The 144,179-nt window shown below is 39.5% G+C and overlaps 5 protein-coding genes and 1 long non-coding RNA gene across 9 annotated transcripts in view; 2 read left to right on the top strand and 4 right to left on the bottom strand.

Moving 5' to 3' along the window:
- The window catches only part of LOC124388984 (protein bicaudal C homolog 1-like), a 74,470-nt gene extending 46,996 nt beyond the window's left edge, over window positions 1-27,474 (top strand). Inside the window, exons 6-21 of one of the 2 annotated variants that reach the window (XM_046854156.1) lie at window positions 2,994-3,047; window positions 5,354-5,542; window positions 7,504-7,755; window positions 9,948-10,079; window positions 10,878-11,097; window positions 13,980-14,141; window positions 15,580-15,728; window positions 15,876-16,011; window positions 16,783-16,936; window positions 17,177-17,333; window positions 17,690-17,729; window positions 18,331-18,485; window positions 18,810-18,963; window positions 19,178-19,335; window positions 19,639-19,738; window positions 24,580-27,474. In XM_046854156.1, the coding sequence (XP_046710112.1) occupies window positions 2,994-3,047; window positions 5,354-5,542; window positions 7,504-7,755; window positions 9,948-10,079; window positions 10,878-11,097; window positions 13,980-14,141; window positions 15,580-15,728; window positions 15,876-16,011; window positions 16,783-16,936; window positions 17,177-17,333; window positions 17,690-17,729; window positions 18,331-18,485; window positions 18,810-18,963; window positions 19,178-19,335; window positions 19,639-19,738; window positions 24,580-24,710 (2,343 nt within the window). In that variant the 3' untranslated portion in view covers window positions 24,711-27,474. Of the gene's footprint in view, window positions 1-2,993; window positions 3,048-5,353; window positions 5,543-7,503; window positions 7,756-9,947; window positions 10,080-10,877; window positions 11,098-13,979; window positions 14,142-15,579; window positions 15,729-15,875; window positions 16,012-16,782; window positions 16,937-17,176; window positions 17,334-17,689; window positions 17,730-18,330; window positions 18,486-18,809; window positions 18,964-19,174; window positions 19,336-19,638; window positions 19,739-24,579 lie in introns of both variants that reach the window. The other variant, XM_046854155.1, reaches the window with a different exon arrangement.
- A 19,365-nt stretch (window positions 27,475-46,839) lies between these two features.
- On the top strand, window positions 46,840-78,772 carry phyhiplb (phytanoyl-CoA 2-hydroxylase interacting protein-like b). Of its 2 annotated transcripts, none has more exons than XM_046854108.1 (5): window positions 46,840-47,031; window positions 68,557-68,753; window positions 69,187-69,361; window positions 70,663-70,780; window positions 75,838-78,772. In XM_046854108.1, exons 1-5 carry the CDS (start codon window positions 46,926-46,928, stop codon window positions 76,373-76,375), a joined length of 1,134 nt encoding a protein of 377 aa, XP_046710064.1. In that variant the 5' UTR covers window positions 46,840-46,925; the 3' UTR covers window positions 76,376-78,772. The 2 variants fall into 2 exon arrangements, with proteins under 2 accessions (XP_046710064.1, XP_046710065.1); XM_046854109.1 differs by lacking the exon at window positions 46,840-47,031 and adding an exon at window positions 61,453-61,605.
- Window positions 78,225-94,206, bottom strand: fam13c (family with sequence similarity 13 member C). Its single transcript, XM_046854107.1, has 10 exons — window positions 92,570-94,206; window positions 90,185-90,377; window positions 89,514-89,655; window positions 86,573-86,654; window positions 82,496-82,701; window positions 81,850-81,933; window positions 81,653-81,748; window positions 81,155-81,339; window positions 78,803-78,904; window positions 78,225-78,361 (listed from the first exon to the last, which is right to left on the bottom strand). Exons 1-10 carry the CDS (start codon window positions 92,736-92,738, stop codon window positions 78,247-78,249), a joined length of 1,374 nt encoding a protein of 457 aa, XP_046710063.1. The 5' UTR covers window positions 92,739-94,206; the 3' UTR covers window positions 78,225-78,246.
- Window positions 94,207-109,783: 15,577 nt separating this feature from the next.
- LOC124389321 lies at window positions 109,784-111,777 on the bottom strand. 2 transcript variants are annotated; one of them, XR_006926561.1, is made up of 3 exons: window positions 111,626-111,777; window positions 110,994-111,086; window positions 109,784-110,031 (listed from the first exon to the last, which is right to left on the bottom strand). It is a non-coding gene; the product is annotated as an uncharacterized LOC124389321 (long non-coding RNA). The 2 variants fall into 2 exon arrangements; XR_006926560.1 differs by lacking the exon at window positions 111,626-111,777 and adding an exon at window positions 111,255-111,395.
- Window positions 111,778-120,475: 8,698 nt separating this feature from the next.
- Window positions 120,476-129,467, bottom strand: slc16a9b (solute carrier family 16 member 9b). The gene is made up of 6 exons (XM_046854006.1): window positions 125,373-129,467; window positions 124,471-124,704; window positions 123,258-123,401; window positions 122,771-122,866; window positions 121,819-122,658; window positions 120,476-121,723 (listed from the first exon to the last, which is right to left on the bottom strand). Exons 2-6 carry the CDS (start codon window positions 124,673-124,675, stop codon window positions 121,539-121,541), a joined length of 1,470 nt encoding a protein of 489 aa, XP_046709962.1. The 5' UTR covers window positions 124,676-124,704; window positions 125,373-129,467; the 3' UTR covers window positions 120,476-121,538.
- A 148-nt stretch (window positions 129,468-129,615) lies between these two features.
- Window positions 129,616-143,665, bottom strand: ccdc6b (coiled-coil domain containing 6b). The gene is made up of 9 exons (XM_046854007.1): window positions 143,325-143,665; window positions 139,616-139,765; window positions 136,906-137,034; window positions 134,046-134,149; window positions 133,319-133,479; window positions 132,553-132,709; window positions 132,130-132,230; window positions 131,563-131,684; window positions 129,616-129,905 (listed from the first exon to the last, which is right to left on the bottom strand). The coding sequence occupies exons 1-9, from the start codon at window positions 143,580-143,582 to the stop codon at window positions 129,744-129,746; spliced, it is 1,344 nt and encodes a 447-aa protein (XP_046709963.1). The 5' UTR covers window positions 143,583-143,665; the 3' UTR covers window positions 129,616-129,743.
- Between the last annotated feature and the right edge of the window lie 514 nt (window positions 143,666-144,179).

Here is a 144,179-nt window from a genome sequence, read left to right as displayed (position 1 = left end):
CTCCTCCACACAGATCTTCTCTAGATCAGTCAGGTTTCTGGCCTGTCGCTGAGAAACACGGAGTTTGAGCTCCCTCCAAAGATTCTCTATTGGGTTTAGGTCTGGAGACTGGCTAGGCCACGCCAGAACCTTGATATGCTTCTTACAGAGCCACTCCTTGGTTATCCTGGCTGTGTGCTTCGAGTCATTGTCATGTTGGAAGACCCAGCCTCGACCCATCTTCAATACTCTAACTGGGGGAAGGAAGTTGTTCTCCAAAATCTCACAATACATGACCCCGGTCATCCTCTCCTTAATACAGTGCAGTCACCCTGTCCCATGTACAGAAAAACACCCCCAAAAAACACCCCCAAAGCATGATGCTACCACCCCCATGCTTCACAGTAGGGATGGTGTTCTTGGGATGGTATTCATCATTCTTCTTCCTCCAAAAACTTTTAGTGGAATTATGACCAAAAGGTTCTATTTTGGTCTCATCTGACCACATGACTTTCTCCCATGACTCCTCTGGATCATCCAAATGGTCATTGGCAAACTTAAGACGTGACTGGACATGTGCTGGTTTAAGCAGGGGAACCTTCCGTGCCATGCATGATTTCAAACCATGACGTCTTAGTGTATTACCAACAGTAACCTTGGAAACGGTGGTCCCAGCTCTTTTCAGGTCATTGACCAGCTCCTCCCGTGTAGTTCTGGACTGATTTCTCACCTTCCTTAGGATCATTGAAACCCCACGAGGTGAGATCTTGCATGGAGCCCCAGTCCGAGGGAGATTGACAGTCATGTTTAACTTCTTCCATTTTCTAATGATTGCTCCAACAGTGGACCTTTTTTCACCATGCTGTTAGGCAATTTCAACGTAGCCCTTTCCAGCCTTGTGGAGGTGTACAATTTTGTCTCTGGTGTCTTTGGACAGCTCTTTGGTCTTGGCCATGTTAGTAGTTGGATTCTTACTGATTGTATGGGGTGGACAGGTGTCTTTATGCAGATAACGACCTCAAACAGGTGCATCTAATTTAGGATAATAAATGTAGTGGAGGTGGACATTTTAAAGGCAGACTAAGAGGTCTTTGAGGGTCAGAATTCTAGCTGATAGACAGGTGTTCAATACTTATTTGCAGCTGTATTATACAAATAAATAGTTTAAAAATCATATATTGTGATTTCTGGATTTTTTTTTTCACAGTGGACATGCACCAATTTCACAATTTCAGACCCCTCCATGATTTCAAAGTGGGAGAACTTGCAAAATAGCAGGGTGTTCAAATACTTATTTTCCTCACTGTATATATATATATATATATATATATATATATATATATATATATATATATATATATATATATATATATATATATATATATATGCAAATGTTTTCATGTGATTTTTTCATCTGGCTGTTACAGTGTTTCTCAGTTGCTTTGGAACATTTCACCAATCATCCTTAGTATTTGCAAACCAGTAAGTGTATTTCTCAGAACAATGTGTACAAACAGCACAACACATTGGATCCCTAGTTAATCTCTCAAAAGTAAGTAGTTGTGTCAATGAACAAATCATTGCCTTCAAAATGACAAGTCCTTTTGTCATTGTTTACAAACAAGATCAGCAAAATGCAAGGCATGTTGTCAGTTTGACGGCTCATGGCTTCAGTATGTCCTGATATAAACTACGGTTTGGGTTACAGTGATTGGAAATGCACAAGGCTGAATTTCTTCTGTTTGGCATCTACAGTATGAATTTCCACAGCATGAATGTATTTATTTGATTTTATATATGGTTTATATTTATTTCAAGAGACCGGACAGTATTAACACTTTTACTGTAATAGTGTCCGTTCATTCCTCAGTTCTTCATCCATTTTTAGAAAGTGCAACAATTTTTTTCAGAAATTTTGCTCTGTCACCAATTGATGGTTCACGAGATTCACCTTTGACCTGTTTTAGAGAACTAGTTTATTATTGGTTGATTCAATGCCGTTCACTCGCCTTCATTAGTAAAATTCAAGATTCATCTGCACGATTCATCAATTCAACCATTTTGACCATTTTGCATTCAATGATTTATACAATGAACTGATGCCGAGATGTTTTGGGGATTAAGACTATTTGGGTGACAACTAATAATGTAGGATACAGCAGACAATTGTACACAATCAATTACATAAAAGTACTAAAGCATTGGCAGTTTATTCAAAGTGACGAGACATGCTATTATGGTATGCACAAGTGACTACATGATGTGGAGATTGAACAAGTAGCTTTGAGATTTTCATTTCTGATCTGAGAAACGCTCCAAAGCAACTGAGAAAAACTGTAAACATACTTTCAGCTAAGTGCAAGTGGGATGTGCATAGCAGAGCTTCTGGTGATTGAGCTTTGCAGTATCCTCAGTGGGATGCCATAATGGTGCAGCAGGGCGCATCACCAAATCCCAGCTTCAGTGTACTCTACAGGGCTGTTGTCTCGCAGAATTTTATATAACGCCCTTTCATGATTTCATAGGTTTCTTTCAGGTTCTTAAAGCATGCCACTGAATTGCCACCAATAGAAATGTCTGAATGCATGCGTACATGTACACAGTGCAGTTAAGAAATGTGTTGGCCCCCTCACACGACTGATTACTTCTGCAGTAAGATCCAGGCTTTTGGTTTTTCACCAACCATAACAATTGATGGCGAGGCTCTTGTTTATGTAATTTCAAGAGATGCAGTATTTCATTATGACAACACATGTTTCATCTTAAAGGAGACTCCCGGAATGCTAAACATGCCACGCTGTGTCTCCACTTTCGTTAAAAAAACGTCTGATGCTCCAGATTATTTGTCCCTAGTTACACTCATCTCTGTTTATTAGGTAATCACTTTGGTCAACTCAGAGCCGATGGTCAAAATGCTAAACAAACAGGGTGTTAGATTTGTTCAGGGACCTAGTACACACTCATGCACTGAACAAGTGTGTGGTAATGGAAATTTTTTGTCTCCGTCTCTATAGGTGTCCATTGCAGGCCAGCCCGGAGGAGTGGAGGCAGCCCGGGCCAGAATCAGGGTATGTAAAAAACACTGGACAGTGGCTCGTAAATACTTTATAGCTACTTATGTGTGAGCTCTGCATGAAAACACATGGTTATTCCTTTCAGCCTTCCCTGAACACTTTGGTAATAGCATTCCAACATGCTGTTCTGGTCAGTGGATGAATGTTTGTGAGTGGAAGTCATGCGTTGTTGGGGGCAGATCGTGTTGACATGTATAACACATAAAATTGTATGTATATATATATATATATATATATATATATATATATATATATATATATATATATATATATATATATATATTTTTAATCCTGCATTCCTCTGTGAGAAAAGGAAACGCATCTGTATTGAGACTTAAATTGCTGCCCCCTGCTGGTGATATATTAACAGACATGTTTTTTGTCACAGTAGTTTTTAGTCCTCATCCTGGAATAACCTTGTTCTTTAGTGTTTTTACAGTTACCCAAGATACCCAAGATCAACCCAAAGAAAATAATTTTACTTACTAACTAATCAGCACAAAATAAGCATACATGGGAAAATGGCACAATATATGTCATACATGAGATTTAAATAGATATGCATTGTTTTTTGGTGGATGGATAAAAAAATATGGTGAAAACAGGGCAGGAGATTTGACACCCTCTGATGTAAAACACATGGCAATGACCCTGAGCTGTGCTGTTAAAAATTGTAAGCCTGTCTCCTGGGCTATTTGGCTGAGTGTTTTTGCTGCTCTGGTTCGATTCAATGAAACCCGGGTCTTTTCCTCTGGTTACAAGCCTACCGAGGTTCTTCCTAACAAAAAAATAAACACAAAACAAGCTCGAACAAGACCAGATCTGCTGTCTTTGGGATTTTGTACAGAAACTGAGCCCCAATTAATTGTAGGTTTTTACACCAGAAATGGTAGCAAAGCCTTTTACCATTTATAAAGTAATTTGTAAGAAATGAGCACCTAGCCAGGAAGTCCAAGTGTGGGTTTTGAGTATAAGCAAAGCAATGTGGGTGAAACGTATACTTGGGAATGAAAGACCAACAAGCCGCTAGCTTTCTCTTTCTTTCTCTCACTCTCTGCCTCTCTCGCTCGCCATCTTTCTCGCGTGACTTATGCCGCTGGAAATTCCACTCCTGACCACTCCAATCATCTCCACTTTTCCCCCCTTTTACTTTTGGTCTTTGAAGGAGTGCCTGCCTTAGTTTTTCTCATTTGTCTTGACAGCTAGTGGACAGCACGAAGAGAGATGGAGTGCGTTTGGCTGACCAATTTAAGTAGTAGACTGAAAGTTTTAAGTTTTGCTTTCTCTTTTCCTGCCAACGTGAGGCCAGAGTTCTGCAGGCTGATATTATTATATCATTAAATTAATATTCATAAACTTTCAGGAAGGCTCTGTTACAATCCCGAGAAGCGTTTTCTTCTTGCTGTAGTTGTCTTTGCATGAAATACCAGCAAGATTAACCAGAACCCATGCGTCTTACTGGCAGTCAGAGATTTAAACTGTTATTTTAATGCTTCAGTGAGATTAGGCGATTAAAAAATTAGCCTTGCATTCTGCCGAGTCCGTTCTTTTATGAGGAGCCAGGATCTTTCTTTACAAATATGCAGAAAACCGAATGCATTACAGTTAGTAATACTCATTTAAAACCGATCCTTCCTTTCCGAGTAAAAAGTCATATATTTGATGCTTTTATGAACAAAATCAGAACCTGTGTACTGGTTTTAAGCCCCATGGGAATAAGAAAATTGTAAGCTTACATTGACCGAAGGAATGTTCAATCGTAAGCACTTTGTCCACGACTGCTACTGATGTTTCTGCTCAGCCTGATGGATGGAGGCTTTTACATTTTAAGGGGAAGTTCCTTCCTTTACCACATCTAAAGGAGTTCACAAGGCCTTTCATTTTGGCCCCTGGTACAGAATGTGAGTGCACGCGCAGGCCCTGTCACATATGGGACTAATCAAGGGTGCATTTTGTCTGACTGGTCGCTCTTTGTTTACCATTTAATCCTAGGAGCATGTGAAGGATCAAAATTGTAGATGACGGTAATATGGAGCAATGTTTTTGCTCATGATTTGTGTGTGTGTGTGCTATGACTTGTTTTTCTAGAGTCCTTTGTAACATGCATTTATGACCGCAGGAATTTAGCTAAAAAAATAAAAACTCTCATTCTTTTGAGCATTTAAAACAGCGGTTTTGGGTGTGGCTTTGGCGAAGGTCACGCATCACCAATGATGGCGCCAAACAGTTCATTCCTGTGTACACTGATCAGCAAATATCAAATATCCCAGATAGATCATTTTTTGGTTTGTTTTTTAAAGGAGCTGCTGCCTCTGGTGTTAATGTTCGAGCTGCCGGTCATAGTACAGCTGAACCCTGATCCCAGTTCTCCGGCCATCCAGCACATCTCTCAGACATACAACATCTCTGTGGCCTTCAAACAGCGTTCTAGGCTCTACGGTGCTACTGGAGTTGTAAGGGGCTCCCAAAACAACATTGCAGCTGTGAAGGTATGCAAAACAGACACTTTTAGAGACTGAAAATCATTTTTTTCAACCCACACAGGTATTAAACTAAAACTTCAGATGCATTGTAATAAAAAAGCTAAAGGTCCAAGCTAGACACACTTTTTGTGAAAGTTCACGGGTGCAGGTAAATATGGCCGCAGTCTGTGTGCTTTGTGATGGGAAGTTCCAAAGGTTAGTATTGGAATTGGAGCCTGATCTGTTATTCTTGATTATTCTATCAAGCCCAATGTTCCTCCTGAAGCCAGACATTGAGAAAGAAGATTCTAGGTCAGCCCTGAGAAGGCTACAGTGAAAAATATGTGCTAAGTGCTATGGAGGTCATACAAATTCAAAAAAACAAATGCTTCTGCATGCAGTAAATAGGAGCCAAATAGGCCTTTATGCTGTTTACCTCTTCTTCCTGTCCAACAAGTGACCAATAAAAATTCTAGATCATTCCAGGAGGTTAAAAGAACATCTCATATTATTACAGGAAATAAAATTTTGCATGCATAATAGTGTGAATGTAATTTTTTTGAACAGTACAACTTTTTAGTAGAATTTATAATAATTTATTAGTATAATTAATATTAATAAATATAATATATTGATTTTATGAGTAGGTCATATACAGGAACTTGCAGGACAGATGCTCTAAATTTTTTGCAAGGAATCTCAGTATCAGTCAGTACATTTTTCACTGCTGGACAATTTTCTGGACAAAGGAGTTAAAACTTTTTTTTTTCTGTAACTTCATCATTTTTTGTCTTTTCAACAGGAGTGTAGTTATATAAATCTCAAAATGCTTCTGCATGCAGTTAATGGCATCCAAATAGGCCACAGAATATGCTGTTGACCTCTTTTTTCTGACCAACAACTGACCAATAAAAAATTCTTTCAAAAAATCTTTCATATACAGTTGCATCTCAATCAATTAGAATATTATTAAAAAGTTGATTTATTTTAGTAATTCAATACAAATAGGGAATATTATATTATAAAAATTCATCACACACAGACTGATATATTTCATGTGTTTTTTGGTGATTATGCTAATGATACAGCTAATGAAAACCCAAAATTCAATATCTCAGAAAATGTTTATCTTGTGAAAAAGTTAATATTGGAGACACGTGGTGTCACACTCTAATCAGCTAATTAAATCCATACACCTGCAAAGGTTTCCTGAGCCTTTAAATGGAGTCTCAGTCTGGTTCAGGCTACACAATCATGGGGAAAGACTGCTGACTTGACAGTTGTCCAGAAGACGATCATTGACACCCTGCACCCTACCAACTATTGAGTGCATATACAGTAAATAAACATACTTTCCTAAAGGCCAACAATTCACAAAAATAGTTTTTTTGATTGGTCTTATGAAGTACTCAAATTTTTTTAGATAGTACATTGGTGTGTGTGTGTGTGTGTGTGTGTGTGTGTGTGTGTGTGTGTGTGTGATGAATCTATATAATATACGAGTTTACTTTTAATGATATTCAAATTTATTAGGATGCACCTGTATATGTTATATGATCTTATATTATTACAGGATTACAAAAAATATTTCGTTTTTTCTGTAACATGACAAAGTGCATAATTTTTTGTCTTATCAGCGAATAAAAGGTGCTTGTGAAAGAAACACAGAAACAAACTAGTTATAGGATTAGATGTAACCATGAATAGATAAAAACGTTATTTATTAAAGAAATTACAAAACGAAACCTTTGGCAAGTTGAAGTAGAATTAGCTGAATAACACACTCCCGGCCATGATGCTATATGAATTGAAACCACGTTTGGGTGATGGCGATTGTATTACATCACAAATCCATTTTTTTTTTCATTAAAGAGAGTTAAAGCTATCCAGTTCTTTGCTGTTTAGTTGCTGCTGATACAGGTAGGTCTGAGGAAAGCCACTGGAGAACCTGACTGATCTTTTCAGTGTTCTTTGTGGTTGTGCTGCAGAGGGGAACAGCCATGTTGCTGGAGCACTTAGCTGGAAGCCTGGCGAGTGCCATTTCCGTGAGCACACAGCTGGACATCGCTCCTCAGCACCACCTTGCCATGATGGGCCGCAACGGCAGCAACATCAAGCACATCATGCAGAGAACCGGCGCTCAAGTGCACTTCCCTGATCCGAACTGCCCACAAAAAAAGTCCACCGTCTACATCCAGGGCACCATTGATTCTGTATGCCTGGCACGCCAGTACCTCATGGTAAAAAAAACAAAAAAAATTTTTTTTTTTCCTGTTTTCTTATGTTCTGCTTTCAGGTTTTTTATTTACACTAACCAGGCATAACCTTATTGCCACCAATCAGGCATAACATTATGACCACCTGCCTAATATTGTGTTGGTCCCCCTTTTGCTGCCAAAACAGTCCTGACCCTTTGAGCATAAACAGCATTAACTTCTTCAACAATTTGAGCTACAGGAGCTCGTCTGTTGGATCACGGACCAGCCTTCACTCCCCATATGCATCAATGAGCCCCGGTCGCCCATGAGCCTGTTGCTGGTTCACCACTGTTCCTTGCTTGGACCAGTGGTAGATATTGACCACTGCAGACCAGCAACACCCCACAAGAGCTGCAGTTTTGGAGATGCTCTGACCAAGTCGTCTAGCCATCACAATTTGGCCCTTGTAAAAACTCGCTCAAATCCTTACTGTTGCCCATTTTTCCTGCTTCTAGAACAAAATGTTCACTTGCTGCCTAATATATCCCACCCACTGACAGGTGCCATGATAAGGAGATAATCAGTGTTATTTACTTCACTCGTCATAATGTTACAATGTCATAATTTTATGCCTGGTTGGTGTATATATTTCTATACTTTTTCTGTCTCTTTTCCTTCTCTTTTGCTGTGTAAGAAAAACTCTTTAGCTGTCACTTTGTGTTGCAGTGTTCTTCAGATGTCTGGGCCCTCAGGTCAGCTTAGTAAGATATCCTGTAGTAGAAGAAAGAATAAGGCTCCATTAATGGGTGGTCAGTGAGAATGAGAGTGGGGGTGGCAGCACACAGAGCAAAAAAAGAAGAGAAATAGCATAAACATAGGATCCTCGTTCAGGAACACACAAGTAGAGAATGTTCCCTTTGCGCTTTGTGGGAAAACAAAGCCATTGCAGCACAGAGAAGCCTCATCTCTTCTTAGCTATGCAGCTCTCCGCCCAATAACACTCTCTTGTATTATTAGATAGTATTTGAGCTGATACAATTATAGCAACATACAAAAATGTTTTTTTAATATATTTTGTGCACTATAACATTTCTGTTATGTATCTATTATAAAATATATAAAAGTTTGCCTTAATTATGTGCCAGTGGGCCAATTAAATTCCTTCTTTCAACAGGAGACATTTTAAGAAAGCAGCTTTATAAAAATTTAGATTTCCATTGAGTAAGCCAAAGATGACAACAGTAAGGGAAAAATACATGAGACATCATGAAGCAACCTTGAACCACATTCCAAGAGAACTCATCCTCTTCCTCTTGGTGTTCTGTCACACAACTAGTGTGATTTATAAATCATTAAGGTATACAGATGTAAAAGACTCAAGACAAACAGCACTTAGGTTGTTGAAAGGATATTTGTTATTAACATCAGGGTCTTTTTGCAATCGCTATTTAGTGCTTTGACTAATCTGTGGATCGATGCTGAAGATTAATATCTATTTTAATATTTTAAAAGCGAATTACAGGATGCACCTGTATACTTACTATACCTGAATACTTATATACAGGTGATTTATTTTATTTTATTTTATTTTATTTTAATTTGCAAAAATTTCAAACACACTTCTTTCCTATGAGGGAAATGTTTGTAGAATTTTGTGGAAAAATAATGAATTTAATCCATTTTGGAATAAGACTGTAAGAAAATGTGGAAAAAGTGAAGCGCGGTGAATACTTTCCAGATGCTCTCTAAGTGCAATCTTACAATATACTGGTGAAGTTATAGACTGGAGGCTCAAAGGGAGAGCAATTTATTAACATAGCAGCAGAAGATACGAGGTCAAAACCTTTTTATCAATCACATCCTCAAATAATTGAGTCCAACATCTCTGTTTAGATCTTTGGGAAGTTTGGTGAGTGTATTAAAAGCATAAAGCTAAAGGTTCTAGAGCATTCTCAGTGGTTCCAGAGTGCCCGCTGGGCTTGTTGAGTTTATACGCAATGTGAGTTTCCTCAATGCTGTACCTGCTGATGTTGTTCTTCTCCACATGAGAACGAGAGGGTGGATCCCAGTACAATAACTGTAGCTTTGGTACTTTAGGATGTGAGCCAAGTATTTATTGGGGCACTTAAAGTTCCAGTGATTTAAAACTGTGTTGAAAGTTGCTTTCCATTCGTTCTTTCTCACTGTCTGGTGGTGTGTGTTTGTGTGTGTACTTGGATATGGGTGTGACACAGGGCTGCCTACCGCTGGTCCTGATGTTTGATATTAAAGAAGACGTTGCAGTAGATCCACAGTGCGTCACATCTCTCATGGAACAGCTGGATGTTTTTATCAGTGTTAAACCCAAACCCAAACAGCCTAGCAAGGTAAACACACACACACACACACACTGTCAAGGCTGTAAAAAGTTATAACCCATAACCTGTAAAGGAATCAGTAGTTCTGATCTAATCTCAGGCTGGATTAGTGTAACAATGCACCGTATGGCAGGCACATGTATGTAAAAGTAGCATGTGGTTTTAACTCGAGAATCTGGGCATAGAAAGCTTTTCTCAGCATTCATTTTCATATCCTTGCTCACAGTCAGACAACGAAACAGGATCTCGTGTTTTTCCACGACCGGCTCCGTTCTAAATCAGCAGACTGCAAATCGCCATTTCAGCGTATAACTCCAAATGATATGCTGATTAGCCTGTTTGTTATTCCATTTCTTGAAAGGCCCTCTATTTTAAAAGTACTACTTTTGAATAATGCTTAGGGTGGGCAACAAGTTCATTCTGCATACAGTATATGAGTTCAGGATGATCAGGCACACTCATGTAAGCTAGCCTTCCTTTCCATAATCATTTTTATATATTTGATTAGCTGGAACGATGCAAGGCATGGTTCTCGTTACAGTCTTTATGGAACGTTTTGGTTCATTCACGCAATTTTCCACATCAAGGACAGTCAGTCAGCCATATCCATTTCCAGTATATCCAGTATTTTTCAAATATTTATATTTTTTCAGCTATTTGGTTTTCTGCATAATATACATTGATTGTGTAAAACGACAAAATAGTGTACAGCAAAACAACAAAAATATTCATTAAAGTTTAATAAAAAAAAGTTTTTTAGGATTTTAGGACATCAGTGACTCCATGTTGCTTTTATAACTGTTATAGTCAGTGATAGTGAAGAGTGTGGAGAGGAATGCCCTGAACATGTATGAAGCCCGTCGCTATCTACTGGGCCTAGACAGCAGCGGAGTGTGTGTGTCCATCTCCACCTCCTCCAACAGTAGTAGTAGCAGCAGCAGCCCTCCGTCTACCCTGACCCCGACTCTCAGCTGCCCCGTTGGCATCGATATACTCACCTCTGCCAGCTTAGGGCTCACCAGCTTGGGTAAGTGATGCATAATTTTTTTTCCCCTTTAATTAAGTATATAGTGCTGTGCAAAGGTTTTAGGCAGGTGTGAGAAAAAGCTATATGTAAGAATGCTTTAAAAATAATGTTAATAGTTTGTTTGTTTTTATCAATAAACAAAACGGAAAGTAAATGAACAGAAGAGAAATCAAAATAAAACCAATATTTGGTGTGAGCACCCGTTGCCTGCAATCAGCATAAATTTGTCTAGGTACACTTGCACACAGTTATTGAAGGAACCCGGCAGGTAGGTTGTTCCAATCATCTTGGAAAGCTAACTACAGATCATCTGTTGATGTAGGCTGCCTCAAATCATTCTGTCTCTTCATGTAATCCCAGACAGACTTAATGAAGTTAAGATCAGGCCTCTGTGTGAGCTAAACAATTACTTTCAGGGCTTGAAAGGAGCCTGCCTGATAGTATTGCCAGATGGATAAGAACAGTATCTGCCTGTATTACTCAGCATTGAGGACACCGTTAATCCTGACCAAATTTCCAACTCATTTTGCAGAAATGCACCCCCAAACTTGCAAGGAACCTCCATCATGCTTTACTTTTTCCTGCAAAAACTAATTTTACCGCTCTCTACCCCTTCAGCAAACAACTTGCTTTGTGCTACAGCCAAATTGTTCAAATTTTCACTCATCAGTCCAGAGCACCTGCTGCCATTTTTCTGCAGCCCAGTTTCTATGGCTTTTTGGAAGCCTTTTCTGGCCAGACTTCTCCACAGAGTAGATGTTTATACCTGGGTCCCACTGGTTTCTACCATTTTGTTGATGGCACTGTGGGACATTTTGTGATTTCAAAGGGAAATAAACATAATGTGTCCTTCATCTGCTACATAAAGTTTCCTTGGCCGACCACTGCGTCTACTGTCCTTAACGCTGCCCTTTTGGCGGTTTTCTCGTGCTTTTTCGAAATAGCTTAAACAGCACATCTTGAAATCACAGTCTGCTTCTAAATCTTTGAAAGAGACTTTGCTGATGCAGTATAACTACCCTGTGTCTTGTTTTGCCATTGTGTATGTCCTGTGACATAAAGAAGCAGATTTTTGCTGTTCTTCACTCAATTTACATTTACATTTACATTTGCGGCATTTAGCAGACGCCCTTATCCAGAGCGACGTACAAACGTGCTTTAAATCTCTAGTAATAAATAAATCTACACTGGTACGCAAGATTACAAACTCAATATAACTATAACTCGAATTCTACAAACTTGGAAAGTGCTAATGTAGGTATTTTAGGAAGAGGTAGGTCTTCAGTCGTCGCTTAAAGATAATCAGGGACTCTGCTGTACGGACATCTAGGGGAAGTTCATTCCACCACCTCGGTGCCAGAACAGAGAAGAGCCTTGAATTGTACTTACCTCTCATTCTGAGAGAAGGTGGTACCAGTCGAGCAGTGCTGGAGGATCTCAGACAGCGTGGTGCAGTGCGAGATGTGATGAGGTCACTGAGGTAAGATGGTGCTGGTCCATTGTTGGCCTTGTAGGCAAGCATCAGTGTTTTGAATCTGATACGTGCAGCTACTGGAAGCCAGTGAAGGGAGTGCAGCAGTGGGGTGGTGTGGGAAAACTTGGGCTGATTGAACACAAGTCGTGCAGCTGCATTTTGGATCATTTGCAGTGGACGAATAGCGTTCAGGGGGAGACCTGCCAGCAGAGAGTTGCAGTAGTCAAGTCTTGAAATGACAAGAGACTGAACAAGCACCTGGGCAGCCTGTATGGACAGAAATGGTCGAATCCTTCGGATGTTATAGAGAAGAAATCGACAAGAACGAGCAACATTAGCGACATGTGGGAAAAAAGACAGTTCATTTTCAAGCCTCTTGCACAGCTGTTTCTGTTTTAGTAATGACTGGGTTTCAACCTACATATGAAATTGATGATCATTAGCACCTGCCTGGTATAATTGGTTACTTGATGCTTGTCTTACAAAAGTGTAAAAAGTGTACACATTTTGCAAAATTAAGATTTTAAAGCCGCATTTAAGATTTTTCTTCTGTTCTCTCACTTTTGTAACTTTTAAATGACCTTTTTTTTTCTTACAATTTGCATTTTGTAAATTGAATAAACATTTTTGAAAGCATTCTTACTTTACAACATTTCTTAACACCTGCCTAAAACACATTACATACTGTATATCTACAGATGTTATTTATTTATTTATTTATTTATACGAAAATCCAGCAGATTTTGAGGGGTCCACAGAGTAAACAGTTGCTGAAGAGTGATGAATATTAGATTTTATTTATCAATCTTTTATCAAAGTTGTGATCTTTGTAGAATAAAGATTTTATTTTGTTCCAGGTGCACAAGTCTTGCGAACGCTGATTTTTGAAAATGATGATAAGAAAAATAAATGACAATCACTTAATAATTACAAAATTGCATTTTAAGCCAAGCTGATATATATTTAGTGCCAGCCACAAAACTCTATAAAAGGCAAAGCTCACAGAGCTGTAAACAGCAAAATGATGACTAAATAGCGAAAGAGCATCCTAAGTGCGGTGTGTGATAAATCTTCCACTAATGGAAATCAGCTATTGCATCATGTCAGCGACCAGATGCACAGACCTACTCGGCTCCTTTTATAGGAGGCCATTTCTTTTGTCCTAATTAAAAAGTCTCATTGGATTAAATTTATGGGTTTGTGGATTCACATTACAGACTGTCCTTTGTATAAGTTGGTTTCACAAACCCAAAAGGTCTTGTAGGATACAATCAATTTGCAGAACTAACTGGATTTTAATGAATGCTACTTACAAGAATACATTTCATAATTAATCCTTCATGTCCATGTGTTGTTAGCAAAGGACAGACTTTATTGCTTATAGTTATATTTTATATCCATATTACAGGTCTGCTTGGTCCTACAGCTGCTTCTCTGAGTGCTCCATCCACCCCCAACTCTATCCTTAATGCCCTTAATAGCTCCATCAGTCCCCTGCATGTCCCTTCATCTGGAACACCCAGTCCTACTCTTTGGTCCAACTCACTGGCCAGTCCGACCAGCACACCAGGTGAGAGAAACGCACACATGTGCACGCACACACACACACACACACACACACACACACTCACTCACTTTTTCATCTGCTTGGTGATCTTGGAGCTTGGACTATATTTCATTGGACTTTTATTTTATTTTTTATAACTTGGGCACACTATACAGCTTCATTCACACTAACAAAATGTATGTTAGCTAAGATAGCCAGCTGCCCCCCGTGTTACAAGCTAAGTGGTTAGCTTAGATTATGCTACGTCTTCACCAGTACCTTTTTTGCTTTAAGTAACATGCTATTTTTACAACCAAGCTAGCAAACAAGCTTCTACATAAAGATATGTAGATTAAACCACAAATCAGCAGGTTACTTAACAATTCATTATTATGCTATGTAAAGCACTAGCCAAAGTGACTAGGAAACTGCCAAACATTAAGTTAATTATTACATTTCATAAAAGAATATATGAATAGACTCAAATAGTGTACCTTTCTATGTGCAAATAGCTTTTTTTTTTTGTCTTATTCATAAACTTTTATTGACAGTATAAAAGCATATAGTATTTTAAAGAATAACAAGAAATAAAATGTACATAATTCACCATTTTTGCCAACTCTTATTAATACTAACTAATAATTTTTTAGAATCAGAATATATTACTGATCCCATAGGTTGAAATTGCTTAATGCAGTTAAGGACACATTAACTTTGTTTGGCACAGGCACTATGAGGCTAATGTAACGATGTCATGGATGTCAACTTCATCTAAAATCTTTTGTGCATGCTTATACAGCCAATAACTTTTGTTTTATAGGACACAAATTACAGTGCATCCAGAAAGTATTCACAGCGCTTCACTTCCTTTGTTACAGCCTAATTCCAAAATGGATACAATTTATTACAAATGAAAAAGGAAAAGAAATACGTGCCTAAGTATTCACAGCTGTTGCGCAATACTTTGTTGACGCACCATTGGCACCAATTACAGTCAAGTCTTTTCTGAGTGTGATGCTTCAAGCCTGGTACACCTATTTTTGTGCAGTTTCTTCCATTCTTTTTTGCAGAACCTCTCAAGCTGCATCAGGCTGGGCTATTTCCGGATGCACTATAAGAACAATTGTTTGTGGATGGCTGACAATAAGATTCATATGTGCTTTCTGAACAACTAATTCCACATTTAATCCCAATGGTGGTTGGTTTTCCTAGGTTGGAGTGAAAGAACTCAAGTGTCCTGCATGGTACTGAGTCCTGACCACAACCTCAATGCTGTTTTGTCTGAATAAGCATACGTCCCTACAGGCGTGCTCATAAAATTTTAAGGAAACCTTCTGAGATGTTTGGAGGATATTATTATACATCTGGAACAATATGTTAAAAAGCTCATATTATTGTGATGGTCAGGTGTCTACAAACCTTTTAGCGTTTTAAAGATTTTTTTTTCTGCCAAAACCTCTAGGTTTTTCATCACCCTTGATGATCCATCCAGCCACTCAGGCCACACTGACCAACATCCTGCTCCAGAGTTACACACAGAATACACCATCTCCTCCACCTGGCCTTGCCCCAATAGATCCACAGGTCAATGGAGTCACAGACTGCAACAAGGTTGTATCCTCCCTGGTGACATAGCCTCAACAGTTTCCTGCTAGCTGTTAGACTAGAAAAGAATTAAAAGAAATAATTAAAATACTTATGTCATTTGAATGAAATGAGCATGCACTGAAATGGATTTGCATCTGTTTTGTGCTGTAGACCTCTATGTACAGCAGAATGTCCACTTCCTCACTGGCTGACAAAGTTCTGAATGCGGCACATGGAGATTCTGTCCAGGATGCCAGTTCCCACTGTCCATCAAAAACACTGTCCAGCAAGTCCAGTCAGGATCGAGGTACTTTCATACTGGAGTAAATATGCTGTAGTATGAACATAACAAGGTTTAGCATACTCACATATTTATTGCTTTAGGCTTTAATACACTTTTTTGGTTCAGTAAGCAGATGTTTTATTTGGCACATACTACATACATTGTATGTATGTATATTTCAGAATGGTAGCATGGAAATGATTGTATATATAAAGTGTATGTTTAAATTTTTATACTTGCATTATTATTGTTTAAAGGCAACACATTGAGTAGTCGAATCTCCTGGAAGAAATGTGTTCTTTTAGTTGTGTTAGCTGTGAAGTAGTTACAAGTTACACATTTTTTTTCTGCCAATTCTCATGTTATTCAGGAATAAATGTGGTGAATTGCTTGATTGGCACTAACCCCCTGACCTTCTTCAGATTATAATTGGATTGTATTGACTTTGGCTAGTTCATTTATGTATTAATATGAGTTCGGCTTCCAAATGGTTAAGCCATGCTTTCCTGAAGGCCAAGCATTTCCGTATTCCTGCATTGTAACCAGTAAGATGTGTTTAAGTTGGCTGAACTTCTAAACGCCAGGAAAAGGGTATGGTTTCTGTCCCTCACTCGGTCTAGGAGTCAAATTAAACTAGAGTTTCCTGTCTTTGGTGAGCAGTGAGGCTGTAATTAGGGTAGTCGACTCAGATTCCTTTATGCCAAGAGTAGTCATGCTATACGTTTGTTAACCAAAGATGTTTGTCATTTGGCTCAGAGGTGTGTGTGTGTGTGTGTGTGTGTGTGTTTGATTCAGGATCTGATACTTTTGTGGAGGTGGGCATGCCACGGAGCCCCTCACACTCGGGCAGCAGCAGTGAACTAAAGCAGATGCTGACCTCGTGTAAAACCGCCTCAGGCAAGAGGCAGGCTGTGGAGTTACTTCAGGGCACAAAGAACTCTCATTTACAGTATGTTCTCACATCCTTATGCACACAATATCAGCTGCTACATACACTGATACTTTGATTTTGAGAGTATTTACAGTATACTAGAGACTGGAATCACTTATGTTATCTGGATGTTTTTTTGGTTGTAGTTAAGTTGTCATCATTATATAACAAATAACATCTTACAAAGAACTTACAAAGAAAAACTACTTTTTCTGTTCTCTTTCCCTCTTGCTATACTGCTCTTTACTTCTTTTACAGTTCAGACTGTTTGCTTTCTGATTCGGACTCTAGTGTGTCTGAGAGTCCTGTGGCAGATAAACGGGCTCCGGGCAGTGAGAGGGCGGCCGAACGAGCTGCCCAGCAAAACTCTGAACGCATTCGTCTCCCGCCGCAGTCATCTTTCACTAACATGCAGGTATTCCAAAAGGTTCTTTTTTATGTTTTTTATCTTCAGTTACCAGACCCACTGTGACTACAACATCAGTCAAAGTGCTCAGGATATATACTCCAGGTCTGCACCCGGAATCTTTATGCTAAATCTTTTTCAGTGAGTCATGCTGCATAGGTTTGAGTGGAACCGGGTTCACTTTTTTTTCTGAAACCAGTGTAAAGTAAACTGTCCATAAGTGTATGCTAAATATGTGTGACAGAATGAGGCAGTGTTTAGTTTGTGCCTTTGCTTTCCTGTAAAGCAAGCTGGCAGGTTATATAGGATGACCATCTTCTTCTCCCGATATGCTAAACACTCTTTGATTCTGTTTTTCTCTCCAGGCATTTGATTATGAGCAGAAGAAGTTGCTGGCAACCAAAGGTATGTGGTTGACAAACTTGATCTCTTTTGAAGGGTTGGTATCCTGCCTATGAATTCTGTTCATCCCCAATTTCCTGTCTCCGGTTTCCTCCAACGTTCCAAAACCATGCCAGTTGTTTTACCAATGACTCTAGTAGTTACACCAAATTGCCACTTGCTGTGAATGACTGTGTTATTTATGGTGCCATAAGATGGACTGGCATACAACCAGTGTGATAGCCCAACCCTGATTGGGATGAAGCGATCACTGACGTGTTTAAGTCCAGTGTGGAATTAGAATCAAAGGGGCTGAATTTCCAAGGACAAAATATATTACAGGGTTTAGCATGTCATTACAATCTTGGTTTGTTTTAGAATAAAACTCCTGCAATTCTGCTACAATAAACAAGATTTGTAATAAGCTTTTTTTCCATTTCTTGCGTTGCTCCGGCTTTGACGATGCCAAATATTAAACTAAAAGCGTGTAATAGATATTGGCTACGTGAAATAGATATTGTTGTTTTCACATATTTTTTAAAGGCATGTCTACAAAAGTACATTGTACATTTTTAATTATGCCAAGGAGTTCTAAAAAAGATCTGTGGTGTTATGCTTTTTTCAGCCATGCTAAAGAAGCCGGTAGTGACGGAGGTGCGGACCCCAACAAACACATGGAGCGGCTTGGGTTTCTCCAAGTCCATGCCTGCGGAAACCATTAAAGAGCTGCGCAGGGCCAACCATGTGTCCTACAAGCCTACTATGTCCACTACCTATGAGGTGAGACATGTTCTTCTCATGGTGATTCAGGGGATGGGCTTTTCCATTTCTAGAGTCAAGCCTTATGTTTTTGGTGGAATGCACACTTGTCGATCTCAGATACCTTAGGTAAATACATAAATAGAATATATTCGGGACCTTTTCCAGAGTGTTCATTGGTATCAGTTCATGATCTGGTACAGTTTGTTCAGAGTTAATGCTTGCTACTGTAATTTAGAGTTGAGGTAAATCTTTCAGATGTGCTTAGATTTTCACAAGCACAGCCAGTAAGGGAAGCTTGTGGCTACAGTGAGCAGTGGTGATATAGCATGTGTGTCATGGCAGGGAACTCCTCTGTCACTATCACGCTCCAACAGCAGAGAAGGAATAGGAAGTGGCAGCGACTCGGACAACTGGAGGGAGAGGAACGGGAGCGGGCTCCCGTCACACAGCGATTTTCCAACGCCCATCAGTCCCAAGAGAAAGCAGAACAAGTCAGGTGAGCTGGTCAGCAAGGCAGTAGAAATTACATGAAGCTGCAGTCCTGCTGTCTTGCTTCAAGACAGCTGATGTAGCTTGAAATGTGGACTATTTTTGCAGTGACAAGAAAACAAATTGTCCTGGCTAACAAAAACCTTTGGTTCGGTTGATTTAAATGCAGACATATTAGCAGGTTTGAATAAAACGGGCCTAATTTTTGTTTTTTGCAGTAGAACACTATCTGAGCAGCAGCAACTACACGGACTGCATCTCCTCAGTGACTGGGAGTAATGGCTGTAACCTCAGCTCCTCTCTAAAAGGCTCTGACCTGCCAGAGCTTTTCAGCAAGCTGGGCCTAGGGAAGTATACAGATGTCTTCCAGCAACAAGAGGTACTGGCTCAGAAAATAAATTATTTCTAAAAATTGCGTCTCATACTATCAGATAGGGGTTGATGGCACAAGAAAAAATATTTTCCCATAGAGGAAAGTTAAATGCCCAGCTGGTTCATGTTTTATTCCACATCTAATATTGTTGGCATGTAATCAGATTTCTGAAGGCTTCTCCAAAGCAATTCTTTCCAATTTGAGATGATGAATTTTAATCCTCTGGTCTAAGTAAATGAAAATCCATACTGTGAATTTATTATGTAAGCTCCTACATGGTCAAAGAGACAGTTTTTTTCTGCTTTACAGATTGACCTGCAGACGTTCCTCACACTGACCGATCAGGACTTGAAGGAGCTGGGCATCACCACATTCGGAGCACGTCGAAAAATGCTGCTGGCCATCTCAGGTTAGTTTTTTTGTTGTAATTATTCTAACTGATTAAAAACATTCAGAGTCTCAGAAGACCCAGCCATGATTTAGATTAAAAGTGGATGAATGCATGCATGGATGGAGCTGTCAGATACTTACACACGTCAGGCCCCATTTCACTGTCCATACTAATATCAAACAAGACCCTTTTGAGTTTGTTCCCAAGTTTATACAGCATTTGGTTTGCACAAAAGTTGCACAAATGATTGCAATCAACTTGGAACATAGATGCGGCAAAACTCGCCCACAACAGACAACAGCATTTTACAATTTGACATTGCTGTTTCCTTTAATGCTGATGATCCCCCGAAGGAGAAAAAAACACAGAGTCTAGATCTGAGGCTAGCTCAATATCCTTCGTTTTTTTCAGTGTTAATACTTGTTATATATGGCCAATGCTGATATGGTAGTAAACTTCAGAGCTTGGAGGTACAAAGAGGACAAGTCAGTTTGTGCTGAGGACAGGAAATGCCTGTGGACCAGTGTTTATTTCTTCTGCTGAGGTCCTGAACAGGTCAGAAATGTAGTGTAGTCTGGGTTTATGGACTGTGGTACTCAGAGATCATCCTCCCTCACTTTTTGTGTCCTCTGTAAGGAAACAAATACATTACATGGAGCTCGGGATCTGTCAAACATGTAGCTTAAAAGATCAACAGTGCTTATTGCGTATTGGATGAATGGATGGATGGATGGATGGATGGATGGATGGATGGATGGATGGATGGATAGATAGATAGATAGATAGATAGATAGATAGATAGATAGATAGATAGATAGATGGATGGATGGATGGATGGATGGATGGATGGATGGATGGATGGATGGATGGATGGATAGATAGATAGATAGATAGATAGATAGATAGATAGATAGATAGATTAGACAGATTAGACAGATTAAATAAATTTGAACATCCTATTCCACATTTAGTGCCCATAAGCTGTTTGGAGGTCACTCTGGTAACTGGACCTCACGTCTTATTAATATATTATTACAAGCAAATTTCGAACTTTGTTATGTAATGAATGTATCCAGGCTGAACAACCAGTATATATAAATATAACACAAGCAAAGAAAAGATGATGATGATCAGGTGATCAGGAATGTCTCAGTCTCAATCATGTTTACATCACTTATGCCCTGCTTATTGTTACCTTCATAGGCTAGTTTACATCTGTGGTGCCATGAAATGATACACCAGTGGTAGATTGAAAAATCAATGACAACAAATAAGTTGATGGGCTGAAAGCGGTGCACAATCTTCTTTTTCTTCTTTCGGCTGCTCCCATTAGGGGTCGCCCCACAGCGGATCATCCGTCTCCATACCACCCTGTCCTCTACATCTGCCTCTTTCACACCAACTACCTGCATGTCTTCCCTCATCACATCCATGAACCTCCTCCTTGGCCTTCCTCTTTTCCTCCTACCTGGTGGCTCCATCCTCAGCATTCTTCTACCAATATAATTCATGTCCCTCCTCTGCACATGTCCAAACCATCTCAATCTCGCCTCCCTCACCTTGTCACCAAAACATCCCTCTAATAAATTCATTTCTAATCCTGTCCATCCTCGTCACTCCCAACGAAAACATCTTCAGCTCTGCTACCTCCAGCTCCACCTCCTGTTTTTTATTCAATGCCACTGTCTCTAATCCATACAACATTGCAGGTCTCACCACAGTCCTATAAACTTTCCCTTTCATTCTTGCTGATACCCTTCTATCACAAATCACTCCTGTCACTCTTCTCCACCCACTCCATCCTGCCTGCACTCTCTTCTTTACTTCTTTAACACACTCTCCATTACTTTGCACTGTTGACCCCAGGTACCTGAACTCCTCCACCTTCTCCAGCTCTTCTCCCTGCAACCCCATCACTCCACTGCCCTCCCTCTCATTCACACACATGTATTCTGTCTTTCTCCTACTGACTTTCATTCCTCTTCTCTCCAGCGCATATCTCCACCTCTCCAGGCTCTTCTCAACCTGCTCCCTACTCTCACCACAAATCACAATATCATCCGCAAACATCATAGTCAGGAGACTCCTGTCTGACCTCGTCCGTCAACCTGTCCATCACCACTGCAAACAGGAAAGGGCTCAGGGCCGATCCTTGATGCAGTCCAACCTTCACCCTGAACCAGTCTGTCGTACCTACTGCACAATTTACTGCCGTCACACTGTCGTCATTCATGTCCTGCACCACCCTCACATACTTCTCTGACACACCTGACTTCCTCATACAATACCACAACTCCTCTCTTGGCACTCTGTCATCGCTTTCTCTAAATCCACAAATACACAATGCAATTCCTTCGGACCTTCTCTATACTTCTCCATCAACATCCTCAAAGCAAATAAGGCATCTGTGGTGCTCTTCCTCGGCATGAAACCATACTGTTGCTCACAGATGGTCACCTCTTCTCTCAGTCTGGCTTCCACTACTCTTTCCCATAACTTCATGGTGTGACTGATCAACTTAATTCCCCTGTAGTTACTGCAGGTCTGCACATCTCCTTTATGCTTAAAGATCGGTACCAGCACACTCCTTCTCCATTCCTCAGGCATCTTCTCACCTTCCAAAATCCTGTTAAACAATCTGGTTAAAACTCCACTGCCATCTCTCCCAAACATCTCCATGCTTCTACTGGTATGTCATCTGGTCCAACCGACTTTCCACGTTTCATCCTCTTAATCGCTGCTCTCACTTCCTCATTACTAATCCTATCTACATCCTGCTTCACCAACTCCACATCATCCAACCTTCTCTCTCTGATTTTCCTCATTCATCAGCTGCTCAAAATACTCCCTCCACCTTCTCAACACACTCTCCTCACTAGTCAACACATTTCCTCTCCATCCTTTACTGCTCTAACTTGCAGTACATCCTTCCAGCTCGGTCCCTCTGCCTGGCCAATCGGAATAAATCCTTTTCTCCTTCCTTAGTGTCCAACCTCTCATACAGCTCCTCATATGCCTTTTCCTTGGCTTTCACCACATCCCACATCCATCTTTACCTGCTGCCACATCTCCTTGTACTCCTGCCTACTTTTCTCATCACTCTGTCTATCCCACTTCTGTTTTGCCAACCTCTTTCTCCTTATGCTCTCCTGCACTTCCTCATTCCACCACCACGTCTCCCTGTCTTGCTTTCTATTTCCAGATGTCACACCAAGTACTTTTCTAGCTGCCTCCCTCATCACTCCTGCAGTAGTTGCCCAATCATCCAACACCTCTTCAACACCACCGAGCCTCTGTCTGACCTCTTCCCTGAACCTCACACTACACTCTTCCTCCTTCAGTTTCCACCATCTTATTCTTCTTTCAGTCCTCACTCTCCTCCTCTTCTTCTTCGCCTCCAAAACCATCCTACAGACCACCATCTGATGCTGTCTAGCTACACTGTCCCCTGCCAACACCTTACAGTCTCCAATCTCCTTCAGGTTGCATCTCCTGCATAGCACATAGTCCACCTGTGTGCACCTTCCCCCACTCTTATATATCACCCTATGATCCTCCTTCTTCTTAAAATATGTATTCACCACTGCCATTTCCATCCTTTTAGCAAAATCTACCACCATCTGCCCTTCCACATTCCTCTCCTTAAAACCATACCTACCCATCACCTCCTCATCACCTCTGTTCCTTCACCTACATGCCCATTAAAGTCTGCCCCAATCACCAATCGTTCTTTCCTTGGTACACCATCTAACACTTCATCTAATTCACTCCAGAATCTTTCCTTCTCCTCCATCTCACAGCCAACTTGTGGAGCATAGGCACTGATGACATTTATCATCATCCTTCAACTTCGACCTTCACGATCATCACCCTATCAGAAACTCTCTTCACCTCCACTACACTCTTACTGTACTCTTCCTTCAGAATCACCCCTACACGATTTCTCTTTCCATCCACACCATGATAAAACAGTTTAAACCCACCTCCAATGTTCCTGGCCTTACTCCCTTTCCACTCGGTCTCCTGAACACACAACATATCTACCTTTCTCCTCTCCATCATATCAGCTATCTCTCTCCCTTTACCCGTCATAGTACCAACATTTGAAGTACCAACCCGAACCTCCACTCTCCTACACTGCTCCTTTCCCTGATGTCTCTGTAGACATCTTCCTCCTCTCTTTCTCCTCCTTCAGCCAACAGTAGAGTAGCCCAATTTCCACCAGTACCCTGTCGGCTAACGATACCTGTGGCGGTCGTTGTTAACCCGGGCCTCGACCGATCCGGTATGAAATTCTCATTTGTGATCCGCATATTTGATTTGGCACACGTTTTACGCTGGATGCCGTTTCTAACGCAACCCTCCCCATTTACCTGGGCTTGAGACTGGCACTAAGAGTGCACTGGCTTGTGCATCCATAATGGCTGGGTTGAAAGTGGAACACAATGCTAGAAAAAAATATTGGTCATGTCACCAATAGCCTGGTTTGAAAATGTAAGACGTAGAAAGTACAGATAGTTGTGTGAAAATGTAATGAGAGAAAGGAAAAAGTTGTCAGAAAAATAAATATTACTGATAAAAAAACATTTCATGCTAATTCATCTACAGACATCTAATACAATTGTGTGCCTCTTACATTGTGGTAACAGTTTAGTGAAGAACCACATATAGCTGGAAAAGTCAGGTTTTCCAATACTGCTGTCCATATATAAGAATAGTGCAAAAAAAAAAGATAGAAGAAAACACAAAAATTGCGAATTGATATGAGAGCATCAACCCAGGCAGCATTCTCAGTGTCAGCATTTCCAGCATTAGTAAATAATCTTACTAACACCTTCTACTGCTGATGTATTTTACAGACCTGAACAAGAACCGAAGGAAACTCTTTGAGCCGCCCAACATCCGGTCCTCATTCCTGGAGGGGGGCGCCAGCGGGCGTCTGCCGCGCCAGTACCATGCCGAAATTGCCAGCGTGAGTGGGCGCTGGTGAGTGCTGGTCCACCCACCCTTGTGTTACTGTTACACAGACAGCCTTAACTGCACAAAGCCATTCCTGATGCTTTAATAAACAGTATATACTGGACCAAACTCTAGGAATCAGTGCCAAAAATAAAAGGTCTTTGGAAAGAAGGTTGAGGACTTTGGAGGACTTGTGTAAATGTTGATAACTGTGTAAAATATGGTTCTCTATGCAGTATGGTACTTGTGTGGAAATGAAGGGAATCCTGAAGGATTCATGAAGCTCCTGCACTGTTATTGTATAAGGAGCTATCTGTGTACTTAGTTCATGGGTTTTTTTAATTTATATCCTTGTCTTAGACTTGTGTCATACTAATTCTTTGCACTTTAAGAGTACTAAATACTTTGCCTATGGGCTGATTCCTCTTAATCCGCCCTACAAGATGTGCATGGAGCGTATATAGCACTTACATCATGGTTGTTTTATTTTTTAGCTTTTTTTGCAATGCATCAGAACTCTGTTTACTCATCAATTTCATTCAAGCAATATAGTTTTAGGTCTTTTTTGTTTAGCTGGCACAAGGACAAAGAACCTCTCTGATTATCTCTGATTATCACCAACCATCCTCAGGCCAGAGGTGTGCATCGGGACTAGGACCGCCGCTAAAAAAGGTCTCAAATGATTTTACTCAGTAATCCTCTATGTAAAATCTTACTAGGCACAAACAAAGTACCAAGCAGTACCACAGCATTGCCTTTCATTTAGAAGTTTTTTGGAATGTCATGTTCCAAGAACAGTAGTGTATTTAACATGGATTTGGCAACCATGCAAAAAGGTATTTGCACTAGTTAGTGTAGTGCAGGAAACAACGAATTGCTCATTTATTTATATTTCGAAAAACGTCAAGTTAATCTGAAAATATCTAAAAACAGACAGCAGTGCCATTATATAAGGTTTAGCCATTGCATTTGTTGCACAAAAATGGCTATGGTGATACTAAAATTGCCTAAAAAAATGATTTTGTACTTTTGTTTTAGAAAAAAAGTAGCGGTCAGATCAAACATGAATAAAATTCTCCCAGTGAAAACATGAATTCACTGAAGGGGAAAGGACGGTGGACATGCATTTGCTCTTGGCAGTGGTTGTTTTCCTGTCATGTTTTAGGTGAATATTGACCTGTGAACTTGCAAGTCTTGGATTTGTCAGCCAGTAGCTTCTTTGTGGTATTTTGACTTGTTAAACAAATAGGTATGAAGGAGCTGCTTTGTATTCAGTATCAGTCATTCACTTTTCTGTTTCTTTTATCGTTTCTCGCTGTGCAACTGCAAGAAAATAGCCGACTCTTCCACTAACACACTTTAGGCTTTTTGACGGCTTTTTTGTTTTGCTTATTTTTTCTCTCTGGCTTCTACGATATTCTTCTTAGCAACATTTAAGCTGAATATTTGTTTCAATTCTGAGCATTACTAATGCAGCATTTAGTTTGCAAGGTCCAGCTGTTTTAACTACCTCTTTGTCTGCTTTTCACCACTTTCCTTAAGGAACACAGCTCTAAAATAGGAAATTGCATGCAAAAAATGCATCTCTCTGCGTCTTTACCTGGCATTGCAGAAGGAAGGGTACGGTTATGATTGTCTGGTCAGCGTGTACGCATGTAAAGCTGTGAATGTTGCCAGTCGTTCTCTCAAGGTCGAATCCATCAAGTGCCTTTTTGATACTTTTCAAAAACGATCTCATCGCGGTACAGCGTTTTTTGGAATTTTTTGCCACGGATGTAGCTAAACCACTCATGGAATAATCTCGCAGAGCATTGCTTCATCTTTACATGTATAGTATTATTGTATTTGCATTCAGTATGTTATGTATGACCTTACATGTGATTAGAGGTACTGTTGAAAATATGTATTGTGCATATTGCAATTTTTATTGTCTTTTATACTTTTTACCTACTAGTTCGTTATGGGTCATTTCCAGACAGCAGCGAATGATCAATTAGCAGTTGGGTATGTAGTGTTTTGACTCAGTTTTTTTATATATATATATATATATATATATATATACCAAATATGGTATGTACAAGTGGAAGAAAAAACTTCCTGTCAGTATTAACTGCAAAAAAAATCGACCGACTATGCAAAGAAATCGCTTTGCCATATAATGTTTGTTTTCTACTTAAAACACCGCAGTCTTGTTCCAATCAAGTTCACAGGCTGCCTGACTTCCGTACAGTATATTGCTGCCTTGACGTTCCTGATTAGTGCTTCGTATGCATCAAATGCTATTTTTATATTTGTGATTTTGTGAGCGACCAAACTGTATTTGATTTGTAGATTTATTTTTCTTTCACTCCCTAAGAGGAGAAAATAAAGGGAACAGAAACAGTTTTGTCTTAATATGTTTGACATGGCTTTGTGACCAGGGCCAGAATTTCTTTCTTTTCATTTCTTTTGAGGATCTTGAGTCACAACCAAATGAACAAATGCTCCAGGATGATCGTGTAAAGTGGCGTACATTATAACTCTGTTGGAGCATTCGTATTGATGATAAGGGAATAAACAAAAGCACTAATCTGTATTGCTCTGCCAAATGTTTTATAATCCCTTTTGTTCGTTGTTGGATAGGGTTTAGTTTGCCAGTGCCTTGCAAATGAATCTAAGTTTGACACAGATAAAATACTCCTTAGGACTGTTATGATATAAAGTTGTTTTAATGCTATAAACATCTGGTACAATTGAATGTTATTTACATGTTGGAGACCTTGTTACAAAAGAATAAAACGTATGCAAACCTTTCAGTCGTTGCATTTCTTATTTCTGTGTGCACGTTCATTCGCTTTTGAATGATTCATGTTGCAAACCGAGCAAAGATTCATTTAAACCCTAAATCCTGGTTGTTCCGTTTAATAACAGAATTTTTTTTAAGTCCGATGAAGAAAAGTGCCAGATCCTCATTGATCCATCTTTGTGAAATCCTCCAACAAACCCATCCACCCCTTGTATTGCATTCCCCAGCTTTGCTTCAATCAACCATCTAGCTGCTGTTGATAGGAATGTGAACCAGGGACACATGGCATACTGCTCAGCCGAAAACTTCCCTTGTGTTTTAATAATCCGTGAACTCGACCACACCCATGCTGACTCATTATTTTCCAAAATCTGCCCATGACCTCAGCATTCCTCTTGAAAGATCTCATGAGAGCCCACATTCTTTTTTATGTGTCACCGTCTGAACAAACTATTAACCATAACTTGGAACTTTTGCAAACTCTATGGACAGCATAGTGGAAAACTAGACTGGAATATTTCATTTTGCATATAATACTTTTCTATTTTATCATTTTGTCCTGTAAATTCAGACTCATTCCCATTCCAGAGTCATTCCAAAAAGTGTTGACTGACTCATTGGAGGTATGGGTGGAAAAAAAGCCAACAATTTACTTTTTTACACTCGTTTTATTTTCCTCTAGTGAGGTTTTGTCTTTGCCCCATAAAACCAGCCATGTTTTGGATGATGGACACATGAAGGAGCGAACAGAGGCACTGAATTCTCTGCACCACATTAAAAACCATCTAGAAAGAATTCAACGGATACAGCAAATGGGAAACCAACCACCGGTGCCAATTAGGAAGTATGTTTTAAATGATGCGTGTCCAAAAATTGACAAAGAAAATTTTCTTCATGACATTATAGGGATCTTTTGCTTTCTTACAAATCTGTTTCGCATTAAGGTATTAGAGTAACCAAAGGATTTCTAAATATCTCTCCAGTAGACCACATGCTGGTTTCCATTGCAGACACAGTGTAAGTGATCTTTGCCCTTGGAAAAAGTAAATCTATTATCAAGTATCCAAGCAAATAGGGCTTGTCTCAGAGCCATCATTAAGACCTAGTGGTGTTGATGGGCCAATTCGAGTGTAATTGTGTTCAATTAGAGCCGACAGAAGTGAAAAACTGGACGTCAAAGTCTTTCTGCAGCTTGTCTGCTTCTGGCTCTAATAACATTTTGCTGAAAAGCGCACGACCCTGTGATTACTCATTGAGCTCCTCAGCTTTCATGGCCAGACAGAGGCTCGGTTTTCTTCTTTTTTCCTTTCGGTTGCTGTTTTTAGGCCAAAATGAGCCAAAGAAAGGAAAAAAGTCTGTAAATATACAACAAAAACAACCCATTATGATACAGAAAATACATGCAGGAGATAAATAAAAATAAAAAATCTCCCCAACATCTGAAAACTTTTAAGCCTCAATGTGTTTTTATTTTGTTTCCACTAGAGGGCGATAAAAGCATTAATGTGTTCAGTGCCCACCCCACCTCCCTTTTTTCATAATGTGATTAAATTATTCATCAGCACAATGTATTAATAGAACTGACTCCTTTATCGTGCAAAAATGCCTGTCGGGGGATGTTTCATTACTGATTATGTTCCCTCAAGTTCCTTCACAATACTAACCTTGGAAAGCTTCTTGCTGACTTTGGTGGGATGGGATTATAATAATATTGCCAGAATATCCACACTAATCCATGTGCTTATTTGTCTGTAGAACTAAACAGGGCATCTTTATGTATATCTTTATGTAGCCATGAAATTATTAGCTATTAGTTTAAAATGTGTTCATTTCGACTGCTTTAAGACTGCAATGCAGCAGCACTTTATAGCTTATCTATATATCGGTACAATTCTGTGCACAATGCTTCAACAGATCAGGTTCCAAAGATCTAACAATTTATATAATAATCTCTACATCATTCTTGTTATCTCATAGATTGCTAACTAGCCAAGTCTCTGCCATATTGTAAAGATTTGAGGTTTTCCAGCATTTGCTATATTTTTTTTAAACAATGGACATTGTACCAAAGCCGAAATAAATAGATTGCAAATATCAGTTTTATATGAACAGCTAAATTCAGTTTTATTTGTATAGAACTTTTAACAATGAATATCATTCCAAAGCAGTTTAACTAAAACAAACAGGTTATAAAATATACATTTGTATGTTAGTTTCTATACGTTTAACACTAAGCAGTGGTGACTGTGGTAACAATGGCAAGGAAAAACCCTGAGAGGAACCAGACTCAAAATTACAGTCCAAATTCATGCTCGTATTTCTTGAGTCACTCAGTAACTTCATTGATCTTTAGGCTGTTCATGTGGAACGATCCTCAGCCTAACAGGCAGTTTTCAATTAAATCAATTTGTCTCATGAAGTGTGTCCCCAATGAGTGAATGAAAATATAAGGAAGAAACCTTGAGAGGAACCAGATTTAAAAGGGAACCCATCACTATTGTTGAGGAGATAAGCTGCTCAATGACGAAGACTTGAATGAAAAACTGTTAAACTGTAATTCTAAGCCAATGTAGCAAAACTGGTCATTTTGATAGCAGACCTAAGACATCTTCATGGTTTCTAAGTGGCACCATCCAAATGTTTTTTCTGGCTCTTTTTATCTTTAGCAGTTAGTGGTTTCCAGTTAAGGAGAACTAAATCAGGGCATGATTTAAAAAAATATATATTTTTATTATGAACATATTTAATGTGCTTCAGGATGGAGATTTCCTACAAATACTGTCTTTAAACAGCAAGTAGCTTATTTTTTTATTGTTATAATCTTGTGAACTTGAATCTACTGTATATTGACTATTAATGCATATCATTGTAGCCTAAGTCAAGGGTAAATCTCTCAAACTGGATTTTTCCTAAATACATTGAGGCTAAAAATAAACAGCGGAGATTGTGGGTACATAATAAGAGTTTTTGTCTCTGAGAGCCACAAGGATTATAATGAACACGGTCCAGGGTAGCTTCATTAGAGACCAGTCATGCATCAGCCTGAACTGTCTTCACAGCAAAATCCCCTGAGTTCAATTAACACCTAAAGTGATGAATTAACTCTCACTGCTGTGTGCTGCTAAATAGAGCCAGTAACTCTACAGCATTTTAAAGTCTGGTTACCTCTATAAGTGAACAATAAGGGGGTAAAAAATCACATTTGAAACTGCCCGGGAGCAGACATCCTGACATCTGGTGTCTGAAATGAAGTGATTAGGCGTATGTTCATTTGCAATAACTTAATCAGTGTGACTTTCACAGTATAAGGAAAAGGTTAGCTAGGGTTTAGGCAAATTGTTTGTGTTTTACTGCTGTGTGTGAGAGTTCTTTTAAAAGAGCATGATATCTTCTTCTTTGTCTTATTCTTATTGATCATTTATTTCTACTTATTTAACATACATTTCATATTATTCTGCTTTTTCTTCTTCTCTTCCTCCACCTTCTACTTATATATCTTTATCTTCTTCTTTCTACATCTGGTGTCTGAAATGAAGCAATTAGACATATGTTCATTTGCAATAATTTGATCATAGTGTGACTTTCACAGTTTGAGGAAAAAGTTAACTAGGTTTTAGGCAAATTGTATGTGTTCTACTTCTGTTCATGAATTCTCTTAGTCTTCTTTTTAAATAACATACATTTTTGCTTTCTCATCTTCTTCCACATTAATACTCCTCTCTTCCTCTTCTTTATTTTCTTCTTCTTTCTCTTTTTTCTTTTTCCTGTCTTCTTCTTGTTTTTCCTCCTAATTTTACTTCTTTTTTTCCTTTTGTTGTAACTAAGTTGTCCATGCCAGCCAATTAAACCTTCTTGTAAAAAGGAGCGGAATTTGATACATCTATTTAGGAGGGTCTAAAGAACATTCTGACTAAATTTGGGCAAAGTGCTGCCAACACTCTAGCTCCACCACTGGGTCAAATGTGGCCCTAATTTGAAAGTGCGTTCATGGTCATAAACAAGGAACCATATGTCCAGACTGAGCTGAGACAAGTTCAAAGCACCCTATGATGTCACTACGATTTTCCACCATATTGGAGTGTTTTTACTCTTTCTGCACTTTTTGTCTAACTGTCACCAAATTTGGCACATTAAGCCTTCGCAAGAATTTGAAAACTCCAATTGGTTCGCCTGGATGTCAAAGATCTGACAGCAAAGTCAACAAACAAGATGTGAGGCTGTAGCTCAGCAACAATTTGTGATGGCAATGATTCCTGGTCAAAATTCATACATATGACATTCTACAAAAGATAATATCTCTCGTCATCTAGACCATACTCATCATTTTCCAATCTCATTGCCTAAAGTTACGTTTTTGCTTTCCTGTAATTGCTTTGGCAACAGTAGTATGTGTGTAATTTGTGGATCATCAAATGTCTCATTGGATGAAGTTCTGTTTAAATAAATAAAATTCACTTGGAATCTCAGAATTGGTAAGTTTGAAAGTGGACCCTATTAACTGTCAACTGTATATTTCTGTTTATCACTGATTATTGTTAGAAGTAACAGATGAAGACCAGTTACAAGTCACTAATTGCAGCTGGAAGATGACTGTTAATTAATGCATCCTGCCATCTTATGAAGTTTTTGTTTTGTTTGTATTTATTTTTTTCTATTTACCTCTAGCTTGTTTGTAAGAGATGTACCTATAAATTAATATGCAGATTTTTGTAAAGCTAAAATGTCATAAATGCACATATATTAGCTTATAGATAAAGCTAAATTCCTGAGTCATATCTTTAAGACAGGTTTTTAAAAAGGTGTTTATTTTGATGAGTGCAGTCAGGGACTCCTGCAGGTCTAGCTATGACAGCATCTCTAAAAAGGACAGCCATAAGGTAACGCAGGCATGAGGTCGCTCTGGGATATCAGTGTCTCGTGGCTCTACTAAAAAACCTGAACGTCTGGCAAATCACTTTTTAACCCAAATTGACATTGTCTCGGTTTTACTTTGCACAGAATCTAAAGAAATAATGTCACAAATATATAATGAAACAGTGTTCATCACTTCATCATTTAGACAAGTAGCTTCGTAGACTTTAGGGCAGCAAATTTAACATGGGTGATTAACTTTATTAGAAGTTGGTTGAAAAAGGGAGAGAGATTAGAATTCCCTTTTATTAAAAAAAAATATTTTATTATAAACATATTTAATGTGTGTAAAATTTGAATTTTCCTGTAATTAATTTTGAAAGAGATTACTAAAATGGACTTTTCAGGACAGATAATCTGATCAGTTGAAAAGCACAACAGCACAACAGGAAGCTCAGACTGAGTTAAAAAAAAAGTGTTTGAGATGCTATATATTTTTAAATGTCATTTGATTACATTATAAAAGTAATGTACAATTAAGCAGTTCAGTCTGTTTTTATGCCTCTATCATTAAACCAACCTGGTTTAAATGTATGCTGTCAATCTCCAACTCACTGTCAGTTTCACTTAGTGGCATTCTAACATCAGCGTGTGCTTTCGGATGCATCAGGGCACCAGAAAATATGAAAGGTGAGACAGCTGTACTACTACTTAAATATGATAAGCCAAAGTCAAATAAAGCTCATGGATCAGAACACAGTAAAAAAATACAAGAAGTTGCAACATTTTTATTTAGACTGTCCTTACCTTGGATCTTCATGAATCATTAATAAGTATTGATTATGTCCTTACCTTTATGAAGATCCAAGGTAAGGACAGTCTAAATAAAAATGTTGCAACTTCATTTGCAACCCCAATTCCAAAAAAAGTTGAGATGATGTGTAAACTGTCAGTAAAAACAGAATGCAATGAGAATCCTATCAACAATTGTTTTTTTTTTTTTTCACAATAGAACATAGAAAACATATCAAACGATTAAACTGAGGAAATGTTCCATTTAAATGAAGAAATAGCTGCAACATGTCTCAAAAGTTGGGACAGGGCCATGTTTACCACTGTGTAGCCTTCTCTCTTCTTTTAACGACAGTCCTTACATGTCTATGAAGTGAAAGCCCAACATAGCTTTGTTGTAGAAGAGTGTGGGTGCTAAACTGGCCAGCCTGCTGTCATTTCTTTGTCCAATTAAAAACATTTGATTCATCATGAAACAAAAAATATGACAAAGAAGACCTAGGACAGTTGAGTATCTAGAATCCTGTATTAAATACAAATGAGCAGTGTTGGGCAATAACGCATTACTAGTAACGTGTTACTGTAACGCAGTTACTTTTGACAGTAACTAATACTGTAATGCATTAATTTTTTAATAAAGTAACTCCGTTATTGTTACCGTTACTGTTACCGTATGGTGCGTTGTCCGTTACTTTTTTAAATGAATTAATTTTGGCTGAAGTGTAGCCTACAGCCTAACCAGTTTACAGCAGCGACGCATTGTAGCATTGGTGGATGAGAACCACTGTAAACATGAAGAAGGCGCACTCTGGGCGTGTTTCCGTTTATTCAGGTCTGTGCGGCAGTAATGGCGAGTCGAGGCGAATTGGCGAGTTGAAATATGCTCATTATTTCACTTTAGTTGATCATAAAGACAAACTTTTTAGACAAATGTAAGCTGTGTCTTCAGGTTCGAAGGTTGTATCTACTGCGATAAACAACAACTTCAATCTGTCAAAGCTCCTCCAGGAACATGCCTCGATGAAGCTAGAAGCTAGAAGCTAAAAGCTAACCCGGTGTTATGTTGTACATTGTTGATAGTTTTCATACTTAAGCTGTGAAAGGAACATTTTTAAGGGCTCAACACAACAGCTTTTATGATGCAGAAGCCACTTTAGTTTTTGATTCTAAATATATTATTCAGTTTGTTTTGTTATTTATTTCAGAAATCCTGACTTAAATAAAATAGTGTTTAAAATTACTTTGTGTTTAAGTCAGTTTTGTGTTTGTATAGACCATAACACATGAAAGGGCGGTAAGGGGAACATTAAAGAACGTTCTTTAAAAAAGTAACTAAAAAGTTACTTTTAATAGTAACACATTACTTTTTGGTGTAAGTAATCAACAAAGTAATTGAATTCCCATTCGGGAACTTCTAGCTGCATCGAAACGCTTTGGGAACGTCCCTGCGTTGTCCACGCTCTGAACTACGTGTGAAATCTGGCCAATAGGCAAGACGTGACGTCATAGACAGGCGACGTCGTGTAAACCAGGAAGCTACAAGATGGCTGTGCGGTGGTAGCGACATTAGCTTCTGCTTGTTCAGGTAAGCGCATTGTGTGTGTTATCTGTGCAGTCATGAGCTGAAATTCGTCTGATGTGGTGTTTGCTTAGCTTAGGGGCATGCTTAGTCGGCTCTCGAGGTAATTGGCTGTTAGCATTTTAGCCGTGTGGCTAGCCGAGCTCCCGTTCCCTGGGGTGAGCGCCCGTTTGGCGGTTCCTTCTCCTAAGTTGAATGTCAGCGCAGACGCCCTGTCGGGACAATAGCCGAGGCCTGGGGAATGGCGACTCCGCCCCGAGGTAGTGTAACAGGTATGGCAAAGATTCTATGGAGCCCAGGTGGATCTTTTTGCGACCTGCGAGACTATCCCCTCTGGTTCTCTCTTTTACCCAGCCCTGTTAGGGCTGGATGCCATAGTACAGTCATGGCCGAGGCATGTGGAAGCTGTGGCAGGGGGCACAGTTTGTAGCAGCTGGTCTCTCTACCGAGGTGGTAGAGACCCTTCTCCATTCCGGAGCTCCCTCCACGAGGAGGACGTATGCTGCACGGTGGCGACTGTTGGTGTGAGCACCATGACTTGGACCCAGTTAACTGCCCGGTTGGTTTAGTTCTAGAGTTTTTACAGGAACAGTTTGCCACAGGGTTAACCCCTTAAACCCTGAAGGTTTACGTGTCCACCATCGCGGCATATATCACCCCGCCTGCGGGGCAGTTGCTCGGTAGGCACCCTCTGGTGACACGTTTCCTCCACGGCACCCAGAGGCTGAGGCCCGGGACGTGACCCAGAGTGCCTGTCTGGGACTTGGCAGTTGTGCTGGCAGCTCCATCCGTGCCCCCCTTCAAGCCCTTGGCCGATGTGGCCCTTAGGTACCTGTCGGCCAAGACCGCCTTCCTCTTGGCGTTTTTCTCCCTGAAGAGGAACGGGGATCTGCAGGCTCTGTCCCCGGCCCCATCCTGCCTGTAATTTGCCCCTGGCATGGCCAGAGTGTTTCTATACACGAAACCTGGGTACATACCGAAGGTGCCTATGGCTCCCACACCACGTGTCGTGCTACAGGCATTCTGCCCTCCTCCATTTATAGCCCCCGACCAGGAGATACGGAACCGACTGTGTCCAGTGTGAGCACTGGACACTTGCCTCCACAGGAGGAGTCAGGGGCGTAGCCATCATTTCAAAAGTGGGGGGGACGAAATGTCTAGTGTTACCTGTTTGTTTGTTTTTTTCAGTTAACCCTTGTGTAATTGACAAGTTTTATTTTTGATCATAATTTTTTTGCTTTGTATGCTTTATGATTATATATAATTATAAAACAGAAAGAAAGAAAGAAATAAAAGGGTTTTGATAACACACTTGTTAAAACAAAAGACGTTATAAAAGAGTTAAGGAAAATACACAGAAAAAAGTGGAGGGAGTCGGAGCAGCTGTTCGTCTGCTGTGGCCCTAATAGGAAAGGTTTTCTAGCCAATGGGCAAACATTGAGCAGGTGGGTAGTGGATGCCATGTTTTCAGCTACGAGTCTCCCCGCTCCGCTTGGGGTCAGGACTTACTCCACCCGAAATGTGGCGGCCTCTACGGCCTGGTCTGCTGGAGTATCACTCCGGGACATTGCGACGCTGCGGGCTGGTCCACCCCGCTGACCTTGTTAAGTTTATGGCCTCGACCTAGAGCCACTCCGGGCTCCTCTGTCCTATGTGCACGTGCCGGGGCCCTCACACACTAGGCAGGGTCTGGCGTGATTGGACACTCGTTCCCAAAGCGTTTTCGACGCAGCTCGAAATTCCCAAATTGGGAACGTCTCTAGGTTACGTATGTAACCCTAGTTCCCCAAGGGAACGAGATGCTGCGTCTCTGTGCCACACTTCCTGCATCCCTGCGGCGCTTCTCTCTTTGCAGAAGCTAATGACACTACTACCGCACAGCCATCTTATAGCTTCCTGGTTTACGCGACGTTGCCTGTCTATGACGTCACGTCTTGCCTATTGGCCAGATTTCACAAGTGATTCAGAGCGTGGACAACGCAGGGGCGTTTCCAAAGCGTTTCGATGCAGCGTCTTATTCCCTCGGCGAACTAGGATTACATACGTAACCTAGAGACGTTCCCCATTTGGGAATTTCGAGCTGCGTTTTGAATGAAGTAACTAGTAACTGTAACTAGTTACTATTTCTTAGTAAATAGCACAACACTGCAAATGAGAATAGTCCTCTCCCCAAACTCCAGCAAGTGCTCAGTTCTCAGACATGGCCCTGTCCCAACTTTTCTAAGGCATGTAGCAGCTATCGAATTCCTCCATTTAATTGTTTGATATTATACGTAGTATATGCTAGTCCTAATGACAACTTAAGCTTCCTTACACACAGTATGTTTTAATGAGCTTTCACACAAGCTTAACTATTTAACTACTAATTTACTGATTATTCTGCAGCTCTGTTGTATTCTTAAACCTGATTGGTCAGAAGGTGTCAATTAACTTTTCATAGCAGCATCTCTGAAAGTATTTCCAAATCCAAAGGTAATCGTAGGTTTGTAGTAAAGCGGTCATTTTAATATACTGTAATGAATGCTAGATAGGTACAAATGTGGTTGAAGAAACATCTGATAAACACAGAGGCAGACAAATTCAAAATAATCAAAACAAGAGTCACAGTGTCTCACAGAGTCTTATATTATAACTGTCTGGTAATTTAAGACAATATTCTACTAATAAAGAATGTGTGACCGGAATCTCAGGGAGTAAAACTGGCCACACTCTCACAGTGGGAGGAATGGCACACCATTTTACAGTCTCCTGTCAATCAGAGGCGACACTTACCAATCATGGGTATTTCTGAGTTCATGTATTCAAAAGAGGGAAGATAGCACTTTTCTCTGAGTGTGATAAGGTGCTTTGTAATGCAGAATGAGCATCAGTAGAAGCACAGTAGGAAAAGCAAAATGTAACCCTCACCTTCCCAAGTCCAATAAAAGGGGCTGGTGGGTGAAACTAAAATTTACCAAAATATGAACACCACCACGAACAATCATCAATATAATGATCATCATCATCATCATCATCAAAATGTGCTGTTTGATAACCAAACGTTTTCCTTTTAAGTTTCTGCCATATGATTAGTGATACCTGGAACCACCATGTTCCTAGGATGTTCTACAACATTAAACGTAAATATAAATTGATAAAAAGTATGCTTTTATGGAATATAATATTTAATGTGGTATAAGGGAACTAGAATCACAGGATGTGCCATTCTGTAAGAAATATTTTGTTTATCTCACCACCCTGTTATTCATTATTTTCCTATAACAGTATATTCCCATCAGTGTTTTTTTCTCCTTCTATTAACAGGAAGTTCAAATAAATTAAATTCAATGTAAAAAAAAACTTGCTTTGACTGTTCAAACGTAACTCTGTGGCATATATACTTATATTATTAGTCTGCTAGAACATTGTCAATAACACTGCAGGAAAAATGTTTAAGGCATTTTTGGGTACTGCATAGCCAGAGATATCAGTGATGCCAAGTCATGATGTACACGTGTCTTTTGTGCTGGGGGAAAGTAGCTGCAGCAGATTAATATTTAAACCCATGCTTCATAATCACCTGTCTTCATTGTTTTGCGTGCCCATGTGTCTCTATATACTTCTACTTTTCCTCTTTTCTTTTTTTTTTTTTTTTTGCAAACTCCATGAATAGCTTTTGGAAATGAATGCATTTATCAGCATCTGCTGTGAAGCCATTTTTCAGTCCACCACCCTGTAATGAACCAAATAAAACAAATGGGAGTGTATTAGGCCTGTAATATAATCACAGAGGCTCAGTGAAGGATTTTTATAGAAAAAAAGGAAAGGCAGAGAGGGCCAGATTAAAATATATATATATATATATATATATATATATATATATATATATATATATATATATATATATATAGAGAGAGAGAGAGAGAGAGAGAGAGAGAGAGAGAGAGAGAGAGAGAGAGAAATAAAGACAGAAGATGGGGTTGGTAGACTTAAATGACCCTACTCTGGGAGCAGTCTACGCCCAAGGCATTAATCTACAGCCTGGATTACCGCCGCTTCTGTCTACCTACAATCCCCTTCCACCCCACCACCCCCCGCCCCAAAAACACACACATACACACACACACACACACACACACACACACACACACACACACATACACGCACGCCACCCCCCTCTTCCAACACTGTGCCAAGCTCTGCACAAAAGCATAAGACCACCACTGAAGATATTCTTGCATGTCTGGCTTGATGTATGTCACAGTGCCTAATTGCATGTGACTAGTCAGCCAGCTCAACTCGTCTTCCTCAGCAGCACTCTCCCAGCTGAACCGTTTAACCGCAGGAATGCTGGATAGAAGGCTCTATAGGAAACATTTAAAAATTAAACAGCCTTGAAACCATAGGAAAAAATTCAGGCATAGTCACCAGATACTCAATTCAGCTTGATAAAGGGATGTGGTTATTTCTACCGGTTAAGAATACTGTGTTAACTATATAATTTGAATTGGAGCCTTTGTGTCAAGGGTTCGCACAAAGACATGGACTAAACTCAAAATTCCGCCCAGGCAGCATAAATTCATGGAAATTTCCAAATTCCAAAGTTAAGGCTGAATATTTTAAATAGTCACCTGATTTTAGCAATAAAAAAATACTTTCAAGAAGTGCTACATAGTATAATGTATTAATATAATTAACCCTCATGAAATATTTAAATACTAAGACATTATTAATGATTTTTATGCTCTAAAGAAATCACTCGTTAAAGGGCAAATGACATTCAATTGATACTTTTGTGTATGTTTTTAGTCAACAGAGCTTAAGTAAAGATGAGCATTGTTCTTGTTTCAAGACTAAGTTATTGTTGGATGTTTTATGAAAAGTAGAGTACTAGAGCACATTGCTTTCACATCCATTTAGCTCTATCTTTTGACAGCTACAGTACATGAAAGCCTGATATAGACAATATACATTATATTATGATCTTTCCTTCTCATCACAATCATAATAAATATGAAGCAATGTAGAGTATGATACAAAGATTTTCAATCCGTACCCTATCTTTATCTTCGGGTTAAAGCTGGAATAAATGCAGTGAATTTTATATTCAGAGGTCAAAGACAAAGTGAAATGACTTACCGTACATTTCCGACCATAAATCCATTATTGTAGAAGTGTTGCAATTTTGATGTATACACAATCACAATTTTTTTATTTTTTTTTAAAGAAATCAAATAATAAATATATAAAAAAAACCTTTTTTTTCGGCTTCTCCCATTAGGGGTCGCCACAGCGGACCATCCACATGTTTGATTTGGCACATGCTTTTACGCTGGATGCTCTTCCTAATGCAACCCTCCCTATTTATCCGGGCTTGGGACTGGCACTAAGGCTTGTGCAACCCTAATGGCTGGGGTTGTTCCCTGACCGGGGCTCGAACCCGGGCTGCAGCGTTGAGAGCGAGAGAATTTCTTTTTTTTTTAGCTACACACTCAATTAAATATAATGAATGATGCTTTGTGATGGTTTTATTTATGGCCATTATTTTTAAACACACCACTCTATACACTATGGGTCTTGACTTTCAAAATCAATCACTTTCTTCCACAGGACTTCCAAACCAAACAGCCTTAAAATTTTATTTGGATAAAATAAATTCAGAAACCAAACACCAGAAACCATTAGGGGCTGAAGGTATGTTAGCACAGGTGGACCTTTAAATTAATGGCAAAGCGTCAAAATCTAGTCTGGAACGTTGTACAACGGCAGTTTGTTTGTTGTACACTCTTGTGATTTGAGCATTCAGCCCCCAATGACATAGTCCAATTAAATAAAATAAAAAATGATCTTTATAAGGAAACAGTTATAAATATAAGCTCCAAGTAAAATGTGCATGCAATTGCATAGCAACATTTTAGATATTCACTTGAATGCTCTGTGGGACACTTACTGCAGCAATGTGCTTGAACCAAGCTAACCTCTACCACTACACTCTTTGAATAACATCAATACGTAATAAATAAATTGACCTCTTTCTTTTAACATATTGATTGCTGCCCACTTCATGCATAATGTTTTACATCTTTTAATGTCTGATTAGACTCTACTGAGCTCATAAAGCGGTTCCTCGTTTCTGTAAATACAATCAGTCTTGCAATTACAGCTCTGACAATGTAGGTATTAATATCGCTACAAGCCGTTTTTTAATGCCTGATCACATGACTTGGAAGCCTGATTGTGTTTGCATAAGAGAGGAAAGGTTTTCATATTTTTTTTACATATGAATCCCAACTTCAATAGCTTAAAGATACTTGTGCTTGGTTTAAAAATATATATTAGTGCCGAACATCTCACACAGAGAATTCAAGTGAAAGTTTCATACATTGCTCTGTATCATATGTTTATGTCCATATGTCTATAGAAGAGGCTTCAGATAAGCTGCATATGAGTTTTTATTCTCTGAAGCTGGATTGTATAATTATGAGTATTTATTTAAAAAAATATCAGTGCTGTCTTAAAAGCATGCTAATGCCTTTGTTGGCACAGTTCCCACACAATTGGATTTGGAGTATTCAGGATAATCCCACTTAAGATTTCAGAACAAAATCTGCAATTCTTTATTTTGTTAATCCATCTTGATGTAACACAAATCCCATCTGATTATGTAGTTATTCATGTTAAAGCATGTTATTCAGGTAGTACAATTAAATGAATATAATATTTATGTATTGAATGTACAATACACATCATATCAACAGATGCAGGGTGTTAAAATGGATTAATTTTAAATGATCTATATTTACAATGTATCTATAGTTGATAGCAGACTAGTAATAGATAGAAACTTGTTTGAGTTAGGAGCCCTCGAGTGTAATGTGTTAAACAGAGACAGATTGTTTAACACGATATGTGCTATTCTTCTATTTATAACAGCGCAACTCATTCAATTACTCATTCAATTCAATTTTGGCACCGGTATTACAGCTGAAACTCATGCTTGGGGCAGATGGCTGGTAATCTTGTTACATAAGAAGTCAATGTAATTCACTTCTCGTTCACAGCTAATCTCTCCAACATATTCAACCATCCAGAAGCAGAACAAACTTCTTACTGTATTTAAAGTGGATATTCAAATCAAAGATTTATTGGGCTAAATAATTAAATATTAAATATTAATCTTCTGACTCAACACAAACCTGACTAGGATGAAATTGTGTTTAGCAAATTAATCATTTCATTATTAATAAGATGTCATCCTTTCATCATTGTAGGCTGTTTTAAGAGGCATGATCACGTGTCTGTGGTTCCACGGGAACATGTGGAGCTGATGTTACAAGGTCACATTGTAAGTTGGGGCAGCACAGCTGTCTTGAGGAACACAGCATTTTGTTGTAATATTATAGTATTACTTGCTTTGCATTGATTTTTTAATTCAATTTTTGAATGTAATTATTGCAACTAAAACGGATAAGAATGAATAACAATATTAATCTAATTAACAATACTAATACTAATAAGTATTAGTAGGAGTAGTAGTGGTAGTATTAGTACTAATAATTCTGGTAGTTTTAGTAATAGTAGTAGTAGTAATAATACTAGTAGTGGAGTTATTAGTACTAATAATTCTGGTAGTAGTAGGAGTAGCAATACGGGTAGTAGTAGTTGTAGTCATAGTAATACAGTTAGTAGTAGTAGTAGTAGTAATACGGGTCGTAACAGTGGGGGTAGTAGTGGTAGTAGTAATACTAGTAGTGGAGGTATTAGTACTAATAATTCTGGAAGTACTACAGGTAGTAGTAGTAGTTGTAGTAGTAGTAGTAGTCATAGTAATACAGGCAGCAGTATTAGTAGTAGTAGTAGTAGTAGTAGTAGTAGTAGTAGTAGTAGTAGTAGTAGTTCTGATAATATTGGTAGCAGTAGTGGTAGTAGTATTAATACTGGAAGAAGTAATATTTATTTATTTATATTTATTTATGTGTTTGTTTGTTTTGTTACAAAATAATTACATTTTTACACTCTCTCTCTCTGTCTGCATGAGTTTCTTCCAAGTTCTCCAGTTTCCTCCCACCACCCAAAAACATTCTAGTGGGTAAATGAATGACTCTAAATTACACTTAAATGAGCATGGTCAATTTGTGTGTGCACAGTGCCCTACCATAGACATGTGACCCATCCAGGGGCTCATTAAATAAAGAATGATTATTTTAGCTGATATAATGTTGATGTGACATATTCAATTTAACATCTTCTTCTTCTTCTTTCGGCTGCTCCCATTAGGGGTCGCCACAGCGGATCATCCGTCTCCATACCACCCTGTCCTCTACATCTGCCTCTTTCACACCAACTACCTGCATGTCTTCCCTCACCACATCCATGAACCTCCTCCTTGGCCTTCCTCTTTTCCTCCTACCTGGTGGCTCCATCCTCAGCATTCTTCTACCAATATAATTCATGTCCCTCCTCTGCGCATGTCCAAACCATCTCAATCTCGCCTCCCTCACCTTGTCACCAAAACATCCTACATGCGCTGTCCCTCTAATAAACTCATTTCCAATCTTGTCCATCCTCGTCACTCCCAACGAAAACCTTAACATCTTCAGCTCTGCTACCTCCAGCTCCACCTCCTGTCTTTTACTCAATGCCACTGTCTCTAATCCATACAACATCGCAGGTCTCACCACAGTCTTATAAACTTTCCCTTTCATTCTTGCAGATACTCTACTAACACAAATCACTCCTGTCACTCTTCTCCACCCACTCCACCCTGCCTGCACTCTTTTCTTTACTTCTCTAACACACTCTCCATTACTTTGCACTGTTGACCCCAGGTACCTGAATTCCTCCACCTTTTCCAGCTCTTCTCCCTGCAACCGCACCACTCCACTGCCCTCCCTCTCATTCACACACATGTACTCTGTCTTACTCCTACTGACTTTCATTCCCCTTCTCTCCAGCGCATATCTCCACCTCTCCAGGATCCTTGATGCAGTCCAACCTTCACCCTGAACCAGTCTGTCGTACCTACTGCACACTTCACTGCCGTCACACTGTCCTCATACATGTCCTGCACCACCCTCACATACTTCTCTGACACCTATAATACCACAACTCCTCTCTTGGCACTCTGTTGTACGCTTTCTCTAAATCCACAAATACACAATGCAATTCCTTCTGTCCTTCTCTATACTTCTCCATCAACATCCTCAAAGCAAATAAGGCATCTGTGGTGCTCTTCCTCGGCATGAAACCATACTGTTGCTCACAGAAGGTCACCTCTTCTCTCAGCCTGGCTTCCACTACTCTTTCCCATAACTTCATGGTGTGACTAATCAACTTAATTCCCCTGTAGTTACTGCAGGTCTGCACATCTCCTTTATGCTTAAAGATCGGTACCAGCACACTTCTTCTCCATTCCTCAGGCATCTTCTCACCTTCCAAAATCCTGTTAAACAATCTGGTCAAAAACTCCACTGCCATCTCTCCTAAACATCTCCACGCTATGTCATCTGGTCCAACCGACTTTCCACTCCTCATCCTCTTAATCGCTGCTCTCACTTCCTCCTTATTAATCCTATCTACATCCTGCTTTACCAACTCCACATCGTCCAACCTTCTCTCTCTCTGATTTTCCTCATTCATCAGCTGCTCAAAATACTCCCTCCACCTTCTCAACACACTCTCCTCACTAGTCAACACATTTCCCTCTCCATCCTTTACTGCTCTAACTTGCAGTACATCCTTCCTAGCTCGGTCCCTCTGCCTGGCCAATCGGTATAAATCCTTTTCTCCTTCCTTAGTGTCCAACCTCTCATACAGCTCCTCATATGCCTTTTCCTTGGCTTTCACCACATCCCACATCCATCTTTACCTGCTGCCACATCTCCTTGTACTCCTGCCTACTTTTCTCATCACTCTGTTTATCCCACTTCTGTTTTGCCAACCTCTTTCTCCTTATGCTCTCCTGCACTTCCTCATTCCACCACCACGTCTCCCTGTCTTGCTTTCTATTTTCAGATGTGTACTTTTCTAGCTGCCTCCCTTATCACTCCTGCAGTAGTTGCCCAATCATCCAACACCTCTTTAACACCACCGAGCCTCTGTCTGACCTCTTCCCTGAACCTCACACTACACTCTTCCTCCTTAAGTTTCCACCATCTTATTCTTCTTTCAGTCTTCACTCTCATTCTTTTCTTCTTTACCTCCAAAACCATCCTACATCACGATAATCACCCTATCAGAAACTCTCTTCACCTCCACTACACTCTTACTGTACTCTTCCTTCAGAATCACCCCTACACCATTTCTCTTTCCATCCACACCATGATAAAACAGTTTAAATCCACCTCCAATGTTCCTGGCCTTACTCCCTTTCCGCTTGGTCTCCTGAACACACAGCATATCTACCTTTCTCCTCTCCATCAAATAAGCTACCTCTCTCCCTTTACCCGTCATAGTACCAACATTTAAAGTACCAACCCGAACCTCCACTCTCCTACACTGCTCCTTTCCCTGCCGTCTCTGTAGACGTCTTCCTCCTCTCCTTCTCCTCCTTCGGCCAACAGTAGCCCAATTTCCACCGGTACCCTGTTGGCTAACGATACCTGTGGCGGTCGTTGTTAACCCGGGCCTCGACCGATCCGGTATAAAATTCTTATTTGTGATCCGCATATTTGATTTGGCACATGGTTTTACGCTGGATGCCCTTCCTAACGCAACCCTCCCCATTTACCCGGGCTTGAGACCGGCACTAAGAGTGCACTGGCTTGTGCATCCATAATGGCTGGGTAATTCAATTTAACATCAAACAGTGTAATTATTAGTATCTTACCTTTTTGTGAACAAGAAGTGAAATTGCCTGTTTTTCTTTTTCCCCCTCAAACAATTTATTGCAGTAAACAGCAAATGGTGGCATAGCAGAGTCTCAGAAGCAACACTGTTGCCAGGCAATTACATTAAGAATATGCATATTGTAAGCTGTTTTAATGGTTGTTAATTTGCAGTTATTTAATATTTAGTTATTTGTGACTGGAGTATATTACTGTAAATAGACTGAATGGTATATAATTGTATATAAAACATTTTGTCTCATGTTTATAATGACTATAATAAAACATATGCATTCATTTGTCATGTAAGCTTCGAAAATTGGAAATTATACGAAAAATAATAATAATTATAAGTGCACACTGACAAAACAAACACAATGAAACAAGGGTACAAGAATCAGCAAGAAAACCATGTAGAATTTCACAAAAGACAAACATTGCAGCAAATGGTAAGTCTATATAGCAGTGTTAATTGCCAAGCTAATTATCATGAATGTGACTCAGACGTGACACGGTCCCGTAAGATGCAGTGACTGGTGGGAAATTCTGTCTATTCCCGACACTGTTTTGGTAAACATAGCAGCATTTATTAATTTAATGGCACATTACACATTTATGAATTATATCAGGCAAATAAACCAAGATATCCTGAATTATCACACAATATCAACCTGTTTGAAACATATTTTAGGTTACTCAACCACTGTACTGTATTTAATATAATAACAGAGTATGGGCATTGCAGCATCATTAAATATTTATATTTTATATATTTAAAAATATTTGTACAAAATTATTCTTTAAATATAAAAGTATCGTTTTTTCCACCTTAATGAATTTCTTTAAAAGTAACAAAGAATTAGGGCTGTCTAATATAACCTTAAGCACTTCAAATCAACATATACAGAAAATCTTTTATTTAAATAAATAAATAAATATTTTATTTTTACCCCTTTAATAGGGTAGTTCTTCCACTGAAAATTCTGTTATTACTGTATGTATGAAACTTTCGTCTGAGCCTATAGCACTTGTGGTGGTTGTCTAAGTTACGCAACTTTTACATGCTAACATTTTAATGTTTTATTTAAATGTTGTAGGATAGTACATAGAAAGAAAGAGACAAAGAAAAATGCTTCAAATTGTGATTTATTCCCAGAAGGGTATTAGACAAAGTATAGAGTAAAATGCATGACTCATGACTTTGAGACAATAGGACATCTATTGATTGGTATTACACAGACCATGTGAGTGAGCAGTGCTGGTGTAACCCACAGGATTCTACTAACTGGTGTACACAGCCCATTCTTACCACAAAGTCCTCCTGACGATTTGCTGACGTCATGCATTGAGAAAGCCGGGTAGGGGACAGAGGAGGACGGCAAGGCGAGCCGCTCAGTGCAGGATCTGCTGTTGGGATATCATCAGCAAGAAGAAATGGAGGTGCCACGCGTGGCTCGCAGTGTCAGCAGCCCCACAAGCCCGTGCGAGGACGTGATGAAGAACCTGAGCTTGGACGCGATACAGCTTTGTGACCGAGAAGGTAGCACTGGGCATTGTCCAGCTCAGTCATTTCTTTTTCATTTGGTGAACGCGCGCTCATGTGTGTGTGTGTGTGTGTGTGTGTGTGTGTGTGTGTGTTTGTGGTTTTAATAGGTTTTGTTGCAATCTAATCTAACATCTATTGCAATCTCTGCAACGTCTGTATTCGTATTTGTGACCACACAATCACAGTTCTTATGACAGTAAAAGAAATATTTTTTTAAGAGTTTTAGGTTGGTAGGCAAATCAACACGGTGATTAATCAGAACTGTGATCAGTTTTATACTCTGGATTGGACAAACGGGATATTTAAACTTCCTAAAATCGCGCATAATAATAAAAACATCGTTTGTTTGCATTTGCGCTTGATTTTCAGCACCATGGACACGTACCTCAATAAAAGAAGACAAGTCTGCTGGGGTGTGTGTTTAAGTGTGTGTGTGTGTGTGTGTGTGTGTGTGTGTGTGTGTGTGTGTGTGTGTGTAAGGGTAGGGGTGGTTGTTGGCTTGTTGGGCGATATCAGAAAAGACACCCCACCCGAATTTCTCTTGCAAAAGAACAAATTCTATGTTAAACTAATCCCCATAGAATGTACACATATGAGCTAGTGACCAAGCATGATCTGTAGGTCTGATCCATGATGCACATTGTGCTGATTCATGTTCTGGAAAGTAGAGTATGAGTCGCATTGCACATTTCGATAAAGCAAGGTGACTTAGGATCATGGATTGCTATTAAGGACAAATGTTTTAAAACAGAGAGATAAGCTCTGGACTGAGCCAAAAAAAAAAAAACATTGTACTTTATAGTGAAGACTGACCACCTACTGTACTCACTTCCAGAGTGCCCAGATCTACTGTAATCAATCTGCTTTTTAATTTAACACTGTATAGATTTTGATAAATTATCCAGCGTAATTCCCTATATTTTCATTAAGGGCTGATGTGATCTATGGTGATACTGATGTGCTCATCCATCAGTATGAGCACTATCCATACATATTAAGCGTTAATGACTAATGTATACACTTCTAACCTGTCCTGGGGTGCACTTTATCTTTTTAGCAGCAAGGACACTGTGTCATTCAGAATGTATAAATATCTTATGTCGTGTAGGTTACCTGAGCAAATAAAGCACATCAGAAAATGTATTAATTGCAGCACATTTGTTCTATACTTTGAACTTAAATAGGGAGCATGGCTTATGAGTGTTTGAAAGTGTGTGAATGTGTGTATGTGTGCTCTAGTGGATTTGTTTGAAGGAGCTACTTTATATTCCACACCAGCCCTAACACACTGGTAAAGGAACCTGAAGCCCTTTTGGCTATGCTGAGAGAGAGACAGCGAGAGACTGTGTATTTTTTTACATTGATGGCTTGTGCTGTAAAAATCAAAGAGTTTTTACATATGTATGTCAGCATTTCATGTACAGTGCTCTCTCCTCACTTACCCATACACTAAATGTCACTTTGAAATCAGCTGTGCATGTGCCATTGGAAACCCATCTCTCATATCCAAACTTGCATGCTCTAATACAGATTACAATGCCAGATGGGTTCCTATGATGTCACTCTTCATTAGAATAGTGAGGGTGGGAGAATAATGTGTGCCCCTATGTGCCCAACAGACCACCACACAGATGCTGACGGCTTTCTCATTTCACATACCTGACATCCAGATTGGATGTGGCACAACACAAGGCATGATCTGAAAATAATCAATACGGCTGAGTCATGCTGGAACATTCTGCCCAGTCCCAACTCATCCCTGTGCTTTCTAGCTCCTGATTTACCTCAGCAGTGACGCGTTGTGTTGGATTGTCTAGTTTATTTGCTTTTCTATTCAAACTCATTAGCATTTGACTACGGACAGTCTATAAATGTGATGAGGGGATATGTAACCCTTGGGAAAAGCCCTAGGAGCCCCAGCTGGGTTGATCCTTTCGAAGACTGATGGTTTTCAGATGCATGGTCCAGCTGTGTTAGTGAGCACTGGGTCCAAGGGAGGCTGCCATCTGCCAAGCCTTCCCACCCACCTACCAAATGAATAGAACAATTTAGCACAGGCCATCAATTTACTAATTGTGGCAGAGCTTGTAGCATTTAAGAAAAGCCAAACATGGACAGAAAAAGAGAGTCGATTCATCATTATTAGATGCTTTATGTGGCATTATGGGTTGTTTGTATGTGTTTAGGCCATGGATGTTACTGTAACAGGGTGCAGGCAGTAAGCAATAATAGAGGAGACAGTTACACTAGTGGATTTGTAACAAAGAGATGTTAGCGGTATGCCTATTAATTTTTACTAATAAACCCTTTTTTTTTCAGCCTGAATTGCAGTCAAATATTTTATTGCTAACAGAACCTTGCAACCACATAGACACACTACACAACTATCCAGTGATAATCTTTAAAATTAGTGTTTGTTCCAGATATGTTTTGTGCCTCCATGTGCAAGCACATCAAATCCATTCCATTCCTACTTTCAAAACACATTACAAGCTAGTTGGTATCAATGACAGCTACATGTCACACACATTATGAGGTAATCCGGCTCTGTCTGGCTAAATGCAGAGTGCTACACAGTAAAATTTCACATTTTTTTCACATTTAACATGCTGTTAATGGGTGTTTGGCATACATCGGACTCAAATATACACAATCTAATACTTTGCCAGTGAAGCAGAAAGATGAATTTAAAACAAATGTGTTTCTGCCAAGCACTTTAAATAATCCTGGTCATGCTTCTAAATAAAAGTCCTAAACCTTTTTAAAATATTCATTCTATGATTATATAAAGGCAAGATCAGAATACAAAATGAGCAAAGAATTTGTGCAAAAAAGTTGAGAATATTGAGAAAATTAAAGTAAGAAAATGAAATTTAGAAAATTACTTTATTGATCTCACAGGGAAATTGTTATTTCTTCACATATCCCAGAAATGTAGGAAGCTGAGGTCAAAATGCATGGTCAGCCATGTAACAGCATCCCTGGAGCACAGAGGGTTAAGGGCCTTGCTCAAGGCCCAAAAGAGTGGCAGATTAGCGATAGCAGGTCTTGAACCCCTTGAACCTTCCAATCAGTAACCCATAGCCTTAATCACTTAGCTACCACCTTCGGACATAATGTATCAGAAGTGGGATACTTGCCTTAAAATGGTTAAAATGCATAATTTTATTAAAACCTGCTTTAAAATCTAGATGTGAGCAGTAGACGCCAGCAGGCACGGTCATGGTGTTCTGAATATTTCATCCAGAAATACAGTATACAGTGAGGAAAATAAGTATTTGAACACCCTGCTATTTTGCAAGTTCTCCCACTTAGAAATCATGGAGGGGTCTGAAATTGTCATTGTAGGTGCATGTCCACTGTGAGAGACATAATCTAAAAAAAAAAACAGAAATCACAATGTATGATTTTTTAACTATTTATTTGTATGATACAGCTGCAAATAAGTATTTGAACACCTGAGAAAGTCAATGTTAATATTTGGTACAGTAGCCTTTGTTTGCAATTACAGAGGTCAAACGTTTCCTGTAGTTTTTCACCAGGTTTGCACACACTGCAGGAGGGATTTTGGCCCACTCCTCCACACAGATCTTCTCTAGATCAGTCAGGTTTCTGGCCTGAGCTCCCTCCAAAGATTCTCTATTGGGTTTAGATCTGGAAACTGGCTAGGCCACACCAGACCCATGATATGCTTCTTACAAAGCCACTCCTTGGTTATCCTGGCTGTGTGCTTCGGGTCATAGTCATGTTGGAAGACCCAGCCTCGACCCATCTTCAATGCTCTAACTGAGGGAAGGAGGTCGTTCCCCAAAATCTCGCAATACATGGCCATTGACCAGCTCCTCCCCTGTAGTTCTGGGCTGATTTCTCACCTTCCTTAGGATCATTGAGACCCCACAAGGTGAGATCTTGCATGGAGAAATAGTCTGAGGGAGATTGACAGTCATGTTTAGCTTCTTCCATTTTCTAATGATTGCTCCAACAGTGGACCTTTTTTCATCCTCTCCTTAATACTCCTTAATAATGATGCTACCACCCCCATGCTTCACAGTAGGGATGGTGTTATTGGGATGGTACTCATCATTCTTCTTCCTCCAAACACGTTTAGTGGAATTATAAACCAAAAGTTCTATTTTGGTCTTATCTGACCACATGACTTTCTCCCATGACTCCTCTGGATCATCCAAATGGTCATTGGCAAACTTAAGACGTGCCTGGACACGTGCTAGTTTAAGCAGGGGAACCTTCCGTGCCATGCATGATTTCAAACCATGAGGTCCTAGTGTATTACCAACAGTAACCTTGGAAACGGTGGTCCCAGCTCTTTTCAGGTCATTGACCAGCTCCTCCCCTGTAGTTCTGGGCTGATTTCTCACCTTCCTTAGGATCATTGAGACCCCACAAGGTGAGATCTTGCATGGAGAAATAGTCCGAGGGAGATTGACAGTCATGTTTAGCTTCTTCCATTTTCTAATGATTGCTCCAACAGTGGACCTTTTTTCACCAAGCTGCTTGGCAATTTCCCCATAGCCATTTCCAGCCTTGTAAAGGTGTCTAATTTTGTCTCCAGTGTCTTTGGACTGCTCTATGGTCTTGGCCATGTTAGTAGTTGGATTCTTACTGATTGTATGGGGTGGACAGGTGTCTTTATGCAGCTAACGACCTCAAACAGGTGCATCTAATTTAGGATAATAAATGTAGTGGAGGTGGATATTTTAAAGGCAGACTAACAGGTCTTTGAGGGTCAGAATTCTAGCTGATAGACAGGTGTTCAAATACTTATTTGCAGCTGTATCATACAAATAAATAGTTTAAAAATCATATATTGTGATTTCTGGATTTTTTTTTTTTTTAGATTATGTCTCTCACAGTGGACATGCATCTACGATGACAATTTCAGACCCCTTGATGATTTTTAAGTGGGAGAACTTGCAAAATAGCAGGGTGTTCAAATACTTATTTTCCTCACTGTATATTGCATGAAAATAGAATTTTGCTCAACCCTGGGCAACAGAATGCAATTATCGCCAATAGTTGCTGAAAAGTGTCTCAAAAATCTGCACACTAAATGCATCCTTAAAGAGTCTGATCAGAGATTGAAGGCTGACATTTGTGAATAACCTTAAGCTGCCAGTTTTACAGAAATAATGGGCATGACCGAAAGAGTCAAAATCATGGTGGAAAGTTCAGGTTTGTATATTTTTCTCTTTTATTTGTGTCCCAGTGCTCTGAATAAATACAGCTTGTGTCTAAGTACTTCATACAGGGAGTGCAGAATTATTAGGCAAGTTGTATTTTTGAGGATTAATTTTATTTGAGGATTTAATTTGAACAACAACCATGTTCTCAATGAACACAAAAAACTCATTAATATCAAAGCTGAATATTTTTGGAAGTAGTTTTTAGTTTTAGCTATTTTAGGGGGATATCTGTGTGTGCAGGTGACTATTACTGTGCATAATTATTAGGCAACTTAACAAAAAACAAATTCATACCCATTTCAATTATTTATTTTTACCAGTGAAACCAATATAACATCTCAACATTCACAAATATACATTTCTGACATTCAAAAACCAAACAAAAACAAATCAGTGACCAATATAGCCACCTTTCTTTGCAAGGACACTCAAAAGCCTGCCATCCATGGATTCTGTCAGTGTTTTGATCTGTTCACCATCAACATTGCGTGCAGCAGCAACCACAGCCTCCCAGACACTGTTCAGAGAGGTGTACTGTTTTCCTCCTTGTAAATCGCACATTTGATGATGGACCACAGGTTCTCAATGGGGTTCAGATCAGGTGAACAAGGAGGCCATATCATTAGATTTTCTTCTTTTATACCCTTTCTTGCCAGCCACGCTGTGGAGTACTTGGACGTGTGTGATGGAGCATTGTCCTGCATGAAAATCATGTTTTTCTTGAAGGATGCAGACTTCTTCCTGTACCACTGCTTGAAGAAGGTGTCTTCCAGAAACTGGCAGTAGGACTGGGAGTTCAGCTTGACTCCATCCTCAACCCGAAAAGGCCCCACAAGCTCATCTTTGATGATACCAGCCCAAACCAGTACTCCACCTCCACCTTGCTGGCGCCTGAGTCGGACTGGAGCTCTCTGCCCTTTACCAATCCAGCCACGGGCCCATCCATCTGGCCCATCAAGACTCACTCTCATTTCATCAGTCCATAAAACCTTAGAAAAATCAGTCTTGAGATATTTCTTGGCCCAGTCTTGACGTTTCAGCTTGTGTGTCTTGTTCAGTGGTGGTCGACTTTCTGCCTTTCTTACCTTGGCCATGTCTCTGAGTATTGCACACCTTGTGCTTTTGGGCACTCCAGTGATGTTGCAGCTCTGAAATATGGCCAAACTGGTGGCAAGTGGCATCTTGGCAGCTGCACGCTTGACTTTTCTCAGTTCACGGGCAGTTATTTTGCGCCTTGGTTTTCCACACGCTTCTTGCGACCCTGTCGACTATTTTGAATGAAACGCTTGATTGTTCGATGATCACGCTTCAGAAGCTTGGCTATTTTAAGACTGCTGCATCCCTCTGCAATATATCTCACTATTTTTGACTTTTCTGAGCCTGTCAAGTCCTTCTTTTGACCCATTTTGCCAAAGGAAAGGAAGTTGCCTAATAATTATGCACACCTGATATAGGGTGTTGATGTCATTAGACCACACCCCTTCTCATTACAGAGATGCACATCACCTAATATGCTTAATTGGTAGTAGGCTTTCCAGCCTATACAGCTTGGAGTAAGACCATAACGAGGATGATGTGGTCAAAATACTCATTTGCCTAATAATTCTGCACTCCCTGTATAGTCTTTAAGTATTAAGTGCTCTTTCGTGCTAAGAGCTAATTAGATAGTTGTGTGTTCAAACTGCCAGGAATTCCAGACACTCACAGTGAAGTATATTATTAAATATACTTTAGAAACTGTTAAATATTCTCCTGAAATATGTCTCTTCTTATGGAATCTGAGGTGTTTAAGTTCCAAGCTTCATCAGGCTTTGTAGACATCCCTGTTGTGCCATCCATATGCTCCTTTATTCTTAATGTTGGGTTAACGTGCTGTTTTTGGACTCTCCTCAACACCTCCTGGCAAGCCAGCACAGTCAGACAGGTCGGACTGTGGGTGACGGCCAATATTCACTTTCACTAGGTTTGTTGCCCTGCTCCCAAATGTAGCCTGTTAAGTCATGGTTTAACAGCTTGTCCCTAATTAACAGCAGAGGTGGGAAGTAACAAAGTACAAATACTTCGTTACTGTACTTAAGTAGTTTTTTTCGGTATCAGTACTTTACTCCACTATTTATTTTTTAAACAACTTTTTACTTTTACTCATTACATTTTTACACAAATATCTGTATTTTTTACTTCTTACATTTTCAAAACAGACTCGTTACTTTAGTTTTATTCCATTGATTTGGTGAAATATTATTTTTTTATTTTCACTGCGTGCCGATTTTAGCTGAACAACCGATTTCCTGTCATTCCGCGTTCAATCCACTGGTGTCTAAAGTCCTGACTCTCACTCACCACAGAAGGCAGTAAGAGGTTTGGGGTTAACGTGGATGAGACAGAGGGAGTCAGTGATGTAAACATGACTGAGAATAGACACATTCCTGATCATCATCATCTTTTCTCTGCTTGTGTTCTATATGTGGATCTTCAGCCTGGACACATTCATTAGGTAACAACATTTTTAATTAGTTTTGTATTTATATATATATATATATATATATATATATATATATATATATATATATATATATATATATATATATATATACATACAGACCAAAAGTTTGGACACACCTTCTCATTCAAAGAGTTTTCTTTATTTTCATGACCATGAAAATTGTAGATTCACACTGAAGGCATCAGAACTTTGAATTAACACATGTGGAATTATATACATAACAAAAAAGTGTGAAACAACTGAAAAATGTCATATTCTAGGTTCTTTAAAGTAGCCACCTTTTGCTTTGATTACTGCTTTGCACACTCTTGGCATTCTCTTGATGTATATATATATATATTTGGCTGTCAAAATGAAAATTATTTTAAATGGCACGAAATTGTTTTCCTTTCTTTACTTAGATATAAAATAAATAAATTAACTCCAGATAAAAATATTTTTGATCAGTAAACCTTTGTTTTATTTCTGAGTCTCAAATCAAACACCAAAATCCGCCATGATTCTCACAATTTACCCTCTGGGTGGCGTTTTGTGGGTTTTTCCCTCATAATGGCGACACAAACCTAAATTACTGTCTTTATTGATGGTACAGATAAAAACAATACATCATTTAAATCTGTAAAATGTCTATAATTTTATATATATAAAAGCTTCCTGACTTGACTTGAAGAGGTGCATTTTCTCCGGTATCACCTCATTAACTGTCCGTGTGGAAACATAGCAAAGGCTCTAAATGATGTCCACACATCTCTGCACTGATATAGCCTTTATATTTAATCACTGTACATATGCTTACATATATATAACATGCTGTACATATGATACATGTTTAGTAAATGTCTCTGTCTCACTGTATATGTCTCTCTCTTGCTGTCTCTCTATTTGTTTCTCACTCTTTCTAAAGCTGTGTCTCTTTGTCTTTGTCTCTGTCTTTCCTGCTTATTTACATGTCTAACAAAGTTTTGAGTTTTGAAGTAATGCCATTAGTGATCTATGATGAAATACTTCCCTGGTTTGATTCTTACCTCTAGTTTCATATTGAACATTATAAGAAGTTTTTAAAAACAGAACAATGAAAGATCATTAAAATTGGTTGTTGGCAAATCATGGTATATCAGTGGTGCAGGTGTTGGAGATGTGGTTCTTGTACCTGAGCCACTTCTCATAGACTTCGAGTTACTGAGAGAATGTACAGGAAGGAGAAGTTTTGACCCTCTACCATCATGATCTAAGAGAAAACACTGGTCTCCTAACTATAGAAAAGCCAAGAGTCCAATAAGCAAAGGCTTGTTTGCCTCTCCTGTGTTGGTGTAATGGTTAGTGAAGTGGTCGCTGCTACCTGACTCACCCGGTTCGATTCCCACCCCTTAGCTTTCCTTTAAATTGTTTAAAAGGTTTTTAAAAGAACCAAAAAGGTCCTAAAAATCAGGTTCTTGCAGGAAATCCTGTGGCTCAATTGGAAGAGCTTTACCTCTGGGTTGAGAGGTTGCTGGTTCAAACCCCGGCCAGGGTTCAAAGTTAAGAGTGTGGAAGGTTCTGGTGGCTGTAGTAAGGACGGTGTCAGAAATGGCTGCGTGGAAGGTTGGATGTGGTTTCGGAGGGCGTATCCTGAAGCAGGGGGGCAATATCCGGGCATCTGCCCCCCAGTGTCTGAGAAGCTGAAAACAGGGGGTTATGAAGCAAAAACGTTCAAAAAAGTATCGACTTAGTTTTGCATATATAGGGAAAAATTCTGCCAAAAACCTATCACCCTCACTTTTTCTGAGGCTGTGAAGCAGCTAGCATTCACAGCCTTTGTTTACAGTCAACTACCTCATTACTCACCAGACACTACTTTCCACACAGCTTACCCAGTGTGGGGACAAGCCAGATTTGAACCAGCAACCTCTGAGCTCAGAGGCAAGGCTTTTATCACAAAGCCATCAAGTCCCACAACACACCTTCTTTTTTTTGGGGGTTTATCCTTCGTTTCATGCTTCAAAGCAAGAAATTTCGACCAGACAGAAACACAGAAAGCAGGATTCGAACCTTGAACCCACCCAACAGCAAAATACCAGTCTTAACCCTCTGAACCATCGGGAAGGACCGGCTGCGACGATTGTTTAAAGCAGGTCTATCTTTTCTTTCAAACCATCAACACAAGAATATAATGCTAAAGACAGACATAGGAAGCAAACCTATAACGTGACTAGCAGGGACAAAGCAGGATTCGAACCCTGATTTACACCATTAGCAAGGCATCAGCATTAACCCACTGAACCATCAGGAAGGACAAGCTGGGAAGCTTGTTTAGAGCAGGTCTATCTTTCTTTTTAACCCATCAAAACAAGAATATGAAGATGTAGGAATCAGAATTTAACCTACCTCATGACTAGCAAACAGAAAGCCAGGTTTGAACCCTGACCACCAACATTAGCAAAGTACCAGCCTTAACCCACTAAGCCATCAGAAAAAAACAGGATAGGAAGCTTGATTAGAGCAGGTCTATCATTTTATTCAAACCATCAACACAAGAATTTAACGGTAAAGAAAGATGTAGGAAGCAAATACTGATGTAAATAGCACAAGTTGAACCCACATTGTAAATAACAGGAAGAAAGCAGGATTCGAACCATGATCCCCACCACCCGGGAGATACCAACCTTAACCCATTGAACCATTGGTGAGGACAGGCTAGGAAACTTATTTAGAGCAGGTCTATCTTTCTTTTCAACCCATTAAAAACAAAAATATATCGCTAAAGAAAGATGTAGGAAGTGAATCCTGATTGTGACTGTCAGACAGAAAGCAGGATTCGAACCCTGAACCCCACCAAAAGCAAGAAACCTGATTTAACCCACTGAACCATCAGGGAAGACAGGCCAGGAAGGTTGTTTAGAGCAGGTCTATCTACCTTTAAACCATCAACACAAGAATATAAAGCTAAAGAAAGATTTAGGAAGCAGGAACATAACCTACATCACAACTAGCAGGATTCAAACCCTGATTCTCACCATCAGCAAGGCACCAGCTTTAACCCACTGAACCATGGAAGAGATCATACTAGGAAGCATGTTTAGATGAGGCACAAGCCTTAAACCACTGAGCGACCACTGCTGAAAAGCATGTGTGCTTTTTGGAGGGTTCATACTTTGTTTCATGCCAGCGCAGTAAGAAAGAAGGCATGTAGGACCGCCTTTGAAACCTTATCACCAGCGTGGACTATATTAAGGACCATGTTCAGCCTTAACCCACTGAGCTACCACACTTGGAGTTATCTTTCATTAAAGACCAGGAAATCAATCCAACACAGAAAGGACAGAATTGAAATGTTTTCAGAGGGGACAAGGTCCAGAAGTTTTATTTACCAACACAGCAGCCAGCTCGACCAGGAATCAAACTCTCAAACTCATCCTTGTGGGGATACTGACATTAACCACTAGGCTATCACGTCCACCCATCCAACCATCCATCCATCCATCTATCCATCTATCTATCTATCTATCTATCTATCTATCTATCTATCTATCTATCTATCTATCTATCTATCTATCTATCTATCTATCTATCTTATATGATGTGAGGTCCAGTTAACAGCTAAAACAGGTAGAAGTAATAACTACTTTTTACTTAAGTACATGTCAGAGCCAAAACTTCTTTACTTTCACTTAAGTAAAAAAGTTTAATCAGTACTTCAACTTTTACCCGAGTATTTTAAAACATGAGTATCTGTACTTCTACTTAAGTAAAGGATGTGTGTACTTTTGCCACCTCTGATTAACAGTATACATGAAAGTTTAGTGTAAGAGCGCAGCTTTACTTTCACTCAACAAGCAACATCCCTCTATATAGAAACAAAATTGCTTGTTCTTTGGAAGATCTTTGCATGTCCTGTGATGCTTGTATATAATCGTATTCATTGTTAATGCACTATGAAAAGCAATTGTTACAAAAAAAAAAAGTGACGATTAAAAAGTTCAGTTCAATTCAATTCATTTTTATTTGTATAGCGCTTTTAACAATGGACATTGTCTCAAAGCAGCTTTACAAAAGCGGTAATAAAAAAATTTATATGTTTTGTCCTTATAATTGTAACTGTAAGGAAATTCACAACAAATGAAAACAAAAAAGTGTAATAATTGCTAGTGAGTTTGAGTCAGAAATGCCAAATCATTTCATTACAAATTTATCAAATGTAAAATATTAAATATAATAAAAATCCAATTTGGGCAGTGCACATTTTTTGCCTAGAATAAAAATAGGAAACATAGGAATTAGTCAAAATAAATCCATGATTGCCCATGATTGAGAGAACATTTCTTATATACATTCTGTGAATCTGACAGTAATTTCAACCACTTTAGTATTTTTTATAATTAGGTGCTGATTTAATTCAATATTGCAGCTGTGATTTTTGATAATTACAAGACATTCTAAGTAGCCTTCTTTTATGTTGTATATATGTTGTATCTCTTCACCAGCTTACTACTAATGCCAAAAATAGTATAAATACTGAATATATTTACTCACAAACAGAGCTCAAAGTTGGTTAGGGGAAAAAAAACAGGCACCTTTTACTGCACCTTTCAAATGGAAGGTCGATGTTGCAGGATTTTTTTAATACTTAAGTGCACGTTTTAGCTTCATGTATTCTTTCTTTCTTTCTTTCTTTCTTTCTTTCTTTCTTTCTTTCTTTCTTTCTTTCTTTCTTTCTCTCTCTCTCTTTTCTATCTATCTATCTATTTTTCTCTAGAGCAATCTGAATCAGTGGTTAACACTAATGAAATTCAGGCCTATCTGAATATACGCCTTAATATGCGTGTATTTTAATCACATTTGCTAAAAAAAAAAGCTTAACTCAGTGTGAACATTTTGTCCTTCTTTTGAAAGTGAAGTGCTGACAGTATGCTTCTGTATCATGATCGGGTCCATGGCATGGTGCACTTCTGATAATGATAGATCACATCACATGACTGCAAAGATAAAGATAATGCTGACCGACTCGCATTGATCCACTGTTTGGATGATTGAACCTGTTCATTATACAGTCATAGTTCAAAAACCATTATCTAATTGTATCCAAAACCAAAGGGTCAATACTTTTGCAACCAATAACAACTGACTAAACTTTGTGTTACAAACAGAAAAAAAAACACTGTCAAATGTCATATTGTGCCTGTTTTAATTCTTGTTTGCAACAAAATATCGGATAGTTCAAAGGGGGGTAAATACTGCAACTAACATTATATAAATAGGAAGAATTTACAACTTTGTGTCTTATGATGTGCAGCACTTTCTTTAGAAGTATGTGAATCTTAGCCACAAATAATATTCTATGATGCATACTTTCCTCATAATTCCCAATTTAAGCTTGCCATTTGCTCTGGTACTGCTACCAAGCAGAGACCTTGTCTTCAGCATCCTCCCCGACTGATTCAAGACTAAAACAATAAAGCACATGTTATTAATAGGGCAGCTGATAAAAATTTCAAGCACTGCTACAGGCACAAAAATAGCCTGATAAAGCTCTAACTCATTTTTGATTCAATCTTCAGCATAGGTCTTGTGCTTGGTAAAAAATTATAGGCAAAGGAGCATCTGCATTGTTTCTGAGCCTGAGAGAAGAAGATTGTGTTGTCATCTCACTGTAAAAGTAGAAACTTTGCTCTGCTCTGCTCATTCATATCCAAGTGATACTGTTTAATCATGGGTTTATCTAGTACCTCTTATAAAGTCTATAATATAGAGTCATTTTTAGGCTGGGATTAGACCTCATCATTTTTTGTAACAATGTTCAACTAAGGTTTTGCATTGTTTTCCTTCTGTATTGTACTTCATTTTTAGGGATCTCTACAATTCCATCTGTATAAAGAAATTTCATAAAAGCAAATCCTATTAATAGGCTGTGAGGCTCACGCACCGAATTGCAAAATGGCTTTCCTAAGTGCTTTGTACTGTATGAGCCTCTTTCAGTGTCATGTTTTTGTGTTAATTACTACTCCGGATGAATAGAACAAAAGCATGGTCTTTTCCCCCTACGCTGTTCAGCGTGGTGGTGAGGAGGGTGACACAGTTCAGCAGAGGAAAAGTCCTTGTGCTGAATAGGCTCCTTGTAGGGCTTAGTAAAATAAAGATCAGGGAGAGCAACGAGAATGAAGACACGCTTTGTCAGCTGCCTTTTGTGTTCCGTCTGTCTATTGTGATCTGGTCATATGAGTTTTCCTGGACTTGTATACCATATACAGTGCAGTGTGTGGATGAAAATGAGTTTGGATTCATGCACATGAAACAGGGTACAGGAACAGATTGAAAGACAAGAGAAAAAAAAGAGTTGGATTAGCTATAATAACAATATGACCGCAATGTGAGTGAGAATGAATTTTTTTTTGGTGCATGGAGTACAATTAAATAAATAACTAGCAAAGTTATTTAGATCGCTTGGAGTATATAATACAATGGAATCTTTTACAGAAGTGCCAGAATGAGCAGGGAGCAGAGAGAGGGTCAGGGGTGAGAACATTCTGACTTCTCTTTCTAATGGGAAAGATTTTCAGCTTTTGCAGCCAAGGGATTATTATGCAAAAAAAAAAAAAAACATGTCAAACTTATTCCACCTCCCTCTTTGTTTTGCTCATTCTAATTCCTGATCGGTTCTAATCGCAAGAGCCAGTGAGCCTTAGATGATGACATAATCTGTGCTCCACCCCTGGGAGCATGGCAGGCTTCCTTTATGGGAAGAGCACTGGCATGTAGCAATTAGTACTTAGAGGGACACTTGACCATATGTGACCATGGATAGGGCACCACAGTGTGCTTCATACTCTACATTATGAGCATCGGCCTTTTAGCTACAGAAAGGTGTTACAAGAAAGTGCTTTTAACCTTGTAAGTACATTTCTGTTTGTTTTTAACCTTTATGAGGTCTTCTTTTTCCTTAGGTCTGCTTTGGGGCTAAACATTGCACTGGGAATGCAGAGAGAAGTAAGAATATTAGTAAAATAAGAATAAGAATTAAATGAAAAATATATTCTGTCACCATTGGGGCTGATTAAAAACATATACAGCTTTCTTTTATGAAGTATCTTGTCAAGTTGGATATTCTTCACATTATATCAAGTTAAAATGTTGCAGCATGCATGCTGCACAAAAATGTATAATCTGTAATGAATTCGGCTAATTTGATATTTTGATAAGTATAATTTATTCGAATCTTTGGGAAGTCAACCCCAAAAATAATGATTCCACTTTGGTTTCCATGAAAATGCCCTTAAAAGGAAAAACATTTGTGAGATTCTGTATTCCCAGGATAGTGCAATAGGAATTTGGCTCTATGTGGTGGAAGAAGTGCCTGGGTTTTTTCTTTTTGACAGCGATTGTAATGCAAGTGGTTCGTTCAGCTTGAGTTGTTTATTGGTGATTTATGAGTTTTTTATTTATAAATCATCTTTAAATTATGCAGAACATGAAGTAGGAATTAGGCTGACTATTACTGAAGTTCCTATTCTGCCACCTGCTAGCTTCATTGCCTGCTAATTTCATTTATTTAAAGTCAAAGATTGCTGTTAGCACAAGCTTTCTGCGTAATAGGTTTGAGTTTCTAAATTTTGAAAAAGTAAAAAAATGCCACTGTCTGCTTTTGATTCTCTTTTAGACCCTTTTTTTGTTATTATTAGTGCAGATATTGTCATTTCATTCAGTACCTTGAATATGTTTTTTGGACATTTGCTGTTTATGAAAAGATTTGGATTGAACATAGGTTTAATATACATTACAATGATTCCATTGTTTTAGAAGATTTGAAGAACACCTTTTGGATGTGGTAGAATGGGAGACGTACTATATCAAATTGCACCTAAACCAACTCTGCAACCTTGTTGAAAAAATTTAAATATAAAGAATTATAAAAAATACACAAATAAAGAGACAAAACACAATCTTAGTTTGTAAATCAGTTCTGCAAATCCTAGGGAACTGTTTTAGACTGCAAATGGCATAAGACTGGCATAGAGAATAATCTCTTAGCAGCAAATTAACTTTAAACACACAAACATAGACACACAAACATAATTACTCTGATGTAATTTTGAACTGAAAAAAAACGATCGAATACGTATTGCTGCCATCTTGAATTACTGTCAGTTCAAAGTTTTATATTTTCTTTCCATGTCCATGTTGCTTTCCCATTTATTCTCAGTTGTTCACCAACCTCCAAACAATATAATAATAATAGGTGGACTGTCTATCCTGAGTGTGTGAATGTGTGTGCAAGATGCCATTTAATGGACAAGCGTACAATCTGAGGTGTATTCCCAACTCCTGTACAGCATGAGCCCCAGATCTGCTGCAACCCTGATGAGGATAAAATAGTTGCAAAAATGAATTGTATCAAATAAAATACTGTCATTTTAATGCATTTTTTGACTCTTTTGCTTAGGTCAGTGGCATAAAATTCAATCCTCTTGTTTAAGAGGACAGCACAGTACAGCTCTTTCTGTCTCTGTGTCCTCTTCTTCTTTCGGCTTCTCCCATTAGGGGTCGCCACAGCGGATCATACGTCTCCATACCTCCCTGTCCTCTACATCTGCCTCTTTCACCCCAAATACCTGCATGTCTTTACTCACCACATACATAAACCGCCTCCTTGGCCTTTCTCTTTTCCTCCTTCCTGATGGCTCCATCCTCAGCATTCTCCTACTGATATACCCCATGTTCCTCCTCTGCACATGTTCAAACCATCTCAATCTCGCCTTCCTCACCTTGTCTCCAAAACGTCCTACGTGCACACTCCTGCTCTATTCCTCAGGCAACCTCTCACCTTCCAAAATCTTGTTGAACTACCTGGTTAAAAACTCCACTGCCATCTCTCCTAAACATCTCCATGCTTCTACTGGTATGTCATCTGGTCCAACCGACTTTCCACAATCGTATCAATCAGTATAGGAAAAAAAATCCATGCTATTGCCTTTGGCTTTATTGGGTAGAGAGGGCATTTTTTAATGTTTAGGATTTATGTTTGTTTTGAGGAGAGATTCAGAAAGATGGCTAATGTTTTTTCTCAGTTCTGAATAACTTTCCTTCATATAGTCTGAAAATGTTAGTTCACCCAGGGCTTCTCTCTGCTCCTTTCTTAGATGTACTTGTTCATTCCCTCATTCTGATTTGTGAAAACAGGCTGCATCAGCACAGTAGTGGTACTTGAACACTGCACCATCAATGTTCAGAGGCTGCAAAGTCTTTAGCTACATCACTGTTAAGACTTTGTTATTTTTTCCGAAACACTAATTGCAAAGTTGAGGGGCTTTGTAGAAAAAAATCTCCTGTTCTACTACATCTCAAAAGTGCTCTTCAGACCTGGCGACTGGAAAGGCCCCTAAAGAAATATTGAATTTAATGCCATGTTCATGAAACCAGTTTCAGACCACTTTTGCTTTGTGACATGGTGCATTATAATGCTGGAAGGAGCCATTAGAAGATGGTCATTCGAATTTGTTGCAATTAAAAGATGCACATAATCCGCCGAAATACTCAAATAAGTTGTGGCATTTAAGCAATAAATGCTATTAATTACAGCAATGTGCCAAGCAAAGACACCACATACCATTACACCACCTACACCAGCCTAGACAATTCACACAAGATCAGTAGAGTCTATGGATTTACAGTTGTGTTCAAAATTATTCAACCCCCAATGCTGTAAATGGTTTTAGGGAATTTAGTGTACATTTGTAATTGTATTCAGAATGAAATCCTACAAGGACTTCTTAAAGAACCATATGCAACTAAAATGACATCAATTAGTTTTGTAATACAGTAGTAAATGTTTCTTTTGTGAATTCTTCATTGACATAATTATTCAACCCCTTAAAGACTACCACTCTGAAGAACAGAGGTTCAATGAAGTGTTTTCAATCAGGTATTGAAAACACCCGTGGATATCAGGGAGCAGCAATAAAGCCTAATAAGCACCAATTAGGCAGCTTTAAAATGACTGTGATACTCAGCTCCTTCTAGACATTTACTGGTGTGGTTACAAACATGGTGAGGTCAAGAGAATGGTCCAGGAAGACAAGAGAACAGGTGATTACTCTTCACAGGAAGGGCAATGGCTATAAGAAGATTGCAAAGATGTTAAACATACCAAGAGACACCATAGGAAGCATCATTCGCAAATTCAAGGCAAAGGGCACTGTTGAAACGCTACCTGGTCGTGGCAGAAAGAAGATGCTGACTTCGACTGCTGTGCGCTACCTGAAGCGTAGAGTGGAGAAAAGTCCCGTGTGACTGCTGAGGAACTGAGAAAAGATTTGTCAGATGTGGGTACTGAAGTTTCTGCTCAGACAATACGGCGCACCCTGCGTAATGAAGGCCTCCATGCCAGAACTCCCAGGCGCACCCCCTTGCTGTCCCCAAAGAATAAGAAGAGTCGACTGCAGTATGCCAAAAGTCATGTGGACAAACCACAGAAGTTTTGGGATAGTGTTCTGTGGACTGATGAAACAAAATTAGAACTGTTTGGGCCCATGGATCAACGCTATGTTTGGAGGAGGAAGAACAAGGCCTATGAAGAAAAGAACACCTTGCCTACTGTGAAGCATGGCGGGGGGTCAATCATGCTTTGGGGCTGTTTTGCTTCTGCAGGTACTGGGAAGCTTCAGCGTGTGCAAGGTACCATGAATTCTCTTCAGTACCAGGAGATATTGGATGACAATGTGATGCAGTCCGTCACAAACCTGAGGCTTGGAAGACGTTGGACCTTTCAACAGGACAATGATCCCAAGCATACCTCCAAGTCCACTAGAGCATGGTTGCAGATTAAAGGCTGGAACATTTTGAAGTGGCCATCGCAGTCACCAGACTTAAATCCGATTGAGAACCTCTGGTGGGACTTAAAGAAAGCAGTTGCAGTGCGCAAGCCTAAGAATGTGACTGAACTGGAGGCTTTTGCCCATGATGAATGGGCGAAGATACCCGTAGATCGCTGCAAGACACTTGTGTCAAGCTATGCTTCACGTTTTATAAGCTGTTATAACTGTAAAAGGATGTTGTACTAAGTACTAAGATTGAATGTTACTTGGGGGTTGAATAAAACTGATAATGATGTGAGCTCAGAAAAGACATTTGTGGTTATTTCATTATAAATGTTATGTTATATTTGTCTGACCTACACGTGCCTCTTTGATTTAATTGTAAGCAGGATGACTGAATGATCATAATCAATGTCAAACCGACCAAAACAATCAATTTCAGTGGGGGTTGAATAATTTTGAACACAACTGTATGCTGTTAGTGCCAAGTTCTGACCCTACCATCTGTGTGCCTCAGTAAATGAGAATTACCTGATTAGGCAGATTTTTTTCTTTTTTTTTTTTTTGGTAAGCTTGTCCCACACTGCAGCAAACTTTCTGTTCTTGGCTGACAGAAGTGGAAATCAACATAATCTTCTGCTGTTGTAACCCAGCAGGTTACTTCAATCTGCCTAAAGGTTTGACATGCTGTGTGACAGAGATTCGGTTTTCATCCGGACATTGACCCTTACCACAATGGCTATGCTAATGAGGTTTTAAGATAAGAACATCAAAGCCTTGGAATGCCTCAGTCAAAACCTAAAGTTGATTGATAATCTGTGACAAGACTTGAAAGTCTCTGTCCATTATCAAAAAAAGCAAAAGGGTAAAAATGTCTAACCAGGAACTAATTGTCTTGTTCATGAAATTATTCGGAGATGATTTTGCTTTGTGGCTTGGTGCATTATCATGCTGGAATTAAAATGGATTCATGCTGTTGGCACCTAATTTTGACCCTATCATCTGTGTGTCTTGGCAAAATTTGAGCTTTATAATTGCAGACTATGTTTTTTGCAGTCCTCAACTGCTCTGTTTCGGTAAGTCTGTGCCCAATGCGGCCTCAGCTTTTTGTTCTTGGCTGACAGACAAGGAACCTGATATGGTCTTCTGCTGTTGTAGCCTATCCACTTGAAGGTTTGACATGCAATACATTTTGCGATGCTTTTTTGCTTACCACAGTTGTAGTTATTTGAGATACTGTATATTTTTTATCAGCTTGAACCAGTCTGGTCATTCTTTATTGACCTCTCCCATAACAAAAGAGTCAAGGTCAGTTCATAATATTTTTTTTTCATAATTGATAGTATTGATTGTTTTAATAATTGGTTAATTAACTGTTATTGAAAATTAGGTTCATAGCCAGTGCTAAAGGGGGAATTTAGCATTTGTGGTAGCATTTGTTGAAGAAGATGTTTAGGTATATGGCCTAATGCACAAACTGATGCTTTTCACAATGAAATTAGTGCATTTAATACTCAATTTAATGTAGGAGACATTTTATAATATACTATACATTTAACTAAAAAGACATTGAACACTTTTTAGTAACCACGTTCAGTTTGCTCAATTGATAAGAATTGAATTCATATATAAGGTTACAGTTAAGGGATCTGGGGCTGTGAATCACCCTCGGCTAATAACACAGCAGGAAAATTAGCCCACCCATTGATTAAGCTTTTGTGCCTCGCCCTGCATCACCAACCTCTTCTCCATTCTCTCATATGATAAACTCGTCCAGCCTTAATTTCATCCTATTTACTGTACTTGTGTAATTTTCCACTGTGTATGTCCCTATCCCTGTTAGCTTACTTCCTGTCTCTGCTCATAGGTCTGGCTCAGGTTCATTATCTGCGTTCTCAATTAGCTTAATCGTTTTGTCCATTCTGATTATGGCTATAAAAGCCTACAAATGCTATTCCCTTTTGTTCTGTGGAACTAAAATATGAAACTATTCACAATGCATAAAAAACTATCAAGTGAAGAAATTTTTAGAAAACATCATCAAAAGCATGCAAAAAAATTTCTACACATTTTCTCACTATTTGAATTTACTGCTGATAACTGCAGTGTGGATGTGATTTCTACTTGAACTTGGTCTCAGGTAACAATACAAAGAAGTATTCAAAATTGTTCATTGTATTTTCGCAAAGGCCATGTGATTTCTCTGGTTCAATGTCTCCTGTGTAGTTTTTTTTTGTTTTGTTTTATTTGGACTGCCTGTCTCCATTCAAGTGCCTAGTTTAGCTTCTGTATGTGCTTAGTCTCTTCATTCAGGAATTGTTTTGTTCCTAGTTTAATCTAAGTTCTGTTCCAAAGTCAGTCTGATTCTATTCCTTTTGTTAGCTTAAATTCTGCTGCTCTGATCATGTTCTTAAACATTTGCATACCTCAATTGTTTGTTCTTTTCCTGATTTTTATTTATGCACGTGGCTCTGTCTTGAGCTGTTCTGTTCACTCAAATTGGAAACTCTCTAGTATTCTGTTCCCTCCATAGCTCATTTTGTACTCAGCTCTTGTCTTCTATTTCAAAGCTTTTACTATTAAAGTCACTGGGAATTGCTCATTATTAGGATCTGCTCTGTCAACATAAGCCACTAAGCTTCTCCCTGAGTTAGTCATGGGAAACACTGTCTCAGCCTCAGACGCTCCACCCAGGAGTTATGCAGTGTCTAAAATATTTTGTATATATTTTCTGGCCACATCCTTGAGAATTTTCACAACTGCATTCTGCACTCCCTTGCATAGTCATTTCCATGTGCTGCTTTCAGCAGGAAAACAAACTTTTAAACAATGAAAACTATAACGTTAGCTCATATTCATACTTGGTACCATATAGGATACATTCAAACCCCAGCTGGTTGTTGGATTCTTTGCCACCTCTTGTTCTAAAGCAGAAGTCTCCAAGAAGAGAGTCCTCAAGCTCACAGGGAACTCTTTGTATTTTTAACAATCTCTGTCTCTATTTGCCTCTCTCTTTATGTCCCTCTCACAGGAACTAAATCACAGGACAGTGGCATTGCAGAGATGGAGGAGCTCCCTGTTCCTCAAGCCATTAAAATCAGCAACATCACCTGTGACTCCTTCAAGATCTGCTGGGACATGGATTCCAGAGCCAAGGAGCGCATCACACACTACTTTATTGACCTTAACAAGAAAGAGAACAAGAATGCCAATAAGTTCAAGCACAAGGTATTAGTGACATTTAGGTTGAGGGTTTTACTTTTCAGCTCATTAAAAGTATTTGACTCTTTCCTACACTACATTGGCACTGCATTCTGCCTGCAGAATGGAAAAACTTTTTAAACAGTCTTAAATAAGTATAAACTTATTATTTTATTGTTGTATGTTTAGTCAGGACATTCTGGTTTCTGTGTGTAGAGTATTGTAAACAGGTATAGCTGCTGGTGTGAAGGGTGAATGTTAATAGTTGGGGTGTGAGACACCTGCTGGACACCTGCTGAGTTCACACTTTTCCACAAACACAGTGGTAGAAAGCAGTTTCCAATAAGACAATTTGGTGCAGGCCAAATTGCTAAAGTTTACTGCAAAATATGAAGAAATTATTATGCTAATTACTTTATATATTTCATGAATGCCTTGCTTTGCCCTCTGCATGCCCCAGGATGTCCCCACTAAGCTGGTAGCAAAGGCAGTGCCTCTACCCATGACAGTGAGAGGCCATTGGTTTCTGAGTCCACGCACAGAATACACTGTAGCCGTCCAAACAGCATCCAAGCAGAGCGACAGAGACTACGCCATTTCTGAGTGGAGTGAGGTCGTGGAGTTCTGCACAGCCGGTGAGCGTAAAAAGTCAAAACACTTTCTCTGCTAATATGTTACTCGATATGAACCCCTTGTTTTTTTATTCACTGTAAATGGTCATACGGGCATCAATGCAGACTATTTTGATTTAAATTGCTCTAGCATTAAAGATATCCAGATAGTTCAGTGGATAAGCTGGTGGCCTTTTGATTGGAAGGTCATAGGTTCAAATACCAGCACTACCATTGCTGACTCCTTGAGCAAGGTTGTATAACTGAGATAACTGTAAGAGTGTCTGCCAAATGCCATAAATGTAAATACCCAATAAATCTTTGTATATAATTCTTCACAGGAGCTCAATTTATTTTATTTTATTTTGATAATTTTATAACCATAGCTTACTAAATTATTTTTTATATTGGCTTTCTGTCCAAAGCTTATTCCGCTTCAATTTTGACTGTTTTCTAATGCTTTATAATATTAAATAAGACACTAACATTCTCTTAAATACATACATATGGTATTAGGCAGTGATTGTAATGCAACACGAGGATAAGCGAATGCAAGTACAGATTATATTTATTAACAAGGTGCACAAATATAAATTAGAGACATGAAAATAAAATAGAGAAAATGTAATCTGAACACAAAGTCAAAGACTGTGAACTGTAAAAGCAACCATGGAGGCCAAGCATGAGACAAAGTGTGCTGTGAACGGTGGGACTATATAAGTCAAATTCAAGGTTATATGGAACAGCTATAAGTGATAAGTGACATGTAACAGTCATGTAAGGGGTGCTGTGTCAGGAAATGTAATTAAAGATCATGAAGAAAAGAAAAGTATTCCTTGTTTAATTATTTTAATTTAGGAGAATGTCTGGTGAAGCTTTAAACACTCATTGTCATGTTCTGAATCAGCATCATGAGGAAACCTAAACTTTTAAAATTCCCAAATCGGATGGGTACTTGTTTACGGCTTGTTCTTGTTTAGTAAACAAATTACTTAATATAAATATAATCTCTAATATCTATAATGAATGTCATTTTTTTCATTCAAATTGTATTATGTACATCTATTCACTGATTTAGAGTTTCATGTAGCGAATTCGTTTGTAATAATTGTCTGTAAAAGGGAGTCAAAATAAGTGGGATATATTTTTTCTGGGAAGATTTTGACCATGAAATTATCCAGCTAATCAAAAATCCACTTATCTCTTAGTTATAGAAGAATAATTTAGCAGTGTTTATCTTTGGTGCATGTTGCTATGGTTTCATCTCACTACCAAGACTCATTCTGGCTTCCTTTCCTGGTTTTCTTCCTTTTCCTTACTCCCAGATTACTCTACGGTCCATCTCACACAGCTGCTGGAGAAAGCAGAGGCCATTGCAGGCAGAATGTTGCCTTTCTCTGTGTTCTATCGCAACCAGAACAAAGAGTACTTTGACCATGCAAGGCATGTACATCTGCTACTTTCATACATCTGTTTGTATTTCTATACTGTACAGTTACATCCAGTTTTAGGGAAAGCGAAATAGTGAAGCACAATAAAATGTTGCCTTAGATTTTAAGACTTTACTACCTCTTGCTTCTATTTCATTCAACATTTATAATACTTATGATTATTATTATTGGTGTATCTAAGACTCTTTAATGCTTTTAATATTTATATCTCCATTTGATTTGTATATAAACCTAAGATTTATATAGTATATACCCTCACATTTCAGCAACCATTTTATTTTACCTTCTTAAGGGACAATAATATAGAAGTGAAACCGATATATTTTAGAGTAGTTAATTTGCAGCTTGTATAGCAGTACAGATTTACTATCCTCTAAAAATAACATACAGCCATTATTGTCAAAATAGCTGGCAACAAAAGTGAGTAAACCCTAAGTGATAACAGCTGTGTAACCATGCAAAGCCACATTTCCTATTAATCATGTTCATGTTTTTTTCTGCTTGACAGGACCATACAATTTAGTATATCTTGTATTAGAGAAGTTCAAATTTGAGTACAATTCTCTCATACTGACCACTGAATATTTAAGGTACCACCCAATGGCTTAAAGACGGAATCCACTGGTGTGGGTGAAGGTATGCTGCGTGTTAGTCTTTCTTGCTCTGTGTAAAAGATAAAGGATTAAAATATACTTCGATTTGTTTCATGAATCCAATTTTGACTTTAATCTAAATCCAACTTATAATAAAAAATTTAACTTGAATTAATCTAATTAAAGCTGATTCACTTATCAGTTGTGTTTTGAATTTTAATAGATTATTCTAAGTAGCCCATCCTTTTAATTAATCGGCCAACTGCACAGATCCACAAAAATGAACTCGCCAGTCTGAAATTTTGTCAGAGGATATAACGAAACCTAATTCTTTTAGAGTGGGCTGATCAGCGCCTGCACATGCATGATTTAACAATGCAGTTTACAAAAGAGTCATCGTACCTGGCAATAGAGACACACAGAGACTGTGTGGGAAGTTCTGATGACAGATGCTTCCTGAGTGTTTCGCCAAATCTCCTTAAACCCAAACCACTATAAACACTCGTAAATTCTAAATAATAAAAGCTTTGCAAACCCCTTTGGTGGGACTTAGGGTGACCTAAATCTTATCTGGTACGAATCTTACATCAGTATGACAGACTTTTCCTCCAAACCTGAGTTCTTTATTTTTGGTCTGTTCTACTGATATGGGACTGAGATCATATTTCCAATGCAACGAGACCTTTAAAATGATAACAAACATGAAAAGTCAAAACTCATACATTTCTAAATTATAATAACTAGTATGCAAGTATAGTAGCTTGAATTCCAGGAAATTCTAAGTCACCTTTCCATAATCCGGTCATAGCCCCAAGAGTGAAAGAGGGGGGCTCAAGGATGGGTGAAAGGCTAGCTGAACAAATGTCTTTTTTTTCCTCAGATTAAAGAGTTCCTCTCCTCAGACTAAAAAGTTTATTGTTTTGTTGCATGGAAGTTCTCGGGGTCTGACCTCATGGAAAGATATGACTATCCTTACAATGTTCAACATGGCACCTCATGGCAAAGAAGTCTCTGAGGATTTGAGAATTAGAATTGCTGCTCTCCACAAAGATGGCCTAGGCTATAACTAGATAACACCCTGAAAATCAAAAACAGCACAGTGGCCAGGCTCATGCAAAGGTTTTCCAAGATGGGCTCTACTCCGAACAGGCCTTGTGAGGGTTGATCAAAGAAGTTAAGTCCCCATGCTGTGCATCAGGTGCAGAAGCTGGTTAAAAGAACAAATGCATGACTGCTGCCAGCATTGCTTTTGAGTTTGCAAAAGTGGAAGGTCAGTTTGTCAGTGTTTAGACCATATGCCACACACTGCAACAAGTCGGTTTGCATGGCTGGGATCCTAGAAGGAAGCCTCTTCTGAAGCTCGCTCACAAGAAAGCCCACAAACAGTTTGCTGAAGACAACCTGTCCAAGAGCATGAAATACTGTAACCATGTCCTGCGGTTTGATAAAACTAAGATAGACCTGTTTGGCTCAGATGGTGTCTAGCATATGTGGCGACGCACTGGTGAGGAGTACCAAGAAAATTGTGTCTTGCCTACAGTCAAGTGGAGCAGAATGCAGCATCATGGTCTGGTGCTTCATGTGTGATTCTGGTACTTTGGAGCTGCATTCCATTGAGGGAAACATAGATTCCAACATGTACTGTCACATTCTGAAGCAAAAAATTGTGTGTGGCTTGGCTGATGGCTTTAAGCTTGATGAGCACTTTTTCTGAACTATGTCAAAACTTCAACATTGGGTCTGCTGTTTTTTACAGACCTGCACACCGAGGTGCCTCAGCAGGTCAAGCTGCTGCATGCCTGCATACTATGGCGGTGTTACAGGCATATCAGGCTGACCCGCTACGAGAGCTAGATGTGGGGGGCATCTCGGGTGGCTAGGAGGTCCAGGAGGCCACAAAAAAGACTGTTGAGGCCGTTGGCCAGTCTACATCTGACTTCAGAGCATTTGCATCTTAAACTATATCAACGATTGGTTGATATTAGCTCAATCAGAGCACTTATCGGTCCGGCATCAGATGTCGCTCACATAAAGCAACTGGGGTTACGGCTGAACGCCAAAAAGAGTGTGCTTTCTCCATTACAGAGAATGGGACACATGGGAATCGACCCTTATGTGTGCGCAGTTGTCTCCTGCCAGTATTGTGTCCATTCTTTCGGCCATCAGGAGTTCATGCTGTGAGCCCTACATGCCTTAGATGTCTGGAGAGATCCCGAGGTGGTTCCTGTCCCAGGGCCCCGTGTTGGGAGTTTCCGGTCGTTGCATAACACTATTGCATAACACTATCCCTCACAGGTTCGGGAGCGGTCATGAGGAAACCTAATAAGAGCCCCATTGATTGCCTAGAGATGCTGTCTGTGCTTTTGGCCTTGAAGCATTTTCTGTCGGACCTCAAAGGTCATCATGTGTTGGTCCGCTCGGGCAACACCTCAGTGGTCTCTTATATAAACCACTAGGTCGGTTGCCGCTCACGCCTCCTGTACAAGCGGACATGCCAGATCCTCCTGTCGGCCCAGGGGAAGCTGCTCTCCTTGAGGGAAGCATACATTCCCGGCCATTTAAACGAAGGAGCAGACGCCCTTTTGAGACATGGACTGAGACCCGGGGAATGGCGACTCCACCCTCAAGTGGTGGAGTAGATCTGGGAGAGATTCGGCGGGGCTCAGGTAGACTTGTTTGTGACTCAAGAAACGTCGCACTGTCCCTTCTTACACCTCCAGCCCCTCTAGGGATGGACGCCATGGCCTGTATGCTCTCCACCCCATTCACCAGTCCATCTCCTCCTGGTGTCCCCACGGTGGCCAGGCAGACCATTGTTTGTGGACCTGGTAGCCCTTCTCAAACACTCTCCCTGGGAGATTCCTCTGAAAAGAAATCTTCTCTGTCAGGCAGGGGGCACAATATTTAACCCCCACCCAGAGTTGTGGAGACTGTGGCTTTGGCTCCTGAGGGGTCACAGCTCCGAGATTCTGGTCTGTCCACCGAGGTGTTAGAGCCCATTTTCCAATTCAGTACTCCTGTGCTCTTACACACTAGGCAGGGACTGGTCAGGCTGGTGGAATTGGACTGTCGTTCCCAAATCGTTGTTGACACAGCTTGTGTCAGCCATCTTTAAATAGTCCCTCCATTTTCACAGAGTCAAAAGATTTTTGATTGACAAGCAGTTTAATGGCCAGGTGCAGCCTATACTCCTTATTATATGACAAAATAAAGCAGTCTGAATGTCATGGACACTCTCACTGCATGGTCCAAATAGGTGTTGTTGAAAATAAGGAAGGCCACATTTGCCTAAACAAAATATAAATAAAATTATAGAGATAGCAAAAAATATAAAATTAGGAATGCACTGTTATTTTTAGCAACTAAAAACACAAATATCAACTTGGGCATCTAGAAAGCAAAAAAAGCCTGACCAATTCTGGAATAGGACTCTTGGCAAAATTTAAGCCAATGTTAATTGTACCAGAATGATAAGAAGAGACTATAGACTCTAGGAGCTAAAGATCAAAAGAATTGGCAGTGTCCAACATATTGGCAGTACTTTGGCATTAGTATGTATATTTGTTAATCGAATCAGCTTACTGGTGGGACCGCTGATAAAAGTAGCAGAATGAATTCATTTAAATGCTGCATAACTGATAAGATGGCACTTCCTGTGTACATTGTATCTATTTAATCCACTTAGAACACTTTATCTGTTAATTTAAGATAATGTATTGGTCATATATTCATAAAACAATCATGTAAATTAGCACAGATAAGGGAAATTTGTGTGTTACACAATATCAAACATGTTCCACACATTCTGTAAGTACAAATCACTATTCATTTCTCTAAAAGCCCACATTTCTACAGTATCATGGATGCTTGTGGAATCAAATGGAGGGTAGCTTGAAGGTGAATTACTTTTAATTTTGTTGATTTATCCTTATTCTTTTATGCTTGCAAAGACTGTAAAGAGATCAAAGGCAGACGGTTGGATCTGCAACTGAAGTTAATGGAGCCAACAAAAGAGCCATATTAAATCTGTGAAAAGAGGAAAATAGAGATGAAATGAGTTGTAAGAAGCACCTTGGAATCTAATTAGCTCCACTTACCTTACACAGAAGAGTCCCACTGGGCCCTGTTAGTGGCATTTGGCTCTGACAGATTTTTTAGGAAAAGATTTTAATTGTTTACCTAGTATGCTTTTCCCTTTCGTTCTCAGAATCTCTTTATATCCCTTAATCATACATTGAAGCCTGATTCTCTGTAAATTTTTTGCTGTAAGATCAGTCATTTTAGCCCCACTTGTAGCTTAACATTAATGTTTGATTTGCAATTGACAGATTTTACAGGAGTCCAGTGGGTGGTTATTGAAGAGTGCAGCTGTTTCTCGAGTTTAATGTGTAGAGTTAATAATATCTGAGGAACTGCAATTTTTAGATATTTACTTATAAATGCACCCTTATTACAGGGAAGCACTGGAAAACAAGATGCTACCATCAGTAAAGGACAACAGCGGCAGCCACGGCTCACCCATTAGTGGAAAGCTGGAAGGCATCTTCTTCAGCTGTAACACAGAGTTCAATACAGGTGCCCCACCACAGGACTCGCCGTATGGCCGCTACCGATTCCAAGTGCCAGCCAAGGCTCTCTTTAACCACAACACTAACCTGTTCTTCGCCGATTTCTACTGCATGTACACAGCATACCACTACGTGATCCTGGTGCTGGCACCACGTGGCTCACCAGGTGATGAATTCTGCAAGCAGAGGCTCCCCTTGTTGGATATCGCCAACAACCGGTTTCTGACATGTGTTCAGGATGAAGACGGGCGCCTTTCTTTCCGCCATGCGCAGGACATCATCCTCGAGGTGATTTATACAGACCCGGTGGATTTGAGCCTGGGCACGGTGGCGGAGATCAGTGGGCACCAGCTGATGAGCCTGTCAACTATCAATGCCAAGAAGGACCCCAGCTGCAAGACCTGTAATATCAGCGTTGGCCGCTAAATTCCTATTCAAGAGTTCCAGTCTCCTGTTTTCTTTCCTTAAGGTCTTTTCTTTAACTCTTCTTTAATAACTTCCATTAGGAGTCTCAAGGCTCCTTAACAGCATGCATCTCTCAGCTTTCTACCAAACATTCATCTCTTATTGAGTTAGATTGTAACGTAGCCCTATTTTTTATATATGTCCATAGGCATCATTAAGTTTTTCCTATGTGTCTTTAAAAAAAGTGACATTTCCTCCTTTAATTATTATTGGCTGTGAAACTTTAAACCGTGTTTTAAAGTTACAGTGTCATATTTTGCCAAAGGTTACAACATAAAAAGTAGCATACTTTTCAAGCTGATAATGTAGCTGGAGATACTGTATATACTGAACAGGGCAATATACTAAGTGTCTATTCATATTACACAGTATCCGGAGCATTGTAGACTTCGCTGCAGGATGATTCAGAAAAAAAGACATCAGAACTTTTTTAATAGCTGTTCTGCAGTGTTTGCTGTTATTTATTCAAATAGAAAAACTAATATACTGTGTTTGACACATAATAATCATCATGCCAATTAGTAGAAATAGAAAAATATTTATTTTTTAACCCGTGTATAGAAAAACATATGGAACCAGAACCGCACAATACTGAGAAGTTTGGGCCAGGAAATGGATGCACTCTAGAGAAAGGAATTTTCTCGAAATCAATTTTTGCACAAATCGACCACATAAACCAATGCAAAATTAACATGCACTTAAAAAAAAGTATTCAAATAGCAAAAATAGTCATTGGGCCTGTGTGTCAAATTCAGTCTGGAACACAGCAAACATGGCACAATAAATCACACTTGATTGTAGAAGATCTCGACTAAAAATCGAAGTCAGCTGGCATGCAAGACACAAAACACAATTGAAATAAGTTGCAGTTGAAAAAGGAAAAAAAAAAACCTTACAATTTAGACAAGATCTGGAATGATTGTTTTCCTTTTGAGTGTCCAACCATTAAACAGGACCATTGTGGTAGAGCATAGTTTTTATATATATATATATATATATATATATATATATATATATATATATATATATATATATATATATATACATACACATACACACTGTATTTATAGTCATTGTCATTTTTCCAGAGGCTTCTTAATGTGTCACGGTCTCATTTTTGTGGGAAAAGGTTATTATAATAGAGGGACACATTCACAATAGGTCACAATAGTTCACACTGCACTGTATATCAGTTGTCACTAATACAAGCATTTGTGAGCTGGTGAGTTTGCATATGATTTTAAATCTACATATAAGTGCTCTGTGTTTTTAATTTTTCTTCAGCATAAAACTTCGGTGTTTGCTCATGACAAAGCCCCCATCATGAACCCTGAGCATCGTGGTCCGATCGTCTGAGAGCACTCTCATTTTTTTCAAATCATGTAAGGATAACAAAAACCAAGAAACCAAGAAAATTGCATATTGATTTAGGCTTTGGTTAACCAAAAAAGACAGAAGATAAATATCTCTTTGAAACAGAAATAAATTAAGATAAAGTGCTATATTTCATCAAATTGTTTTCTCTTTAAGATACACATGATTTGTCACTCTCTGCTGAGTTTGGAATGAAAAATGAGCACAAAACAGAGAGTTGTATTTACATGATACGTCATGCAGTAGCCAAGTAAGGCTTGTATTTTTTTATTTATTTCTTAGTTAGATTAAACCCTGTGCCTGGGACGCTTGGGCAGCTTGACGTAGAATCAGTGTTAAAGTGCATTGTAGTGTTATTATGGCACGAGCATGTAATATGTTAGTAAAAACATATGGTTTGGTCCAAATATCTAGATCTGTATTGAAAGGCAATCCAGGATATAGTCTATGTAAATAGTCTATGTGGTTTCCTGTTTGCTAAGCAGAACCTCCAGCAAACGCAGTTTGGCTTTCAGGCTTTTGTACTCTTGGTATTCTTCTGTCATGGGAATCCGGTCATCCTTTTGTGCAGTCCTTGAGTGATTTTAGAGCAAAAAATGAGAGAAAAGAAAAAAAGAGGAAAAAAGTGGAGAAAACATTACTCGAGACATTGAGGCCATTTACACAGTAAGGAAAAATAACCCTTGTGTTGCCTTAATAAAATAGTTTTGTACATCAGTGGATATCAGCTAAAAGAAAAAAGATTTTATTTTCGGCAAAACATTTGAAATACTCTGTATATATTTGTGTTTTTTGGTGCATCGAGTTTTCTTTTTCCTCTCTGCCAAGTTTATTTTGCTCAATTGTATTGATGTGCATTAAGCTAACTATACTGAAATGCCTCGTGGATGTATGTGAGTGTGTGTATTGTTTTTCCTTTCTACTGCTGTTCACGTTTTAAAAACGGCAAATGTAACATGTATTTATTAAAATATGTTAACGCTAGCACAAAGTGTCCCTCGAGTGCTACTGTACCTGCCCATCTGTCTGAAGAACTGCTCCTCGAACTCCCTGATGGCTTTTCGTCTTCTCTTTTTCTCGGCACGAGTCTCACGCAGACACTGCAGCAGCTCAGATCTGCAAACCATCAAGCGTTGCACTTAAGCGTCTCTTATTAGGTTTCAGACTGTAAACTGACATTGTTTATGATCTTTAAAATGTGTGTGTTGACAGTCCTCAGGCAATTAGGTGGAAATGTTAATGTAAATTAAAAAAAGAAACTCAGGATTTAGATTTAGACTGGCAGACAGACAGAACACAGACACAGTTAGATAAATACATGAAATTTAGACAAATAAATAGATAGATGCCCTGCTATAAAGCTCAACCCTATTGAACACCTTTGGGATAAATTGGAACACTGAATGCACCCAAGGCCTCCTGACCCTACATCAGTATCTGACTTTACTAATGTTCTTGTGGCTGAATGACTACAAATTTCTACAAGCACACTCTAAAATCTAGTGGAACATCTTCGGAGAAGAGTGAAGGTTATTATAACTGCAAATGGGGACTAAATGTGAAATAGGATTTTTAAAAAAGCACATACCAATCTTAATTGTCAGGTGTCCACTAGGGCCAGTTTTAGCCAATTATAATAGGGTGTGCTGTAAAAAGTAATGTGCACGCAATTGTGGTAGTGGCTTTAACACCTAATCCAGTTCTACCAATAACTAATATTTACAAACAGAAAAAAATCTAATTTAAAATCTAACTGAACAGTGATAATGAAAACAATTCAAAAACTTGTAAAAAGTGTATTTTAACATTAAACTCAAAATCTTGTTTTTATTGGATCAGATTAGTTTAATTACATCCTAAATCAACTTATCAAGCCTATTTTCAAACTCCAAAAAATCAAGACATATGAAAACCTTCCTTTTTCCACTTTTATACAATTTCAATATACAATTGTTTTATCTTTCTTAATTCATCAGAACATTCTATGCCACTTTTCTTTTTTGTCATTAAAAAATCTTTTTGAAGTTTTTTTCCCTTACTTTATTACTTTTTACCCACCCAAAAATGTATTTGTTATCAGTTATATTTCCTGTCTAGCTATTGTTCTGTCCATCCAATCCATACATCCATATATCTACAGCATTAGGCTCCTGTTTTCCTTGGCAGAAGATCTTACAAATTCATCCATGTATGAAGTTTTTTTTATGAATATCTCATGGGCCAAGCTCACTACATTCCTCTTTCTTTTATGCAACATGGTGTGACAATAGTGATTTAGGACTCTTGACAGTGAGGAAAAGGAACTCTCACATGATGCTGAAGAAACAAATTCCCACGTCTCCAGCCATGGTCATGTGCAGTACCAGGAAGGATTAAATGAGCGGCATACATTACCGAAAGCACGGCTTTGGGTAATTAGCTAATATTGGCTAGGATTAAAATAATAATCGATAATGAAATTCCGATTAGTTGGGCTGCTCAAGTTCCAGGTTAGCGTGATAACACAGCCGTTTGTGAAAGGGCGAAGAGTACAGGGTCAACAGGCAGCAGGAATAAGTGTGTGTCCCAAGACATGGAGGAAGGCAAACCATCAGCACGGTAAGCAAACACTGTATAATCCTCATCATTTGAAAACGGTATAATTTAATGACTTGCTATTGTATAAAATGTTTGTATTGTATAACAGCTGGCTCGCTACATAGCGATGGATTCAATTAAAACGTGTGAACAAACAAAATCTAAAAGCAGCAAATAACAGCAGCAGTAAAATATTACATTACATCCTAGATTTTATATAGCGTGTCGTTATTTAAATCGCTAACCACCTAAACCGGGACTGAAACAGCCAGGAGATGGGTGTGCTTTCACACTTTTTGAGAACTGAGGAGAAGCAGTGCTTGTGGAGGGTAAATTTTAATTAGCTGTGGCCTCTGATGTGCTAATAGTAGCAACAGACACGTGCAGCACTTCCTTTCTCATAGGCTTAAAAAAAAACACACGTAATGGCAGTTGAATAAAATGTAATAAAAATTTAATGTCGGTTAAACTTGTATTTATCAGCTGCTGCACAACAATCATTAGCTGAGAAAAGTAGACAAACTTAAAAAAAAAAAACAAAGCCAGAATGAAGCTAAAGTTTGTAAGCGTGTTGAACTAAAAAGCAGTGTGAGGCGATTAGTGAAAAACTATTCTGTGCTGCTGGGGCGGATCTTTGTGTTTAATTGTAGGCTGCCCACCCAATCAAAAATTAAGTCAGATCATTTTTTCCATTGGCTAAAATAATAAAATTAAACTTCGACTGTCACAGGCCGTATTGTCAACAAATCCTTGGACCCTATGAAAATAACGCTAAAGTGTGCTTTTCACCTGGAAGCAGCATGGAGGTTGGACATGTTGAGTGCAGGCTGTCGAACCGCTTTCACCTCGTCCAGAGGGGAGACAAACGCTGTGTCACTGTCCCCTTCCTCATCTTCCTCCATTGACTCTGGGGTCGCTTGCCGTGGGGGCTGGCTTTGCTGTACATACTCTTCATCAGACCCTTCCTCTTCCTCCTTAAGCCCAAGAATAAAAGAAGTGAGTTTGCTGATGTTTACGCTGCAATTTTGTTAGATGAGGAGATTAATGATTGATGCACATTAATGCAAAGGTCTAAATCTATTTTATAGATTAAGGAAAAACCAAAGCAAAGCAAGTTTTAAATTAAGAATAAAAAAACAAAGATCATTTAACTTCTTTTCTGGTCTTTATTTGAATGTCAAATCCTGAAAATATCAATTTGATTAAAATTTTCTGCAGCAAAACTACTGCAATGTAGTTTTTGTTATTTTATGTGCATTATTTATGTAACAGTAAAGCTGCACGTACGATGGTGGTTATAGTCGGAATGGCACACAGCAGGTGCTTGACCATCTGGTATCTGTCATAGAGAGGCTTCACCAGGTTTCTTTCCTGCTTAGTGTCCTAAAAAACACAACAAGACCTAAGCTCCAAGCTTAGCAATATGTACCTTTAGCTTTCTCTTACAATGCAAATAATTATTCGGTGGTAATAAATGGTCTTACAGGGCGTCCATGTAAACTCTCAAAATACAGCAGGCATTTCTGCAGCGTGAGTTTCTCCAGTGCCATTTGCCTCTGGGTCATGTCCTGAGAAAACAAGCAACTACGGTTAAACATCAGAGTCACTCAGAATAGTTTTGGAAATGTTTTTTTCCCTAGAACACTATTAAATCTTGCAAATATTAAATATTAATATTGCATATATTACAGAGTGTGTTAAAAGTGTTAAAACTACATTTTCATTTTTATTAACATTTAGTATATTAAATTTAATAATATCTAAAAAATGTTTTAAGTACAATGTTGCTATTAGATAGATAGATAGATAGATAGATAGATAGATAGATAGATAGATAGATAGATAGATAGATAGATAGATAGATAGATAGATAGATAGATCGATGGATGGATGGATGGATGGATGGATGGATGGATGGATGGATGGATGGATGGATGCCCAAAAACATTAATTTATATGAGTACTGCTTATGTGAATATAATATCTAAATTATATTAATATTAAAATATTAAGATTGTCACTATGTTGTGACATTAATATGAACACCAGGAGACCATGTTAGTGAAAGGTTAAAAGTCTTAAGCTCTTCTGATCTCAGTGTAAACAGAATGTATCCACAGATGGTCTTACCTTCATGTTGTCTGGGAGCCCAAGGGCCTGGCGTTTGTCCCTCAGTCGCTTCAGAAGTATGTCCATGGTCTCCTCCAGAGAGGGCTTATGCTGCTGCTGATGCTGCTCGAGCGCCTCTTGCTGGCCACTTGAGTATCTACAGGTTCCTGTGGGCTGGTCATTCTCCTGGCCTCGTGATTCCTCCACTGACTGCCTCAACTTCAGCTCTGAAGAACAGACAGACAGACAGACAGACAGACGTTATTTATTACAATAAGAAATTATTATCTTAAAACGGTTTAGTTACAATTATTAATATTAAATCACTCTAATTAATGCTGATGTAATATTGTTCACTTTTAACATCAACATTAAAGGACATGGGCGTAAATTTCATTTAACAGTAGGGGGGACAATAAATATAAAATTTCTCATTAGACATTTTTGAAGGGGGACACAAATAATAGTCAAATTGTACTTACAGTATAAAGACACAGTGTCCCCACAGTGAAAAACTTTGTTTCTATTATTATTACTGTAGCACGAAGACTGCGTCATACACAATGGTAATTCAAACTGCTTTACATAAATAAAGTAAAACTATCATAAAAAAAATCACAACAATAAAAACAAGGAATAAAAAAAAGGTTTAACATTTTATTTACAAATTAATGAAGACACTTAAGAACAGAATAGAAATTGATTATAAAAATACAGTGGGGTCAGTTCGGATGTAGCACAGTGCTCATTTAGTAAATGCACAGATAAACAATATGCTAATTGTGTGTTAATGTTAACATTATACCAAGTCATCCCAAATAAAACACTGCATGGGAAACGGCTTTGGTGTGTTAGTGTCAGTGCACTATGCTACAAGCTAATGTAAACAAACTAACGTTCACTAGATAAGTCATAATTTAATCGCTAATAGAGCAGATTCATGGAAAATTACATCCAAAATCAGCATTTTTGCCGCAACTAATTTATGAATGAGTCTGCATCAACTACATTAAAGAGAATCGCTTTATTTAAAGTGAATAAAATACCCTAGTTAATGGAGTTGAACATTAATTGAGCCGCAGACACACACCTGACTCGTGTGTGTGTGTGTGTGTGTGTGTAGAGCAGGTGAGATGAACTGGGAACGCATTCAGTGGGTAAAACCACTGTGAGGAAGGGGAGGGGGAACTCAACTGTTTCTAAATGCATTTTTGCATTTTTTTTCCTACTTACACAATTATTTTAGGTATACATACATATATTTTTCATATAATAGAGAATACATATAATAGAGAGTGCGATTTTTTAAATATTTTTTTTTGGGGGGGGGACATGTCCCCTCCGTCCCCCCCGGGATTTACTCCGATGTTACAGGACACCACAAAGCCTCTATCTGACTAGTTTATTAATTTAGAACAAAAGAAATGCAATTTTTAATGACATTTAAGTAGTCTCGCTGTGTCATATTTAACACAAAAATATCAAGGGTCCCATGAACAATGTACTTACAGTGGTTTGCAAAGGTTTCAGCACCCCTGGACAATTATTTTGTAAAAAAAAAAAAAAAAAAAAAAAAGAAAAAGTAAACCCAAACCCTACAGCAAACTATTAAAACAAAGAACAACTGTTTATTGATTTAAAGTTATTTTATATTTTATGTTTTTTTTTTTACACCCTACCAAGTTAGAATTGCCCTTTTTGGCAGATTCCACCGCTTGCAAGTTGAGGGTCTTTTTGTGCATGATTTTGTGCGTTTGCATTTTGTGATTCACCCACTTATCCTTTCCCTTTTCACATTTCTAACTTGTTTTTAAGTTACATTTCAAAGATGAGACTTTTAAATCAGAGGGACCCAAAAGAAAGACTGGTTTCTTTGCTTGTTTCCTCATTCACTCATTTATGTTTGTAGTTTCGATTAGCTTTTTGTGTGATTGTCATCACTACGAACTTCCATCATGTCACATGTACTTGTTTTTTATTATTGTGTTTATTTTACTTATGTCCCTACTCCTGTCTTGTCATTAGTTCATATCTTCATGTGTCTTTTCATTCATTTACAGGTGTATGGGTTTGTTAGCATGTATATTTATATTCCTGTGTGTGCTTGTCTACCATGGCAAAGTAATTTATTCTGTTATCTGTGTTTTACTGAGCCATTATGGTCCTCTTTTTATCTTATTGTGGTGTTTTTATCTTGTTCACGTTTGACTGCCGATCCTGACCTTAGACTGGATTGATTTTTGATTAACCTACTGTTTTATATTTTGTTTGCCTGTTTAAAATAAATACTTTTACCCTGCACTTTCCATTCTCTCCTTATATGACAATGATTTTTAACTTGATCATCATCCTTGTAGTCTATATATGATTTCTGATTTTATTGTATTGAATAAAATATGAAAGAAAATACAAACCCGATTCCAAAAAAGTTGGGAATAAAAACAGAATGCAATGATGTAGAAGGTTCTAATTTCAATATTTTATTCAGAATACAACATATAAAATGTTTAAACTGAAAAAAATGATCATTTTAAGGGAAAAATACGTTGATTTTAAATTTCATTGCATCAACACATCTCAAAAAAGTTGGGACAAGGCCATGTTTATCACTGTGTGACATCCCCTCTTCTTTTTATAACAGTCTGCAAACGTCTGGGGACTGAGGAGACAAGTTGCTCAAGTTTAGGAATAAGAATGTTGTCCAAGTCTTGTCTAATACAGGCTTCTAGTTACTCAACTGTCTTAGGTCTTCTATGTCACATCTTCCTCTTTATGATGCACCACATGTTTTCTATGGGTGAAAGATCTGGACTGCAGCCATTTCAGTACCCGGATCCTTCTTCTACGCAGCCATGATGTTGTAATTGATGCAGTATGTGGTCCGGCATTGTCATGTTGGAAAATACAAGGTCTTCCCTGAATGAGACGATGTCTGGATGGGAGCATATGTTGTTCTAGAACTTGGATATACCTTTCAGCATTGATGGTGCCTTTCCAGATGTGTAAGCTGCCAATGCCACGTGCACTCATGCAACCCCATACTATCAGAGATGCAGGCTTCTGAACTGAGCTCTGATAACAACTTGGGTTGTCCTTGTCCTCTTTAGTCCGGATGACATGGCATCCTAGTTTTCCAAAAAGAACTTCAAATTTTGATTTGTCTGACCACAGAACAGTTTTCCACTTTGCCACAGTCTATTTGAAATGAGCCTTGGCCCAGAGAAAACGCCTGCGCTTCTGGATCATGTTTAGATATGGCTTCTTTTTTGACCTATAGAGTTTTAGCCGGAAACGGCGAATGGCACGGTGGATTGTGTTCACCGACAATGTTTTCTGGAAGTATTCCTGAGCCCATGTTGTGATTTCCATTACAGTAGCATTCCTGTATGTGATGCAGTGCCGTCTAAGGGCCCAAAGATCACGGGCATCCAGTATGGTTTTTCGGCCTTGACCCTTACGCACAGAGATTGTTTCAGATTCTCTACATCTTGATGAATGGATGATATTATGCACTGTAGATGATGATAACTTCAAACTCTTTGCAGTTCTTCTCTAAGAAACTCCTTTCTGATATTGCTTTACTATGTTTCGCCGCAGCATTGGGGGAATTGGTGATCCTCTGCCCAGCTTGACTTCTGAGAGACACTGCCACTTTGAGGGGCTCTTTTTATACCCAATCATGTTGCCAATTGACCTAATAAGTTGCAAATTGGTCCTCTAGCTGTTCCTTGTATGTACATTTAACTTTTCCGGCCCCTTATTGCTATCTGTCCCAACTTTTTTGGAATGTGTAGCTCTCATGAAATCCAAAATGAGCTAATATTTGGCATGACATTTAAAAATGTCTCACTTTTAACATTTGATATGTTATCTAAATTCTATTGTAAATAACATATAAGTTTATGAGGTTTGTAAATTATTGCATATATAAATATATATATAAATTATAGCTTTTTTTTAATCGGGTTTGTACATATTGATATGGGTTGTATTGACCTGAGCTTTAAATATCAACTGTCAATTTATAGAATATAATGTTTTAACCAAATGACCATGATCAGCGGAGCTTCCATATAAAAACTGTAAAAGATTACCCACCTCTGAGCTGCTTGCGAGACTTGGACAGTTCACTCATGAGCCTGAATATCTCTGGATTAGCAGACTTGTCATTATAAGAGGGCTAGAGTTAAAAGTAAATAAATAAATAAATGAATGAACAAACAAACCAATAATAATAGTAATTGTAATAATAATAGCAATAATAGATATGTCAGGTTTCTATTCTTCAAAATTCTACAAACACTCGAAACAACTTAGATATGCATGATTGCTTTTCTCTAGTGTCTAAGGCAGCTTGATTACATCCGGGCATTGCTAAAAGCTGTTTTTACACTATTGAGGATAACTGTGTAAATATACAATAAAGTGCTTGTCAAAAGTATGGAAACACCTAGACTTTTTATTGTTTTTAAGTGACACATGCATGTTTCTTTTGTTTATATGCATCAAATTAGATAATTTATCAATATGACGATCTACTTTGAAAATGTGTACCGTAATTTCCGGACTATAAAGCGCACCCATATATAAGCCGAATTTTACAAATATTTTTATTTTCAACATAAATAAGCTGCACCTGTCTATAAGCCGCAGTAACTACACTAATGTACTTTACACAGGCTTTAACGAAAGACACGTTACACACGGTTCAACGGGTGAAATATGTTGCGCTTCCTTTAGGAGCATAGCGGTATTTTGGGAATAGCATGCCACTGCATTTTTTCGCTATTACTGCACGTGTGCAAGACGAGGATTATGTCTATATTATTTTCTGATGCTGATTTCTAAGTTTCTTTGACTAACCCGTAACGCTGTTGCAAAGAAAAATTAAAAAGCACGAGTTTTGGAAAATTGTCTGTGCTTATATGATTTCTGTTGCAACTGGAGTTAGCGAGTTCTCCCTTAACCCAGACTCAACGCGTTACAACGGCTTGTATCTAAACAGTAGCCGACCAAGTAAGTCATTGTTCACTGTCTTCCTCCTTCCTTTTACAACTATTTCTCTCGGGAGTTTATCTTTTGGCATCGTCGAGCGTTTAAAAAAAACCGTTTTTTTCTCCCGATGCCGTGCAGCTCAGAACACAGGTGAGGTGCGTTTTTTCGTTTCCGTTCGGAAATTTCATTGGTCTTATGTTATGTCGCTCAGTTTTTGGCTTGAAGTTTGTGAAACCGGGAAAAACCCAGGAAAATTTCAAAAATTAGCCGCTTCATTGTTTAAGCCGCGGGGTTAAAAACGTGGGAAAAAAGTAGCGTCTTATAGTCCGAAAAATACGGTAATTAGAAATTATATATAAATGTCCAGCCGTCAAAAACTTTATTTTCTTTGCAAAAAAACCCTTAGCATGATTAACAGCTTTACACACTTGAATTCTCCAAACATTCAGCTAAAATACTTTGCCATGCCTCTTGAAATACTTGCCAAAGGTTTTCTTCACTAGTTGGAGATTTCTTTCTGACTCTGTAATCCAGTCCATCCCAGAGCAGTTCAATAGGATATAGGTGGGCTAACTGGGCAGGCCATTACATTATAGATAACACTCCAGCCAACTGTTTGCTTTTAAATAACGCTTACTTGGATAAATTCTTTGGGTTATTGTATTGTTGTATGTGAAGTTGTTTCCAATTAGCCACAGTCCAGATAGAATGGTTTTGAAGTATGGAATGGTAGCCATATTGGTTTAGTATTCCTTTCACCCAGGATAAGTCTCCAATCTTCTTTGGTTCCAAACTTCCACCTCCATGTTTGACTGTGGGTGTGAGGCAGTCTGACATTTCCTCTCCTGTTCTCTGTCTTATGTAAATTCTTCTGTTAGATCCAAAAAATGCGGAATATGGAAGTTAAGGCACTGGCTGAGATTCTACAGGAAGTACACACTATTGGGAAAGGTTTGTGGACACCTGACCATAAGATTTGTATGTGCTTTTTGAACATTCAATCCCACATCTAATCACCATTTACTGTTATAGTGAGCTCCACTCTTCTGGGAAGATATTACACTAGATGTTGGAGTGTGCTTGTGGAGATTTGTGTTCCTTCAGCTATGAAGGCATTAGCACAAAGGCATTTAGTAAAGTCAGGTACTGATGTAGGTGAGGTGAGGAGGCCTGGGGTGCAGTCAGCATTCCATTTCATCCCAAACGTGTTCAATAGGGTTGAGCTCAGAGCTCTATAGCAGATCACTCAAGATCTTCCACTCCAGCCCATGTAAACCATATCTACATTCTGCTAATTCAAGTGAAGGAAAAATATAATGCTACCTCATCCAGGGACATTCTATATAATTGTGTGCCTCCAACTTTGCAGTAATAGTCTGGGAAAGAACCACATATGGTTGGAAAAGCAAGGTGTCCTAATACTTTTGTATATGTAGTGTATAGTGTATGTGTGCAACATTCCTGCATTGAGTCTATTCATTGAAGTTCTCTAAGCTGTAGTAGCTCTATTTACCACCAGAGGGGGCAATTACATGGAGATTTACACGTGGTGAATGGCTGATAAATAGACAGGGAGGTTTCGTAACATTTCCAACACTTTGTAATGTGTGTATGAGTCCAGAGTATGACATTATTACCTATCAAAACTCTAGTACATCACACTTCCTATCCTTCAGTGCTGGTAAGGTCTAGCTAAGCAACTGACACTATTAGCACAAAGTTCAGTATTTTAAAAAAAACACTTCATTGAGGCTGATGCTATACTCTGTGTGGTGTGTGTGTGTGTGTGTGTGTGTGAGTGAGTGAGTGAGAGAGAGAGAGAAAGAGAGAGAGAGAGAGAGAGAGAGAGAGAGAGAGAGAGATGTGTATGTAAATTCATTGAGGAAGACTGTGTACTGGGGGTGTTATACAAGAGTCTGTAAGTGAATGTGTGTGTGTGTGTGTGTTGTGTGTGTGTGTGTTTTTATATGCTGGTTGTCCATTGTTGACCCTTGTAATGTTTGGAAATAGCTAACCGTTGCTACAATCTGAAAAAAGCTCATACCGTGTAGTGCATCTCCTGTTCGAAGCGTTCTTCAAACTTGCGTATTCTCCTTTTGAGCGTCTGGATGTGTTTAGTGAGTAATGGAATAGATGGTGCATCTTTAGCATCATCAGATGTCTCGGGTCGGACCATCCCACGAGGCCTGAGAGACAGAATGAAACAGCTGCAGTTTAATACTTCATCTAAATTAAAAGGTGGTGTTTTTCTACATTGTATAAAATAGAAGCAAAGACTGTGTGATACAGTATGTGTGTGCGGGAAAACTTGATACTATTTGGAAAAATGTTGTAATCTCGAGGTATTTGTGTGTGTGTGTGTGTGTGTGTGTGTGTGTGTGTGTGTGTGTGTGTGATTGTACAAAGATATAGTGTACGGTGGAAATGCTGTAATCTCAAGGTGTGTGTGTGTGTGTGTGTGTGTGTGTGTATGAGAATGTAATACTATGTGGAAATAATGAAATCTTAAGGTGTGTGTATGTGTGTGTGTGTGTGTGTGTGTGTGTGTGTGTGAGTGAGTGAGTGAGTGAGAGAGAGAGAGAGAGAGAGAGAGAGAGAGAGAGATCATACATACAAACACGAAAAGGCATATAGGTGATGGTGCACTTTCAGGGATTAAGTGTGTGTGTGGGCATGTGTGTGGGCGTGTGTGTGTGGGTTTGTGTGTAATCATACAGGATGAGATGCTGTGTACAGGGAGGTGAGGGTGCACTCTCAGGATCAGTGTTGAAGCGTTGACTGAGGCTGAGGCTGGCACAGCGTGGTGAGGGTAAAGGACTGTTCCCATCTGTAATGTAAGAGATGAGCCGACTGGGGCCAGGGTTCTGCTGGAGTTCACTGCTGCAGTCGCCTTCAGACTGTCTACGGTCTACACACACACACACACACACACACACACACACACACACACACACACACACACACACACACACAAATATGTTTTATATGTGAAAAGTTAAAGCAATACAGTCTTTTTACTCACACTTGCAAAATTATTTACACCTTTAGGACAAAATGAAAACAAGAAAAATGTTTACAGTAACATGTGCTTCTTCCCCAGACTGTTACTGCAAAGTTAGAGGCACACAATTGTATAGAAAGTCTTTGGATGGGGTAGCATTATATTTTTCCCCTACATTATAACTAGGAGACCCAAACCTATTCCATCATGACACAAAGCTAGCTACATGAAGATATGCTTTACATTGGTTTTGAATGGTAGATCTTGAGTGGCCTGCTATAGAGCTCTGACCTCAACCTTACTTAGCACCTTTGGGATTAATTGGAATGCTGACTTCACCCCAGCCCTCCTTACCCTACATTAGTACCTTACTTCATTAACACCTGTATATTTATTTATATTTTCTTATTTTTATTTTTACTTAAAGCAAAGGGAAAAATTTAATGCAACCACAAGAAATAACATTACAAACAATCTTGTGGCTACAATTTTGTAGTAAAGGTTTGGGGAAAAGAACCACTTATTGCTGGAAAAGTCAGGTGTCTATATACTTCTGTCCATATAGTGTATAATGTATACAGCACCACATATCATTAGTGAGTGTGAATGTGTAAAATTCTGGTGAGTGTCATCACAGCTCCCAAAATACATCATTACTTCATGTTATTCTCTGGGACCCCCCTTTATGACGTGAATAGGTTTAAACTCAACACCAGGCCCATATATGCTTTGAATACAAAAGCAGACATTAACCTCAGCTAACCCCATTCATCCAGCACAGCAGTCCAGTCACTGGAGTGAAGCTAAATCTAGAATGTTCTACACCTCAGTACATGACAACATAAGTTACAAAAACAGAAAATAAAAACAGATTTATCGTTCTCAAAACAATCCATAGCTTCAAAATATAAAGGAAAGATAATCATGTTTGTCCTAGTCATTTATGTTTGTACCAGCAACAATTGTGCTGGTACAACAATTGTTGTAATTACCTAGTGTTGCCAGATTGCTGGATTACCTCCCATATCTTGGTTATTTTTATCCACACTGGGCCAGAGAAAATGGCCTTTAGTGGGTGGGTATGATTTGGACTCATTTCAGGCTGGTTAACAGAGAAAGGCGTTTTCTCAGTTCTGTGATTCCTTTTATTTCTTCTCACACTGGTAATGCTTTTGAGAAAAAAAAATAGAAATTTGTTTTCTCAGCTGATGACAGGTTGATAAGAGGTGTTTACAAGCATGATTAAAGAAACTTCGCTTGTTTTTTCATTTCGGTCATTGATCTTTAATAGTATTTTTAAATTTGAACACAGTGCATTCCTTTACCAACCTAAAAATTTAGTTATTTAAAAGAAAAGCACTTAGACAGGTTTTTTTTTAAATAATCCACACTGACAATGACATAAGAGGAGTAGATGAAATGTTAAACAGCATGTTCCATCCATGCTTGCTTATGTAGTCACTAACACACGTACGAATGAAGTGATGACCTGTGAGTCATCAGCGCTTCCCAGCTGATAGCAAAAAGAAATACAAGCAAAAACCTCTGGGCAATCCTTGACCCTGTTTTCTGATCTATAAATAGATGAGACAGGGCAAGAATTAATAAAAAAAAAAAAAAATTAACAATGGATGCTTAAAGAAGGCAGTAAAGAATGGAATTTTCAGAAATACATTTGAAAGCAATGCAAAGCAGAATGCTGAGAAGTATGTGCCAGCTTCGTGGTGTGTGTTCGTGAAAAAGAGAAAAAGAAAGCCATGCTGTGAGGGGGTGCGGCCACGCTGCATATACCTCCAACTCGTCGCATTATTAATAGACACCTGCGTGAAATGGCACCACGAGCCAAACTCAGAAGCGGGTGGCAGCCACATCCACACAAATCCCATTCTCGATCCTTCATGCTTCTCAAGTCTGGATCTCCTATGCATTTATCCACAATCATGGCATCATGGCATTTCACACAGAATCCAGTGGCCCCCAGAAAGCGTGACATATAGAAATAGACTACGTCACTTCTTCCACCTGCACCTTTATGAGAAAAGATGCACAGCTGCATGAATGAGATGGTGTGCCAGATCAGCATGGGGAAGGTGTATTACCTTGTAAGCTGCTCTCATCTCGTAGACTGCTGCGCGATGGGGGTTGCGTCTCGTCCCTGCCACCCATGCCGGTCGGGCTTTCGTCGGGAGAAGAATCCGGTGGCGAGCTGGCATCCTCTTCCAGAGCCTGGAGCTTCAACAGAGAGCCCTGCAGGCAGAAGCAAAACATGCCAACGAGGTCTAGGCAGAAAGGCTGGGATGGAGGAAGAGGAGACGGAGCAATCCGCTATAGAGATGGAGAGCTGGGATGCCTCGCCGTCTTGCTTCCTCTCTCTCTCTCTCTCTCTCTCTCTCTCTCTCTCTCTCTCTCTCTCACACACACACACACACACACACAGCTCTCAGCCCTGCCTTTGCTGCTGCTCACATGTGTGTTCAAGAGGGGGTGTGTGAATGTGCTCCGAGCAGATGAATGCTGCAGCACCAGCTCCTACTCTTGCCTAGGTTATTCATGCAGTGGTGGGAAAGAGTGAGAGAGATAAAAAAGAAAAAGAAAGGGTGGATGGGTGGGGGTCTGCTAGCGTCAGCAAGCCTCATGGGCAGGCCGGATGAGACCGGCTGGAGCAATAGAAGAACTGGTAAGAGTGAGAGGAGTGCGAGTGAGGAGTGGGATGCGTGGGGTAAAAAGGCGAGGCGGGGGTTTCTCAGGCGTGACATGGAGGTTTTTTCCGCATCTGAGCGAAGGACAATGTTCTAGCACGTGATAGAATTCGTGATTCAAGTGTATAGCTCCTCCTATTATCCATTCATAAAAAAAATGAAGAGGAGGAGGAGAAAATACAGCTTCCAGCAGAAGACCAAGGAGAGAGAAACCTATAAATGCAGACGTGCAATGACTAATGTCAAGAAATGATGTGTTTCTCTTTGATGTTGCTGCATCCCCCTCCCTGACTGCAAGCCATTTGAAGGGGAGACTGAGCTGTGCAAGCTTCGACAAGGATGAGTCATCCAGAGCCCCTTCTCTCCTTATGCTCCTCATCCTCCCCTCTCTCTCTCTCTCTCTCTCTCTCTATTTCTCTATTTCTCTTTCTCCATATTTCCACTCCTTAGGGAAAAATTGCGTGGTTGTTCGCACAAGTGATGCCTCTGCACCAGTGACACACATCACGTCAGCAAGTAGTGTTTTTGTGCAGGGAAGTGCAGTCAGCTGCAGCCCTACCTAAAAATTAACATAAATAAATCTATACACCAAACACAAATGCAGTTATAGCAATGATATTCTAAGTTTGAATACAACGCATTTTTTGTGCAAACAAATTTATTCTGCTTTTAAAATGGCCCACATGCATGCAATTAATATTTACTGATGTTGGCCTTTGTACAAATGACAGCTCTAAGCCATTTACTGGGACATCCAACAAGGCTGAACACACTTGTAGATCTTGGTACTTTGCGCAAGTGGACATTCTCCTGAATTCCGTTCTTTTGAATTTAGGTTCTTGGTAGGGTTGCAATCATTGTGTTTCTGTGACCGTTCTTGTGTTGATTGGATGTTTGCTTAAAATGGAAATATTTGGTTGCAATAGTTACAGATCCATAAACACCAATCAATTATGACCACCTGGATTTTTAAATATGTCAGAAACAAATACATTCCTCTTCCTCCGTAGGCATAAAAAAGTCTAACTCAGATGTATTTGTGTGCAAAGCGCTACAGACATGTTTTGCCAGTCGAACTTGTCTGTAACAGTTTTCCTCTGACCAACCAAACAGAGGACGGAAAAATGCTGATGCTATTCTAGGCCTGCTAGCTGGCCCTGCGAGGCGAATTTGAAGTCTGATTGGTTAAAGAAACAGAGCTAATTCTTAAGGAGATGATGGTAAAAGAGCCAGCAGTATTGGTTTAAAATGGCCATGGACAGATTAGAATGACATGGCAGCACATAGAGGCTGAAATTTGATTAGAAAAAAATCTAAAAAAATCTAAAATCCACATACACGTACTGGAAGCAGTGCAGCTAAGAGAAACGCTATAAAATGAAGAGGATAAACTGTTGAGAATAAATGTATACATTTCATGGAACAAATATTAAAATTTAGGTTGTAAATGTAGGTCAGTGCTTCTGATAGTGTTTAGGCCAGCTTTTAGAGGTTTGGACTCTTTCAGCCACAGCCAAGTCAAGTACTGATGTAGGTTGAGGATGTCTGGGGTGCCAACAGCTTTGTGCACATGGGCATTGTCATGTTAAAACAGGTTTGGGTCTCGTAGTTCAAGGGAAAATGTGATGCTTTATATTTTGGAGATGGCAAACCACTCCAACCAAAAGGGGACTGCAAATCTGTTTTTACCAGAAAACAACTAATAAATAAATGTCTTGAGAATAGCATTTTCATTTGTGTTAAATAAATCTAATTCATCTTTTTCTCACGCACAACAAAGCAACATGTCCTGCTAGACTTGTGTTACATAATAAGTAAAAGTCAGATTCTTACCGGATTCATGTTATGTAGTATTTTTATGTGGTTTCACTGACATGAGGGCGGTTGTTGCTATTTGTAGGACAAACCCATAGGGATTATCATGGCTAGCTAAGAAGTCTGGCATTTTTGCAGTAGAGTGAAGGCTATGAGAAAGATGTTTACTAAGTGCATGGATTAAAATGTAAGAGTTGTCGAAAAAAATATATAGTTAATAAAAGTCCAGTCTCAGATTTTTTATCTGAAACCAGTTAGCCTCAGAAGTCATTTAATATGTTAAATTATGCCGCTTTACAGTATGCAACTGAAAAGTCACATGATGTGACTAGGATTGTACCTGCTCTTGGAAGTTTGTAAAAAAGCAAACCTAGACACACCATCAGGATGATCAAGGTGCCAGTAAACTACATCTATAAATGTAAAAGTTGGAGGAAAGTATCAATCCCATCCCGAAATCCAATTATTTAAATGCATAAAAATGTGGCACATTGCCTAGAGTTTCTCAACATAAACAAAACAGTTAAATATCTTTAATTTAAAACAGTTATAATTCTTTAATGGAAATTACTATCTAGGCTTATAAACACCTCTAGAAATCATTGTCTGTGAACACAGTTTGCCATGTCATTTACAATTCTGTTTAAATATATATATATATCTGGCAAAGAAGAAGGTATGCTTGAACATTACCCAGAAATGCCACCATCCTCTCGCTGTGTTCATATATATCAACATTTTTTATTTCTTTTTGAAAACCAAGGACACTACGTACTCCGGACTTAAGAGGAGAGGGACCATCTGGCTTGTTAGGATGGTATTGGAGTGCATTAGTGCTTGTGGAATGGGCAGCTTGCATATTTGGAAAGGCTTCATCAATGCTGAAAAGTATATACAAATTTTAGAGTGACAAATGCTTACATCCAGAAAATGTTTTTTTCACAAATAGATGCAGTGAAATGCCTGTTTTGGTGTGTTTGAATGAAAATTCCAATACAGTGGAACCCGGGTATGTTGAAATTTCTTTATGTACATGATGTGCTTATTAAATGAGAATGTGCATGCACGTGTTTTTGGAGGTTTTTTACACAACAGCGTTGCCGCGATTTGTTTGATTGGTCATGCGGATCGAGATAACCTGTAATGCGGATAAGGAGGTGGAAGCCAAAGTAAACGCAAACAAAGTTTATTGAGAATACTCAGGAGATAATCCACCAATATTTGTAGCGAAGCAGTAATATCCAGTGGTGCGCTCCGGGAGCGCAGTCCACGAAGTTCTGTAAAAGCAGAGACAGTTCGTGTAGAGAATCCAAGGATCCACGCTATGGAAAGCCCAGCGCTGGGCAGCAAAGGATAAACGTGGTGCAGACAGCGTGAACATGGAAAACAGCAAGATCGGGTAATCCGGGGTGCCGTTGAGAGAATGCGGAGTCCGAGAAGAAGGGTACTTAGCGGGATACGTATACGCGATTAGACAGCCCGCCATGAACCAACACATACGATCATGCACAAACAATAACGGACCGCGAGTGTGTGGAGGTGAGGGGCTTAAATAGGAGATGGGATGAGTGAGTGAATGATAGTCAGGTGTGTGTGATCATCACCACTGCGACGAGCTCGCCCGCACGGGAGAAGAAGCAGGGTGCTTTGGGCAATGCCGAGAATGTGGCAGGGGGATTCCTGACATAACCAACGTTAAGTGGCAAATTTGCCCCCCTTGTGCTCGAGATATTAGGGTTCGGCGACATAAAAAAAATCGACATTATCGAATAAAAAATGCTAAGACAAAGCGAGAATTTGGCGGTTCCACTTCAAAAATGTTGACTTAATAGGGTTGGCGAGTTAATCGAGGTTGAGATAAGTGGGTTTGACTGTATATTTAAGTATTTATTTGACTCAAAAAGTTTCTGGATCTAGTAGTTACCATAATTGTAATAACTACATATTCAAAAGTTTAATCTTAAATAGATTTATACTTTTATTGTACAAACCCGATTCCAAAAGAATTGGGACACTGTACAAATTGTGAATAAAAAAGGAATGCAATAATTTACAAATCTCATTAACTTATATTTTATTTACAATGGAATATAGATAGCATATCAAATGTTGAAAGTGAGACATTTTGAAATGTCATTTTGGATTTCATGAGAGCTACACATTCCAAAAGTTAGGACAGGTAGCAATAAGAGGCCGGAAAAGTTAAATGTACATAAGGAACAGCTGGAGAACCAATTTGCAACTTATTAGGTCAATTGGCAACATGATTGGGTATAAAAAGAGCCTCTCAGAGTGGCAGTGTCTTTCAGAAGTCAAAATTGCCAAGGGATCACCAATTCCGGCAATGCTGCGACGATAATAGTGGAGCAATATCGAAAGAAAAATTTCAAAGAGTTTGTAGTTATCATCTACAGTGCATAATATCATCCAAAGATTCAGAGAATTTGGAACAATCTCTGTGCATAATTGTCAAGGCCGGAAAACCATACTGGATGCCCGTGATCTTCGGGCCCTTAGACGGCACTGCATCACATACAGGAATCCTACTGTAATGGCACCATCAAGCTTGAAAGGTTTATCCAAGTTCCAGAACAACATATGCTCCCATCCAGACGTCGTCTCTTTCAGGGAAGACCTTGCATTTTCCAACATGACAATGCCAGACCACATAATGCATCAATTACAACATCATGGCTGCGTAGAAGAAGGATCCGGGTACAGAAATGGCCAGCCTGCAGTCCAGAACTTTTACCTATAGAAAACATTTGGCGCATCATAAAGAGGAAGATGCGACAAAGAAAACCATAGACAGTTGAGCAGCTAGAAGCCTGTATTAGACAAGAATGGGACAACATTCCTATTCCTAAACTTGATAAATAAAAAGAAGAGGGGATGCCACACAGTGCTAAACAAGGCCTTGTCCCAACTTTTTTGAGATGTGTTGATGCCATGAAATTTCAAATCAAATTATTTTTTCCTTAAAATGATACATTTTCTCTGTTTAAACATTTGATATGTCATTTGATATGTCATTTATGTTGTATTCTGAATAAAATATTGAAATAAAGAGTTTAGAGTCAGTGAATAGAGTCAGGGCAAAGGAGGCTAAATGCTAAATACACCTCTATGATGCTAAAGAGCTACATCTATTGTACATTGCATGTAAATTTCTACCTCCAAGTCTTGAAATGTTTAATAACCAGAGTCCAAATGGAAGATTCACAATGTATTTTATATTAGGATGGACCCCCAGCTGGGTAGCTCACCCCAAGGTATTGTATTTTTATTTGGGTCCTGAGAATGGCTCAGTGGAAGCAAAAGCAAAAGGTCTAGGTTGCAGACCAGGGGGTTTCAGTATATGTATATTGGTGTGTGGAAAGAAAATCATTGCAACATGTAATGTAGGTATTCTTTTTATTTTGGCAGGTTGCCCTGTTGCGGTATGTTGTTGAAAGATGAAGAGACACCTAGAAAAGGGGGTGAGATAGAGAAGACGCACCATGGCTGGTGTGTGGCAGGTCAAAGATAGTAATACACATTTAATTTGAGATTTGCAAATGAAGTGAACAATAACGCCATCGGGTGAGATTAAAGACGGAGTTGTTGCAGAAGTAAAGATGATTGCCGGTTTGAAGGGACAATGGTAAGAGAGACCAAGCTGAGATCCAGAGCGAGAGCTGCTGCAGCCATGCATTTCGTTCCGAACACCGTTGTCTACCTTGTTCGAGCTGTACACCTTTTTGCTGCTTTTCAAAGTCATTTATTGAATCAGAAGTGAGTTTTGCACAGTGTGTTTCATTTTCATTTCCTCGTTTGGAGTGTATATTTGTTGCATTTCCGTTGAGACCGTTCATCGCCAATGACCAGTTTTGCTTTTGGGAGTCACTAGTCTCGGAGACAGGGTCCATGAGCACTGGGGCTAATCTGTGCTATTTTGTTCCTGTGTAAAGGGGCTAAGATGCGCTATTTTGCTCCTGTGTAAAGAGTCAATGGACCTAATAGACCAACATGGCTTCCTTTCCATACTTCAACACCATGTTACTCATATTACAAGTAGACCAAACAAGTCTTTCAAAAAAGACAAAGAAATAAAGCAATCTTTTCAAAAGGTCTCTTTAATAAACAAATAGATTTACAGTTTAATGTCACAAAGTTAACAAACTATTAGATTTTAAAAGAGAAATAAAATTTTTACGTTGGCGATGCAGGGGCTTGCACCCATGACCCCCCAACATGTGCTGTAAAGACTTTCTGACAAGCCTACTTTTGAAATATTTAAACCTTACCGTACCAGGGTACGAGATGGTGTGTCACAACGCTTTGGGAACACCTTGCATTGCCCAAGCTCTGAATCACGTGTGAAATCCGGCCAACGGCAAGTTGTGACGTCACCGGCAGGCGACATCGCAAACCAGGAAGCTACAAAATGCGTGAGCAATGGAGCGACATTAGCTTCTGAAAAAAGAGTAGGTAAGCACCACTGGGATGCAGGGAGTATGGCCTGTTGGCCTCATTCCCTAGAGACATTCCCCTTCGGGAACTTGAGCTGCCTCACAACGCTTTGGGAACAAGTGTCCAATTACGTCATACTGACCAGTCACTGCTTAGTGTGTCTGTGCACAACCAGAACGCAGGACAGAGGAGCCAGGAGTGGCTCTGATGTCGAGGTGATAGAACCAGACAAAGGTCAATAGAGTGGACCAGGGAATGTGCATGCAGCGGAGCCTTGACTCCGAAAGGAGTGGGAAGACCTGAGAAGTCATAAGATGAGGAAATGGCATCCACTATTCATCTGGTGAGAGTCTGGTAATTGGCAGGAAAACCTTTCCTATGAGGGCCATAGCAGACAAACAGCTGCTCCGACTTGCTTCATGGACAGTCAATTTTTCTTTTTAAGGTCGGGGACTAGGAAAGGAGGAGGGCAGAATGCCTGCAGTACGATAGGTCATGAGGGAGCCATAGACACCTTAGGCACATACCCAGGTTTAGGGTAGAGAAATGCACTGGCCATGCCAGGGGCAAACTCCAGGAGACACGAGGTCACGGAAAAAGAGCCTGTAGGTCCCCTTCAGGGAGGATATTGCCAAAAGAAAAGTCTTTACAGACAGGTACCTAAGGGCCACCTGGCCAAAGGCTCAAAGGGGGGCTCAGATAGAGCCGCCAACACAATGGCCAAGTCCCACACAGGTACTCTGGGTCGCATCCCAGGCCTCAGCCTCCAGGTGCTGCGTAGGAAACGTGTCACGAGAGGGTGTTTCCGTAAGGATTGTCGCGCAGGCAGGGTACAATAAGCCACGCTAGCGGACCTGTAAACCTTCAGGGTTGACGGAGCCAACCCTGTGGCAAACTGTTCCTGCAAGAACTCCAAAACTGTACCACCCGGGTAGTTGACTGGGTTTAACTGGAGATGGGCTCCTTCCTGACAAACTCTCTCCAGAACTCCAGGGAGCAGCCCAATAGGGGGAAAGCACCATGGCATCCAGTCCCAGTTGGGTTGGGTGAGAAAGAGAGAGAGAGAGAGAGCGCCAGAGGGGACAGTGAGAAGTCTCCTGAGTCACAAACAGATCCGCCTGGGCTCTGTAAAATCTCTGTCATATCTGCTCCACCACTTTGGGGTTGAGTCTCCATTCCCCAGGCCTCGGCCCTTGCCTCGAAAGGGCGTCTGCTCTCCAATTTAGATGGCTCGGGATATAAACTGTTCTCAAGGAGAGGAGCTTCTCCTGGGACCACAGGAGAATCTGCCATGCCAGCCTGTACAGAGGGCGAGATTAGACCCTCCTGGTGAATGATGTACAAGACCACCAACGTGTTGTCCGTACAGACCAGCACATGGTACCCTCATGGAGGCCTTAACCCCAGCTCTATCATACAGGCGAGAAAGACATCTCGATGCCGGACCGCCTGAAGTTCTGATCGAGCTAATATCGACCAGTACTCGATATAGTTCAGAATGTGGATGCCCTGAAGCATTAGCAGGGCTAGAGCCTCATTCATACACTTTGTGAAGGTGCAGGGTGAGAGTGCTAGGCCAAATGGGAGGCCCGATATTGGTAAGCTTCGCTCCCGAACGCAAACCTCAAGAACCTCCTGTGAGCGCTCTATCGTGACAAACCAGTCTTTGGACTTGATCTGAGACAGATCCTTGAGGGTGAGCATCCTGAACCTGAGCCTCATGAGTGAGTGGTTCAAGGAGTGCAGATCTAGGATCGTCCGCAATCCGCCGTCCTTCTTCGGATCAACGAAGTACTGGCTGTAGAAGCCTGACTCTCTGACTAAGAGAGGAACCACCTTGATGGCCCCTTTTCTTAGGAGGGTGCGCACTTCCTATTCCAAGCCCAGAGCCTGTTTGGGTCCCACCAGGGTGGGACATATCCCATTGAATGAGGGGTGATAGGACCAAAATGTAATCAAGTAACCCTTCTCTATTGTGTGCAGGACCTACTAAGATACATCCGGCAGGCCTTCCAAGCAGGCTGGTCTCTGACCCTTCCAGAGCAGCTGGAGCAATCCGGTGCAGCTGTTGAGGCCTCCTGAGAGGCGGCGGGTGGAGGGTGAGACACCTGCTGGAGGGAGGCTGCGCCTGGAAGACATCCTGTGGCAGAGCTAACAGCCTAGCCTCCTGGTGGTGCTGAGGAGGTATGGGCACTGTGTAATGAGGTGTACACCGCCCCCCTCAAAGTAGGGCGCTCTGATTGTCAGAGCTGCTGCACCACTGCCTGTTTGTTTAAGGAGAGGACCACCCTCAGGTCGGCCGGCTTCTTCGATCTGGGCTTAAAGCTCTGTTTTTGAGCTTCGCAATGCCCGGCCACCCGCCGAGCAGCCCCATGAGAGCAGTAAGGTACCGCTGGAACGCCGCTGATTGCTTTGTTGACTCCTGAAACCTGTCGACGACCACATCAACCACGTCACCGAACAGGCCAGAAGTAGCTATCGGGGCATTTAGCAGAAAAGCCCTGTTCCTGTCGGGAATCTCCGTTGGTGGCCCTAAGGGTTAGTTTGGCTGCGCGATGTAACTCCTTAATATCGTCAGCCCCAAAGCTGCAGGCCTGACCTACCGCTGCGTAAGACTTGCCTACTAACTCCGAAGTGGCTTTCAACAGTTCAGTAGGCAAGGCCGGGGCCTTAAGCGATTCAGCACCTGGGGAGAGCTAGCCGGCTAGCATCTCTTCAACCCTGGACATCGCCCTATAGTCGCACTCCTTAAATCCTACTATGTTTGCGTACAGCAAGGTTTGCGGGGAAAAAGCACAGGCCACCTCGGTGTGCAGGTCGGGGGAAAACGGCAGGCCCCGGCGTGGAGGCTGTGATGCTGGGCACAGAAAACCCTCAATCAGCTTACTGGGTATGCGTTGCTTCCGCTTCTCGTCCGGCCATGCTATGTCTAGCTTGGACACGGCCCGTGTCACTCCCTCCAGGAGCTCCTTGTACAGCACAGGCTGCGAGGAGTCCGTGGGCTCGCTAGCTTTTAAAAATTCTCCCTGTTTTAAACATGTTGAACTGAACTATGAACTGGGATTAGGTAATTGAATTGGGTTAGTGTGAGAACTGATTAATGCACTAATCCATACAGTTGTTTGCATTGAGTTGAGTTATTTCAGATTTGTGTGTTCTGTTTAATTTGTGTTTTCTGTTTAATTTTGGGAACCTTGTTGTTAATAATTTATTTTATTTTATTATTTCCTTTAACTTGAGGCAATCCTTTCAAGGGAACTTCAGTTTCAAAAGTAAGGAAAAATGTATAAATGATCAACTGTGAACTGGTCGGTTTATAGTTATTGGGCAAAGCAACCTTGGAGTAGGGGCATCTCACTTACATTATTAGGTTTAGGGGGATGGGATTTTGAATGATTTATCTTACTTTTCATGAATTTCAGGGGCTGCCATACACCTACTTACCTTAACTTTTTCTATTCCTCAATATTCCACAATAGTGTAAGATAAACCTTATAAACACAAAGTGCATACCAAAACTAAATGCACCAAGGTGGGGACTAAGCTTATAGTATTGTTACAAACATATACTGAAAAATTTTAATTTTCTAAACCTATATGAGTAAACTACATTGTTCAGCATGAAACATGGATTAAATTTATACCAAATATGGTTTAAATAGCCAATCTGGATCAGATAGACTTTCTGACCCACATTCCTGGCCATGCTAACCCTCAAGAAATTACTTACTACTTACTACTATTACTACAGTTTAGGACTCAATTACACTGTACAATCAGAGACTCTAATAACAAGGGAAAGACCGTTATAAAGGTTAAGGGCATGTGCATGAAAAGCACAGTACTCTTCACCATTTTTCTTCAATCTAGCTGACATGTTAGCCAGCAGGTTAAATCATTCACTGTAGGAACAATGGAGATGCATTTACTCATCAGCTAGCGTTAACTCGTGTTAATGTAAGTGCATTTTTGCCTGTACATGGCACAATTTAGTACAGTCAGCCCCCGACCTACACATGCCCAGTTTTCAATTTTTCGGAGATACGAACACAACCACCCAAAAAAAAAAAAAAAATTAAAAAAAATCTAAATATATTCAAGAACACTTTGAAAATCCGTACGTGCTATTTGGATTTGCCACAAAAAGTCAAACTTTATGCCACTGTTGATAATCATGTGAATCTACGCATCCTATAAATAAGATACAGATAAATTCAAAGCAAATCCAACACTGATAAAGGAACTATATTTATATTTATGGCAGTTAAAAGACAACCTTCACCGAAGGAACTTATCTCATTTATCCAACTGAGGAGCTAAGGGTTAATGGCCTTGCTTAAGGGCCCAGAAGGGGCAGTTTTGTAGTTCAGGGATTTTAACTTATGACCTTCTGATCACAAGTCTAATGCTATATGCTTTTTCTATAGTCAAATAACTCTAAACCAGTGTCTCCTGTATGTCATCAAAATATGCTGTTCTTATGCAACACCGTGAGTACTACATTTATATAAATTGTTGTTGCTGCTCTGAGGCTGATCTAGTTTGGTATCTATAGGACATGTAGAATATTGCGAAACTAAACTTTCTTTCGGCTTCTCCCGTTAGGGGTCGCCACAGCGGATCCTCCGCACGTTTGATTTGGCACATGTTTTTACGCTGGATGCCCTTCCTAACGCAACCCTCCCCAATTTATCCAGGCTTGGGACCGGCACTGAGAGCGGCTGGGGATGGTACCCTGACCGTGAATCGAACCCGGGTCGCAGCGGTGAGAGCGCTGCGTCTTTAACCACTAGACCACCAGGGGACCTGACAGAATATTGCGAAACTATCCTAATGCTTGCTGTAATGTTTTAGTTATTATTCACAACAAATACAATCATTCATCTTATGACATTAATTGCAAGCTTAATTATGTTATATTTCACCTGCAGTATGATGTTAATTACTGTATTCGAAGCTGGTCCAGCTTCTCGATGAACAAGCACAGGTGAGAATGATTGCCAGTCTGCTATTTAGCAATGCCGTGTTGTTTGATGTAAGCTGTGTGTAGACAAAGAATCAATATAGATGTGAGAGAGCAGGACAGCCTGAGTAAATCCAGCCACGCAGATGCTGAAGCTTTCATGACCTGACTCATCTACCCCACATGGACACTGGCTGAGATTACACACTAGAGACCTCTAATTATGGCTCTGATCTCCATTTCAAATGGACAGACCAAAGCAAATCACTGTAATAAAGCTCAGCCCTTCCTACTTCCTCTGTCAGGGCTGGGCACTTCAAAAGGGTTCAAAATGTCAAAAGTTTCAATCATTGTGTATAGCGCATCTGACGATATAAATGACTGACAGAAATGACTGCAGATTAGAACTCAAACTTCATTTACCATATTTTTTAGAGACCATGAATGCAAATCCCAAAACTTTGGCCATGTTCTTTAGCTAGGTGAGATGACCCACTCTTTCTCCTTGTCAGTTAAAGTGAACTAGTTTTAATTACTTAACTTCAATTAGTAAAAACACAGTACTTGGTTAAATCTGTAACATTAGCCATACTAAATGCTTATTCAAGAAGGTGATAATATCATTAGCTATTACTGATGTTAACAGTTTAGATAGTTGCTAAGCTACTCACTATTGTCCTATGACTAACTTGTTGCTAAGCTACACACTATTATCTGCTGTTGCTGTAGAAACCCAATATGACAATCCAAACAGACTGAAGAGAGTGATAATACAGAGAAGCTATTAAGTTATAGAAAATGACATGGGAATCTGTAAGGTTGGCAGGGGAAAGAAAGTTTATTTATTAATGTCTGGGACATTCATATGTGACGAATACCAAGGAATAATTGGAGATTGATAATTCACAATGCAGGGAATGGGATCTACAGCAGATTGCGACCCATGATATTGGGTTATAGCTCAAGGGTTTTGTGGGTCTAAGAAGTGATGTACACCATTGCCCACACTATTCCACCAATATCAGATAGCAAATAATTACTAAGGCATTTTATCCCCCAGATGAAAAATCTTTGAAATAGTCTTCCTGTCAGTGTTCGGGGCTCAGACACACTCTCCCAGTTTAAGCGCAAATTTAAAAAGTATCTTTTTAGAGAGGCATATCATAACCTTTCATAACCTTGTGTTCCAGTACATCTAATCAAATGCACATTATCAACTTGTGCTTGTTAATATCGTGAACAGCAGCTACGCTAATTCCGCTCCACTGCTTCTCTCTCTTTACCCATCCTGAGGTTGCGCCAGCTCCAGTCGTGTCCCACCTCATGAAGATTGTGGACCTTTAAAGAAGTAAATGCCAACCCCGCAAACATCCCGAACCATCTAGAGACGTACCAGTGCCATTTGGATCCCACTTCATGTAGAGTTTGGACATTGGACCTCTTTAAGTGTTTAAAGGCTCCGGCATGGAGAAGCTGGTGTTGGATTTATGATGATCTCAAATGTTAAGCTATTTTATTATTTTATAAATGTTAAGTAATTTTTCATTACTCACAATCTTACATTCCAATACTCATGGTAGTTTTCACTCTCCGGGGTTTTGTATTGTTTTAAAGATTTATAATCACACTCTTGATATCACCCAAATGAGGATGGTTCCTCTCAAGGTTTCTTTCTCATAACATCTAGTTTTTCCCTTGACACAGTCGCCATGGCTGCTCATCAGGGATGAATACACATTGTTCACCTTAACTGTTGAATTCTGTAAAGCTGTTTTGAGACAAGGTCCATTGTGAAAAGCACTATAAAAATAAACTTAACTTCACTTGACTTGACATGACCAGATACAGTAAGATAAGTGATTAACTTTGAGGGGCATAGATCTGACTGAAGACTAGAGAAGTTTCCAGTCAGATCTGACTAGAGGAGAGCTCTAAGGTACAAAATGTCTAATGGCTCACTATATTAACCTCCAACTGGTTGGTACTGACTACGCAGGAGGGTGGCTTTATGTTTTCAAAAGAAAAAAGACCTCCTTTGTACTTTTGAGGATTATTTAGAGAATTTAAATGAGTTACTATCTGATCCTCTGTGAGCCAATAGCACCCCTCTTTAAGTTTAGGTTTTATATTAAGCAGGTTTCTGTGTTACTCAAAATCTTGGTACTAATTAACAATTCTCAGGATTTACAGCAGAAATAGATTATAGGCGGTATCTCTGGGAAACACCATTGATGCTTAGAAAACACTTTACCAACACCTATCTCAGAGGTATATACTTAATTCAAATTTAGTTTAGTAGTATTTCTATAGAACTTTATACAATAAACATTGGCATAAACATTTTTTACAGACATCCAAAATGCATTTTAGATGTATGAATTTATCTTTAATGAACATGCCAGAGGCAACGATGATGAGAGGAAAAAACTTACTTAATTGACACGAGGAAGAAAACTTTAGAGAAACCCATCCTCATCTGGGTGATGCCAGATAGTTGAATTAAGTTGAATTGAATTGAACTTACCAAACAGAACAGAACAGAATATATCTAAGTAGTGTGACAATAAATCATTCTCTTCTATAACTGCTCACTATAAAATTAAAAAGTGACAACTGGGTTTACAAAATCTAGTATTAAGCAGCAGTATTAGCAGCAGAGTATATAATTTCTGAATTTATAATAGTTTAACTTTTTGTTTTATACAAACTTTAATTATTAACTGCACTGAACAACTTAACAATGAAGAGCCATGGCTCAGGGTGTTTGAGAAAAGGGTTTGCTTTTTGTACTTTAGTTTATTTCTTGATAAAAAAAAAAAAAAAAATATATATATATATATATATATATATATATATATATATATATATATATATATATATATATATATATGCCTTCCCCACAATTGAATGTGTGTTTGCACTGCCATACAGATTCTGTCTGATTGCATCAAATTAGAAATCTATTTAGTTGAAAGGTAGGATAATATTACTAGTAATTTATCCAAGATTGTCCAGGCAGAAGAGCGATAGATTTTCCCTATTAATTTGCTTGGTGGGATTATTGATTTCCTGAGTGTTAGAGCATGTGGTTGTATATATTGCATTCTACACCCAGGTGATGCTGTTTCCTGAGCATGGGGTGCTACTGTGAGAGCAGACATGTACATTGTACATTGACGTAATAATTCAATTCAGTTGTTTTATTTGTATATCACTTTTAACAAAGTAGCTTTACAATAAAAATATATGAACATAAATTTTACATTTATAAATGTATCCCTATAAGTGTATCCCTAATGAGTGAGCCAGTGGTGACAGTGGTATGTGACTGCAATAGTCACTAATAATTAGCACAACAAATGTTCATTAATTTTAGTACTATTACTGTTGAGGTTATCAACTGTTGATTTTTGTTCACATACTATATTTCTGATTGTATACTATACAGTTCTGTACTGTTAATTTAAACAGCATCACTATCTCTAACCACAGAAAGCCAACCTACTGTAAATCTAGACTTAATGTGATCTCACTGTCTGGTACCAGAATGTCTTATATCAGTTTATTGTACTTATTTATTGGATCACATATTATATAAAGATATAAAAAAATAAACAGGCCTACTGTAATCTTATATGGCCTGTTGTATATCTGCTGTGCACCATTTATGATAAGCAAGGCTCTAAACATGAAAACATGACATTAGAAATGGATGTACCCAAATTTAGTGTCACCCTTCATTAAAAAAAGAGCAAAGTGGTAAATACAAAATGGATAAATAACACCTACTATGCATGCATGCTGAGGTGTTAGGACAACCTGTTTCGATTTGTGATTATAAAGACTTCCTGATAATAAATTCATTGGAGGTATTAGCTGGAGTTTGCATGTATTATGAAAAGAAACAGTATTATCTGAGCTGTAGATGAAAGGGGGATAAAAACTTTTAAATCAAAGTTTAAATATAATTAGAAAAGTGGAAAAGGCAGATAGAGATTAATGTAAAAAGGACATTAATTCAATGTAAAGGACTCTAGCTTCTATCTACCCCTCTCCCTACTTGTTGATGATTACACAGGGCTCTTTTATTGCAGGTTTTAAATCATAGAAGTAGGCCAGGGTCACTCTAGGACACTATGTTCATCGAAGTTCAGCTTCTGAATTTCTGGAATCAGACCAATCACTCAGTTTGTGTTAGTTTATGTGTTCATAGTCTGTAGGTTTTGTGCACCAGCCGAGTGGAAAGCTACCGGTTTAGGCCTTGCTGTGCTATTTATACCCTGATCAAACACTGCAATCTAAACCGTACGTCAGAGAAGCACAATGTCTCCCTCCTTTGCCCTGTTACCATGGTCACCCGAGTGGCCATTGATTTCTTTACAGTAATACTATCTCACACGTGCAAGATGCAGCCCAAAGAGTTTGAGGAATGACATACAGGAAGCTTTCTTTCCACTTCCAATACCACTTTGCATTGTTGTGTGTGTGAGTGTGTTTTTCTTACTGGCACAATCAATTAGCATTTGCATATCTGTACAAATGAAATACATGACAGTCATTTACAATTAAAAAATAAATCTTTTTATTTAGGCAATGCAAATCATTTCCATAAAACAACATAGTTTAAGTTAAATGGTGCCCTCTGGTGTTAGAAGTAGGATTCAAACCTGCATTCCATTCTTGAATACTAGGATGTCCTGTTTCTCTTTGAATCTGCATTCACTCAATTGGACATCAACAAAAATGTGGAGAAAATTCTGGAATATAGCTCTTATATCTCTGCAGGTATCCCATCCTATTAAAAGGCAATTGTATTGTTTATTAAGCTTTTTTAAAGCTCTTAGACTTGGTAGATCTAGCAGGGCTCAACTTTGAAACTGATCATGTACAGTGATGTTCATTAGTATCTCCCCTAAATTTTACAGCATAGAACTAAATTAGATTTTACACAAAACTAACCATTATATTTATTTGGGTGGAACACAAAAGTCTGGTGTAATATTAGCTGTACTAAGTGTGCAGTTTAACTGAGCTCAGTATATTTATTCCTCTTCCTGGAACATTATTGAGAACAAGTCCAAGCAATGTATTGTCATGTTGAAATAAGCTTGGGTGTCCTAGTTCAAGTGAAGGGAAAATTTAATTGTCTGCCTTTCAACAGTTTAGGGAAGAACCACTTATGGCTTGAAAAGTCCAGTATCCCAATTACTTCTTTTCCTTTGTGTGTGTAGACTTTACATTGATTTCAGTTTTAAAGGAAGAAATCCTTTTTTCCTCATCATTTTCATGTTAATGCTTTTGATGACTCTTGATTTTTGTTTTGGGAAGTAGTAGTGAAAAGTGTAAATAAATGAGAGTAAAACAATACACACCCAGGGAAAATGTTTTTTTAAAAGAAACATTATTTTATTTATTGTGCACAGTTGATTCAAGGAAAAAAAATTTCATATTCCTTATTTTTGCCACAGCACATGCTGTATATCTAGTAACTAGTTCTCGCATGTTCGTTTGCACAACCTTTTTTTCTTCTTAGGAGGACAGGATTAGATGAACACACAAGATGGTGTGGTGTCTGTATTGTGTTCTCCTGCTTCAACAGCATGATTACAGACCGTAAGAACACTTTGCCAACCTAAAAACAAAAGCAGAAATAGGCACACTTGTGAGTTTAATGTGTGTGTCTTCATTATATAATTAAAAAAAAGACTTCGAACAATGATCTGTAGTTCTATCATATCATTTTGTTTCTAAAAGTTTGCCTAGCTTTATATAAATCTTGCTTTATTTGGTGACGTATACATGACAACAGTTTCAGAAGATTTTTAAAAGCATTTTTTAAAGCAAAGTGTTTTAACTATTACTTACATCATATGGACAAAAGATTATGGACACCTGACCATAAGATTTATATGTGATTCTTTAACATTCCATTCCACGTTTAGTCTCCATTTGCTGTTGTTCAGCAATAACCCTTTTTTTTCCCAAGATTTTGGAGTGTGCTTGTGCAAAATTGTGCTCATTCAGTCACAAGGGTGTTAGTAAAGTCAGATGACTTTAATGATGTAGAGTGAGGAGGACTCTGGTGTGTTCTAATTCATCCCAAATGTGTTCATAAACCATATCTTTGTGCACATTAGCATGTTGGAGGTTTGAGTCTCCTAGTTCAAGTGAAGGGAAAATGTAATGCTACCCCATCCAAAGATATTCTATACAATTGTGTGCCTCCAGCTTTGTAGTTGCATTTTGATGAAAAAACACATATGGCTGGAAAAGTCAGGTTTTCCAATACTTTTGTTCATGTGGTATAGCTATCAGAAGGCATGTGGTTGCCTCCTAAAACTCTTTATAGCTTCTAGATTAATTTAACGGTACCAGTATGATTACCATTGGCCAGGGCAAAGTACCTGAAACAATTAAATGTTTTATTTAATGTGTTTAAATGTCTAGTATCACCTAGGATTAGAGTTTGAATAGGCTAATAAAAACAGCACAGTAATTAAAAGTGTTGCCTTCTGCAGGATATTTATACAGAATTTACAGAAGACATGCTTTTTTGCTGGTCTTCTAATTAAGGTGAAAGAAATTTTGTGTTACCTCATTGAAGGACATCCTGTAAAATTGTGTGCCTCCAACTTAGTTGTGACAGATTGCGGAAAAGTAAGGCGTCCCAATACTTTTGTCCTCATTCTGTAGGTGGAACAAATGAGTTTCTGTTATTACTTAAATTACAGTAACCTTACACAGTAATCCATTTTAAAGCTTCTGAATTGATAGATTAAAATTGATAATTAAAGATCTACAAAAGAAAGTCTTCTGTCCTAAAGACTCTCTTATGGCAGACAACTTATTGCTGACCTGTGAGACTCTTTTCATCAATGTTATATATACATTTTACAGATGGTTTCACCATATTAATAATTTTGTTTTTATTTGACATGTGTCAGGGAGCACCCTGCGTCTTCACCCGCACAAGCCCTGCCCGCAAGGAGCTGCTCGCCTGATTATTAACACGGCGCACCTGACCTCCATTACCCACACACACATATAAGCCACTCATGTTCACCCACACGTTTTCCGTTATTGTTTTTCCACACGTCATGCTGTCTGAACTGCGTTTCTCTGCTGCTGCCAGCGCCGCGCTTTCCCCAGCGCGGTCCTGTGGATTTCCTTACACAAACTGCCGTTATCGTTCACAGGAATATACAGGAATATTTAAAATGTCCCACCTTTGTGGCCCTGGTCTGGCACCACTTGTTGTAGATGTCCTGCAGGTCATCAGGGAGCTCTGTGTTTTATAGTACACTCAGCTGACTGCAACACCTCTGGAGGGCTCGCCTGATCTGCATGGTTCTGTTCCCAAACCAGGAGGTGATGCTACCTGCCAGGAATCTCTCAATGGTGCAGGTGTGGAAAGTGTATATATATAAAATTTTTATATAAAAAATGTAAAAATATAACTACACAGTAGACAATAAAATATAAGAAATATTAAAAATATAAAAATATAAGAGCACAATATATATATAAAAAAGCAGTTGAAACAGGGCTACGTGTTAAAAGCTTGTATAAATAAAAAAGTTTTCAACTGCGATTTAAAAACACTCAGCACAGTGATGGATCGAATGTGAGCTGGAAGAGCGTTCCACAGCTTTGGTCCCTGGATGGCAAATGACCGGCCACTAAACTTTTTACATCTGTACTTAGGAGTGACCAGAGAGGTATGTCCAGAGGAACGGAGAGTTCTGGCTGGATGGTAAACTGTTGTTAATTCGGTGAGGTAGGCCGGGGCAAGACCATTGATGGCTTTGAATACGAATAGCAGGAGCTTATACTCCACCCTATACCGCACCGGAAGCCAGTGAAGCGTGCGGAGGACCGGGGTGATGTGTGAGCGTTTTGTGGTGTTGGTGAGAAGATGTGCTGCCGTGTTTTGCACCATTTGGAGCCGACTGAGAAGAGAATGATTAAGAGAGCGTTGCAGTAGTCAATCCTTGAGCTAATGAAGGCATGTATAGCTTTTTCAAGGTTAGCTTGGGACAAAAATGGCTTGACCTTGCTGAGGAGTCTTAGCTGGTAAAAGCTCACCTTCACTACTGCAATGATCTGTCTCTTGAATTGCATACTTTGGTCAAAAATAACAGCCAGGTTACGCATGGTAGGTGCAAACTGAGGAGTAAGAGGACCAAAACTCAGAGAACTGCTGGGTGAGTCCGGGCTAAACGGGATGTACTCAGTCTTTTCTTCATTCAGATGAAGGAAGTTCTGGGAAAGCCACTGTTTAACATCCTAAAGGCAGTTATGGAGAGGGTCCAATGCAGATCTATCACTCAGAATCCTAGGAAGATAGATCTGGAGGTCGTCAGCATAGAAATGAAATTGAACTTTGTGATTGGAAATGAGTTGACCAAGTGGCAGCATACAGAGAGAAAACAGAATGGGACCAAGAATAGATCCCTGAGGCACACCAGATGACAGTGGAGCGACCAATGAAGAATGATCATTAAGTACAACTGAGAAAGTTCTGTTAGTGAGGTATGATGAAAACCAATTAAGCACCGCACCCTGCAGGCCGACAACATGCTGAAGACGAGAGATGAGGATGGCATGATCCACGGTGTCAAATGCAGCGGTCAGGTCCAGTAACACCAGAACCACAGAGCTTTTTCCATCCAGGGCTCCAAGGATGTCATTGTGGACCCTCAATAATGCTGATTCAGTGCTATGTCTCGACCGGAAGCCAGACTGAAATATATCACCAATGTCGTGCAGTCGAAGGTGAGACTGAAGCTGAGTGAAAACAAGCTTCTCCATCAACTTCGACAGAAATGACAGGTTAGATATAGGGCAAAAGTTGGATAGTGTGGAGGGATCAAGATTGGGTTTCTTGAGCAGCGGTCTAACAATAGCGTGTTTGAAAGCAGCGGGAACAGTACCCATGCTAAAACAGCTGTTTATGAAAGAGACAAGGATGGGACCTATGGTGTCAACAGCCTCCTTCAAAATCCTGGCAGGAACAGCGTCTAGAGGGCAGGTGGTGGGCTTCAACTCGTGGACAGCTTTTTTGAGGTCCAGAAAAGATTGTTCTCCTGACAACATCTCTCCAGGTTTTAAATCTCCTGTAGGCAGAGTATCTCGTCAATGTTAATCAGGCCCACCACAACATTGTTGTCAGCAAACTTGGTGGTGGAATTGGAAGTGGTTACACAGTCATGTGTACAGCGATTACAACAGGGTGCTCAGAACACAATCCTGAGGAACTCCAGTGGTGAGGGTGAGAGAGGCTGATATGAGTTTGCCCACCTGTATGGTTTGTGGTCTGTCTGTCAGGAAGCTGGAGATCCATTGACACAGGGGTGGGCCGAGTCCCAAGACCTCTAACCAAGAGGCTAGTGTGGAGGAAAGTTTTTCAGTTCAATTTAATTTGTTTATTTCTTTAGTGCTTTTCATAATGTCATTGTCTCACAGCAGCTGTACAGAATGTAAGAATTATAAAACATAATTTAAATAAGTGTGGTTTTATCAACAAAAATGGGACTGTGGCGACTCACTTATGGTGTTAAACGCTAAAAAGGTGCCCACAAACAGCATTTTCGCATAGATCTTATTCCTGCAGTCAAGGTGGCTCATTGTTCTGTGGAGATGTGAAATGTCATACTTATAGAGCGGTTTTGGCAGTAAGTAATAAAATTAAATACAAGGCAGCTGCTGTACACATGGCTGCATATAGAGCATGTAGTTTGACAAGTGCAGTCCAAGAACAATGTGCAAGACGTTTTATATAACTATGAGTCAAAGATATAGTTAGTATATTGATAGTCTTTAACTCTTTAACTTTTTTCTTCTTCCTCTTCTTCTTCTTCTTCTTCTTTTGGCTTCCCCCATTAGAGGTCGCCACAGTGGATCATCCGTCTCCATACCCCACTGTCCTCTACATCTGCCTCTGTCACACCAACTACCTGCATGTCTTCCTTCACCACATCGATTAACCTCCTCCTTTGCCTTCATCTTTTCCTACTTCCCAGTAGGTCCTATTCTCAGCATTCTTTTACCAATATAACCCATGTCTCTCCTCTGTACATGTCCAAACCATCTCAATCTCACCTCCCTCACCTTGTCTCCAAAAAAAGCTGTCCCTCTAATAAACTCATTTCTAATACTGTACATCCTCGTCATGCCCAACGAAAACCTTAACATCTTCAGCTCTGCTACCTCCAGCTCCATCTCCTGTCTTTTACTCAATGCCACTGTCTCTAAACCACACAACATCGCAGGTTTTACCACAGTCCTATAAACATTTCCTTTCACTCTTGCAGATACTCTTCTATCACAAATCACTCCTGCCACTATTCTCCACCCTCTCCACCCTGCCTGCACACTTTTCGCCACTTCTCTAACACACTCTCCATTACTCTCCACTTTTGACCCCAGGTACCTAAACTCCTCCACCTTTTCCACCTCTTCTTCCTGCACCTGCAGCACTCCACTGCCCTCCCTCTCATTCACACACATGTACTCTGTCTTACTTCTACTGACTTTCATTTCCCTTCTCTCCAGTGTGTACCTCCACCTCTCCAGGCTCTTCTTAACCTGCTCCCTACTCTCCCCACAAATCACAATATCATCCGCAAACATCATAGTCCACGGAGACTCCTGTCTGACCTAGTTCGTCAACCTGTCCAACACCACTGCAAACAGGAAAAGGCTCAGAGCCGATCCTTTTTGCAGTCCAACCTTCACCTTGAACCAGTCTGTTGTTCCTACTGCACACTTAACTGCTGTCACACTGTCCTCATACATGTCCTGCACCACCCTTACATTCTTCTCCGACACACCTGACTTCCTCATGCAATACCACAACTCCTCTATCGGCACCCTGTTGTACTCTTTCTCTAAATCCACAAACACACAATGCAACTCCTTCTGACCTTCTCTATACTTTTCCATCAACATTCTCATAGCAAATAAGGCATCTGTGGTGTTTGAAACCATACTGTTGCTCACAAATGGTCACCTCTTCTCTCAGCCTGGCTTCCACTACTCTTTCCCATAACTTCATGGTGTGACTGATCAACTTAATTCCCCTGTAGTTACTGCAGGTCTGCACATCTCTCTTATTCTTAAAAACTGGTACCAGCAAACTACTTCTCCATTCCTCAGGCATCCTCTCACCTTCCAAAATCTTGTTAAACTTTCTTTCGGCTTCTCCCATTAGGGGTCTCCACAGATGTCATCTAGTCCTACCGACTTTCCACTCTTCATCCTCCTTACTAATCCTATCCACTTCCTGCTTCACCATCTCTACACCATTCAACCTTCTCTCTTTCTCATTTTCCTAGTTCATCAGCAGCTCAAAATACTCCGTCCATCTTCTCAACACACTCTCCTCACTAGTCAACACATTTACATCTCCATCCTTTATTGCTCTAACTTGCAGAAGATCCTTCCCAGAGTGGTCCCTCTGCCTGACCAATCAGTACAGATCCTTTTCTCCTTTCTTAGTGTCCAACTTCTCATACAGCTCCTCATATGCCTTTTTCTCTGGCTTTCGCCACATACCTCTTTATCTGCTGCTGCATCTCTTTGTACTCCTGCCTACTTTTCTCATCACTCTTCCGATCCTAATTCTGTTTTGCCAACCTCTTTCTCCTTATGCTGTCCTGCATTTCCTCATTCCACCACCATGTCTCTTTGTCTTCTTTTCTATTTCCAGATGTCACACCTTTTTAGCTGTCTTCCTTATCACTTCTGCAGTAGTTGCTCAATCATCCAGCACCTCTTCACCACCACCGAGCCCCTGTCTAACCTCTTCCCTGAACCTTACGCCACAGTCTTTCTCATTCAGTTTTCACCATCTAATTCTTCTTTCAGTCTTCACGCTCCTCCTCTTCTTCTTCACCTCCAAAACCATCCTACAGACCACCATCCGATGCTGTCTAGCTACACTGTCCCCTGCCAACACCTTACAGTCTTCAATCTCCTTCAGCTTGCATCTCCTGCATAGAACCTGTGTGCACCTTCCTTCACTTTTATACGTCACCCTATGATCCTCCTTCTTCTTAAAAAAGTGTTCACCACTGCCATTTCCATCCTTTTAGCAAAATCTACCACAATCTGCCATTCCACATTCCTCTCCTTAAAGCCATACCTACTCATCACCTCCTCATCACCTCTGTTCCCTTCACCTACATGCCCATTAAAGTCTGCCCCAATCACCAATCATTCATTCCTAGGTACACCATCTACCACTTCATCTAATTCACTCCAGAATTTTTCCTTCTCCTCCATCTCACAGCCAACTTGTGGAGCATGAGCACTGATGACATTTATCATCAACCCTTCAACTTCCAGCTTCATCACCCTATCAGAAACTCTCACAGGTGGGAAGTAACGAAGTACAAATACTTTGTTACTGTACTTAAGTAGATTTTTTTGGTATCAGTACTTTACTCCACTATTTATTTTTCAGACAACTTTTTACTTTTACTCATTACATTTTTACACAAATATCTGTACTTTTTACTTCTTACATTTTTAAAACAGACTCGTTACTTTAGTTTTAATCCATTGATTTGGTGAAATATAATTTTTTTATTTTCACTGCGTAGCGATTTCAGCCGAACAACCGATTTCCTGTCATTGCGCGTTCAATCCACTGGTGTATAAAGTACGGACTCTCACTCACCACAGAAGGCAGTAAGAAGTTTGGGGTTAACGTGGATGAGACAGAGGGAGTCAGTGATGTAAACATGACTGAGAACAGACACATTCCTGATCATCATCAGCTTTTCTCTGCTTGTGTTCTATATGTGGATCTTCAGCCTGGACACATTTATTAGGTAACAACATTTTTAATTAGTTTTGTATTAATATATATATATATATATATATATATATATATATATATATATATATATATATATATATATATATATATATATATTTGGCTGTCAAAATTAAAATTATTTTAAACGGCATGAAATTTTTTTCCTTTCTTTTCTTAGATATAAAATAAATAAATTAACTCCAGATAAAAATATTTTTAATCAGTAAACTTTTGTTTTATTTCTGAGTCTCAAATCAAACACCAAAATCCGCCATGATTCTCACAATTTACCCTCTGGGTGGAGTTTTGTGGGTTTTTCCCTCATAATGGCGACACAAACTTAAATTACTGTCTTTATTGATCGTACAGATAAAAACAATACATCATTTAAATCTGTAAAATGTCTATAATTTTATATATATAAGCTTCCTGACTTGACTTGAAGAGGTGCATTTTCTCCGGTATCACCTCATTAACTGTCCGTGTGGAAACATAGCAAAGGCTCTAAATGATGTCCACACATCTCTGCACTGATATAGCCTTTATATTTAATCACTGTACATATGCTTACATATATATCACATGCTGTACATATGATACATGTTCAACACCTCCAAGCTGCTAGTTTTGGGCACCTGAGCAAGCCCCTAACTCACTAATGCTCATTTAGTAAATGAGATCATTAAGAGTCGCTCGGGATAAACACTTCCAACAGGAAGTGGCTATATCTCGCTATCTTTGTCTCTCTATTTTCTCTATCTAATTGGCTCTGTGTCTCTTTTAGTAAATGTCTCTGTCTCACTGTATATGTCTCTCTCTTGCTGTCTCTATTTGTTTCTCACTCTTTCTAAAGCTGTGTCTGTGTCTCTTTGTCTTTGTCTCAGTCTTTCCTGCTTATTTACATGTCTAACAAAGTTTTGAGTTTTAAAGTAATGCCATCAGTGATCTATGATGAAAGACTTCCCTGGTTCGATTCTTACCTCTAGTTTCATATTAAACATTATAAGAAGTTTTTAAAAACAGAACAATGAAAAATCATTAAAATTGGTTGCTGGCAAATCATGGTATATCAGTGGTGCAGGTGTTGGAGATGTGGTTCTTGTACCTGAGTCACTTCTCATAGACTTCGAGTTACTGAGAGAATGTACAGGAAGGAGAAGTTTTGACCCTCTACCATCATGATCTAAGAGAAAACACTGGTCTCCTAACTATAGAAAAGCCAAGAGTCCAATAAACAAAGGTTTGTTTGCCTCTCCTGTGTTGGTGTAATGGTCAGTGAAGTGGTTGCAGCTATCTGACTCACCTGGTTCGATTCCTACCCCTTAGCTTTCCTTTAAATTGTTTAAAAAGTTTTTAAAATGAACCAAAAAAGGTCCTAAAAATCAGGTTCTTGCAGGAAATCCTGTGGCTCAATTGGAAGAGCTTTACCTCTGGGTTGAGAGGTTGCCGGTTCAAACCCCGGCCAGGGTTCAAAGTTAAGAGTGTGGAAGGTTCCGGTGGCCGTAGTAAAGAAGGTGTCGGAAATGGCTGCGTGAAAGGTTGGATGTGGTTTCGGAGGGTGTATCCTGAAGCAGGGGGGCAATATCCGGGCATCTGCCCCCCCCGGCGTCTGAGAAGGTGAAAACAGAGGCTTATGAAGCAAAAACATTCAAAAAAGTATTGACTTAGTTTTGCATATATAGGGAAAAATTCTGCCAAAAACCTATCACCCTTTTTCTGAGGCTGTGAAGCAGCCAATACTTACAGCCTTTGTTTACAGTCAACTACCATCAGTCAACTACAGTCAAGCTTACCCAGTGTGGGGACAAGCCAGATTCGAACCAGCAACCTCTGAGCTCAGAGGTAAGGCTTTTACCACAAAGCCATCAAGTCCCACAACACACCTTCTTTTTTTGGGGGGTTTATCGTTTGTTTCATGCTTCAAAGCAAGAAATTCAGACAAGACAGAAACAGAGAAAGCAGGATTCGAACCTTGAACCCCACCAACAGCAAAATACCAGTCTTAACCCACTGAACCATGGAAGAGATCAGACTAGGAAGCATGTTTAGATGAGGCACACGCCTTAAACCACTGAGCGACCACTGCTGAAAAGCATGTGTGCTTTTTGGAGGGTTCATACTTTGTTTCATGCCAGCGCAGTAAAAAAGAAGGCCTGTAGGACTGGCTTTGAAACCTTATCACCAGCGTGGACTATATTAATGACCATGTTCAGGCACAAGCCTTAAGCCACTGAGCTACCACAGAAGTGCCGTTTTTTGGTGGAGTTATCTTTCATTAAAGACCAGGAAATCAATCCAACACAGAAAGGACAGAATTTAAATGTTTTCAGAGGGGACAAGGCCCAGAAGTTTTATTTACCAACACAGCAAGCAGCTCGACCAGGAATCAAACTCTAAAACTTATCCTTGTGGGGATACTGACATTAACCCACTAGGCTATCACATCTATCTATCTATCTATCTATCTATGATGTGAGGTCTAGTTAACAGCTAAAACAGGTAGCAGTAATAACTACTTTTTACTTAAGTACATGTCAGAGCCAAAACTTCTTTACTTTCACTTAAGTAAAAAAGTTTAATCAGTACTTCAACTTTTACCCGAGTATTTTAAAACATGAGTATCTGTACTTCTACTTAAGTAAAGGATGTGTGTACTTTGCCACCTCTGGAAACTCTCTTCACCTCCACTACACTCTTACTGTACACCAACCCAAACCTCCACTCTTCTCCACTTCTCCTCTCCCTGCCGTCTCTGTAGACATCTTCCTCCTCTCCTTCGGCCAACAGTAGCCCAATATCCACCGGTACACTGTTGGCTAACGATACCTGTGGCGGTCATTGGTAACCCGGGCCTCGACCGATCCGGTATAAAATTCTTATTCGGGATCCGCATATTTGATTTGGCACAAGTTTTACGCTGGATGCCCTTCCTAACGCAACCCTCCCCATTTATCCAGGCTTGGGACCGGCACTAAGAGTGCACTGGCTTGTGCAACCATAATGGCTGGGTTTAAGTTTTTCTTTGTTACTTAATATATTTTTGATTAATTACCCTAATCTCCAAACCTGAACCCTCCTAACCCCAACCTGTGCTGTTCTATTTGCAAGCACTTGCAGCCTACACCACTGTCAGAGCTGCTGTTGCAGATCATTCAATAACTTCTGAACTTGTATGTTATGATTGAAATGACATTGTGCAAAATCATAATTCGAAAATATTGCTAAAATATACAAATTTGATGCAGACAACTGCTTTATCGAGCTTTGTTTATTTCTATAAAAAAAGGTGTTGACACATAAATACATAAATATCACAGGTGGCATCATGTGCATTACAACAGTATAAGGGCCTTTCACATCTGGTATAACATATAACCCTATATCATTTATCTTTTTTTTACTTAACTTCAAACAGTGGCAGTTCAAATAAAATAACTTCATCAAAAAAAAAAAAAAAAAAAAACCTAAAAAGACGGTACAGAAATCAACACTGTGCAATCTACTTCAGTGCATGTAAAAATACAACAGTCTAGAATTGTATAGTATACAAATAGAAATAGACACATAATATGTCTACATATTGCTTGAAATATATCAAATCGCTTGAAATGAATGGAATCCAGGTGGACAGAAAAGTCATCCAACATACGAGTAACATCTTTTGAAACTTTTTCGAAACAAGCTGTGCTCTTTGTATCAAAAGCCAACAGTATGTCGAAAAGGCTACATCAGCAACACAAAGACAGACTGGGTTTGTGGCATGAGATTGTCGATTTAACCCTTTGCCCAAAAGAAATTACAATCAAATAACTTTGGTACAACATTAATAACACTAATAACTAACTAACAAAATCATTATTATGGGACCGGATTGTGGTAGTGTTATATGTTTGTAAAAATAAAAATAAAAAATAGGTACAGAATCAATACAACCCCGTCAGAGATTTGCATCCTATCCCGAATGAGCGTCATGACAAAGATCCCAGTCACTACGATATAAAAGGAACACAATGCATGGGGACATGCATTTTAAGAAAAACAGACAGCATCAACAATTAAAAAAAATAGACATTTTTTTGATAAAAACCCTGGCCCCATAAAACAAGTCTAGGAAATGTTTTATGCAAGGACAGAACAAGTTCAAGTCCATTCGTTGGAACATGGTGTTTTCAAAACACTGAGTAAAGCATCAAATTACAAAACATTAACTAACAATAAGGCAAAATGTATCCTCAGAAAATACATCAACCAAAAACACCAGGTTCAGGCATGGTCTCGGGCACGCAAATTAAATTTGACAAATTTCCGTCTGTCCTTTAGGCTACAGCGGCGACTCTGTTACAGTTACAAGTATGCTCTGCTTCAGGTTTGGCAGAAGGTTCATTGGTTTTGTCCCAGCAGGACAGGGCAGAGATTAGAAGTTGCACTCCACCCAGCAGCACACAACTCCCACTGAAGTAGAAGGCCAGGTCATAGGACTGCATCCAATCATAGAACCAGCCTGCAGGCAACAATAAAAACTTTTTAGTACAAACATCTGGCAAAGAGAGAACGTTGAGAATGATAGTGGGGTGGAAAATAAATCTCGATGCTTACCTACAATTGGGGGTCCAAGCATTATCCCAAATCCACCAAAGAACATTAAGATCCCATAGGCCTCTGTGAGTCGCTCTATGCCAACCACTTTGGTGGTCATGTATGGTGTGACGGACCAGTTCCCTGAGAAGAAACCCAGCACTGCTGAGAGCACCTGGAGTCCTACATAGTTCTTAGTGAAAGGGATCAGAAGCAGTGCCATGCCGCTGCCCACTAGTGTGAAGCCATACAGAAAAAAGCTGTTTATCCAGCGGATGTCCATTACTATTCCCAAAAGGAACTTCCCAATGCCCCCTGCAATAGCAAATATTGAGACCAGTGGGACAACACTGATACCCTCAATCAAGCCCTCACTTTGGGCTACGTCCTCCAGAAAGAGCAGTGGAGGAAACCCCCCCACCGTGTAGAGGAACAGGGCCAAGCACATGGCTACAAAAACCCGGTCCCTCATTCGTTCACCAATTGAGTGCAAATAATCTATGTAGGCCTTTTGCTTCTTCTTGAGCAGTCTGACCACAGCTGAGCAGATGAGCAGCTCCTTTTCAGAAGCTAGAGTGTCTTTGGTCTCCATTGTGATCAGCAAATCAGTGACAGGCAAGTCCTTTTTATTAGAGTGGTCCAGCACCAGAGGCCTCTCACCGCGCTTCTCTTCGGCCTTCTCCACCAGGGCAGCTCTCTGCTTGAGGTAGTAAGCTGGCAAGTGCAACGGCCTCATCAGTCCACCACAGGCAACAATGTTTAGTGCAAATGAGCCAATTAGCAGCAGGCAGCCATCAAGACCGAACAGCTCAATTAATTCATTCTGTGCAGTGGCATAAAGGAATCCTCCAACACTGGTACCTGAAAAGTAATAATGAATGAATGAATGTAAACGGTAAATCCAATATACTATTACAACACGTTCCATGCAAATGGTTAACACTGCATTAGCTATGTGCATTGCTGTGTTTACCTGTGGTAACTATGCCAAGAGCAAGGCCACGCTTCTTGTCAAAGTACTGGCATGTGATGGTCACAGTAGCAGCATACAGGAGTCCACAGCCTACTCCTGTTTAAAAGAAAGCACGAGGAGTAATGAGGGAAATTATACAAATCCACTTGCACATTATAAAGTTATCTGCTCAAACATGATTATAGAAGAGTGCGTGATTTTCATAGTTCTCAGCTGATTTTCTGTACATTTTCCCACTCCAAATGCAGTGCTGATCAACAATGAAGACTGTTACTTTAAATGTTTTTTTTTCTTTTCTTTTTAATGGATTTTATTCTATTTCTATTTCAGCAATCATGCAAAAATAAAATTGGTGTTTAAATTGTTCCTTCTACAATGACCACAGAAACATTCAAGCCAAAACACTTTTGCCATTGTTAGTACACCGACCTAATTATACTATCATGAGGCGAGGGATATCCTCTGTAAACATTAACACAGGACGTACCGACGACTACGCCATAGGAAAACATGAGGAAGTGGACATTGGGGGCGAAGGCGCTAAGCATTAGTCCTCCAGAGATCATGACTCCGCTAAAGATGGTCACAGGCCTGGCTCCAAAGTTTACCACACAGGCACTGCAAATGGGACCTGTGCAAAAAAAAAAAGAAGAAGAATATCATTCTGTTAAAAACCAGTGCTACGGAAAAGACGATAAATGAAGCAGCTGTTTATACTGCATATAATCAAGGTTTATATAAAACAATAAACTGATCAAATGTTCAAATGTGTTTGGAGGATTCTTGCAAAACGATATTTGACAGCACTCAGGCTCAAATGGTGCTCCAAAAACCATTTACCTTGCCAGGAGTGTGATCTAACATGCATTAACATTGCATTGCAATTAATTTTACATATCAAACAGATCGTTTCATAAAATGACGTGCTGACTGTGCTGACAAGGTCAGGTCAGGCCTTATCAGTTCAATAGGGCTTAGAACACTGTAACAGCCCATCCATTTTTTTTGCCAATATGAATGAATCCAGGGTTTAAAAAGTTACTCATAAGCGCTAGTTACTGAGTCTGTAGATAGGATTACTGATGTCTGCTTTTTTTTGTACATGTTCTTAAAAACAGACACTCGAAAGTTAAGAAAACAATTAGTTCAAGAAGCCAGTGAACATCTATGAACCTAAGTTGAATCATTATTAAATACTAGATTCATTATTAAAATATGTAAGCTAATATTCTGTCTATTTATTGGAACCATTTTGCTGTTTTTTCATTTCTATATTTTCCTGCACCAGAAGGAATTTTCCAGCACCCCGCTCTGAGAAGCACAGCTCCCCACCAACAAGACTCCTCTTTGTATCGAACAGTGGGTAATAATGGTAGCCACATCATTTAAAAGGTACACAGTGGGTAGAGTTCAGTAAGGTCTGTGCAGGTGTTTAACCTGGAATACTGAAAGGGATTTTCTTTTAAGTACTCGGGGTGTTACATGAAACGACAAGGTTAAGCATTCGAGCAGCCTCCGTAGAGCACATGCCTACTCCGTGAAGAATTTATGGCTAAGGCTTCAAAGAGGAACTTTAGGGGGCAAATTCAGCTTCTCATAACTGGCTGTCCTTTCATACGCATCGTTTCATGCTGTGGCCTGGATAAACTTTTGCTACGGTTACAGTTTAATGCGGTCTCCATGAACACAGTTGAACTTACTGGCAATGAGGCCGACACCGGAGACGAGAGAACCCACCCACGCGGTCATCCCCTTGCTCTCTTGAAAGGCATTGAGCCACTCAGGATAGAGCACTCCAACAGACTGGGGGGAGCCGTAGGCGATGAGCAGGGCCATGAACGAGGCCACCACAATGACCCAACCCCAGCCTCCATCCGTGGTTTTCTTAGAGCTCTGAAGACTCATTCTTCTACGCTAGGGTCTTCAAAGAGATCCTGTGAACACCAAGAAGAAACGGCACAGATTTTGTTTACTCATTTAACAATGAGAAAAAAAACAAACGAAGATAAAACAATGCAAATTGCATTGTTCAGTGCAAACAAATAAACATGAAATTAATCATATTCAATAAAATCAGAATTTGAATTGAACATTTGTACACCATGCATGGTCTAACTGACCATGTTTTCTTCAATTTTATAAAATGGTGTTCTGACAGTCTGAGCTTCATCTTTTCTTATAAAAAAAAAAAATTGGTCCCTTGTGCACTAGATCACTAGAAATCATAGCTTCTCAACCCTATCTAGGGCACTTCTAGAGGAAATGTGAAGTCGTTTGGAAATGGGCCATGTTGCGATTTATAAATATTGTGTTCATACTGCCAATCTGAAATATGACAACTTTAATAATCCACTTCTTCTTCTATAATTCTAGTTCTTAGTAGTAGTAGTAGTAGTATTTAGTAGTATGTATTTTGCATGGTCAATGTGAACAACATCAGACAGAGGCATCTGACAAAAACAACACATAAATAACATGGAAACAAAATTAACAACTGTGCCAAGGAAAAACGATGCATAATTCAGGATTGGATCTTGCAATAGGGGGAGATTAGAGGGGGTTACATTAGAAGGAAATGGTTATAATGATCAGACTTACTTACCGGTAATGCGCAGGGAGTCTCGGATGTGTTATTGGGCGCCTGCAGTTATGATGCTGAACTACCCGTCTGAACTGCTGTAGGTACCAACATGGATGACATCATGACATTTCGGATAAATGACCATTAAAAAACAAGTCGAGGGGTATACCTGCATTCAGCTGAATCATACCAGCTGTCTGCTGCGTATATGTGTGTATGCGCGCGCGCGCGTGTGTGTGTGTGTGTGTGTGTGTTTCCGTCTGCTCTCAAGCTGAGCGCTGGAGCCGCTTTTGTTTCGCTGGTACTGAAACCGGTTTGAAGCTGTTCCCGCTGGTCTGCTCACATTTCGATGCTCTGTAACTTCCTCGGAATTCACAGGACACAAAGGCACCACAAGGGGCGAAATAAAGACCAATTACACCATGTATCAGAACTACTCTATAACTGGTCTATTTAGATGAAAACCGACACACCACCATTTACCCGTCATTATCAGCAGCAATTAATAAGCACTACCGTATTGTGCACCAGTCCATGCATAGGTTCTGGTCCAAACCGGTTACAAATGCGGTTACCAACACTTGAATAATGCCACGTCTGGAGCCGCACACTAGCGCACTAAACAGTAGACTGCTCCATTGCTCGGCAGCCACGTGGGCACTTGGCTATTAAGGCTGTTAGTACGCGTTTTGAGAGGTTGCCATGGAGCTGGTCTCCCCTGGCAACCGAATGGCGGACCCGGAAAGGATGCTGAGCTGTTTTCTACTGAACCTCACAGGAACATCTGTAGATCAAGAAGGTTAGGTCAATATTCAGGACGACCATGGAGTGCTTGGGGTTGGTGGTGGAGAGAAGCAAGTTACACAAACTGTTAACCATCATGGAGGACCTCTGACATACCCTGAACAACATATTGCTTGGCTGTTAACCATCATGAGGACACCTCACTTCCACTCCACAACCCAATTGTTTGATTAGTTAACCCTCATAGAGAACACCTCACCTTCCCTCCACAAACTGGACTGCTTGTAGTTAGTAGTGGAGAGAAGAATACTAAGCAAACCGTTAACCATAATGAAGACCACCTCACATTCCATTCCACAACCTGGATTGCTTGGATGTTAACCATCATGGAGAGCTTGTAAATAGTGGAGAAAAGGATGATGCACAAGCTGTTAATCATCATGAAGAACATCTCCCCTCCACAGCCTGAAGAGCTTGGAGTTGGTATTAGGCAAAAGAAAGCTACACAGTTAACCATCATTTAGAACACCTCACATCTCCTCCATGACCTGGATTGCTAGGAGTTGGTAGTGGAGAGAGAGAGAGAGGTGCCACACGAACTGTTAAACATCATGAAGAACACTACAACCTACTGGCTAAACGGCAGAGCACTTTCAGCAGCAGAATACTTCAGCTAACTGTAAATAGATTCTACAATAACTCTGGTCTGCCAGGAGAGGGATCTCCTCTTGGACATTGCTATAAATAGGGACATATGCAGTACATTATGTTCTGTATTTATTATTTATTAAAGATGAACTTAATTTATTAAGTTCATCTTTAGAGATTCCATAAATACACCATCTATGGTCTTCACTTGTCCACCTTATAGCACTGATATGATCATGTACTTTCATTCGCTTAAAAATAAATAATAATAATAATATGGTGTATTATAGCACTGCTGTTTTCGCAAACATTGCAAATTCTATATGCATATTTTTTAATGAAGTTAGCTGATTATGTACTTTGAAGCTTCTTGCAGAAAGACCAAAAGTCCAGACCCATTTTTTAGGTCAGAAGCGAACACGTTTCAGCAACCCTAATCAACCCAGTGCAGGATTTAATGACGGGGACCTGTGAAGCATTCAGTGAAACTCTGTTTGCCTAACCTGGAGATCATGTTACGCATGATTCAGTGTTCAGGACAATCCTACTGATATTCGAAATGCAAGGTCAAGAGCTTACGCTCCACAGTAGCTTCCAACAGATGACCAAACGCTCCTCTTTGTTGAAAAATTATTCTGCACATCTTTTTTTTTCCCCATGGCAAAAGCACAACTGAATACAATGTGGGTTCTTTCCTCATTATAGCACGTAGTAAACACTTCTTCCAAACTCAGAACATGAGTCTTTACCGTAATAACAAATATGTGCAAACGCCTGAAGCGATTCAAGTGCAGGCAAAAACTTAACCACATTATTAAGGCTTTTAATTATTTGATGTGGGGATAAGCTAGATAATGCTTACATTTAGCAATACCACAGTGAGTTAAGGCTCAAAGGTGTTCCATCCACTTTAGATAGCAGTAAAACGTCAGCAAGGAAAAAAAAAGTTACATTCATTTGTCAACAGTCGCACAAAAAAACAAAACAAAAAGCAAGCGAGGGCAAAACAAAAAATGAGCAAAATCTTACGTTCTATATTAAAATTTGAACACAAACTTGAAATGGACTTGCAAACACCTCATAGTAAAACAAATTCTTCTTTTTTTTCCCTTTATACAATGAAACAAATATTTACATTGAAATGATAAAATGGTGAGTGAAAGAAAAATCCCTGTATGTTTTTCAGGGTCAGGGGGGGGGGTTCTGTGGACAAAAAAAACCAAAATAAAACCGATACACATATGAACTGGAAACAGGTTTTGTATCGAGACAGCTCTTCCAAAACACCTCACCTGTGTGTTACATGACAAACACAGCGGTGATGTTGTTGTAACACTGCGGGGGCCTGATACCACCAACAGCATCCTCACTAAACATCTGTGCCTAACCAACGACGAAACAGCTAAGTACCGCGAATTCTACCGCTGAGCCGATTTTCATTTTGAACAGTTGTCTGCAGGAAATTAGCGTTCTTTACAATAAACAGTAAGTGCTCCGAGTTTTCTTGTTAGTTTTTTTTTTTTACCCCCGCAATAGCTGCACTAACTGAATGCTATTTGGTAAGGTGAAATAGGCTGTAGTAATGAATAAGAACCGAGGACACATCCATAGACAAGAAGGTCAAAGACAAGATCAAGGACATAGCAATTATCGGGAGATTTTTTGTTGTTTTTTCGGGGAAAAAAACAACAACAAACCTTCTGCATCCTGGCATATTTTGCAAAGCTTAAAAAATGGGAATGTGTCTATTTACACTTTCTTTGTGACATATTTGGAGTTTGAGGGTGTACGTAGCATAATTCTTTCAAATAGACAAAAAATGAAAAAAATCCACACATCTATATTTAGGAACACATTATGGATGGGGGTCATTACATTCACACTGTTAAGAATAGAATGTGAGAGGAGGTGAACTGGGTACGAGAACAACGAACACCAACCTTCTGCCTACTCCGAGGCATTTCATTTCAAACACGCCAAGAAACAATAACATGGTGTATCGTTGTGTGTTTACAGTTATTTAGTAGATGCAAACTGCAATACACCAACAGCAGCATTATAAGTAAACCATTCGTTCTCCCTTTTCGCTAATTACGAATGCTTTTGCGTCCTTAGCAAAATATATATACATACATTTTATCGACCGTGTAAATAGAAAGCAAATCATCTCCCTAGAGAGCCCAGGCTGCATTTAATGCATGCGCTTTTATCAGGCTATCTAGATGGTACAAATGCCTACTGTTGCGTAAGCATGTTTTGCTATTTAAAGCGAACTGAACAGGCTGCACAACACCTGGGCCTCTGGCTAATCGGTCGTTTGACCAAGTGTGCATGGTTGCTCATCTGCATCCCTTGAAAGCCATTAGCTGCACTTTCCCACCAACCCATCTGGTGCCTGTAAACACAGCTCTCTGTGGCACGTGTCTAGTGTGCCACTATTTGAAGATTAAATTATATGTAAAAAAAAAAAAAAAAGAGTGCCATATATCAGATATTTCTCACTTTTTTTTTTCTTTTAGCAAAGCGGATCAGAGTTCTCTCGCAGTGCTTTCACGTGACAGGGGGGCTGAAAAGCCAAGGTTTAATACAGGAAATTTAGTACTTTTAGGCCCTTTAAACGTGTTCTGCCTTAAGCTCTGTGTTTCTTTTAGAGGATGACTTCTAGTGGGAGAGAAAAAAAAACAATGTGTGTATACATACACACACACGCAATATATATATATATATATATATATATATATATATATATATATATATATATATATATATATATAACACAAGCAGGTTTAGTGTTGCAATCACTGCCACAAGACCACTGAACTGCATTCAAAACCAAAATGGAGGGGGAAAAAAAATAAAAACACACCACAGATTAACAGTGATGCCTATTTGATTCTCAGTGCAAAAGGAAGATGCGAACTCCATGTACATAGGATAGATAAGCCTTTGGCTGGACGGGAATACAGTAGCTCTGGTCTGAGTCCACTCTGAGCTCATGCATTATGGCTGTGGCACTGCGGGCTGCTGCTGCGCTGGTGCTGCAGGGGGTGGAGGAGGAGGAGGAGGAGGTCCAGGCTGAACTCCAGCTTGCATGTTGGGGGAAGGAGGTGGTGTTGGACGCTTGAACTTGTCTGGACTGTTGCTTCTTCTCGGGGACGGCCTCTGTCAGAGAAAATTTTTTTTTTGAAAACAATACACACGCAGCATGTAAAAGAGGCTTGGGATGAAACAGTGAAGTTTCCTATTATATGAAAAAAATCTTTAAAATAATTTTAACAGAGGAAGGATTATGTTTAGTATGTACATTTTAGATCAAAGGGATTTTTTTTTTTAAGTCTCAAAAAACAATTAAGACCCTTGGTCACATGGATAAAGACTAGATCAGGAGACGAACAAACATTCTTCTTCTTCTGTCGGCATCCATGAACCTCCTCCTTGGCCTTCCTCTTCTCCTCCCTCCTGGTGGCTCTATCCTCAGCATTCTTCTACCAATATAACTCATGTTCCTCCTCTGAACATGTCCAAACCATCTCAACCTCGCCTTCCTCACTTTTTCACCAAAACATCCTACATGCGCTGTCCCACTAATAAACTCATTTCTAATTTTGTCCATCGTCGTCACTCCCAACGAAAACCTTAACATCTTTAGCTCTGCTACCTCCAGCTCCACCTCCTGTCTTTTACTCAATGCCACTGTCTCTAATCCATACAACATCGCAGGTCTCACCACAGACCTATAAACTTTCCCTTTCATTCTTGCAGATACTCTTCTATCACACCTCTTCTCCCTGCGACCGCACCACTCCACTGCCCTCCCTCTCATTTACGCACATGTACTCTGTCTTACTCCTACTGACTTTTATTCCTCTTCTCTCCAGCGCGTACCTCCACCTCTCCAGGCTCTTCTCAACCTGCTCACTACTCTCACCACAAATCACAATATCATCCACAAACATCATAGTCCAGGGAGACTCCTGTCTGACCTCATCCATCAACCTGTCCATCACCACTGCAAACAAGAAAGGGCTCAGTGCCAATCCTTGATGCAGTCCAACCTGAACCAGTCTGTTGTTCCTACTGCACACTTCACTGCTGTCACACTGTCCTCATACATGTCCTGCACCACCCTAACATACTTCTCTGACACACCTGACTTTCTCATACAATACCACAACATCTCTCTCAGCACACTGTCGTACGCTTTCTCTAAATCCACATATACACAATGCAATTCCCTCTGTCCCTCTCTATACATTAATATTAAAATGTATTAAAATAAAAATCAAGGATGTAAAAAATGCAACAAAATAACAGTGCTGGGAAATCAGCACTCCATAGGATTATAAAAGTGTCTGCTCAGTTGTGTTGCATGTGGAGAAATTAAACTTCTTTTGATTTGTATCTAAATCTTTGATAGTAGACCTACTGAAATGTACTGTTTCTAAACAAAACTTGGAGAAATGATCATGCGGGTCTCGGCTTGAGTACGTTAGAACGGTGCTCGTTGGGGCGTGGCCTTTGGGGTGAGGTGACAACGAAGGGAAGTTTTACTAAGCCAAGCTGCACCGAGCACTTTTTAATAATGAATATTTGTATGGATTCTGCAGTTCATTGTCATTAGCATTAGATTCACGTTTGACACAAACAATACCCCAAAACAGCCATTGAAAATCTGCTTCCATCCAAACCGACGATGATGGAATGACGTTAATTTAGAGTGTAATCCCAAATACAGAGTTTCAGAGCACCTTGCAATGACATGTACTAGTTTTACTGGTATTCTCTAAGGGGAAAACCACACAAGCTGGTAATGACTCACCGCAATGCCATGTGAGGCTCCCACGTGCACATGTAGGCCTGGCGTGTTGTAGTAAGACATGCCTGCACGGGTCAGTGTGGTTGGAGGGGTAAAGCCCACTGTGTGACTGGCATATGACAACCCTGTGAGAGAGAACACAGCACATTGTACATATCACATCAAACAAACAAACCAAAAAAAATAACAAAAAGACTACAGTACTTTGGTAACTATAGAGTGCATTTAGTTTCTTTCTATACGGAGTTGTTTTACATAAAGAAAAAAAAAGCAAACTATTAAAAAAAATGCATCAGCTTTTAGGTCATGAATACACGAGCTGTTATCAAAAGAAAATATTCATATTCATGTGCACTGTGTAGCAAACTTTAAACTCCTGTTACTCTTCACGTTATATTAGAATAAAAAAAAAAAAAAATCATAATAATAATCAAGGAACATAATATTATACTGAAATATTGTCTTTTTTATTTTATGTGAGAAGTTCGTTCCAATATTTATGTATCTATATAAATGCACTTCTCTATAAAGATGAATAATGAAAGTAAGAGAAAGTGTAAGTGTTTGTACCTGGTGATATAGGTCTGCTAGAACTCGGGGAGGGTGTGTACGGGATTGGACTGGACACAGTGCGGGGACGAAGGCCTTGGGCCGACATTTCATTAAAGTACCTGCAAAAGCAAAAAAAAAAAAAAAAAAAAAAAAAAAAAAAAACAGAACAGAACACAAGTTTGACCTGTGAAAAACGTGTTTGTATGTACTGTATATGTTACAATTATATAGCTAAGCATGTGGGACTTTTCATTAAAAACACTACAGTCGATGCCTAATCGCATAGTGTCCACCAGCTCCAGTATTCTAATAGCGTTGGTTTTGTTTGATTTGAACCCATGTGACAGATTCTTCACACAGACAATTGTTTTCCTAATGTTGCATTAATGCGGTCAAGCTGAAAGAAAAATCAATCAAGAAATGAAATCACTGTCTCTGTACCGCTCATCGTCCATCTCCAGGCTGGACTCGCTTTCAGAAAGCTGCCTGCACAAGGCCTCTCTCCGCTCCACCTCCCGCTGAAGCTTCCTCTGCAGCCGAATGTTCTCCTCCCGCATGATCCGCTCCTCCTCGATGTACTGTGCTCGCTTCTCTGTGTCTGAGAAATCAACAATAGGGCAGTTTAGATAACCGGGTAATGTCGACAGAGAGAGAGAAACAAGTTATGCGAAATGTAAATTTAGATAAATAAGGAAAAGGCTGCATATTGCATACATGGGATTAGATATGAATATATGTAACAAAAGTAGCTTTAATTTGGACTACACTCAATTATTGGAGACTCTGGTCTGTATAAACTCAGAAAGAGAGAAAATTCAAGGTCATGTTCCCTGTTGGGACTTTCTTTTTTTATTTAAAAATAATATTTAAGTATTTTATTTAAGGAGATGCCATCAACTGTCAGAGACCTAAATAAATTCTGGCTTGACAATGTCCATTCCCCCTGGTAACTATCTGAGGAAACTAAGCTGAGGATTTCATCAGCACGATGCGATGGCGAAAGGATAGTCTGATTATTTTGCTATATGCAGTGCCATCTAGTGGACATTAACCAAAAACGTTTCAGGTGAGAGAAAAAGCCCTCTTAAATTTCATCGTATCTAAATCAGATCTTAGAAACCGCATACAGCACTTGTGCATTGTCATATTCTGCAAAACACGCTTGGCTGAAAATGTGAGCATGTAGCGAGAACCCAAGAGGACTCACGCTGAAGGTCGGCAGTGCGTAGGTTCTTCTTCAGCCTCTCCACTTCACTTTTCAGAAAACGGATGTGCCGCATCATGTTTTCTGGAGAGTCAATCTCCATGGAGATGTCCCTGGGGGATGGAGGAGCGGAGACTGGCTGGTCCAGCTTCTCCTGGAGAATTCTGCATGGATGGGACAATGCGGGAAAATGATGTTACCAACTACAATAATGTCAACATGACACAACTGCATGCCATGTTGAGCAACATTAAACCAGTGGGAATGATGTAATTACATAAAAAAAAAAAAAAAAGAAACAAAAGAAAAAGAGCAAATACCACTAATCTAAGAGTATTAATTAAAAATAATTACATTATACCTATTTATTAGATCCATGAAACTGTTTTATCTCTGAATTCTTTAAGGACTGACTTTAAATAATGTCTGTTTCTAGATTCTGAATTTATAACCCTGCCTGCTTTGGAGCTACTGATGTTTGTATTAAATAAAGAGAGGAAGGAAGAGAGAGAGAGAGAGAGCGAGAGAGAAGGAAAGAAAAATCTAATAATATCCTGATCATAAATAGAAGATAATTAGAATGTTAGGCATTTAACCCAATATTCCATAAAATGTTCAGTGTAGATTCATGGCCCTTATCATTTAACTTGTGTGTTTGTCGTATAAAGGCTGCATTTGGGGGGGGGGGGGGACAGTTTGTAGTAGAAAAAAAAAATGGATCATCACTAACCTTTTCTCAGCCTCCAGTTTGTCCATCCGCTTCCATAGTCGGTTGACCAGTGCCTCCTGCTCTTGCTCCAACGTGTTCTCCAAGTCGATCTTCTCTCGTCTGAGCTGAAAAGAAAAAAAAAAAGAAGACAAAACAAAGCCATAAGTATAGTGCAAACGGCAGAAACTTTACCTTTGAATAGGCTATGAACCAATCGGATTTGAGAATTTAACATTACAGTAGTATAAACTGGGTTATATGGAACACAATTAATATCTGGTCATTTGCAAGCAAATGAATCTATGCATTCTCTCATCCAAACGGCACCCCTATGCTTAAAAATGTTGCTTTCTAAAGAAAACCCATGTGCAAATATTGTTGCTTTTGAGGACTATGCCGGTGTCAGACGCTCACTATGAGAAAGTCAGATCAGCAGTCATCATAAAATCCACAGTAGGACACAGAGCGAACTTTTGGAGCAGACACTATGACTAACTGTGACACAATACAATTTACCTTAATGGACTTTAATACTGGTGTTTGTAGGGTTTCTCGGTCAGTCCACGATTAACTACACATAATATTATTAAAGCATAATGAATAGTATTCAAGTATTTGTTATGCACTACAAAGAGTCAGTTGCAAAATAAAGATTTTTTTAAAAAATATTAATATTTCTCCCAAATATGATCATTTCCATGCTTCTTTCATCACATTTCAATGGAACAGCCACCAACCAGGGAGGGTGTTTCTCTGAAACAGTTGAAGCAAGCTCTTGCCCACTGTATTTCTTTTTTCCCCAATATGCTCACAAATACCCATGACTGGCTGGGGCTGCTGTGATTCAGAGAGTAATGCAATCCTGTGCCGAGAGTATGGCCAATACCCTCTTGGCTCTGGGGTAGAAATGGCTGCAACATAATCAGGATTCGGCGTGCTTTTTTTCTCCACAGTAAGTAATGCTGCATTCGGTGGTTTTTGGGTTTGTCTAGGGAGCAGCCGTTGTCACTCTTATATGGGTTAGGGCAGGTGTTCCAGAAAAAAAAATGCAAATACAAAAAGATGATAACAAATAAAACACCATTAAAAGCCTACAATAGACATGATCAAGAAGTTGTGCAACTGTTATGTAACATGACTGTTATTGCAGGGTTATAGTTGTAATTTCTTGGAATTTCCACACATTGGATTTTACTCAAAATGGTGCAATAAACCAAACCAAAAAATTTATAAATAAATACAAAAAAAAAGAAAAAGAAAAGATCTGCAAGGTAAAAGTGCTTGTTGATGAAAGAGATCAATAGAGAAAGGTCAGACTGGTTAAAGCTAAAAGAAAGGCTGAGGCTAATAGAGTAACTCTGAGAACCTCTCTTTACGCTTAAACCGCAGAAGACTAAGCCAGGTTTCTTTTCGATCAGCCAAGAACAGAAAGCAGAAGCTTCAGTGGGAACAGGCTTACCAAAACTGGTCACCATAAGACTGGAAAAATGTAGCCTGGTCTGGTTTCATCACATGCTGAAGCACACAGATTGTAGGCTCAGATATATTAGCTAAAAGCATAAATCCAGGGACCCAACCTGTCTTGTGTGAACTGTCCAGGCTGGTTGAGGTGGTTTTATGATGTGGAGACCGTTTTCTTTGGGCTTGACATATTAAGATCATTTATCACTTTTTATCACTATTTCTGGGGCCGATCACAGATCCCTGGAAGCTGCACAGTCTGATACAGGTGCCGATCACAGAGTGTATTTGAACCCATCTATTTATCTATCCATTTATTTATTCATGATACATGATAAATAACATCAAACAGCAAGTTAAAAAATGGAAAAAATGAAAGTGTAGTTGTGTTAGGTACCCTAACAGATGTTTTAATTTACTTGCATTAATGAACTAATTGTGTGTGTGTGTGTGTGTGTGTGTGTGTGTGTGTGTGTGTGTGTGTGTGTGTGTGTGTGTGTGTGTGTGTGTGTGTATGTATGTATGTATATATATATATATATATATATATATATATATATATATATATATATATATATATATATATATATATATATATATATATATATATATATAAAATAAAAATAAATCCTGCTGTTTATTAGACCCCACCTGTCATGTCTTTATTCCCCCACTAGAGAGCCGTGCCCCACACTTTGAAAACCACTGATATAACGTGAATCCCAGTAAAACGAGTTGCCGGAACCATTCGTCCTCCACAATAGACAGCAGCTGATGATCAAAGCATATTCCATTATTTTGTCAAATATTTCTTTATGTGTCTTGCTGTCCCTGCAGTAGGATTGTCTTTGAAACATCTCCGTTACCGACAGCTGATTGAGTCTCACTTGTGTTGCTGAATTGTACATCTCTCTCTCAGCGCTAGCCAATAAATTGTTCACACTCCTTTACGTGACAAAACTTCAGATTTCTGATAAGGTCGGTGGTGTTTTGGCTGCTTCCCGCCTCATGGAATTTTCTTTTTACACACCCTGCAGATTGGTAATGTACTGCCTTTTTTTTTACAAACCTTGTTGAATTATTAGACCGGTGAACCCATATTTAGCAGTGCGTGAAATATTTGTTTCCTTCTGGATCGCCTTTATAGAGTCCACCGATCAGACTTCCCAACGCGATTATCGGACGATTATGATGGCCACTCGACCCTTAGTCTCAACCGCATTCATTATTGTTACTGATCAAGAGCATCGCTTCATGGTCACAGGTCACCTTTTTTCTAATGGTTATTTCAGGAATAAAATGAACCATGCAGCAGTGAATCTTTCCCCATATTTACATGAAAGGTGCTTGAGAAAGCTGCAATCACTAAACAGGAATTTTGACTCAACAGGAAACTTCACGTGCCAAACTGCAAGAGTACCTGCTCCAAAGTGAGCTGCTTGGAGATAGTATCATTCTCCAACTTCTTGATCTTCTTCATCAGTTTGTTGACCTGGAACTCCTGCTCTTGTTCCAAATGCTGCTCAAGCTCAGCTTTCTCATGTTGAAGCTAAAAGAGGAGGAAAACAACAAACAAAAAAAGTTTTAGTACTGTATGAAATATTTATACTGACAGCTGCATATCAATGAGAAGTAAAAACTCACTCAAACACTACTTTATTTCAAATACAGAGCTGAAAGCTTTTTATCTGACCTCGGGAAACAGCTCAACAAAATCCACCTTGTTAAAATGTTCCCGGAAAGCACATGACTCAGCGCATAATTGCTTGGCAAGGCTCGCCCCTAAAATATCTGCATTATTAAGCTTCATTTAAGCAAATCACAAACGGGTAGAGCTTTTCCCTGGCTTTTCTATTCAATATAAAGGCAAGAATGAGGTCAGCATGACTAAACACCTTGCATCTTCAAGCCTGCTGCTTCATCAATGTCTGATAAACCTGCATGCAAAAATGGCTAATTCATCACAGCAAAGCCACCAGCCTGCTTTGCAAACCCAACATAATGCAGATTTTCTTTGCAAGTCTGCTTTGCAAACCCAACATAATGGAGAAGTATAACATATATTAAAAAGTCTTTTGAAAATAATAATGGATCACATGTGAGGAAGTTCTAAATACGCTTTACACACCTATTTGTTTACTGTACCATGAGAGGATCTTCTATTACAAGATATTAAAACACGGAGGATGCATCAGATTATCTAATTATTGGCAGTAAAGGTTCCTCAATACAGGAAACTATTCAGGACTTCTGAATTAGGTAAGGTTTAGGGACTAGCGTTTATTGCTGCTATAATGCAAATGAAAACAGGAACAACCTTGGATGTTCTACAATCCACAACACCGAATCAAACTAGTAACCTTTCCAAAATAAAAAAGCATGACATGTTCCACAATAAATCAAACATTGTAATTTGATGGCGAGTTCCTGTGGTTTAAGAACAAAAAGACATTGGGGGGCAGTGGAACCCTGCACCCCTTTGGTGTGCATTATTCAACGTTGTGTGTTCAGCGTGATTGAAACACAAAAAGCTCCTTTTTGTTGGCTGCAAAACCACTGCAGTGACAAACAATTACAACATGGACCAGTTTCATTTGAAAAAATATTCTTATGGGATAGCTGGTAAGAGTGTGGAGTTTCAAGATGCTGAAGCAATTCTGAGAGCATCACTGACTGACTGAACTCATTTGCTAATGTAAACCCACGTATTAAACACATGGGGTTGGAGAATGTGAACTGCCCGTGGAGACATAGTTTAGATAGGAGTCCTATTTTCAGGTTGAAGCCTACTTTTTCCTCTTTCCCCTCTTCTCGTCAGTTGGTGTCTCAGTTATCACCATCACTTAGTCTAAGGAACCTTTGATGGATGTTTGTTTACCATTTACTTTAATACCTAGTTGAACCTGTTCCACATTTAGTTACTACACGTCTAGAAACTAGTAACAAGAAAAGTAGGTTTTCTGAAATCACAACAACTTAGACAGTGGCCCTTAATGGCGACCCCTAATGGGAGAAGTCGAAAGAAGAAGACAGTGGCCCTTAAAAGGCAATGTCTATATCTATGTATCTATAGACACATTCTGGCTTGGTAGCAACTCTTTAATGACCCTGCACCAAATAATGACCAAGTGGTTTGGCAGCTCTCTTTTAGACTGATTGTATTTTTAGTCAGCGTTCTAACAAACCACCATATTTATTGATGAAGTCTTCAAAGCACTTCAGTAAGTCAATCTGGATAAATGTGTCTGGCAAATGACATGAACATAAACAACAATAATAAAAAAAGGCACATTTGTGAACCAGATTTATTTCACATGTCTCTCTCTTAGGCCCGATCTTGATGTCAGATTTCAGTTGAAATTAAGTTCTCTTGATTTGTATCATGTAACATTTCGCCTAATTTCCACCTTCAAAACAGGAAGTGACAGTCTATAATTTACCAACAGATTGCTTTACATTTCCAAGTTACCACGATAATTAAACTATTCACACACACAATTAAAAAAACAAAAACAAAAAAACAAACCAAGAACAAGTTAAGCTCCGATTTAGGTATGAGAAGTATAATAATGCGGAAAATGTTTCAGTGTTTGTTTAGTCTTTTTTTTTTTTGTCACTCAAAAACGGAAACTGGTCAGGATAATTTGTGCCTCAATATCGCAGCCAATTTTGTTCATTTGATTCACCGTACGTGTCATTACTGAAAACCCAATTAAAGTTAAAAATACAGACCAAAGCATTGCTTCATTGCTGCATCATGCATTCATAACATCTGCAGTTTCTGGAAACTTCTTTTACCTCGAGCGACCTAGTTAAAGTACAACACTAGCTGGGTCAAACTTGTGGGTGATACGGCAAAATATATCACAGGATATCTGCAATACATAGCAAAATTTTGCGTTTAAAAAAAAAAGAAAAAAAAAAGAAATATGAAATAAATTATGTATAAACGCTTAACTGCTCCAAATCAAGGTCTTTAAAAAAACAAAAGAGTATAAAATATTAATAGTGTGATATACTTGATCTCTATGTCAATATATTATATCGGCATAATCCTCAGCAGCATTCAAAGTGCTGTCTCATGCTTGATGGGCAAACCTGCCCGGGCTGTGCCAAGACTCAGCACTTACTTGCATAAGTTTGCGAGAGAGATCATTGGTGAGGAATTCTTCTTCCTTTTCGTAATTGACAGCAAGCGTTTCTTTCTCCTTCTGCAAAGCCTGGATCTTCTTAAACAGCGTGTTGCTGATGAACTCCTCTTCTTGTTCTGCTCGGGCTTGCTAAGGATAAAAAAAAAATAACAAAAACAAATAAAAGAATAATAAATGTGACTGCACAGTTGAGGATTGCTTGACAGCTTGCTTAAAAAAAACAGTGAGATTAGATAAACAGAAAATATTACTGAATGTGCAAAATTAAAGACTTAACGCCAAAATCCTATCCCCAAGGAAACGGTTTCCATAATGGTAAAGTTGACACGTTATTAAATATTTATGAGCTGTATATCAGGCAAGGACACACAGCCCCTTAAAAAAAACCCAACCCAAACAAGAAGGCGGAATTCATAATGACATCATTTAGCATGATTTTTTTTTTTTGCTGCGAGTCTGGAATAACTATGATTAAAGTAAAAGAATAGCGACGTACTAATTCCTGAAACGAAAAATTGCCACTTATTTTTTTCTTAAGTAACCAAAGCAGGCAACAGGCTTCGCTGCCTGTGTGATAGTTTCAGTTCTCTTTTATACAGTCACAAATAAATTTGATTGCAAAACACAAAACGGTGCATGAGCATTTAATTCTTTAGAGAATAAAAAAAAAAACAAATAACAAAAAAACCCGTCTTGCACGATTTCACTGCACGTTTACTGACTACTGAAACTGATCTAGCATGCGAATCTGTAGCAAGTGTTTGGTCGGATTGTCCAGCCCACAATCAAAATAAATCTAGAAACGGTGTACATAAACAACTGCATATTTAAGTATGTGCATGAGGAACAATAGTTGCCACACAAAGTTTTACCATGAACACTTCATGCTCATACAAACTGATTACTGTGACCTGCTGTGATAAGATATCTCTAGCTGTAGGATTGTGCCTGCTTGGATTGCCCTCAATATATGATAGTAGGTCACCTAAAAACCTAAACTCACACAATACTTGTTTTCTTTGTCTGTTTGTAGGCTGAAAATGATAGAAGCGAGACATTGCTTCGAAGGTCTTCCATATACAGAAGTAAATGGGCTAAACCGCTTTCCGGACAAAATCATAAATCAATAACAAATGCATATCATTTCGACATGGTTTATAGGTAGTAGGTAGGAGGTGTTTAGATGTTGTTCGAAGACCGCTAAACACACTTGTTCGGAGGTCATGTGGTAGTTCGTTCCACCACCTCGGCTGCTAGAAACAGAGAAGAGTCCTGAGGCATGGCTTGTAGTCTGAGAAATGGTGTGACTCTGGTCTGTAAACAGTGGTAGAGGATGGAGAGAGGATGATGCAGCACGGGGTCATTTTTTCCTCTTTGTTGGCAAGCAGTACTTAAAACTGGATGTGGGTAGCATCCAGCAGAAATCCAGCAGACAGGATGTAGCAAAATCGGTGTGGAAGGAACTGGGCAGACTGAAATGTCCTTTCTTTACATTGTTTTCTTTACAAATGTTTAGTGAGTAAAAATTATATGGTCAAACAGAAATGTGCGCTGCATTATTCGCACGTTAATAACCATATTAAACATTTTAATATATCTTCTTAAGGAACAATACTATAGAAATGTAACTTCCTATTTTAGTCAGTGTCCGAGATGGGTTTCCACTCCGAACAGGCAGCGCAAAGGTCCATCTAAGAAGTCGAGTCCTCGTGCTGTGCATCAGGTGCAGAAGCTGGATCCAAAAACAGACACAAGTGCTGCCGGCATTGCTTTAAAGGTTGCAGAAGCAGGAGGTCCATTTGCCAGTGCTTAGACCGTGCAACAAGTAGGTTTGCATGCCGTCATCCCAGAACAAAGCCTCTTCTAAAGCTGGCTCACAAGAAAGCCTGCAAAAGTTTTGTTGGAGTCAACATGTCCAAGAGAATTAATTACTGGACCCATGTCCTGTAGGTCTGATGAGACTAAGATAAACTTGTTTTGCTCAGATGGTGTCCAGCATGTGTGGTGACTCCCTGGTGAGGCAAGCATGGTGGTGGTGGTAGCATCATGGTCTGGGGCTGCATGAGTTCTGCTGGTACAGGGGAGCTGCGGTTTATTGAAGAAAACATGGATTCCAACATGTACTGTGACATTCTGAAGCAGAACATGACGCCCTCCCTTTAGAAACTGGGCCGAACTGCAGTTTTCAAACACGAAAACAACCCCAAACACACCACCACGATGACAACTGCCTTTCAGCTCTGTGATCCTCAGCTTAGTGGCGAGGACACTAGTCCTTAGACCTGTGTTTTCTGTGATTGTATGTAGCACCAGGTTTCAGGAGGAACGTTTTTTCCTTTCACTATGTAATGCATCAGCTATATATGGTTGAAACGACAATAAAAGCTTCTTGACTTGACGTGATGTCATTATGGAGGAGTGGAAGAGGATCCCAGCAACAACCTGTGCAGCTCTGGTGTATTCCATATCCAGGAGAATTAAGGCAGTGCTGGAGAACGATGGTGCTCAAACAAAATACAGATGGTACCCAAGTTACAATGGATTAACTTACAAATTTTCGAGCTTATGATGACGATAGCGATACGACAAAATTGTAAAAATATTTAAAATTTCATGCAACATGCACAGGCCACGCAGCTGGGATGAGCGTATCTCTCGCCCCACTCTTGGTAGCTATCGCCGGAGTAAAGTTGTCTCAGTGTGTATTTTTTCTGTTTCAAACAGCAATTTCAGTGATAAAAGCGTGTCTTTCAAGCCCCCAAGTATGTCTCCTGCTTGTAGTGGAAAAAAAGGAGAGGAAAGCGATCAGTTTAAAGCAGAAAATGAAATTATAAATCAGCACGAAGTGGAAAAGGCTGTCACAGTCATAGCATCATCTTCCACTTACGATATTTCTGACTTACGATGGGGGCGTCGTATCGTTTTGCATCGTAAGTAGAGGAATAACTGTATTGATACTTTGGACATGGTTTTGACATGTACACCATAAGTTAACTCACTTCTGTTACCAGATATTTAGACAATAATGGCTGTATGTAAGTTATTTTCAGAGGACAGTAAATCTATACTACTATACAAACTGCACATTGACTAAAATATATACAGGCTTCTTTTTTATAGTATTGTACCTTGAGAACAAATAAAATAGTTGCTGAAATGTGAGGGGTGTACTTACTTTTGGGAGATACTATATATATATATATATATATATATATATATATATATATATATATATATATATATAGTGTGTGTGTGTGTGTATATATTTATATAATATTAGAGTCTTTTGACAACAAAATATATGTTTTATTTGAAAGGAAATCCTTGAAAACTGGTCCGTCATAGGTGCGTTGTTTCTCTGTTTAGCATAGCAGCTAAGAAGGCGCAGGAGGCTCAGAAGAGATGGTTTGTAAGCTGTGGAGCGATTATTATTGTTTTTAATGTTTTTGGTGATAACATGTCTCTCTTTTATAAATATGTCATCAACGTGACGCTGATTTCAGGCTACCCTGGATAGGTAAATACAACTATAGAATTAGCTAGCCTAGCAAAACACGCCTCAAAACAAACCGTTAGCGACCCAATGTCCGGACTCGACCCACTCCCGCACACATGCTTTGCACACCCGGGACCGGATCAGCCTCCGCGCCCTGTTCGCCAGAACGCTTCTTCCCCCCGCTGCACTTACGATCGTGACGCTGGCTTTGCGCAGGTCCCGGTTCTCCTCCTGTAGGGCTTTGCACTTCAGTTTGAAAGTCTCCAGCTCGATCTTGAGCACTTTGTTCTCCTGCTGCAGGGATGCCAGGCGATTCGTCAGCTCTTCCAAACGGAACGGGGAAATCACGAAACCCTGCTGCTTGCTGGAAGACGAAGACGCAGAGCACTGCAGAGTGGCCGAGCTGCTGCCCGCTCCGTCAGTGTCGCTCTCACTCGCGCTGTCCGCCATGATCACTGCGAGCGTCTGACACACGCAGGCGGTGGCAGCGGCAGCAGCAGCAGCGTGCGGCTCGGCAAAGCGTCATATTCTCTTCCGGTCTCACACGCTTCGAGCCAAGTCCGACCCGTATTCGGTAACGAAACCCTGCCTCCTTTTTTGTCTCCCGCGCTGTGAGTGGCTGAAAATATAGGACAGCCGTATCTAATAGGCCCACTACTGCTTCAGGCGATAGATACTCAGCCAATCACAGGTGAGAAGGCGGGATTTGACGGAAAGCGAGTAGGGAAAAAAATCTGCGGCGTGGAGGAGAAAAAGAAAACACAAAAACGGGATTGAGCGACCTCTTTGGAAAAACGTTGGAAGTAACAATTATTAGTTGGTTGGTATGAATGTATGTTTATATGTATTAGGGGCGTAACGGTACACAAAATTCACGGTACATCGTTTTTTTTAAAGTCACGGTTCGGTTCAAAATTCCGGTACAGTTAGGTTAAATTAGGGAAGAAATGCAAAACAAAATTGATTGTCGTTGCTTATTAACGTCAAATGAATGCAATGTACTTTATTATGTGGATTTAATTTAGTAATCAATTCAATTGGCACACA

This window comes from Silurus meridionalis, chromosome 7, assembly GCF_014805685.1.
Source record: "Silurus meridionalis isolate SWU-2019-XX chromosome 7, ASM1480568v1, whole genome shotgun sequence".
Taxonomy (NCBI): domain Eukaryota; kingdom Metazoa; phylum Chordata; class Actinopteri; order Siluriformes; family Siluridae; genus Silurus; species Silurus meridionalis.
This window is presented reverse-complemented; position numbering and strand designations above follow the sequence as displayed.

Coding starts and splice junctions, on each gene's coding strand:
- phyhiplb (XM_046854108.1), top strand. CDS start 46,926: ATGGAGGTGCCACGCGTGGCTCGCAGTGTCAGCAGCCCCACAAGCCCG. Junction 68,754..69,186: donor CCAATAAGTTCAAGCACAAG/GTATTAGTGACA, acceptor TGCATGCCCCAG/GATGTCCCCACTAAGCTGGT. Junction 69,362..70,662: donor CGTGGAGTTCTGCACAGCCG/GTGAGCGTAAAA, acceptor CCTTACTCCCAG/ATTACTCTACGGTCCATCTC.
- fam13c (XM_046854107.1), bottom strand. CDS start 92,738: ATGTTTTGCTTCTGCCTGCAGGGCTCTCTGTTGAAGCTCCAGGCTCTG. Junction 90,378..92,569: donor AGATGAGAGCAGCTTACAAG/GTAATACACCTT, acceptor GTGTGTGTGTAG/ACCGTAGACAGTCTGAAGGC. Junction 81,749..81,849: donor AGAGTTTACATGGACGCCCT/GTAAGACCATTT, acceptor TGTGTTTTTTAG/GACACTAAGCAGGAAAGAAA.
- slc16a9b (XM_046854006.1), bottom strand. CDS start 124,675: ATGAGTCTTCAGAGCTCTAAGAAAACCACGGATGGAGGCTGGGGTTGG. Junction 122,659..122,770: donor TCTTGGCATAGTTACCACAG/GTAAACACAGCA, acceptor ATTACTTTTCAG/GTACCAGTGTTGGAGGATTC. Junction 121,724..121,818: donor GCTTGGACCCCCAATTGTAG/GTAAGCATCGAG, acceptor TGTTGCCTGCAG/GCTGGTTCTATGATTGGATG.
- ccdc6b (XM_046854007.1), bottom strand. CDS start 143,582: ATGGCGGACAGCGCGAGTGAGAGCGACACTGACGGAGCGGGCAGCAGC. Junction 132,231..132,552: donor CTGGAGATGGACGATGAGCG/GTACAGAGACAG, acceptor TTGCTTTTGCAG/GTACTTTAATGAAATGTCGG. Junction 131,685..132,129: donor TAGCAGACCTATATCACCAG/GTACAAACACTT, acceptor TCTCTCTCACAG/GGTTGTCATATGCCAGTCAC.